The sequence below is a fragment of the Alosa pseudoharengus genome, unplaced genomic scaffold (genome assembly GCF_046254945.1).
Source record: "Alosa pseudoharengus isolate Yale_2024_CS ecotype anadromous, Long Island Sound unplaced genomic scaffold, YU_APseudo_1.1 YU_APseudo_1.1_scf_12, whole genome shotgun sequence".
Taxonomy (NCBI): domain Eukaryota; kingdom Metazoa; phylum Chordata; class Actinopteri; order Clupeiformes; family Clupeidae; genus Alosa; species Alosa pseudoharengus.
Genome location: NW_027468587.1, coordinates 38,701,082 through 38,845,260, shown reverse-complemented (window position 1 = coordinate 38,845,260; position 144,179 = coordinate 38,701,082). Strand labels below are relative to the sequence as shown.

Genomic DNA, 144,179 nt, shown 5'->3' with positions numbered 1-144,179 from the left:
CATGCAGCTGAAACAGCAACAAAAGCAATATAAGGTCTTGTATCTGCTGGCTCTGTAAGGCTTTCCTGGTTGAACAAGGTCATCAATAACTGTCTCATCCATCGCAGGTGTACTGTCAGTGCTTTGCCGTTTTCTCTTTTCCTGTCTCTCATAGCGTGCAGTCTTTGTGGCCTTCATCTCAGTGTGGCCCAAGTGTAGTGATGGTGCCCAATCCGGATGTGAGTTGTACATTTCATTTGCTGGTTTTCCTGGTAACACAATTTAAAATTATTATCCATAGCGTGTTGAACACATATAGAACCATAATGTTATCAAAGATCCTTAATATACATATTATTATATTATATGATTACATTACATTACAAGACGGCTGGTAAGTGCTAGGATCAGCAAGACTTGTAAGTGGTGCTATGAGAGATGTTGTTCTCTAAAGAGCTGGGTCTTCAGGAGTTTTTTGAAAATGGAGAGGGATTGCTATAAAAATAAAACCGTGCATCTTTAACTTACCAGAATGAAAATGCAGGGAACACACTCTCATCGACATCGGGATACTGTGGAAAGTTATGTTCGGTCGTCTTACAGCCGCGATCCAAGCGAGCCGACGACTCTTCGTTATCTCTGACACCTGGTCTCCGTGGTTGCGCCTCCAGGCAGGAAAGCGGTGGAAAGTTAACCCATTTTCTATCTTTTTCCCATGGCGATCATGTGTTGCGCTGTTACAGCCCACAATACAGCAACGGTTTACCATGGTTGAAATGAAGTTACGGTGAAATTAATCAAATTAAAACACGGCTGAGAGGGAGTACAGTACGCAGTAGTCATAGGCAGTAGTCTGAGTAGCGGTAAAGGAGGCAATCAACATGGCGGCCACGCAAAGTAATTACGTCATGACGCCCACACCCTATTCGAAAATTATTATGAGCTAATAGCTTAACTTAGTAGGCTCAATGTTATATAGGTTCATGAGGAAAGGCTGTCAAATTAGTAGCAAAGCTAACTTGTGAAACGCATCACTCAGTAAGCTATAGATAGCTGTTCTTAGCCAAAAGTGTTCAATTTGTATAGATAGCTGTTCTCTCAGCCAAAAGTGTTTTCATTCATTTCATGTTCTAGCTTTTAAACATTCTTCAAATAAAACAGAAATTCAGTGAAGTCTTGAGTAATAAGATTATTTTCTGTTATACAGTACATATAAGAGTTGTTAGATTAATTCAATGTGTTATTAGATAGTAGTTAGTTGTGAACCTCATGCTTCATGCTTACAGCCGGTGGTTGGTTGGTTGGTTGGTTGGGGGGGTGGGGGGGGGGCATGGCCACCACTTGTGCATAGGGCCCAGAATTTGGTGCTACGCCCCTGGCGATGAGGGCCAAACACAAGGATGGCTGATGACTGGTAATAGTTTATCTCACAAGTGAGGTAAGAGGGAAGAAAGAGAGATAAATAGTAGGTATTACTATAAGTCATGATGGTTAGTATTAATAAGTATATCAATGGTATTATATAGTGTTATACTATAGAGACAAAAGGCAAGAGAGGGAGAGAAGAGGGAGTTGAACTTGCCTAGGAGAGAAGAGGGAGTTGAATGGCAAGACAAAGACAAGAGGTAAGAGGGGGAGTTGAGAGAGAGAAAGAAGCAGAGTTGTACGGCGTGACACATGAAAAGTCCATGACAGCGCTATGCTACAGCAGCATACCTAAGGCATGGTGAAGGGTAGTCAGTTGCCACCATGACACGCATGACTAGGGCGCCAGTCACATGAGGACACAGCAGAGGTGGTCCATTCCAATAAAAACCCGGAAGTTCCACACTCCACCATACCTAACTATGGGAGGCACTAAAGATGTATGTTTTAAGTCTAGACTTGGAAATAGGGAGGGTGTCTGCTAATAAAATTGATGGAGAGAGTTATTTCCAGAGGAGGGGTGCGCTGTAGCAGAAAGCTCTGCCTCTACTGTTGGGATTACAAGAAGTCTAGTATTCTGTGATCGTAGCAGTCTAGGTGGGTAATATGATACTAAAAGATCTTTGATATAGGTGCCCAGCCATTTATGGCTTTGTATGTTAGAAGTAATATTTTTAAGTCAATGAGACTTTTAACAGGTAGCTAGTTAAAGATGCTAGGATGGGGGAATTGTGTTCATATTTTTTGTGAGTGCTTCAGTGTTGACTGACCAGTCCAGTGTATTGTACAGATGTATCCTGTTGGTAAAAATATTATGTACCAAAGTGAAATATGAGATCCAGTCACGAAGAAGTACAAATCAAGATGCAAGGTTTATTAGGCTGTATACAGGAGAGAGGCACACCCGTAGCACAGCGTACTCCAGAATATGCGTCTCTGACTTGACACAGAATCATCCAGGGTTTAAGTACCCAACAGTAAGAAATAGATAATCATACAGTGACTGTGGCAACGCCAGGAGACATTCAGTCTACCTTAATCAATGACTAAAATGACTGTTGACGCAGAATAGACAACAGCAAGTGATATCCACTCTGGCGCCTTACATTATCATGTTTAAAAGGAACAGTACAGATATCACACAGGGTCATGATGCAGACGTAGAATCATACTTTTAGTGTCAAAGTGACCCACGAGTGAGAAATGCAGAACATTAAACCACATACTGAATATTGGGCCCAATGTTGCACATTAAACCAACATATTAAAGTATTGGACATAATGTTCAATTCCATTTTCTCTCAATCCCCAGATACTTGTAAGTGCTTACCACCTCCACATTGACCCCCTCAATGGTAACTGGGAGCAGAGCGGGCTTAGACCTCCGGACATTGCACAAAGTCCTTCACCAGGCTCCTATATTCCTCCTCCTGCCCATCCCTGATACACCCCACAATTGCAGTATCGTCTGAAAATTTCTGCATGTAGCATGACTGTGTTGTAGAAGAAGTCAGACATGTACAGGTTGAAAAGGATTGAAGAGAGCACTGCTCCCTGTGGAGCTCCAGTGCTGTTGATCACGGTGTCGGAGAGGCAGTTCTTCAGTCTGACGAATTGTGGCCGCTCTATCAGGTAGTCTGCAATCCAGGATACCAGATGAGCATCCACAATCATCTGCAGGAGTTTTTCACCCAGTCTGAGGGGTTGGATGGTGTTAAAAGCACTGGAGAAGTCAAGGAACATGATACTCACAGCACTCTTCCCCTTGTCCAGAGGAGGGGGGATGAGGGGTATTTGGTGGCTGTAGACTGGTGGCTTGTGAACAGCGTTAGTGTAGTCGCATTGTTCATGTTCATCACGTTGTGGGGGAGGGGTGCATCAGCCTTTGATGGTGGAGGTGCATATTGCACTGAGAGTGAGGGGTGAAGTGTGAACCGGCAGGCAAGCAAGCAAGAGCAGTGTCTGAATTTAGTTGACTTTGTACTCTGCACAATGACAATAAAGTTGAGTCCAATCTAATCTAATCTATCCCTAGTGACCAAACATCACCAACATTATTGTGTGGCGAATCCATGACCCAAGTCTGGTTTTGGTACGAGAAAGCATTGCCAAGATATGCGCTCATTTCCTGTAACTTTAGTACCTCCTAGTGGTCCAAGGTCACCAAATATATTGTGTGTCCTCGGGATGGGTTCCTAAGTCCATATACCAAGTTTTGTTTCGGTACGCAAAAACATTGCTGATATATGAGCCTACATTCTGTGATTATAGCGCCCCCACAGTGGTAAAAAGACTCCACATTTATTGTGTGTTCTTAGGATGGGGAAACATATAAACACAGTGGGTGCCTTGCAGCTTCGATGCTTGGCCCCCAATAATAGGAAAATGTACAAATACAATGGGTGCCTACACTGCTTGGTCCCGAATAATAGGAAAGCGTAAATATACAATTGGGCTTTGCTACTGGCCCCCAATAAGAAAATGTAGAAACAGTAATGATGCTTCGCAGCTTCACTGCTTGGCCCCCAAAATGACCGAAATGTGCCAAATGACTTGAGTGATAGGGAGAAAATGTAGTGTTGAAAGCCACAATCAGAATAATAGCTTGAGGATTTTGAAATTAAAAAAGCCTATTTTCTTGGATGGAATTGCTCATGAAGGAAGTCATTGGAAGAGGACACACTCAACTATTCATATACGGTGGAATTGTTTGCAACAAATCAGTCTTGACCATTAGGGACCAATTTTAGTGTATAAAAACTGCAACGAGAGAAATAGGCCATGGGAGTTCTAATCGAAAACAAAGCCATTTTATGTGATGGGGGTTTCACATGGGGGGTTGTCATTGGAAAGAAGAGCGAGTGTAGTTTCGGAATGTGTTGAAACAGCCGATGCAAAGGACATTATGGGATGTGTGTAGCTGTTCAAGTGCTGAAATTCTGCAATTTCACAAATACATATTATATGTTCTAAGGGGTGGAAAGGTCACATTTCCAGGATAGAATTTCACAAGTGAGGTGTCATTGGAAAGAGGAGAGAGTGTAGTTTCAGAATGTGGTGAAAGACCCCTTGCAAAATCCTTCGTGAGACATCTGTTGCTGTTCAAGTGCTAAAAATCTGCAATTTCCCAAATACATACTATATTTTCAGAGGGGCTAAATATACCATTTTCCACCATAGAATTTCACAAGTGGGGTGTCATTGGAAAGGGGAGAGAGTGTAGTTTCAGAAAGTGGTGAAAGACCCCTTGCAAAATCCTTCATGGGACATCTTTCGCTGTTGAAGTGCTGAAATTCTGCAATTTCACAAAATATATACTGTATTTTCAGAGGGGCTAAAAAGGCCATTTTCCACCATAGAATTTCACAAGTGGGGTGTCATTGGAAAGGGGAGAGAGTGTAGTTTCAGAATGTGGTGAAAGACCCCTTGCAAAATCCTTCGTGAGACATCTGTTGCTGTTCAAGTGCTAAAAATCTGCAATTTCCCAAATACATACTATATTTTCAGAGGGGCTAAATATACCATTTTCCACCATAGAATTTCACAACTGGGGTGTCATTGGAAAGGGGAGAGAGTGTAGTTTCAGAAAGTGGTGAAAGACCCCTTGCAAAATCCTTCATGGGACATCTTTCGCTGTTGAAGTGCTGAAATTCTGCAATTTCACAAAATATATACTGTATTTTCAGAGGGGCTAAAAAGGCCATTTTCCACCATAGAATTTCACAAGTGGGGTGTCATTGGAAAGGGGAGAGAGTGTAGTTTCAGAATGTGGTGAAATATCCCTTGCAAAATCCTTCATGGGATATGTGTCCCTGTTCAAGTGCTGAAATTCTGCAATTTCACAAATACATATTATATTTTTAGAGGGGCTAAATATGGCATTTTCCACCATAGAATTTCACAAGTGGGGTGTCATTGGAAAGAGGAGGAAGTGTAGTTTCAGAATGTGGTGAAAGACCCCTTGCAAAATCCTTCATGGGATGAGTGTTGCTGTTCAAGTGCTGAAATTCTGCAATTTCACAAAATAAAAACTATATATTCAGAGGGGCAAAAAAGGCCATTTTCCACCATAGAATTTCACAAGTGGGGAGTCATTGGAAAGAGGAGAGAGTGTAGTTTCAGAATGTGGTGAAAGATCCCTTGCAAAATGCATTATGGGATGCCTGTCGCTGTTCAAGTGCTGAAATTCTGCAATTTCACAAAATACATACTATATATTCAGAGGGGCAAAAAATAGTCCAGGCAATCTATAAGAAAAAATCACCCAACCCAAAACTAATTGCAACAGAAATGATTTTTGTTGTATTCAGTTCATGAAACCTTCCCATATCACATACCAAAAATCCATGAAAATCCAAGTGGTGGAACATTGTCAAAATTGGAATTATTTCTGCATAGGTCAATGGCGAAAAGCTGCACCTTTGGCAGTTTTATTGAACTTTCATAGTACAGGGGATATGTGAAAATTAGGTCAAATTCTTTCATATAAGCATGAAACTTGGTGAACTTGTACAGTTTGGAGCCCTGAACATTTTCAGATATAAAACCATTATCAAAAAACCCTAATGGTCGCCGTGGCAACCATTAAATGTTCTGAATTACGCCTATATTCTTCATTATATCTCCTGAACCAAACATGGTATCTCAGAACAAGTGATGCCTACAGGGATGAGCAGTATTTATGGTACATGTATTCCATATTTCAAATACAAAATATATTGTATATTCGTAATTTGTATTTGACTGGGTTGAATGAAATGGCTTTGTATTTTGTATCAAAATACTTTATAGGTATGTATTTTTGTAGTTTAAAATATTGACAAATACTTTTGGTAAAACCAATACTTTTGGTTATGTGATGACATAAAAGTGCAAAACATTGAATCTGACTGGTGCTGACTTATGGGCATTCATAATGCTGGAGCACGCCTGGTCTTCAATCAGCCAAAGAGGACACATGTAACTCCTGTCCTAGTTACTCTCCATTGGCTCCCTATAGTAGCCAGAATTAAATTTAAATCTCTCACTTTGGCCTATAGGACACTAACTAGATCTGCTCCTAGTTATTTTAATTCAATAATCAAGCCTTACATCCCCAACCGCCCACTGCGGTCTTCTGGTGAGCGTATGTTGTGTCGACCAGTCATGAAAACTGGGTCTAATTCCAGACTCTTTTCTTCAGTGGTTCCATGTTGGTGGAATGAACTGCCCAGTGCTCTCCGTTCCTGTGGTAGTTTTGGGTCGTTTAAGAGGGGTCTAAAGACATTCCTATTCAACATATACTTAGTTGTTTAAGCGCTTATGTGTTATGGTTTATATAATGTTGTTTTATTTTAATTGGGCTGTTAATAAATTTGACATTATTGTTTATTATTGATATTCTCCTTAATGTAGTCTTAGCATGTCATTGTTTTTATATTATTGATTGAATTGACATTATTGTTTTATTATTGCCTTTCCCCTTTTTACATTGCTTTTTTATTAGGCTATTGATTTAATTGATACTATTGTGTACTACAACTATTCTCCTTACTATATTTGACCTACATTTTAATCTGTTCCCTGTTCAATTTTAAATATTATTATGTTGTTTTGTATTTATGTGTCGCTTTGGACAAAGGCGTCTGCTAAATCCATAACCATAACCATAACCATTCAGGAAGATGATCCAGTGCAAGTTGAGTAACTTTAGGCGGGTCAATATAGGGTTCAACATAAAAAAAAAATGATACAAAAAGTTTTTTTATGGATTCTGGTACTGTTAGACATGTTAAATAACATACTAAAAATCTAGTAAAATCTGACTTTGAGAAAGGGGTCATTTTCAAGATGGCCACCAAAATGGCTGCCAAGAGGTTAGAATATGGGCCCTATCATGACCGTCAACAGCACGGCGCAAAGCGTATAATCATCACGATGCAACACTATTCTACTTTAGAATATTGTACACTATTGTACACGTATTTCTATTAAGTTTTTTGTCATGCCCGTCTCTTTTATTGAGCAACGCACCAAGGGGTGTGGCAATTAACGACCTAAGGAGGGGTCTAGCGCATTATCTAAAAATCGCTATCTTACACTACCTAAAACGCATTACGCCACTGACCAAGAAATACCTGGTCAGAAATCCATGGCGAGTTGTTTATATGTCATAAAAGCCTGATGATTTTTCTCTACGAAACTCCCCCACGCTCGGTCTGAAGCTCTTTTCCTTTTTGTTTGCATCTTCCGTCAAGGGTTTTCGCTGCTTCTTCGCCGGCTCTGCCATTATACACACGTTTGCAACAATCGCGTTTCGTTAGCCTGCCTTTGTGCTGTGGAGCAGGATGTAAACTGATCCTGCTTTGGTCGGCGGGTACGATATATTGAACTTGCAAGCGGGATATTTTTCCTACAGGCAGTAGGGGCGGGCGAGAGAGTCTTCATTCGCTCTGTAATGAGTCAATTAACCATATACCGACTTACGAAGATGAGTAATTAACACGGAAACATTGCCTGGTGTCCCTTTAAGAGTGCATTATCAACAGTGATGGGCGAGTGCACTTTTACACCCTGCTTTTCTCGTCCACAGGAACGTGCACCAGCGCACATCCATGCAAAACATTACAAATTACACGATTACAATGGGGAACATAATTATAATAAAGATATCAGGAAATACGTCTCACAATGAGTAATTATTCACCATCATTTGCAAATTGATAATGACGGTTAAAAGTGAATAGGCGAGAGGCACATACAGAGCACATCTGAAGACGCACTGTCACGAGATGTAAGCAACTCCTCTGCAGGATAAATGTCCTTAGGTTTCTTATTTATTTAAACACTATTGGTGTAAGTTTTGCCTTTTTCAGGCTATTTTGTCAATGGTAACATATTGTCAGTCAATAGTGAAAGTATTTAACTGTGTATAACTGTTTTGTCGTTGACTATGACACCACAGAGAAGTTAGTTTCACTCTGACAATGAGTTCAAATAATACACAAGTGCAGATTTTTGTAGGCTATACTCTGCTAGGTTTTAGTAAAGCATATTTTAGTGGAATACCTGTTCCATACGGTCTCGCATGCAAGCAGATTCCTTCAAATGCGCCGCTGACTATCAAAATATCGATGCGCTTTTTGAAGTCGCACTGCATGCTGTTAAAGGGAATGACAGATGTCACTCTCATTGGTTTAAAGCAGGGGTGTCCAAACTACGGCCCGCGGGCCAACTGCGGCCCGCCACGCACTTTAGTCTGGCCCGCCGAGCATTTATTAGTTTATCATAGATCCGGCCCGCCACGCACTTTCATCCGGCCTGCCGAGCGTTTAATTAGGTTATCATAGGCCGCTCGCTTTTTTTTTCCAGCGATAGACGACGTTGTGAGTAACTATAGGCTACTGCAAACTGCTTTACGCTCTTCTTAGAGAGCGATTACAATGTCAATGTCAAAACAGCTTGTTACATCGAGATACATAGTATCTCCTTTGCAGCAGATCTAACTACGTTATGCTACTCCATTTAACGGTAAACTATGCAGTATTGGCAATTTCCTTACTGTTTTCTCGGTTTTTGCTTCTTTTTCGCTGGCTCTGTCATGACTAATGTCTGAGAAACTCCATCGCTACCTTTTTCTAGCCGGTGCCTGGCGTGTATGTGTATTTGAATGCAGTAAAGCAATTCGTTACACTCGTTATAATAATTCCTGACACCGAGGCCGTCGGCCCGCCGGCCCACAGTTGCAAGGGTGGTTTTTCCGCTCACAGGCGCTAGGGGGAAGCGAGACAGCCACAATTCAACCCGAAAAAAAGTCATATAACCATCCCAATGACTCTGAAGCTGTTAAATGAAGGTAAATTAAGCTTAAAAACGTGCATATTAAGCTAAATGACAGCTGGCTTGTCATTGTTGATAATTGATATCTACTTTTTAAATAAGAAACTTTTAAAAGGAAATTGCGATGGCAACAGTAATTCCCACTACTGACCACTTATAAACTGTGAGAGGGCACGAGCCATAGGCACAGCACTAGCCATAGGCTATATTTGAGTGGAGCTGGGAAAAGAGTCTTAAAGTGACAGTGCACCATTTATCAATGAATTAAACAAATTAACAGTATTTCTTTAGAAATTAATTTTTTACAACAAAATTACGTTGTCATTTAAATGATATAAAACGTTATATATATATATACACACATAATTTTTTGTTGTGTGGCCTGCCGGCCAATTTTCAAAACCCAATGTGGCCCTTGAGTCAAAAAGTTTGGACACCCCTGGTTTAAAGGATGTTACGCCCAAAACACACCCATGACTAATTAAGAAACATAAGATCCACCTTTATGCCGGACTTTTGAAAACAAAACCACACCCAATGTGGACAAACCCCTAAGCTATTTGCTAGTAACCATGCGTATTAGACAAATATAGCCTTAATCTCAATTACTATTCAGCCCACAGGGGTGAATCTGAGGACAAATGATGGTCAAATTAAACAATAATATGATTTTAAATGTTAACATTGAACATTTTGGAATGCTCTACCTTTTTCAGCGATATATTAAAATCTATGGGTGGGTTGCACCAACAAGGATTAAGTCTTAACCTGGATTAAATCAAGGTTTATCCATTAATCCAGTTGCACCAAACTTTAAATCTAGTTTAAAAGTAATCAAGATTACATTTAAACCATCCTTTTAATCTTGGCTTAGAAATTAATATAAACCTGGATTAATTGTAACCCTGTTGCTCAACTGCTTTAAACTCAGATTTAAATTTCAGTTAGGGATTCATTTTAAACCTACTGCTGAGGTGGTTTACATTTCTGAAATGGCTGCATATATCAGATGGTTTGAAGAAAATAGAGTCCCACGAAGGAAAATTAGAGACCGTCTCAACCCAATGGAGTTTTATGATGATGAGGAATTTTCAAAGAGGTACCGTTTTAACAAGGAATCTGTCCTAAGGTTAAATGAAAAAACCATGTACGCAATCAAACATGGCAGTGACCGGAATGCAGCTATACCACCTTTGCTCCAACTACTGATAGCCCTGCGGTTTTATGCTACCGGTTGCTTCCAGATGGTGGATGGGGACCTTTTTGGAGTGCATAAATCAACCGTGAGTAGGATTGTTGAAAGGGTATCAGAAGCCATTGCAGCTTTAAAAGACCAGTATGTCAGATTTGGCCCAACAGGAGAAACATCAGCTGGTTTTTATAGAAGAGCTGGTTTTCCTGGAGTGCTGGGAGCAATTGACTGCACTCATATCCCCATTAAAAACCCTGGTGGAGAAAATGGTGAGCTTTTTCGCAACAGAAAGGGCTACTTCTCTATTAATGTTCAGGTTGTGTGTGATGAGAAGGCCCTTATCACCAACATTGTAGACCGGTGGCCAGGATCGATCAACTCACGACAGCAGGATCTTTGATAATAGCCACCTCTGTGCTCTAATGGAGAGAAATGCATTTCAAGGCCACCTAGTAGGTGACAACGGATATCCCTGTCGCACATACTTGATGACGCCTCTTTTAAACCCTCAAACACCAGCGGAGAGACGATACAATGCCAGCCACATTGAAGCAAGAGGTCTTGTGGAGAGAGTGTTTGGAGTTTGGAAACGAAGGTTTCCTTGCTTACATGATGGACTTCGAACAAAGCTAGAGACAACATTAGAAGTCATTGTGGCAGTAGCAGTGCTGTACAATTTCGGAAAGAGAGTTGGAGATGAGCTGCCAGAGGAGGCTGAAGAGGATCCCAATGAGGACCGTGCACATGGCCAAGAGGAGCATGCCACGGCTAATGGAAATGCTGTTCGAAGAACCTTGATAGATAACCATTTCACTGCATAGTTAAGGTGTGTATGATCAGGTTTATAATAAATCTATGTTCATATAACATATATAATCTTAAAATAATCATGTGCATATTCAAGCAGTTTAATGCAATAGTAGTACAGTGTTAACTTTATGTTCTTGTGTGTTCTTTTTGTTTAGGTCATGGGATTCAGCACTCATGTAGCCACCTATGCAGCCTACCTGCCTCTTACAAACATTTGCAGCCCAGCCACCTAACCACCTGCTGGCTGATATGCAGACAGCTATTGTTTTCATTTATTACTGACCATTGATTAAAGACAGGAATCTGTCTACGAAGTCTAAAGAGAGAGTTACATGTTTTTTTTTTCACCTTAAAAATATGCTCTGATATGGTTGCCTTCATTTCACTGCAATTAATATAAGAACAGAGGTGTAGTATATTGAAATTCACAGAGTAATTAGAACTGTTCAATCAATAAAAATATTGAATTATTTTAAACAGGTCAGATAAATAAATAAAACAACACATTCTCAATTGATATACATAGGCCTACTTCATTGAAAAGCATCTCCACTGGTTGTAAACCTGTCTTGAGTGTATCTTTTTGAAGCTGCAGTACTTCCTTCTGTAAAACAAGCACTTCTCTCTGCAATATTGCATTTTTAATTTGAATCATATTTTTCTCTTTCTCCAATTTCAATACTTCAAAATGATATTCAGTTAAGTCTCTCTTATGCCTCTTGCTGTTTGAGGGGCTGATTGGAGCTGAACAGACTGATTTCGGGGACAGGGTTGGTCCCTCGCAGATACTTTGTGTCATGATGGCAGGAGCAGAGAGGGCAGGCATCGTATCTCCATCATTGAGTTCTGAAATACAAACACGTTTGAAACTTAACAGTTTGGTACGGCACAATAAATAAATGAAGAAAACGTTAGCTGTAGCCTAGGCTACTGTTAGATGTAACGTCAGGTGGCGACACAGATGAAACATTGTTACACTGAACTAGCCTAGCCTAGTCAAAGTTACAGTTAGGTCTAACGTTACATTTGCGTAGCCAAAACGTTAGGCTAAATTAGGCTACATCGTTAACGTTAAGCACACACATTAAACATAACGTTATTTCGCAAGCTATGTATGCCTACAGCTACATTTGCTAAAACGGTAGCATTAGCCTACAATTATTATATGATAATAATAACGTTACATAGTTGTGTGAACAAGCTCGGCGACTCACCTTCGAAGCTGGATGTTGCTAGCACTGGCTGATCAGCAATGGCATCGTCGTCAAAGGGATTTGGCAAGGGGGTTATTTGCTGTGGAATCATCTGGACTATCTTTGCTGACAACACATCCATTTCTCCAGATGGGGGCCCCTCCGGTGAGAAAAGTGTCCCTTCTTTCCTTGGCAGCGTCTTTTTTCGCCTTTGCTTTCAGGTTTTTCCAGCAGGCTTTTAGGTTGTTCACATCACGCTTGTCCTTGATCCCCACAGAGCCATTGAAACTTGTGCAGAGCTTGACCCATGCCTCTTCTTTTTTTGTCAGAGTGTAATTATCGGTTCGTTTGTCTTCAATTATTTTTGCGTGTTGTTCCATTAATTGATACAATAAGTGTTTTTCGTGAGTTGTGAAATTTGAGCTCCGTACTCGCTGCGACATTTTCCTTAGGACAGGCGTTAACGTTAGTCCATAGAACGTTTTAAATATTTAAAATGTATGCGATCTTTGGCTTCGCGAGCGTTTGCTTGCTACTTATGAGACCGTTTACAAAAGTAGGCTTATGATTCAAGAGAATAGCCTAAAATTGTCGCTCACTTATGTACACTGATCCATCATGGCGGACTATAATCACCGATCAAGGTTTTAATCGCAGGTTAAGGTTTTAATCGTGGATTTGTTAAATCATGCTTAAAATTAAGTGGTGCAACATAGCTTGAATTAAATTTAAACCTAGATTTACAAAACCTTGATTAGGCCTAAACCAAGATTAATTTAATCCTTGTTGGTGCAACCCACGATAGTTTGGAAAAAGCAGAGTATTCCCAAGGCTTGGCGGAGGGCTGGGGGAATATTTATTCCCAAAGAAAAGGACCCAGTGGAGATTAATCAATTTAGGCCAATTAGTCTACTGAATGTTGAAGGGAAGGTTTTCTTTAGTGTGGTGGCACGGAGACTGACAAATTACCTTGAAAGGAATAAACTAATTGATACCACGGTGCAAAAAGCTGGAATTCCTGGCTTCTCCGGGTGCTTAGAGCATACCCACACAGCAAAAGGATGTATGACGACCTCCGGAACGGACCCGCGAAACGGACCCGTATCGGAGTCCAGATGCTCTCAGGAACGGATCCGCTACGAAGGCGGATCGCGGACCCGCCGTGGCTCCGCGCTGCATCCGCCCCGCATCCGCGATTAAAACCTTACCTCCGCGGCGGGTCCGTTTGGGACCCGCAAATTGATACATACATCCGCCGCGGACCCGCAACGGACTCATAAAGGCTCATCTGGCCCGGGTCCGTTTCGGACCCGTTTATCTCATTTTCAAAATTCCTTCTGTTCTTGCTGTAGGATTAAATAGGATAAACTATAGGATAAAAGTAAAACTTTCACTAGGCCTAGCCTAGGCTACTACAGCAAGATAGGCCTACGATTAGCATCGCCTCGTATTTTTAACTTAACAATACTGTCAATAAACCTAACAGAAAAGGTTTAAGTCAAGACATCAATTTACTGTACAAACGTGATTACTACTCAATGGAAATATAAAATGGACATTTATGGAAAGTTACAGGTTATAAGCTATTCTGTTTTTGTTAAGTAGCCTACGTTGCCTAGGCTACTCTACATGAATTTTGAGGTCAAAACCTAATTTAGTGCTTTATCAGCCTAGGTCAGTGCAGACATGAAATGCTGTGCTATGCACATCTAAAATATCAGAAAATGAATAACTGGTGAATGACAAGAAGTTCAATAAAAAGATTGTTTAATGCTTATTTCTCCTATTACTCCATTTGTGTGGATGGAGGCGGAACACGTCTCCTCGTTGCCCGATCCACCGCCAGTTGAAACACCTAATTGCGTGCTTGGTGACCTCAGCGTCCGTGGCTGACCGTGTCACCATGTTTTTCCTCACAGCACCTGTAATCAAACAGACAGATATGTTTATGTTTATGGTATGTAGCATCCAAAGCCAAGTATGCTTACACAATACAATATATGAGATAGCTATTAAGGAGATTAAATTTAAAAAGAAACATGACTTACAAAGCTCCTCTGTTCGCTGCACGTTGAGGGCTGGTGTGGGGGTGGAGGGAGTTGAGGAGGGACTGCCATTCCTGGCCCATAGTGAGGTGGGCGGTGTGCGAGAGGGGGAAAAAATGTATTAAATGGTAGTCATCATTGATAATACACATGGGGCCTTTCTATTCACTAATATTTCAGAGATCAGTCCCTACCTTGAGTAACTCTCCGTATGTTAAATGCGGGTGCAGGTGCAGGGAGTTGAGGTGGTGAAGAGTGTTGCGGTCCTGCCCCATGGTGAGGTGCTAAGGGAGAGAAATGGTTGTGATCTGTTAACCATGGTAGGCTGAGAGCTACAGGGCCAAACAATGGCAAACAAAAACAAATCTCTGGTCATACTGGACATGAATTTGTTTCAACATTTTGGTATGCACTATCTATCTCAACTCCATGAATGGATTGACATTGAAATCAATGTGTTTCAATACAATCTGATAATAATGAATGAACTTTTCAGGCAATATTGCATGAATGCAGATGTTTTAACTGACAAAATATTTGGCTGAGATTTATGTAATGTATGAAGTATGCAGAAAATCTGAGATGGTAATGCAGATGCAATCTGTTGATTTGAAATAGAGTGACTACTGCTGTGTTAATATAGATGGGGCCACTGTATTCAATTTTATTTCAGAGATCAGTCTTTACCTTAACAGTTTTCTCCAGGTTGAGGGGTAGTGACTCTGCTGCCTGGCACTCGGCAAGATGGTGGAGCTGGAGGAATAGATACAAGGAGAGGGGAATGTCTTTAGCACTAAGAATGTTAACCATATCTCTAATATTAATATTATGATTTAGTTATTTCAATGTTAAGAGATTATTACTTACTTTGCCAGTGCAATTGGCTTAGGTTTGAGGCTTCAACTGATATACCAGGCGAGTTGGAAGGTACCTCAGAGATGCAAAGTCACCATTTACTGGCTCTTCTTCACTCTCATCAGAGTCCCCGAAACGATGGCTGTTAAATAACCATATCATTATGGTTATTGCAATCCCAAAATTTCCAAATATACATATAGTACAAGCATCTCTGGTCTATTTTGGAATGCTACGGGAATGTGTTCACATTACATTTTAACAACCCAGAAAGTATCTTCATCAAGCGAACCCAACAGAGGCAATCGTAACGTTAGATGGTAGAATCCAGACGATAAAAGTTGACGCTGCAGAACAAACAAAATAGAAGATGGGGACCAAGTTCCATACAGTTAAGTTACGTTAGCATAATAAATCACAAACAGACGCCAATACCCATTAGTTGTCTGAACCGACTTAAACAGTGATTAAAATGCCGAGGCTTTCATTACAAAGATGGCAGAAGGACACTAAAGTTACGTATGAGACCAAACTTGGCAAAATGCAAACGTTAATGCACAGCTAGCTAGAAGCTAGGGCTAAACCATTATCAGTGAGTCAACATGATAAAGTTGTAGCTAGGTAGCTTTCATAGCAGACGAGTGCTTCACTGACTTCATTGACTGAAATACCAGTGCCAATGTATCAGCTTAATCAAGGATTGCATCGCAAACGTGATCTCAAACATATATGTATAATAGACATTAGCAATAACTTATGCAATTGCGCCTAGCAGCATGCTAGCTAGCAGCTGTATGCCGCTAGCATAGTAGCACTATGGACAACAGCAACACATTAAAACAGACAAGACCAGACTAACGTTAAATAACAATGTGTGTTTTTTAAATCACACTACCATAACATATTCTGCCGAAATTGCTAACCCATTTTAAAACAAATAGGCTACAGACTCATATGAGCATCACAGCTAACAATAACCTTAACTTAGCCTGTTGCTCAAAATTACAAACGTCTGCACTAACGTTAACGTTAGTCCTAATATCAAACAACGTCATTATAATCAATAAACATGATAAGTACGTTTTAAGTATAAAACCACAAAGGCCAATGTGAATGTCGCAATATATTAATAAATATCACTTACTCGAGAGGGTTCAGCGCAACCGTGTCCCAGCAAAGAAAATATCCACTAGTATGACTCTTCTCGGCTCTTGGTGTACTGTCATGTTCAACCGTTACAGTACAGGCGCGTCCGCGCCCGCGGATCCGACATGGGTCCACTCAGGACCCGCTGTTTGACAGTAGAATTTACGGAGCCGCCTGGAGGCGGAGCTGATCCTCTGTGCGGCACCAAAACGAATGCGACAGTCACGCGGGTTTGGCGACTTGAAGGCGGATCCGCCTAGGAGTCTACTGCTGTGTGGGTACCAGCATGATTTGGCACCAAATTCAATTAGCAAAGCGTGAGAAGAGAGACCTGCACGTTGTGTTCTTGGATTTGGCTAATGCTTTTGGGTCTGTGCCGCATAGTCTGTTGTGGGAGGCCTTTGATTATTTCAGAATCCCAGGTAGCATTAAAAGCCTAGTAAAAGCATACTTTCTGGATATTCAATTATGTTTTACTACAGCTGATTACACCACAGGTTGGCAACAACTTGAGATAGGAATCATGGCCGGATGTACCATCTCCCCACTTGCTTTTACAATGGCAATGGAGGTCATTATTAGGGCCTCAAAATGGGTAGTGGGCGGGGAGAAGTTGCAGGGAGGGCCACGCCTCCCCCCGATTCGGGCTTTCATGGACGACATGACAACCTTGACGACAACCGTTCCATGCACCAACAGGTTGCTGGGTAAGTTAAATAGTAATCTGCAATGGGCCAGAATGAAGGTGAAACCAAGTAAGTCTAGGAGTCTCTCAATTATTAAAGGGAAGGTAACAGATAAGAAGTTTGCTATAAATAAGGAGGTGATTCCCACAGTTCTGGAGAAACCAGTGAAGAGCCTGGGAAGGTGGTATGATGCAAGCCTTAGTGATAAATCACAGGTTGAAGACTTGAGACAGGTCACTAGGCAAGGTATTGCAAAAATTGACAAGTCGGGGCTGCCAGGTAAGCTCAAGCTGTGGTGTTTGCAGTTTGGTTTGTTGCCTCGGCTAATGTGGCCATTGACAGTTTATGAAGTTCCTCTGTCAAAGGTAGAGAGGTTGGAAAAAATGATCAACTCCTTTGTCAGAAAATGGTGCTTAAGCAGTGTAGCCTTGTATGGGAAGGGTATTGTAGAGTTGCCAATATCTAGTCTGACAGAGGAATTTAAGTGTGCTAAGGCTAGATTGGAATTGACTCTTACTCAGTCCAAGGACCCAGTGGTGAGGAAAGTTGCACCCTCAGTTAATGCAGGGAGGAAGTGGAACCCAGAGCAGGCAGTTAAGCAAGCTCAATCAGCATTGAAGCATAGAGATATAATGGGCCATGTGCAGCACGGGCGGGGGGGTCTAGGGGTGGGTGCAAGTAAACCCTTGTGGAGTAAGGCTTCTGCAGGAGAAAAGAGGAAAATGGTAGTGGAGGAAATGCATAGACAGGAGGAGGCTGTAAGATGTACTAAGGCAGTGTCGCAGGCAAAACAAGGGCAGTGGGTGAACTGGGAAGGGGTGGAAAAAAGACAGATTAAATGGAAAGATCTATGGGGCATGGAAGCTAGTAAGATCAGATTTATGTTAGGTGCTACATATGATGTGCTCCCATCTCCCAAGAATTTAAGTCAATGGTTTGGTGAGGATGATAAATGCATACTTTGCTCGTGTGTGGGCAGTCTCCACCATATCCTATCAGGATGCAAGGTAAGTCTCACCCAGGGGCGGTATACGTGGCGTCATAACCAGGTATTGAAATGTGTGGCAGCGGCAATAGAGGATAAAAGAAGAGAAGTCAATTCATTAGCAGCTAGTAAAGGGGTAAGGCAAATTAACTTTGTACGTCAGGGGGATAAACCTTGTTCCGCGAAGGCCAGGTGCAAAACCGGCCAGTTGAAAAATGGGGCGGGCTGGGAAATGAAGGTTGATCTTGGCCAGCAGATGGCGGTACCTCCACATATAGTGAGTACTAAGCTACGTCCTGACGTAATTCTATGGTCGGATTCAGAGAAGATAGTTTACTTCATTGAACTCACTGTTCCTTGGGAAGACAGAGTGGAAGTGGCCAATGAGCTGAAGAGAGCTAAATATACTGAAATAGCAGAGGAGGCAGCTAAGCGAGGTTGGAGTGCACGATTAAGGCCTATTGAAATCGGTGCACATGGGTTTGTGGCCAGATCTGCTATTGGCTTGCTGTCTGAATTGGGCATTTGTGGTCGAAGTCTAAGGCAGGTGGTTAGTAACATGTCCTTAGCAGCAGAACGGGCAAGCGAATGGTTGTGGGTAAGGAGAAGTTACCCTTCCTGGGGCGCAAGCTAAGGTAAGCTAACTGACTCATTTGTTTTGGTCGTGGGTAAGGAGAAGTTACCCTTCCTGGGGCGCAAGCTAAGGTAAGCTAACTGGCTCATTTGTTTTGGTGGTGGGTAAGGAGAAGTTACCCTTCCTGGGGCGCAAGCTAAGGTAAGCTAACTGGCTCATTTGTTTTGTGTTTGTGATGGACTGTGCCTAGGTTGATGGTACTTGGCTAAGGTTCTTTATGGTTTATGATTCAGTCCACATCAACGGGACGGACCGACCTAGCCAACTTAAACCATGCCTAGGTTGGTTAAGGGTATTTGGATGCTTGTTGTGGTAATATGGGGCAGCATGGGGCGTAAGCTAACTGCTAACTGCTGGCTAATTTGTTTTGTGTTTGGGATGGGGCCTAAGATAATGGGCTAAGCTAACTGGCTAATTTGTTTTGTGTTTGTGATGGGCTGTTCCTAGGGTGATGGTACTTGGCTAAGGTTCTTTATGGTTTATGGTTCAGTCCACATCAACGGGACGGACCGACCTAGCCAACTTAGACCATGCCTGGGCTGGTTAAGAGTATTTTGAGTATTGGATATTTCAATGTGGTAATATGGTGGTAGCATGGAGGGGAGTGTCTCCAGGACGCTGGTTTCACTGTTAAGCCTTCATGAGGTGTCGTGGGCCTAACTTAACGAAACATCGGTGAAGGAGGGTGCCCACTTGATAACCCCAATGACATGCCGCATACTATATAGGCTACTGCTGTTGGATAGGCCATTTGCATTGTGCTTGTGACCATTTGTTGGCGGATTTGTGGGTAGTGTGCTTTTTAAAGTTAAACTTGAGCAGGGGCTTCTGAATGTGTTTTTACCTTGGATTTTGGCACAAGGGATTTTAACATCTAATCCTGTGTATTAATGTAATGCTGCATTAACTAAGCGAGTTGTGAAGCTAAGTCTGACGTGATTTTGCTTACAGATTGGTGTGAAATCATGCTCTCACAACAACCACGCTGTTATCTTAAAAAGGACATCACGCAAAGGTTGCCTTCAAGTAAGCAAAACGATGCTTTGAAAAGCGTCGTGTTTCTGGAAAGGCAAGGGGGTAGCAACAGGACAACCTTACAGAGACTGACAGGTCCGATGGAAGGGCTAACGTTAATGTTATGAGAGTTAAAATATGGGATCTTTTACGGGAAAATACTAAAACGGCAGCGGGAAAAGGCTCAAATACGTGAGAAACCCGGAGGGTTTAGGGAGGGTTGGCAGTTAACGTTACTAACTACACCTTTGAAACACATAGCAGCTAGTTAAAAGTACATTACATGCGTGAGTGGTTGTTAGCACTAACGGTTAGCAGCTACTAAACTAGCAGGTGCCAGAGCCCGTCGGAGCACAGCTTACCTTAGTACGAATAACTGTGTTCCCACTGTTTCCTGGCTTTACGATCTGCAGCTCCTGAACCCATCCATTCGTGAACTGCACATGAGACTCCAAGGACTTGTAGCTTCGGAACTGTTCTGAAGTATAGGCGCTCACACCACAAACAAGGTAGCCGAAGACGTCTGATATGCAAAACAGTGGCAACAAGTCGTCGTCGGTGCTCCACTCATTGTTTGGAACTTCATATGGATCCAAATTATTAATAATGCTGATTTTGTTAACATACCGGTCCCTGGCTTCTCTATTTAATGTGTCCCGGTAAATTCCAGATCCTTTTCGGGATTTTAACATCTTTTTTCTATCTATTCTTTCTCAACTCTACTTCTATGTCTCTTCGTTCAACAACGTTAGCGTTATGTCAGAGTTATGTTAACGTTCGCGTAGCCATCAACATGGCCGCCACGTCCCACAATGCAACGCGGATCCCACGCCCTATTAGTAGGCTATTGAAATGTTGTGGTAGGCTATAAATCAGGCATCATGTTATTTCTAATTTTGTGTTAATGCTGTTTTAGCACTGATAATCGCGGATTCGCGGTGGTATTGAAGTGTTTTGTAACCTTCAGGAGTTCATTTCATTTGTAGACTATTGCTTTCACATTTCACCTTTCTTGGGAAAGAAGGCTGTTAACACTTGTTTTTCCTCATTTCTTTTTTTCTCCCTTTCCTGCCTCTCTTTTCTTTTCTGGGAACCGGATTTAGCTTTCTTAGACTTAGACATCTTCACACCGTGACCGTCTGCATTGCCGCTTCGGCAGAATGAACGTTACTTAAAAAATGCGCCTAGCAGGGGAAGGCGGACTGAACCATTTCGTGCAAGGGAGAGGGTGCCTGCCCTCAAACAATGTTGGCTTGGACACAATTTAATACATCAATCAACTGTTGCATTTACCCGAAATATTTGCATCTATATTAGTTAATAACATTTATTAAGATCTTTAAATTAAGGAAATTATTTATTATTAAGGAACATAAAATTCAACTCCTTAGGGGCCCTCCCCCCACTTGGGGCCCGGGTAATTTATTCCCACTTGTCCCCCCACTATGACGCCCTTGTCAGGCGCGTAGCAAGCGTGGGGGATGTGGGTGTTATAACGTACACACTTTTGCTGGAACATGATTCTATCCCCCACACTTTTTGTCAGATTAAAATGAAAGTAAAATATGGAAATAGGCCTAAACGCTCCCGTAAAGAGTTGGAACCGTATCTACCATAACACACACACAAAGAGACACAAATAGGTCTGTTGATTTGATTGAATGGTCATCCAGCCAATCATATCAAGTTAGCCAGTGATGAACCTGGGGGTCGTTTCCAGAAAGCGTCGTTTGCTAACTTGCGTCGCAACCTTGGTAGTACGCTCCATCGTTCTTGGATTTGGTGTTTCTAGAAAGGGTAGTTCGAACTCTCAATCGCAAACAAGGACGCAAAGTTTGGTCGTTTGAACTACTGCCCCTAGGCAGTCGCACTTGTGTCGTTCCTTGGTAGTTCCTGTTGGTGTCCGGAGCGCCTAACCAAAACTTACAACCGCCTAACCAAAATTTGCGAAGTGGATGTTTATCTCGTGACTCAATGATTGATCTATCCTGTAGCTTAATTTTGATTAAGACACTGACTCCCCTAATTGGCTCATTCTTGCTATTTATGTTAATTCAAGTATTGCCTTGCTTTTAGTATTATAATCTTCACAGTCCCTTACATCACCAGTGATAAATAGTGTAGTGGCTAAAGCAGATGACTTATTATCCCAACGTTGTAGGTTCGATTTTCTTATGATGTGAGATTGTCTTCTTGCTTCTCGCTACCTGCAGGTGAACTAGTGTGACATTCAATTGTTTTTGACTGGTGTATTGTAGGCCTACCTATGGTCTCTCGATGTAGAGTAACTATATACATAAATATGTATGGTCAAAACCTATTGTTGTGTCTCGTAGGCCTACTCTTAGTCAGAGATGAAAAGAAGACATAGGACGCGAACTCCGGCCGAGCGCTCAGTGCACTGACGCGCTGCCGTTAAGCCACGAGACAGTTGATATGTTATGGGATACCCAGACATTTGTCCAGGCTATATATTTTTTCCAACATAGATATTTAACACAAATAATGACTCATATTGGTCTGCTTAAATTAACTGTTTTATATGCTTGCAATAGGTTTAGGTTTTGGCTGATGGCAATGACAATGCCAGCATTAATCACTCGGTTTAGAAAAGTGTCGACATAGGCCGTGACAGAACATTTCTAGGGGGTGGGGTATTATACGTTGCCACTGTTTCCACCAATGATATGTATCGCTGCATCATCAACAACGTTGTTGGAACTACGGTGTTCGAACGTCGGAGGTAGTGAATTGCGACACAGGTACGATGCTTTCTGGAAACAGGTGTAACAGTGTCGTTGTTTGGTCGCAGGTTGCGTCGTACCATGGTGGTTGAGCAACGTCGTTGCTAACTTTTCTAGAAACGACCCCCTGATCAAATTCAAAGTGTGCATCTTTCAAGGTGCTGCTGCTTGGGTCTGCATTATAAAGTCTGCAGTGAGCAGATTTCAGGTAGAATTGAAATGATAATTGTTACCGCATTATGCTAATTTAGTAAACCAAAATTCACTGTCTGACTGACAGTTTTTGTCACAATGTATAAATGCAGAGAGTCAAAGTGAAAGCGGGGGTGCGCGCACCAAGGCACTTGTTTGTGCAGAAAGACCTTGGCTATACTGTTCTCAGAGCATTTTGCTTTCTCTGTCTATGATCTGCAGCTTTTCTCAAACTATGGGCCTCCTCAACAATTAACCTACTGGTCCACGTAGCCGCGACATTAAGTTATGGCCGGTGCTGGAGATCTTAAATACGATCGCGTTCCATTTAGAACATCTTATTTTGATCTTACAAACGGAGGCGTCAAGACACATTTGAGTTCTACATCTGAGAACTAAGATTTCCAGCATGTAGAACTCAAATAGAACGCTTATGAGCGCTCATGCAATGTGTGTGTCCCTGCAGCAAGTGAAACTAGGTAACGTGGGCTAGAAGCAACAATAGCTTAAACAACATAGTGGCTTCCTGTAACTATTAATGGAAAAAGAAACTGCTAATCATAATCTTTAAATTTAAATTAATTAAGCTGGCTATATGCAACACAATTTATTTATATTGCCTTTGCATATGTTTGGGTAGACTTCATTGAATTTGAGCTTACAGTTCTGTATTCTTTATTATTATATTTATTTAGGTATTAGTGATACCTCGAAATTAGGCTGCTGTCTGTTAGGGCAATTTATTGTAGCCTGCTAACCCATATGCACAAAACATAATTTCTGAAATGATTTCTTGATTTATAACATGAGATATGTCTCCATGTAGGGTAGTGTCAAATAGTGAAGTGATAGGTAGATCATGTAGGCCTACATGTCACATGAGCCACACATATGAGGGGCACTGCTTCTTCTGTCCCTCCCAAACTGCATTAAAATGGTGTGTTTAGCAATCAGAATTTCATTTTTTTTCAGGGTAGAAACTGCCGGACACCAATATAGTCCGCACCCCTCTCAGAAAATACTTACAACGTCCCTGTAGGGAGTTATTTATAATTTGCCAAGATTGTTTCATTTTCCTATCCCACAACCCCCACACTTTTAAAAAGCTTGATACGCCCCTGCCCTTGCTCATCGCACCTGAAGTCCCATCCCTATGACTGCCCTATGTGATGACCCTGTGCCCCTTCAGGCCTTCTCCTGTCAGTGCACAGGCAGGGCTGGGCCTGGTTGGGCTAATACCCTCATTGATTACACCTATGGTTAGGGTGGGGCTATATTAGGGGTTCCCTATCTTTCTGATTAGGCATTTTTCTTACTTCTTGCAGGCACTCACTTTGATTCTCTCACACTTTGCTCTCTCCCCTCATTTCTAACTCTACATCTCTTTCTCTTTCTTTGTCTTTAGGCCTACTTCACTAGCTTCTTTGCATCCATACATCCATACACTCATACACGCACGCCACCACTCCCATTAATTTCCCCCTAGACATTTTGCTATTGGTAACCTTGTGCTTTACTTTAATAAATTAATATATTTGGTTTGAACCTTGTTGTCCGTGTCCCTCTTTATGTTTCGGTCTGGGAACGAGCTGGCCGTAACACTTACCATTGCCTATTGCAGTCCCCTTGTCTGGATTCCTGGCCCGTGAAGCCTAGCTACCCAGTACTTGACATATGACAATTCCTAATCCCTATGGACAATACATGACCTACATTGGACTATTTGAATTTCCTGACACTAAATAGGATTCATGCATACATCGTACTGGTTATGTAACCATTTTACCTTTTTGTAACATACCTCAGGTTGTTGTGTTCCTAACTAACCTATTCATTTATTATGTATACAGTACAGACCTTACTGCCCTGTAACTGACCCTAGGCAGATGGGTCAGGCCCTTGAGTCTTGTATCCACTCAAGGTTTCTTCCTATATGTATCTCCAATTGTGGAGATACATATAGGTGTGAAAAGTGGCCTGAAGTGAATAAGTGGCCTGAGTAGAATAAGTGTGCAAAGTTTGAGCATTTTACTATGTACATTTGTATGTGCTGCCATGGACTCCCATGGCACTAGAAAGAAGCATGATAACAAATCCTACTAGCCCTATTCCTACGCAGCTTCAATGCTTGCCCCCCAATAAGACAAGGTAGAAACACTAATGGCCCCAAAAATGACAGAAATGTGGCAAATGACTTTTAAGTGATAGGGACCAAATGTAGTGCTGAAAATGTATAATCAGAAAAATAGGCCAAAATAAATTTCCCATGACAAATGGAAAGTCTAGACCAAATCTAGTGCTGAAAATAATAAATTTCTCAAATACATTTTATTTTCAAGGGCCATTTTTAACGATAGAATTTCATATAGGGGGTGTCATTGGAAAGAGGAGAGGGTGTAGTTTCAGAATGTGGTGAAACATCCCTTGCAAAATCCTTCCTGAGATGAGTATGGCTGTTCAAGTGCTGAAATTCATAAATTTCACAAATACATACTATATTTTCAAAGGGCAAAAAAGGCCATTTTCCACCATAGAATTTCACAAGTGGGGTGTCATTGGAAAGAGGAGAGAGTGTAGTTATAGGATGTGGTGAGAGATCCCTTGCAAAATCCTTAGTGGGATATCTGTCACTGTTCAAGTGTTGAAATTCTGCAATTTCACAAAATACATACTATATTTTCAGAGGGGCTAAATATGCCATTTTCCACCATAGAATTTCACAAGTGGGGTGTCATTGGAAAGAAGAGAGAGTGTAGTTTCAGAATATGGTGACAGACCCCTTGCAAAATACTTCTTGAGATGACTGTGGCTGTTTTAGTGCTGAAATTCTGCAATTTCCCAAATACATACTATATTTTCAGAGGGGCCAAAAAGGCCATTTTCCACCATAGAATTTCACAAGTGGGATGTCATTGGAAAGAGGGGAGAGTGTAGTTATGGAATGTGGTGAAATATCCCTTGCAAAATCCTTCATGGAATATCTGTCGCTGTTCAAGTGCTGAAAATCTGCAATTTCCCAAATATATACTATATTTTCAGAGGGGCTAAATATGCCATTTTCCACCATAGAATTACACAAGTGGGGTGTCATTGGAAAGAGGAGGAAGTGTAGTTTCAGAATGTGGTGAAACATCTCTTGCAAAATCCTTCATGGGATATGTGTCCCTGTTCAAGTGCTGAAATTCTGCAATTTCACAAATACATATTATATTTTCAGAGGGGCTAAATATGCCATTTTCCACCATAGAATTTCACAAGTGGGGTGTCATTGGAAAGGGGAGATAGTGTAGTTTCAGAATGTGGTGAAAGATCCCTTGCAAAATCCTTCATGGGATATCTGTCCCTGTTCAAGTGCTGAAATTCTGCAATTTCACAAATACATATTATATTTTCAGAGGGGCAAAAAAGGGCATTTTCCACCATAGAATTTCACAAGTGGGGTGGCATTGGAAAGGGGAAGAAGTGTAGTTTCAGGATGTGGTGAAAGATCCCTTGCAAAATCCTTCATGGGCTATCTGTCCCTGTTCAAGTGTTGAAATTCTGCAATTTCACAAAATATATACTATATTTTCAGAGGGGCTAAATATGCCATTTTCCACCATAGAATTTCACAAGTGGGGTGTCATTGGAAAGGGGAGATAGTGTAGTTTCAGAATGTGGTGAAAGATCCCTTGCAAAATCCTTCATGGGATATCTGTCCCTGTTCAAGTGCTGAAATTCTGCAATTTCACAAATACATATTATATTTTCAGAGGGGCAAAAAAGGGCATTTTCCACCATAGAATTTCACAAGTGGGGTGGCATTGGAAAGGGGAAGAAGTGTAGTTTCAGGATGTGGTGAAAGATCCCTTGCAAAATCCTTCATGGGCTATCTGTCCCTGTTCAAGTGTTGAAATTCTGCAATTTCACAAAATATATACTATATTTTCAGAGGGGCTAAAAAGGCCATTTTCCCAACATAGAATTTCACAAGTGGGGTGTCATTGGAAAGGGGAGAGAGTGTAGATTCAGAATGTGGTGAAATATCCCTTGCAAAATCCTTCATGGGACATCTGTCCCTGTTCAAGTGCTGAAATTCTGCAATTTCACAAATACATATTATATTTTCAGAGGGGCTAAATATGCCATTTTCCACCATAGAATTTCAAGTGGGGTGTCATTGGAAAGAGGAGAGAGTGTAGTTTTAGAATGTGTTGAAGAATCCGATGCAAAATGACATGTAGGGCGTAGGGAATACATTTACTGTAGAAAAACTTCAAAATCTGCTACCAACTACATACTCCCGCCCCCCCCCCCCCCCCCCCCCCCCCCCAGTGTAAAATGAACAAAATTATTTAATAGAAAACATAACACAACATGTATCAAAAGATCCAGCACAGAAAATAAAGAAAAAACTACATAATCTGCCACCCTCTACACCCCCCCCCCCCCCCCCCCCCCCCCCCCGCTCTAAATTACAAAATTATTTAATAGAACACAAAAGGCAACATTTCTCAAAACATTCGGCAGTGGAGTCAACAGAAAAAAGATATACAGGCTTTTGAACGTCTGTGAACAATGCCTGTTCATCTGCAACAGGCACATGCCTGTGTTATCGCGGATTTGCGGTCAACACTGGCCCCTTGTGGACGAGGTAGAAAATTGCATTATTTAAGGTGGAACGGAAAATTAACTCCCCCGCGATCTGAAAGTGGTCTCCCCCGCGATCTGAAAGTGGTCTCCCCCGCGGATCTGAAAGTGGTGCTAACTTCAGCCTCGTCTGGCAGGCATCTCGCAAATAACCTCAGACTTTTTTGTTGGTTATAGTAACTAGGTCAATTGATTTTACTGTGTCTTTTTCTCGATACTTTTTACAAAATGTAAGCAACAAAAAGGCCAAACAAATAAGATTAATATTTTAGCACTACAGTCTATGGCAGTGGTCCCCAAACTTTTTCTTCTGAGGGCCAGCTCGCTATGCCTGGCTCTAAGAGAGGGTCAGAGACTCGGAGTATCAGTAACCATAAATATCTTAGAACTGTGAACAACAGCAGTCTACCTTAGTTGAATATTCCATTACATTTAATCATAGGCTACTGTAATTTAATACCATTGTTAGCTGTGTTTATATTGCCATCATGCCATATCAGTGTAAAATGTAGCTCAAACGAAACTACAAATGAAAATACTAATAAAAAGACGTAAGCATTCCCAAAAGTATTAGCAGGGAGTCCCAAAAGTATATTTTTATTCAAAATGTGTGAACTCTGAACTCTGTGTCTTTGCCTACACAGCTCAAGTTGTGAACAAGCAGTATCCTACAAATAATTTAAAGTTCTCAAACTATGAGAGGTTTATGAAGTGCTGACACAAACATCTGAAATGACCACTTTCACTCACCTTATGAGAACTTTGTGAATTTGAATGAACATTTGAACGAGTGGATAAAAAATAGAAATAATTATCCCAGAAAGACCCAGAAATAAGACTTGAATAGAAGTGAATTAGTTATTAACAATTAATTGATAAACTTTTAGAATACTTTGAGCACTGATGCAGTCAGCATAGGCCTCTTACATTGTTTGCAGGTAGCCCTACATTTCATTCCGTTTTCGATGGCAAACGCGAAACAGCGGCAAAACAACCACCAGTGGACAAAAAGAGTATTACACGTGTACAGTTAAGACTCGCCATAGAGAATGAATGGGGGAAATTAAGGAGGTTATAGTTTGACGATGTCGTACTCCCGTGCGGGCCAGATGCTATATACCACGGACATGTTTTGGGGGGCCACCCAAAATGAGGTGGCGGGCCGTATCCGGCCCGCGGGCCGTAGTTTGGGGACCACTGGTCTATGGGTTTGCCATTCTGAGTAACATGCGGTCATACAGTCTATGGTTTCGGTGGTGAGCAACGCAGACACAGGCGACACCGAACTTCGAAGCCACATACCCCCTAGCGCTATGGTGGTGAAATGCACCCCGATGCAAAGCAACCCGACGCAGAACCATAAAAGGGTCACAACGCCATAGGAGTGACAGCGTAGCTACGCCGTGGAGTTGACGCAGAATCATGTAACAGCCTTTTAGTCTTTTGCTTAACGTCACACGTGTCTCACTCGCCTGGACTGAGGATGCGCAAGAACCAAAGTCGACCAACAGGAAATGGGTGCTCGATGGTGTTTTAAGCCCCCACCGTCGACGTCAAGGCAGCGCTGCGACCGTCATCTTCAAGGCACTTACTGTAACCTTAACCCTAACCCTTGCCTAACCATAGTGCCTTCCATGCAGCGCTGCCTGGAAGACGATGTTGGGGGCACCGAAATGGGTTCAAATTTGCTTCACTTGTCTCCTTCGAAGTCTATGGGATGGCTGTGTCCATATCCTTTACTGCCTATGGGATGAAGTAGGACAGTATTTCTAACCAGTATGCATTGCGTTCAACCCAACATGCATCACATCAAGTTACATCTACATCAAGTCGAATGACCCTAATAGCAATAGTAGGCTTGTTCGAGATGAACTGCGTCTGACTGGCTGACTTTCTACGTCAACTTCAGAGGCTAGCCGGGAGGAGCTACAACAGACGGCAGCTTATCCCGGACAGACCGGCTATAGTCTGCCTGACATGACTCGCGGGAAATATCGCGGAATTTTGTTCGCAATAAATACAGCATAACTTTCATTCTTACTTATTAAAATGAGCATGATGACTGACGAAATAAATTCTTATGATGTAGTTTAAATAAACCACCGTCGTTGTCATACAGTTAACAGGCCTGCATTGTAGCATATAAATTCAATATCAAGTGTTTTCCCTATATGTGTGTCTATCTATTTAACCAACAGCAGAAAATAACAGAATATCCAAACGTTTTCAGTAAGCTAGCCTACCATTGTTGCAAAAATCACATATAAGAAGGTATCCCTTCGATTTCGGTTGATTTTTTCGCATATTCCAAGGAAGTAGCATGAGAAACCTGTCAAAATCGTCATGAGGAGATTCCTCCCAAACGGCCCTATCACGTCTTTGAACTGACGTCATGAGGGCGGGTTTCAGCTCGTGCAGACCGTGGAAAGGCAACTGCAAGATCTGTCTGCAGGCGAAAAACTCCTGCGATATTTTAAGGTCATGTGACATGGTGACATGGTGACAAGGTGGTAAGTCCCTCCCCGGCTGACAGAAGTCGACAGGATTTCTAACCAGTATGCATTGCGTCCATCCCAGTATGCATTGTGTTCAACCCAGCATGCATCACATCAAGTCAGATCTGAGCAGATCTGCATCAAGTCGAACAAGCCTACTATGGCGGATCTGAGGCTAAATAGGAGACCAGTTCCACCTAGCCATTCCATTGAACCGCCACTTTGACATCAAATAACGTTACAGCTGAAGCGTTTTAAGCCTTTATATTAACTTTTTCTATTTTCGGAGTAATACATTGTGTGATTGGCGTCATAACCTCGTAACTGATTTACCGGCTGAGTAATAAAACTTTTTTCCGAAAATCAATGCTAACGTGATGTAATTTACGTAATGAGCATGCGACAAGAGCAGGTTAAAGCGTTTTACAGGAGTAAAATAACCGTATTCTCTGTGTAACGGAGGCGAACTGAGCTAGCATGCTAGTTGCGTGTGTAAATCCTCACACCCCTAACCTTAAGAACGCTTCTAACCGCTGAGTTGGGAGCCTGGGTCCTGGGCTTCAGTGGTTAGAGCGTTCGACTCCCATGCCGGTGTGTGTCGAGGTGGCGGGTTCGAGGGCCGTGAGCGGCGGACGAATTATGACCTCTATTACATCTGGATAAGAACGAAAGCATCGGACCCCAACATTTCAGCGAAGTTTTGATGGATTGACAGTAGGCTATGAATGTGGCGAGTGCTGTTTAATATGAAATCACATTTATCTACGAACAACTAGGACATTTAAGAAAAGTAAATGTAGACGTGGTGGTAACGAAGTGGGCCTACATTAACCCAATCTCTCGGTGCAGCAATCACAAGAGTTACACGAGTCAGGCTATGTGCCTACGTCCCCCTGAGCCTGCGCAGAAAGCCTTGTCGGCCAATAGGAAACGGTTGAAACCCGTCTCGACCTTTACTGTCATGGTCTCGATTGATGTCTACGTGATGACTGTCCATATGTTTTACTGTCTATGAGTGACACCAGTATGCATTGTATGCAGGGCCGTAGTCACCATAGACATTGAGGGGGACGTGTCCCCCCCCAATATTCAAATATGACCAAAATGTCACCCCCAATATTCGGACATAGAAAAATAAAGAAAGAATAAAGCGCTATACTAGGCCTACAGGAAACCAACACGTACTGTATCTGAAATGTAATCAAACGTAAATAACGCACAAATTAGTGACCTATGGTTCCAGAGTAGCCTACTCCCCTGAGTGGTTTGTCCTGGTGATTTTCCGTTTTTCGTTAGTGGAGTGAGCTATCAAAAGCTTCCATTTACTGCACCCTACTGCGGTGAGGTAGGGCTGTTAACAATATCGCAAAAGCTACTGGTACAATTTTCACAAAACTTCTTGAAAAGGTGTAGCACAGGCTAAGGAAATCCCATACATGTTTGGAGCCGATCAGACTGAAAGGGAACATTTTCCATATTGTAGCCTATTCTCGCAATGATAGCGAAAGTGAAACGTTTTATTTTAAATGATGAATTTGTGCAAGCCTGTGTCATTTCTTTCACGTCTTTCAACATAAATAATGCATTCATATGCTAGTAGTAATGCCAGAAATTACCGTTTATAGGCCTCTTAGAAATTATTGTTGCATCTTGCATATTATTTAAATGCGCACTCAATCGCGCATCCATGCAGGCAAAATAGATCAAATGTGGCGACGTTTACAATAGGCCTACGTGATAGCCTACAGTTAATGTGAATCGCGGACAATAACCAAAGAAAGGAAATTGCACCTCCATTCACCAATTAAAGGCTGTAGTAGGCCTAGTGTTTCTACATGTTGGCACAAAACGTCATTTCTGTCAGAAGCCAGTCTATAATGCATACAGGGGTAACATGGGTCAGACAGAAGAGGGGCCTGTCTTAGTAGCCTATTCCAGAATCCTGTCCCTTTTAAACTATGTTAAAATTGTGTGATTAGCCACCAGCATAATAACATCTAAATTAAAAGACAAAATCTTATTAGGCTCCAAACCTATGAGTCTAAGCCTTAGTTTAAAAAAATCTTCAGGTGTAAGTAATAGGCGAAGTCAAAGAACCCCATTCTGTGTAATATAGAGGTTATCATAAGATACTCTAGTTTGTAATTTATTTTAAAGTATACATTTTGAACACAAATGGATTCACTGGTCCAGGGATGGACCAGTGAAGTTGCTTCTTCTCCACCCTTCTCTTTTCACAAAACTCACCGGGGGGGGGGCATCTGTGTCCAGGGGTTCATAATCCATCCATGCCATGCCTATGTCCGTCAAAAGTTTGGAATAACCTAATTGACTGACCTAACGACTTGTTTGTGATTTTTAATAATATTTTTGCATGGTAGGAAATGTATTGAAATTATGTTTGGGGGTCCCTCAGACCCCACCACAGATTTGGTCCCCCCCAATGTTGACATCATGACTGCGGCCTTGATTGTATGCATTTTGTTCAACCCAGCATGCATCACATCAAGTCAGATCTGAGCAGATCTGCATCAAGTCGAACAAGCCTATAATAATTCAGCCATAATCAAGGACCCGAACCAGGCCTATCCGTTTTATTTTTATGGGGCTAATGATAGGCTACCTGAGGGCAGACGGTCTACGCTCATCGACAGACAATAGTGGACTGGCTACTGGAACTCGAATAAACAAAAACACCTGCTACAAATGTGCCCGTTCACAAGGCTGCTTGTCATATCCAATACGAACTGGATCACAGTAGAACTAAATCAGACATTTTCTGAAATTCCCCTTGAGTTGAGAGCCAGTGTGTGCCCCACGAAGAAATAAACTCGAATTTTGTTTACCATAAGCAGAGGCGGATCTTGTAGTTCTATATGGCTTGTGGAATTGTGCTAGTCACGCGAAAAAACTACTCTACCCAGAATGCCTTGGATTATCTGTGGCGTCTCACCTCGCGCCTTCCCTCTTGTCTCACCCAGAAGTTGCCATCTATCGGTGTTGTTGTTGTTGGAGTAATGATGGCGGCAACGGGATTCGGATCCGCTACTGTGTCAACTGTCGCAGTCACAGGTAGTGTTGCAGCAGCTCGAGGTCGGTTTCCCGGCCGACCATTTTCTTCTCGTAGCCGTTTGCGATCAGAAAGACGGTGGCAGTTAAGCCGGTCAAGGACAGAACCTGACGACAGTCCGAATGGAGGCCTGAGGCCTTCCTGCCTGGCCCTTGGATTGAACGAAGACCCGTCTCATCTGCGCTTGCTGGGTATAGAGGCAAGCCACAAGAGCCTAGGAGAGGTTGGGTACAGCTCAAGTGGAAGCGAAGAAGTAAGTAAACTGGAATAGGACCTTACCCTCACATGGTTATGTATTAGCTTGTGCTAATGTTGTGCGTTTCTCCTAAATCTACGTAGAATAATACGTCTAACGTTACTCTGATAAAATGGATTAAATGCGCACCTAGCATACCGTTAGCGAATGTTGTACAGTAGCATTAGCCAGTTAGCAATATGCTAGCTAAATGTTCGTCGGTGGAGATTCAACAAAGAATATGCAGTTGGCTAATGTAACGTTAGCCAACTCACGCCAGCTGGCTAACGTTAGATACGTTTCCCCTTGCCTTCTCGCAATCTGCCGCAAGTGCGATCTTAGAATGTATACCGTTAAAGGAGGTTCATTTCATTCAATATCTATTTTGCAATAGAATATTTACAGTGGTAGGTCAATTGGCAAGCAAAGCGAGCAACGGTGCGTGATATTGAAGGGGAGGGGGTGGGGATATTCACTGTTGTAAGTGGTTAGCTAGATAACTATGCCCCAACTGAGTTCAGATTTGTGTCACTGGATAACCTGGAGTTCTTAAAAGTCAGATTGACATTTTGATGTGTAGATACCTGTTGGCTGTAAGTTATCCCAATATCAGTCGTAACGCAAAGCTGTAAGGAAGCTACCTAACGTTATGGTAACGTTAACATAAACTAGCGAGAATTAGCAATGTGGTGTAGTTGTGCTCTGCTGGGCAGCACTGGCTCATGGAGGGAAAGGCCATAGTCTCACCTAAATTATATATTTTTTAGAAAACAACGAACGATTATGCTACGCTAATATGAAGCAACTGTATATGGCCTATCCATAATCCAAGTTAGCTCCTCAATTATTGAAATGTTGATCACGGTAACTGTCAGTATGCCTCATGTATGCCAGTATGCCACATCCGTGCTACGCTTGTACGGGTGAATGTCAGGTGAATAAGGTTTAAAAACTATGGTTTCAACCCTTAACTTTTCGAAATTACCTCTATCAAAGAGTACATGACATGTGTGGCATTTAGGCTAAAGCAAATGCAGTTAGTGAGAGTAAATGTATGTTTTTTGAGCATACAGTGGACTGTAAAAAAAAGAAAAAAATCTCAGTAGATAAGTTAAATAGCACAGAAGGACTGTGTTTGGCAAAGCAACATTCAAAGCCTACACTACCCAGGCTAACAACACTAACTTTGCTATTGCAGCTGAATTCTTTGCTATTGCAGCTGAATTCCTCTGATGGCTTCTTCTTCTTCTAGGAATTATCTATGTTTTAATGGTATTTGAAGTGCTTAACATATAAACTGGTTCAAATTGTTTAGGCCTTTAAAAAGACACCAGAACTGTATTTATCATTTTTGTGCAATTTATGGTTTTTGAGATGTTCATTAAAAGCTAAGGGCGCTTTCATACCTAATTTGTTCTGAATCAAGGGTTAAATCGATACAGTTTTTCTCCATTCTCTCTATGTTCGTTTGTGTTCACATGCCAGCATTTAGATCGAAACAAATTATATAACAAACCCTTGTGAGATTGAACTTTTGTCTACAAACTCAAGCGTGATTAAATTGTTCCCTGATTGGTCACATTTGATAGCTGAAGACACGTTCCGATTCAACGCGCCAACGATTAAAATCCAAAGATCCTTGATTACTAGCTCCGCTTTAACCCTCTGTGAAATCGCTCTAAGAAAAATTTTCAGCCTGAACATGGGCCATTGTGATATCATAATTGGGTAATCAAGCTAGGAAGCACCTGTGTTCTTACTGACTGTGCGTGAGGGGTTAGGTGCCTTGCTCAAGGGCACCTCAGCCGTATCTACTGGTCGGGGTTCGAACCGGCAACCCTCCGGTTACAAGTCCGAAGCGCTAACCAGTAGGCCACGGCTGCCCCAAAGTTGTATTATTTGTTGTATTAAGTTGTAAGGTAAACGTAACGTTATCAATCAAAGCAAACAGGGAAAAGAAATAGCAACACAATCATTAAAAAACACTCAAATAAATAAATGTGCACATAAATGAAAAGCGGCACTGGTTGAAGCCTGGAAATATTGTAAACAAAGTAGCTTAATTTGCTAATTTATCATAGTCTACTGGTTAGACTGTTCAGTTTCCCCACGTGTGTTTAAGTTTCAAATTAATACTTTTTCTCCTTGGGACAGGCCCGTTTGAGTCTTGCATCGGGATTGAGATGATTAGAATTTAGCTGTCAATTTGAATGCAACAGTTTTGAACAAATTCGTGCAGCGTGCTAATTATGCTACACGTATTTAATAGCAATTTAGCCAGTCGTCTTGCATGATTGTGAATGTTTGGATTACATGTGCATGCTGTGGAGGGATGCGGATTGCGGCTGTTGAGAGAGAGAGAGTGCATGGGGCAAGGACTCATTGAGAGTCTGTTGAGGTAGGCCTACTTCTATCGCCTACTCTGGTAGAGTTGCACATACTAGCTACAATGCAAGATATATTTAGCCTATTTATTTATGGACAACGTAAGGCGGGAGGCGTGTGTTGCTTTTAATTATCGAATGTTCTATCGAACATATTTTTTATAGATATCGATTACATGTCTATTGCGATACATATCGCTACCGTTTTAGCGCCCAGCCCTACTCAAAACCCATGACCACAACTGCACCCCCTTTCTGGGCGAATTATTATGTCTTTCCTGGATTCCAGATTTTTAAAGGGATATTCCACCATTTGGGGAATTACACTACTTCCCCTTGAGTTAAACCATTGATCAGTTCATCCAGCCGTTCTCTGTGCCTGGCGATACCACTTTTAGCTCCAGCCTAGCATAGATCATTGAATCTGATTAGACCATTAGCATCTCGTTTAAAAGTGACTAAGATTTCTGGTAATTTTCCTATCCTTCCTATCCTATCCCTAACTTGTCTCCTCTCAAGTTAGAAAGTGTAATAAGACCAACGGGGAATGAGACGTGATGATTTTCTTGGCTGATTTGACATGGAACTATACTCTCATTCCAGCGTAATAATCAAGGAACACCATAGGCGCAATGATATCATGCAGCACCTCAAAATAGTCCCTGTAGGCCAACTTCAAGCAACAAGGTTGAGCTGCAGCAGACAAATTGGTTAGTGACTGGATTATTACGCCTGATTCGTTCCTGAATTGACAGGGCCGGTCGGGTTACTGCAAACAAAAATATTTTTAAGGATGGCCTGAATATGAAAGTCAGAAATGTGACAAAATTAACTGTCGACAATTATTTGTAGCTTTTGTGATTAGATTAATTCAGTTGGTTCATATTGCGATAATTGTGCTGCCCTAATCTCAACGATGGTGATGGTGAACCCCTGGCATTGATTGGTCTAGTACTGTAGTAGATTTCCAGCCATTACTTTAGCCTTCTACTTGATATGAAGCATATTCAAATTGCTCACGTTTTTTTTGCTCTCCGTTGCACACCCTCATGTTTCCGCGAAATGTGTCCTCTTAGATTCCAAAATGAATATTTACTCACTGGAACAGTGTCACCACCACATGGTTATTCTTGCTCTACATTGTTAGTATCTAGTTGTTTTGTAGGAATAGTACACTGATTTATCAGTTTCCTTTCACAGTAGCATAGCCAGAAATGTTCAAATGGGTGGGCACAGAAAAAACGGGTGGGCAAAGCAAATTTGATTGAACATAAGACGGGCCTAAATTAGTTACACCATACAAGCATTAATCATAGGCATGTTATATTTATGACATAAAACAGGAATTTATTGAACACAGCTGACAAATTACGCAGAAACATTTTCAACTGGAGCAAAACAATGCATGAATGTAGCTTCTGCGTGTCATATGAAACACAAATGAGACAATAGATTGACCATATTGGACAAAGCCATATCATAGGCATGTTGCATTCATGACATGAAAAGTGGAACTTATAGAACGAAAATGACAAATTACGCAAACATTTTAAACTTGCGCCAAACGGATGAACCCAGCATCGGTGCGTCGCATAAATTAAAACAGAAATTGAAGCAACAACTTGATCATTGGACAATCCTACCACAAAACCTTTCCATAGGCCTGCAACGTTTATGACATAAAAAGTGGAATATGAACGCATTTCATCACACCTGACAATTAAACGGAGCTGTGGCTGTTTGCGATTTGACTGATTCTTGAGAGCGAGGAGCGAGATATTTGCCCCGCTCAGCTCCGCTCACTAGCTCTGATTCGGAGGCATATCACATATGTAAAGATTAGAAAATCTGATTATTTTTCGATTCATGACACGTTTCTTCTTATTGCGTTCTGCGGAGAAGGGAGATTGGCGCTGGTCACGGTTTGAAATGAAAGGGAGAAAACAGGACAGAGTAGCACTTTTTTTTTTGACGACGTAGTTAAGGCGGCAGGTAGGGGTGGGCGATATGGCCTAAAATTCATATTGCGGTATAATTTGGGACACATACGGTAAACGGTATATATTGCGGTATAATTTGGTGTGTGAATTTCAATATAGGTCTAGCAGGTTCTTGCATAAAATAGTCAAGATTGTTACTTATTTAAAAATGTATTGGCTATAAAAATGATCAAAGTTTTATTTAGCATATTCACTGCATGAAACATTACAAAAACATGAAACATGACATATTACATAGAACTGTAAATCATCTGATCATCTAATATTTACAGATATCTAGGCTATAACATTTATTTTATATTTTGGCCTGTTATAAAATCATGTATTGAACAATTTAACCACAGCTCAGCTTTAAGAAACTCAAATAGCCTAGATGCATGCTTAGCATTTTGTGATCATTAGGCTAAGGCTACTTTCACAAACTCAGTCAGCTGTCCTCTGATTTACCAATATCTAGGCGATATTTGTAACATTTATTTTGTATTTGGCCCGTTATGAAATCATGTGGAACAATTTAAACACATTGTAAAACTTAAAAGCCCAAATTTGGAGACATCCATGCATGTCGAAATTTACTGCAAATTCAAAACTGGATTACTCTGGAACGGCTAACCGTACAGGGGACTGCTTTACACCTTTGTGTTCGGTAAGGTCTGCTGTTTATTTTGATATAAGGTTTGTCGTGTGTTAAAAGAAGGGTTCGTGAAGTATCCGAGATGAATGGGTTGGGAGCTCATGGGATGCAAAACCTTCAGTAGAATGTATGATTAAATTGAATTATATTATTTACTTTTCTCGCGAACCGTTCAACTAAGCAATTATCGGGTAACATCGTTTAAAAGCTGAGAAAAAGCTCTTTCATGTGATACTTGTGATGTCTGTGTGATGAATAGGCTACTTCGCGAGTAGTTCAACTGAGATGAATGGAATTTGGACGCACTTTCTTTCTTGCGCTGTCACTTTCTCCACTGCGTAAAATACTCAATTAATTTGCGCTGTGAATGCTTAGATTATTTTGACAGGCCACACAGGCTAAATAAAAATCGCCATTAGTAGGACGCAAAGCAGAATATTGAAAGAAGGGGGCACCAAGGCTGATTTTCAAAGGGGCCTCACGGCCAACGCAAGAGGCAACGACGTGGCCGCCGTGAAATTCCTACCCTGTTTGTGGGTTTATGTCTGTATTTCTCCTAAATTATAAGTCTAAAGTTAGCGTCTTTATCGTGACATGTTTCCCTTTTAGTTCTCCCTCGTGTGTGATCCTTTTTGTGTGGGGGGCTGCGTCCACCCCTGTATGTGTAGCGTGTGTGTGTACTTGACCTGCTCCGTGTGTATTGTGTTCTGGGTCTGTGTCCCTGTTCTCGTTCTCAGCTAATAAGCCTTTTGATTGGACAACTGTCTGTCGCTATCAAATCGTTACAATACCTTCACTGCTCGCTGCCATTTTTCCACACCTGTGGCCTCCTCGTGGTTGCTGCCGGTCCCGGCAGGCCAAGCGTGTTGCAATTTGATGACATAATGACCTATCGCAATATGTCGGTATAACAAAAATCTCTATCGTTGGCCAAATTTTTATCGCATACCGCTTATACCGTTTATATCGCCCAGCCCTAGCGGCAGGCTTGTTTTGCCAAGGCGGCCGCCTTGACTGCAAAGTGCTGCGGGAAACCCTGTTCATGTAGGCTACCCGCCTGCAGAGGTCTGACTGCATAACATGATTATTTCTGAGGTTCTTTTCAACCATGACATGCACAATTTCGGGTTGAAAACGTAGCAGAATCTCTGAATTCATTTTATAGGCTGTGATGGCGGCACAAGATGGCTGAGAAATCCCCCTCTCCTTGAGCTCATGTCCAATTTAAGTGGTGTAGGCTAACAGTAATGCATTATGTTTATGTCCTTGAAAACATCTGACTGGAGGTAAAAAAAGTGGAGGAAAAATTTTTTAAGAGAGACTTTAAGAGCTACTTAAAAAAGAAAAAAATTAAGCGTGGAGCCCTGCACTCAGTGTCTCTTCTCTGGTGGAAATGGGGGCATTAAGGTGAGATTGGTGATTGTTGTGGACTCCTCCATTAAATCAAACACACTGCTTACATTGATGTACAAAGATGATGGAGAATGACTTAAAATTGTCATTTAGAAGCTTGTTATGCTATTACCTTGAGCATCACAAACGATTGCAATTGATTAGGCTTGGGTATCAGGTATCGAGTATTGGTTGGAACCGGGACTATCTTTGCGATTTTCCCGGAATCGTTCAAAAGTTTAAATTTCGATTCCTAGTTTCGATTCCCAGTCCGCCGACCGGAAAAAGAAACGGCTGAACACCAACAAAGAAGCGCATAGTTCATAGAATTAAAATTCATGGAGAAGGTCAGACTATTTCATTCAGAAAGCAGGGTTCCCGCGGATCCTTAAATAGTCTTCTTAAATACAACTGAATTTTCGAAAGAGAGGTATTAAATGTGCGTATGGGACCGCCAGCGAGTGCAAGAGAGCGAGTGATGTCTCAATCCAGTTTCGTGTATTTAAAACGCAATTGTATAAGTGACTAGGCTATTAGGCTACGGGAGGAAGTGTAGTGGTTGCAGAGTGAAGATGTTTTTCACGGGTGTTGTTAAAGGTGTGAAAATGGTAATAATACAGTAGGCCTATGTACAAAATAATATGCCTGACGTTTTTGTGGTGTAGCTGAGGCCAGAGAGATATACAGGTAGCCTACGTGGAATGAGGAAGCCTATGGTAGAATGAGCGGGAGAAAGAGCGATAGGTTGACCATACGTTCGAATTTAGGCCGGACATATGGATTTTAAAAGCCCTGTCCGGCGTCCGGCGCAGCCTCAAGCCGGACGCTCATTTGTTCTACTTTTTGGAGTTGCGCTTGGCATCTAAAAATCGTTGCTCAGACGCAGCATCGTTTCACAAACTATGGACGCGAAGACTGCTGGTCAAATTATGTGCTTCGCAATCAGGAGGAAATACTGTAGGCTATATGTTAAGTTGATCTGTTTGCATCTTTCCAGTGTGTGTTGCTGGCCTAGCCTAGGGAAGAAAATATCTGTCTAAGTTATAATAGCCTACCTGTAATATCTGCCAGCAGCTTGCTTGCCAGCGTTTCCCAGTAGGCTAGGCCTACTTCGCAAAAGTTGTGAACTATAACCTCATATTTTTTGAATGTCGGCGACTGGCTACATAAAAAAAACGTGTTTTCATAAAACGTGCGTGCTTGAGATGAAACCAGCAGTTTTCAGCAGGATCATGCGAGGAGGACCTGTCTCTTAATTAATTTTAAAAAAGTCAATTGTTTTACAATGTTTGTCAAGCTTTGGTTGGTTTAGATACAACTGGTATGCAAAATGTAAAGTAGTGGATTAACTTTAATTTGCTGTGCTGCATATTGGACAATAGATGCACATAGTAAATTATATAAAGTAGGCTTATTAAAATATGTAAATAGCTTAGTCTAACTTTGTAAAAAATATTGAAGGGAATCCAGTCCAGTGCACATGTCTTTGGCAAGTAGCCTAGGCTACTACAGACACAGGTGAAGAACAGTCAGCCTCAGCAGTAAGCAAAACCAAATATGTACAGCCAGCTTCAAAAGCAAGCAGCCTAGACCCTAAAATTGGGCATTTGTAGCTTTGAAGGTAATTCACACACAATTATTTTTCTTTCGCCAAAATATATTTGGTAACTTCTGTAGACATCCAAAATGGGGTGGGGGTCAAAATTAGATAGAAAAAAAACTATTGCATAAACAGTCATATATATATATATATATATATATCTTTTTGCAGTGGTATAGTCTTAAGTTTCATTTAGATGTCTTGAAAAGGTCTTAAAAGTCTTTAAATTTGCACTTGGTAAAATGTGCAGATACCATGGGTGTGTTCGAAACGGGAGACAGCTGCCTACTGCCTCCCTCCCTACATAGAGAGCTGTCTAACTAGACATGACTTTGGATTAAATGCATCTTTTAAAAATGAGCGTAGCACTCTAGAATCTTTGGTTAACACTACGGTATGACGTTAGCAAAGGCCTGACGTTAAACTAAATTAGCTTACGTAAGCTAGCAGGCTAACGGTATAAATTAGTTTTACGGCCGGCAGATATATCAGACCAGACGCTATTAATGGTTACAACAATGGCATAATCAGATAGTAAGTTGTTTATTTTTCATCTCTTTTCTACAAATCTAAGCAAAATAAGGTCACACAAATGACATTTTAAACAGATTCCGCAGCCATTACCGATGTCATCCGCCATGTTTGTTTACCTTTCACAGCTGTTTCAGACGTTGCCGCAAGGGATTATGGGTAGGAGGGAGCATGAAGTGTGCATCGATGCTGCCTTCAAAAATGACCGTTATTTGGGAATTCTAAGATATCTTAAAAGGCAGCAGAATTTGTTTTTTCGGTTTCGAACCACACTTGCTGCCTTGCTCCCCAGTTAGATATCTTAAAAGGCAGCAACTTTACCCGTTTGGAACACACCCCATGAGAAAGACCGTTGGTTAGCTAGCTCATTTAAAATATCCTAAACTTTTTTTGACCCTACCTCTTAAAAAAATCGGAATCGAGAATCGTTAGGAACCGGAATTGGAATCGGAAACGTTCAAATTCAAACGATACCCAACCCTACAATTGATTGTGATTCTGTTCTTTTGGTAGGTAATGAAGGTATTATTTTGGTAAAATGTTTTCTAGGTTTATCCCCATGTTCCTAATTGTTTTGTCTGACAAGTTTAGTTTCCTCATCTTGTGATAAAAGGCTCTCTATGGTTGATCTGACTGCAGATATCTCTCACTCTCATGCATGGGAATCAAGCTACGATTATTTCCTGTGTTTAAGAAACAAAACCATATTAATACTATATTAACTGCTCCTGTGTATTAACCTCATAGCTGAAGAAATTTTGCAAAATCAATGTATAAACCATGGCTAATAGTTGGGAAATTACGGTAGGCTCTTTTTAGGTCGAAGCTCAGCTAATACATGGCTAAAAGTTATCTTTCTTTGTTGTTGTGTCTTAGGAAGATGACTTCCAAGGGTTTGAAACTGAGAATGGAAGCCCACTACAATCAGGACATAGGCCTAGCCTATTAAGAAGTAAGTCATCTTTATCTGTTAAACTTGGCGAACATGATTATTCATTGTTGTCATTTTCTTAGTGCAGTCCTTGTGAAGCTTTAACAGTTTGGTAGAAATGCGTTGCATTTGGACTGAATTAGAGTTTTCACTAACAGAAGGAATGAGCACTGCTGCAACTACAGAATGTGTTAGTTGAGTCATAAACATGGCGGACTAATGGTTCAGCTTTGATTACAGTGCACACTTCCTATGTAATGTCAGATCATTATGACCGCTGCGCAGCGAAGTGGCGGTCATAGGTTTAGTCAGTTTTTTTTCTTCCGGATTTTTTTTGTTTCTTCATTACCACCACCCAGTTACCAATGAAAAAGCAAAAATGAGGTGTTGTAATCACAGGTATCTCTGGCTGACATGATCAAAACTGCACAAAATTCGAGGCGTAGGATCATTATGACACCCTCTGAATGCATGCCAAGTTTTGTGGAATTCTGTTCATGGGGGCCACACAATAAATTAATTTATGTGTACATTTAGTGACTGTACACTACTCATGCACACACACACTCACACTCATGAACACAAGCAAATACACACATAAAGATACATGCACACACATGCAGGCACACAAGCACAGACAGACACTAGCATATTCAGAAAACAACTTCTTCGGTTTCACATCACATATGCTGCAAATAGGGAAACGAAATGCAAGATGTAAAAGACGACAACGGGTATTTTTTTACATGACACATAAATTCAACCCTGTATCATTTTAGAAATAGACATTCACTCATGAAAAATAATATTTCAATTATTTCAAATATGGCACATTTATTAAGCAATATTTTCACATAAACATGTAAATGTCATTGCCTACAAGACAGTTCCCCATTAAGTGTATTGTTGACAATATGACACATAGTCCTCAAATGAACAGAAATGCAGCTGTAACCCTGTAAACTTAAAATGTCAGTCTGTAGAGTAAAATGAATGAGACCTTCATTCTGGACTCCAGAAACTGATTTGCCATTGTAAACAAAAGCTTGGCAATGCGTCACGGTTTTAACTGGTGCCGTTTTTCTGGCTTAGTTTTCAGGATGATGGCTCTTAAAGATGTGTAATGAAATTGGTAACGTTGAAAGAGTGTCAGTTTACCCCTCCTTACATCACTGGTACTTTACAAGCACTGCAAATAGCAATTTTGTTATCAGTTTCTGGAATTTTTAAATACTGCCACACAGCCGACATGTTGAAATGTTGTTGGCTCTTATAGCAAGGTAAACATTTGCTTCGCGTGCGCATAATTAACAGGTCACCCTATCGGCCAAGCACATCGGCAGAAATGTTCATATCTGCAGATGCCGATAATTAAGTTATAAAGCAGTATCCCTAACACACGCACACACTGTACGCACACACTCATATACGCACACATGCGTGCACCGCACGCACACACACACACACACATATTACCACATACGCATAAACACACACACACACACACACACACACACATAAAGACACACGCACACACATACACACACAGTTGACATGCAGGCATGCGCACGCACACACGCACATGTACACACACAGGTACACACGCACCGACTCACACAGGCACGCACACAAGCACGCACATGCACACATGCACACGTATATAAACACAAACATGTACATGCACGCATTTACAAACACACACGCACACACACATAAAAACACACACAAGCAAGCAAGCACACATACACACACACCCCGCATTACCCTCCCCTATTAATCTGTATAGGGAATGTTAACATAGCACTTGTCAACCATAAATCCAAATGTCAGATTTTGCTTATACAGTGATCCATCACCTTGCACAAGAAAAATAGTTTTTTATGTTCAGTATCAGATTTTTGAAGATGTTGCATTAGCAAGACCATTCCCTTTCTTCTCTCCAAAGTTTATGTGGTAATATATCTGTTTTGTCACAGTTCTGCACTAGCTATAGGCCTACTGATAAATTAATATTTTTTACACTAAAATGTATAATTAACAGCAAAACTAAGTAAACACACACATAGAAAATATTTGTTATTGGCCAAATTGTAATTTTAAACATTGGTATTGGCCCCAAATAGTACATAGCTGTACAATGTGCTGTAGTGTACATTTTATGCCAGGTCTCCAGTTTTTCAGTAACCGGGGAGATGAATACTTTTCTTTCTTCTTTTCTCGAGGCCTATTTCTTGTTACAGTACTTGGTTGTTGAAATATTTTATTCACACAATGTGTCTTTTTGCAGAAAATGTTACAACAAAGGCTTCAAAAAAGGGTTTTAAGAAACCCACACATGTGATCTGTCGTCGATCCAATCCTTCAAATGACACATTAATGGAAGAGGGTTCTAACACAGAAGATGGTTCTAAAAAAACACGAAAGAGGGCTTCTCCAAAACAGACAATGCCATCTCCAAGGATCACCATTAAGTTTCCATCTGAAGCAGCAATGAAAAAGGAAGGTATTGGTCCTCCGAAAGCAGAGCAGAAAACGAAAGGACTAAAATTCCCATCAAAAGCAAAGAAAATACAAGGTGCCCAAATATCCCATGTCCATGTGAAATTAAAGAAAAGTAAAGAAGTTGCTGGAGAAGCACCTGTCTATGTGGAAGAGACTTTAATAACCAAGCGCCGTGGCCGCTCTGCGAACAAAACTGTAGATTCCAATGTTCCTGAGAAGTCTGTAGTTCAACATCATGACCAAAAATCAGGTGTCAAGTCTCGAAAAGTTGCATGCAAGTTGGATTCTGCACAGAAAGTTGAAAATGTGACATTAAGTGCAGAGAATGTCAATTTGAAACAAAAGGAAAGAAAACTTGAAGACAGCACCAGGACATGCCACAGAACCAGTACTTTGCAGCCAAATGATGTTGGGAGATCAATGAAAAAGCAAGATCAGGGTATAAAAGGCTCTGCAGAATCTGTATTTGAGTCCTCAGCTTTGGATGACTTGAGTGTCCAAAAAGTGTCATTGTCCAAAAAGAAAAAGAATAAACGAAAAAAGAAGTACCGCAAAGATTCTGAAAATAATACTATAACCCCTATTGCTGAAAATGCACATTCATCTGTTGATTCAGAAATGGAACGTTTTAAAAATGGCATAGACATGGGAATCCCTGGGTTAAAGTTGACAAGGGTCAGAAATACCAAATCCACATCAAGAAAAAAGCGTAATAAGTTTGTATGGACTCTGACATTGGTCCAAGGCAAAAGTAGGGCCAATCAGATGCAAGAGGTGGAAAATTCAAGTACAGGCAATTCTGGTATAGATTCTCTTCTGATGCATACTTCCCCTCCAAATGAATCACTTCTTCCTCTTAGTGAACATCCACCTGGTGAAGAGACTACAATTGAAAAGTCTCCTGTCAAATGCAAAGATCAAGATGAGTCATCTAGACAAAGTGAAGAGGTAAACAACTTGTCTCATGAGTTGGAAACTCAAGGGATTTCTTCACTACCCACAATGGAAGCCACTGAGGAAGAGAATGAAGAGTTGCATTCTAAAGAGGTCATCCCACCCCTTCAGATTAAGGTTGTTTCCACACCAGGAAAATGTAACAGTTTGAAACAGTCATTTTTAATTCATCAAGTCTCTCAGCCTCATAGGGAGGAAGAATCATCTACTAAAGATTTTTCAGAAACAACAAAGATGACCGAAAGCTGTTCTCCAATTCCACCAAGTAAACAGAGCTCAGCTCTCAGCACCATGCGAAAGAAACGCTCAAGGCATAAACCATGGACAACCTACAAACGTAAGCCCAAAAAAAGCTCTGAGGAGGAAACTAGAACTCTTTTTCCTGTGGAATCCATTTGTGATCGATCAACATCAACAGTCCTGGAACAGAAAAATAGCCAGGGTGGATTTTCAGGGGTAAAATTAGGGCCAGGTGAAAATAAGCACCAGGTCACTGAAATAGCAGATACTCAGAATGCAGAGCTGTCAGAGCCTCTTTTGCTGGAGTCAGTCCCATGTAAACCATCTACTTTCCCAGATGTCCAAACAGAAATAAAAAAAGAAAGTGAAAAGCAATCCCTAAAAGATAGAGAGGTGTTGGTGTTTGAGCCTTCAAGCAATGAAGATCCAGAAAAGGAAACCCATACAAAGATGCCACTTAGACATGGCAAGAAAAGACGCAGGGTTTTGATTGGACGAAGGATGAAACTGCAAAAGCCAAAAGTGATGCAAGGGAAATTGACAAAGAGTAATGATGGCTGTTCCACAGCATCCTCGTCCACCCCCGTCAGTAAATTAATTGGTGTGCTCAAGACCAAATATCGGAAAAGACGGTACAAAGCCAGCATGGATGCTACATCTAAACAAAGGGACAAGGTCTTTAGTGGAGAGGGTGGGGATGGTGCTGTTGATGAAGCTGTTTCTGATTCTATAGCAAGTCCACTTGGAAAATCAAAGTGTCTCAAAAATATAAAGCATTTCATCATGCCAGTTGTTAGTGCTCGATCCTCTCGAGTGATTAAGACTCCGAAGAGGTTTATGGATGATGCTGGTATGTCTGTTCTTCCTCGTAGAAACTCCCCAAAGAAAGGACACCAATGTAATGTGCAGTCAAAGATGCAGAAGAGAAACTATGATTTATCTGGCACAGAAGCCAAGTCTGTATTTCAAGTGAAGGAGGAGGAAGAGGACGAGTTCACAGAATCTCAGTTAAATGTTGATGTCTCAACTACCCCAGTGAGTCAAAAGGATTTGGATACATGCAGTAGTAGAATGAATCCACAGAATGCATCTCAGAAGATTGTTGGAAAAAGAAGATCTCTTTTGAGAGACCCAAGTTTTAAATGGCATGCGCTTGGAGAAGAAGTGTATACATTAGACAAAAACCTTGAATATGATTATGAAAGTTTTCTTGGTACCAAAGAGTTCCAAACTCTGATCAACTCTGACCCATCCACTTTACCACTCTCCATCCAGGAGAAGAAAACATCTAAAAAGTTCAACAAGAAAATGTCAAACCTGAAGAAGTCCAAGACGCTGAAGAAACTAAATCAGGGACAAACATGCCGTAAGAGGAAAAAGATTACACACAATGTGATTGGAAATACTCAACCATTACCCTGTGATGTAGACAAAATCAAACAAGAGGAATGTGCAAGTGGATGCACTCCAGATCGCTCCCCTTCCAAGAGTGATAAATCAAAGTTGAAGATAGAAGACCTTGATACTCCGGGAGTTGTACGAAAGGTCTCAGTTAGTGTGCGTGCTCTCAGCTCCAAGCTCTTGGCGATGCAGTACGGTGCACATGAAGAGGTTTTTGAGATGAATTCCCTTCCAGAAAACATACTGGGTCAGTAAATTGTTCCTGTTTCAATCATTTTTGTGACTGCTCTCGTGCATTACGCATTGCTAAATATTTTATATTTCTGTAAATTGAAGTTAGCAATCTTTTACATTGATAGAAAAAAAGGTGTCGCTTACAGCAGTGTTAAGTGCATTAGTTCAAGCATGGGTTAAAACAAGATGTTGACTATTGAATGACTTGCCCGTTTACACAACACCAGTGGAAGGGTGGGCAACTGAAATTATGTTATGTTGATATTTCAGATTCAGATGATAGCCCTGTGGTCTCTGAAATCAGCAAAGTTTCACAGCAGAATGACTTTGAAACGAGGGTGGACAATAAGCTTTTGAATTCCGAAGAGAAGGTTACATCACACCGTGTTCGCCTCACAGGTGCAAACAAAAGGATGTTCAACCTTCTCAAGAAAGCCAAAGTTCAACTCATCAAGATTGATCAGCAGAAACAACTCAAGTCTGTTGGGGTATGTGGACTTACACAACATATGTGTAACACAATTACTCTAGATTTGTCATTTATTAAGTCTTAGTGAATCAGTGGAACTGTGTCAGAAACTGGTATTATTAACTGGAAGTATTAACGTTGCAAATCCCTAATGATTTGTCATCATGTCATTGTGCCCAGCTTGTCACAGGTTCATTTGCATCACAGGAAGGTGCTGTCGGAGTGACAAAACGACAAAGAGGGAAGCATAAGAAGCTTGCCAAGTTAGAAAATAGAGATTGTACAGTAGAACAGGTACAACTCTCAAACTCAAAATTGCCTCAAATTGACTTCACCAGTAATCAGATAAGCTTGTAATACACAACAATTTTAATAAAAACCTGTCTCCACAAAATAGGCAGACTTAGTCAGAATTGGAAATTAAGAGAATTATCACACTTCAAAAAAGTTGTCATGATAAACTTATTGTGTAATGAACAATGCCCAGTTGTATTCACTCATGAGATGAACTCCTGAAGTTCTCTTCTCATTACCATGTGAACACAATGATTGGAGGGAGTTATTCATCACTAGGAAGGTGTGAAATTAGTCAGCTAAACATTTCAACGAGGCTACCCTTGCCAACCAACACCAAAACACAAGTCCATTAAACTATTATTTTATCAATGTGCAATGCCAATAGAACATTTGTGCTCAGCTTAATGATCCTTGACCTAAAGTCAGATAAGCATAACTTTGGAATCACTAGTTCAAACGCTGTTCTGGGTTGACAGACAGGGCAGTTAAATCGGCAAATATACTTAATTGAGGTCAAGGCTATCAGCAGTCTTCAAGAGTAGCAGCTTTAGCTCAATTTCGTATAGAGGCTCACTAGACAGAGCTTTCAACACATGCAAGGTCTCAGAGCTACTGAAACCAGTGGCCAGAGTTGGTCTGCTGATTGTGTTGATTTTTTTTTTGCTTAGATTTGTATCTAAACACTGTACCATCTGATTATACCATTGTTGTAATCAACTGGTGGTTTCTTTTTCCCTTCAGGATGTTCGAAGAGCTGGACCTCGAATTAAGCATGTGTGTCGAGCTGCTGCAGTTGCTCTGGGTCAACCACGTGCCATGATACCTGATGATATCCCACGTCTAAGTGCTTTGCCTCTACATGAACGTTCAGGCATTTCCCCCTCACTCATGGCACAAGGTAAACTGCAGTGAAAAAATGGTTCATTCCTCTTATCAGCTACTTCTAAAAAGTAATGGGTTCTTTGCACACACACACACACACACACACACACACACACACACACACACACACACACACACACACACACACACACACACACAAGTTATTGTAATAATATAAGTTGTTATTTCAGTTAGCCTATTAGCTGGTTTGATCCTCATTGAGCTCAATGCAAATCAAACCAGCTAATAGGCTAACTGAAATAACACCCATGCCAATCTCTAGGTATGGTGAAGGGTATGTGATGATGTGGGGCTATTTTAATTCCAAAGACCAAGGTAACTTTATCAGGATGCACAGTATTCTGGATCCATGAAATAACTGGCCTTTAAAAATAAAAATCTGCCTGTCTCTATGGGAATTTAACATAGGGGTGCCAATTAGGGCTGGGATAAACGATTAATTTTTAAACGATTAATCTAGCGATTATTTTTTCGATGCATCGATTAATCTAACGATTCATTTTTTCAGTCCGATTCAATTTCGATTCGATTATCGATTATCTCCCCATTAATTCACTAATAGCAACTTATGTTTATTTACATATCTGAATGAAAAAACATGAATTATTTAACATTGCAATATATGTTTATTGCTCTTAAGATTCCAAAATAAAAGACTGAAGTGCAAGTAACTACAAGTGCAAAGTAATGTATTCTTAGTCAGAGGTAGCATTCAACAAGTTCAGTAGGCTAGTGTATGTCTAATTGAGTGCATTGAGTGCCACACAAAGTGTCATTTTAAGACGTTCGTGTGGGAATCATGTGTGGATGCAATTCATAACGTAGTTCAAATAACAGTTCGTACTTCTCCTTTGGACAAGCACTTTTGAGTCTTGGAAAACACTTCCATTTCCATTGGGATTTTGCAAACAGAGTCAATAAAATGAGCCCTGCATGTGCAAGTAAGCATGCTAAACTTGACATCCAAACAGTTCTAACGTTAGCTTTGAGATAAGGCTACTGCTTGATTGCATACTGTAACTTAACTTCGTTTAGTCTCCTCAATGTACTATGTTGTGATAAGACCTTAGCAGAGTTTACTTTAACTTTAATGCAGCGGTTTTGAACAAATTTGCGCAGCATGGTCACGATGCTAAGCGGATTTAATAGCAATTTAGCCCACTGTGTTCTATGCAGTGCTTCTATGTGGCAACAACAATCCTTCAACAATTGACCGATCCCAAGCCCCGCCCCCTTTTACTATGTCACAATGAGGACTTCGGAGGACCTCGGTCAACCTCGGTCAATTTTGAATTTTCTAGTGTCCATTCTGTATGACAATACGCCGGCTATGCGAATGCTATAATGCTTCTTTTGCGAGTAGCCTAAGTAACTAAATAACTAAAGAGCTCAAAAAGGTTCAAAGATAAGCCTGGGATACTTGTAGAAGTGACATCCGATATCCTGACCTTGTGAAACGTTAACACACATAGGCCTAACTTTGGATAAGCTGCTACTTTTCAGTAAAGAAATCTGAGTGTGTCCGAAAATGTTCCCTTTATTTGTGTTCATAACTACACACAAAAACATAACTAAATCTGGTTTCCACTGTTGAAACGTCAACATAAGCCTACGCAAAACATTATACCTACCTTGCTGGAACTGAACTTGCATTCATACGATTGGAAGACGCGAAAAAGGCTACACCTTTAATCACGTATCGCCTACACACAACAAGAATACTTTCAGCTTTGCTACCTTGCCATGTTTAACTTGGGATAGAAGTTTAGAAGATTAGGGTGCTGCGTCCCCATGTTGAACACGCGTTGTCGCACACTTTCCTGCAAACTTGTCCGACTTAGCAACAGTAACTATGGGACTGACAATGGGAGGAGGGGCTTGGGATCGGTCAATCGTGAATATTTTGTTAAATGCACATGCAGAGGAGGAGCAGCGGGCTCGTTACGAGAGAGAGCGCGGGCGGGGCGAGGAAAGGCTGTGTGAGTAAGTGGCAAGTGCAGCTCAATGAAATTATTTTATCTTATCTTTAATTTAAATAGCAGGCCTACAACATAGAACATCAATGTGTGGTGGCCGGTTTTGATTTCGTGGTGCCCAGCCACAGATTAGTCAACGTATGGAAAACACTGAAGGTGTAAAATTAAAAATATTTAGCAGCACACGTTGCTTGATGAATCGACGCTCATATTTTGCGTCGACGTATTTTTTGCGTCGACGTCATCGATTGCGTCGACGTCATCGATTACGTCGACGCGTTGTCCCAGCCCTAGTGCCAATACTTATAACCCCTGTATTTTAAGGAAGAACATTTATTTATTTATGATACATTATTCATTCACTAAGAAAATTGGTGTCCTTAAAGGTTAGATATTTCCTCATTTTTCACTTAAGGCATTTTATATTCCTCTTTTCAGTCAACTTTAGCATGGGTGCCAATACTTTTGGCCAGCACTGTAGGCTAGCAGCAAATCTTCTCCTACAGTGTGCAGCCTAGTGCACCACATTCTTGCCATAGGAGTTACAGTCAAACACGCTGCACAAGAGCCTTCAGAGGGAAAGGCACGATACAAAACTTTAAATGACACACACTCGTGTTAATACCGCGGCCCATAAACAAACACTTGCGTTCTAATAACACATTTACCATACGGAATAACACTGGCAATCTCAGCACAAATATTACAATATACATAACAAACAATTTGTAGCAATACTTACAGGTCTTCGAACGCACACAATGTAACAATACAAATACAATGTCCAGTCCAACGCAATAATCCACTCTGTGAAGACTATAGCCGTCTCCAATGTATCTGCTCCTTCTCTATTCCCGCCACTGAGCACCCTCAGCGCAAGCATCCCCAGACTCACACTCTGATAGGTTGAACAAGTGTCAGAAGGGGTGCACGCTCTGCGAGCATGACCCAGCGGCGACAACTGGCTGCTTACGTGAACAGCATTGTGGTTGAAACAGCAGTCCTTCGCAACACTTTCCCATTTCAGCCCACTTGTGCTTGCTCGCAAGCTTTGCTCGCTGACGTTTCCTTTTTTGACATTTTCCTTATCTAGCCTACAGCACACATCAACAATAACAATTAAAGTGTTCTTGTTGACTGAAATGGAGGGAAATCTGTGATTTAGTTTGATATTGACATGGCAGCGAGCCACCAAAGTAACAATATTGTGCAAGCTATGGAGTCAAGTGAGGTGGAAAGTTATATTAAATTATTCAGATAGACCTACATATTTGCCACAAAGCCTTGTCATTTTAATTTTTTTGTTCATCTTTTGCCAACCCCAGCAATGCAATAAAAGAGCCACTGGTGGCTCACGAGCCCCAGGTTCCCGACCCATGCCGTAAATCAATGCTCACCAAATATTCACATTTCTACTCATTAGTAATAAATACTTTGATAATGGATGCGGAAATGACTTATTGTGCACCGTACTTATTGTGCACCGGCAGTGGCTTTTTCATTTATTTACATGTCACGGCATACTCTATGCCTGAGGCTAAGATTGTGTTTAACTAGTCTATTGTGTTTAAACTGCGAATTGCCTCCACTTTCGGCAAACTTTGTGTTCCACACAGTTCTTGGGTAGCGACTGCAACATTCGCAGTTCATGGAGTTCGTCTCCTTACAGTACCTCAACCAGCTGAATTCTCACAGCCAGTCTTCCCGAAAATGTTTGGTTCGGGCCTTTTTCGCCACACAAACCTCTGACTCTGAATCATCATCCGACTGACACTAGACTCTGGCACTAGCACACTAACTGCAGGTCAGAAGAATGAGTCAATAGTTTGCTTGCTCATTGTTCAGACGCACGTAGCAGGTTGTGATACCTGTCTTCTTCCCACAGACGTTTACGCACGCTCGATTATCTCTAGGACCCCCATCCACTAGGGGTGTCACAATTCTCCAAATCCTCGATTCGATTTAATTTTCGATTTTTAAGTCACGATTCGATTCGATTTTTGATCTTTTGTTTAATATTACTATTAATGCATTCCTTATATGTTACTTACTCTTTTTTTGGCCTTTTCTGTTTCTGATTCGGTGGGCTTTTATTTTGAAACCGTTTTTTTATTTTGAAACCTTTCCAACCACGAGGTTGTAATGTAAACAGAACAAACATTAGGCTAAACAGAGACGTGAACATAGTGAAATGAAACGACACAGAATGATAATTTGATTCTTTCAGCACACTCCGAAGAGACCCAAGGTTAGAATTCATGGAATATGTGAAGTCAAGTCAATTTTATTTTTATAGCGCATTTAACATGCACAGAGTGCAACACAAAGCGCTCCACAAATCAAGACACATAGTCGCCAGCGTTCCCACGACATCAAGACAAACAAACAAATTTACAAAATAACAATTGACGCACAAGACAAAAGATGCCTGATGGAGCGGCGTAATCGCCAGCGTACCCGCCAGCGTACCCGAGACACCTAATGCTAGACATACAAGACAGACAACAAACAAAAATGAACAAGTAATAAAATAAATAAATAAGAAATTAAAATAAAGAAAAGTCTGTGTTAACTTAGTCCAACTCAGTCCAATGGCAATGACATGGCGCACAGCTGCGTCTTCAGACCAACCCGGAGGATCCAACGTTAACATGGGCCTTCTGTAAATGATGTTAGTAGGCCTACTTATAGACTGCAGTCTAGACATCAATGGAAGCATAGAAGCTAACCGTCTGAAGTCATGGGCGATCCCGCAGATCAGCAACTCAGTGGACCCCCGACAGAGACAGCCTGATGCTCTGAGAGACTGCAGAGTTCCCCAACGTCAACGGTAGTTTTGAGTTAGCAGCAGGCTAGTCTGCTCAATCCAGACTCCAGGCAAGGCAGATGGCAGCTCGCAGGTCAGCAGCAGCTCAGCAGACGCGGCAGATCCCTCGCAGAGTAGGCCCAGGTCCAGCTGATAAATGATAAGTCCTGATAAATCTCTCCAGGGCAAAAGGTAGTTCTAGCGATAGCAAGCTCCCGATGACCAACGCCAACGACATCAGCCGACTTGGAAGCAGTAAAAGGGAATAAGAATAACACGACAATTATCGAAACTAACATAAATGAAGAGAGAATACATTTAACTAGACAAATCAATATAAAAAATGAACATAAAATTACAAACATTACATAAAAATAAACAAAAACATGTTGCCAGACGGAGCGGCGTGTCTCGCCAGCGTCCCCGTAACCTAGCAACTCATGGAAAAATATGTACTTATCAATGTGCATTTTAAGCCTTAAAGTAATTTGTAACTAGATCATCTTTTTACTTGCTAAGTTGAGTAGGCTAAGTTAGTGTTAATTGACGTGAATGAACGACAAAATACTTCCACACAGTGATTTCAGAGTAGCAAGAGGGGCTTTGGTAGGTTGATTTTAACTTGCTGCAGCCTAAAATTAGAGGAGTGTTGACGCCGCAGTTCAGCACGTGCATGTGCGTCTTGGCCAAGGGGGCAGGCGAACGTTCAGAGAGCGTAGACACTATGGCGGATCTGAGGCTAAATAGTAGACCAGTTCCACCTAGCCATCCCATTAAACCCCATTCAATTTGGCGCCACTTTGACATCAAATAAATAAAGTTACAGCTGAAGCGTTTTAAGCCTTTATATATAACTTTAGACAGTAGGAGTATATAACAGTAGCACTTTTAGCTCCAGCTCATTGAATCAGATTAGACCGTTAGCATCTGACTCAGAGAACGGCTGGATGAACTGGGGAAAGGTAAAACTCAATTGTTTAACTTGAAGGGAAGTGGAAAATGAGTGTATTTCTCCAAATGGTGGAATATCCCTTTAAGTGGTTGGCTTGTGGTATGAGCGTTCATTCAATGCATGCATGTCTATGCGAGAGACACTGAAACCAATCGATAACGTTGGTATAGCAAAGCTCCGCTTCAGCCTGTTGGAAGGCCATATAACGACATTTAATAGAAGTTGAGTCTTGCAACTTCCATAAAAACGAAACAGAGACAGGATAATTCACTGTCTTACATTGAATATTGTATAATATTGTATAGTATTTCTCATGCAAGTGTCATGCATAGTAAAGCGGTGTTTTGATGTGCATGATGTACAAGCTTTGACTGCTTCGAAGTGCATGTATAACAAAATAGCATATAGTTGACATAATGATAATCATAATTATAATTTTATGTACCCAGATAAATAGATTTCTGGGCAAATAGCAAATAGTTGACATAATCATAATTATAATTTTATGTACCCAGATAAATAGATTTCTGGGCCCATCCTTAGACTAGGTGGAGGGGGGGGCGGGTGTATCTTGATGTGCCCTATGACCCCAAAGTCTGCCATGATCAGTTTCAAAAAGGCAAACCGATTATTGGGTCATTCCGTGTGAAATCGGATAGAGATTCACAGGCTCTCTGCACTGATAGTTGCACAAATCAATTGAAATCTACCCTATTTAAAAACTAGGCCTTGTCGGTTACATTGCCATTTTCGTCTATAGGCAAAATATTGTTAATTGTTTTTACCTGTGTTTTTTTATATTAAAAAAACGAAACCGTACCTTTATCGTGGCCCAAAAAGCGTGATCTATACCGAAGTGTGGGAACATTGAACTGTTGCATCCCTAGTTGGCAGTGAATGGATTGAACAGTCCCTCCAGGAATTCGCGATGTTGCGTTCGCAACAATTAACGCAAATTCAGCAAATCCTCGTGAATTCTGGGCGACCTTGCAATTTTGTCCAAACACCGCAACTTCGCAACATCGCAAATTTGACCAATCATCATGGTTTCCCCGTGAAATTTCACCTACCACAACAGTCCCTCGTGCAGAATATTAAGTTAGATGCCACACTCACTTCTGCAGACAACAGAGACTGCCCTATGTTCACTCCTCTGCAGTTTTAATGACAATAAATAGAAGGCTAACGTTAATGATCTGCTTTACTTGTGCATCTCTCAACCTGGTGTTGCTAACCTACCTAGGCTATGAAAGTAAGTTAATTAAGGCCTACTTTTACTGACATTTGAGTAGGCTGCTACAGTATGCAACTCATTGGCAAACGTTTACACCTGGAGATGTGTTTTAGCTCGTGTCATGTTTGCTAGCTTGTGGGCTCAGTTGTGTAGTGCTACCAAAATCATAGAAATTAATAACATTGCAAGACATTTACCTCTTCTGTGATCCAAGAATGATTTAATTAGAGTTATTTTTTAACATTTATTTTAACTAATGACATAGAAACATCCCGAATTCCATCCACATATCGTAATGCACTATGCAAAAAGTTATTTCCACTCGTAGCCGAACACATTGAGATGCAAGCCTTTAAATCCACTTAGAAATGTAATTACGCTACTCTCACGTCCTTAAAGTGGCAGGCAGTCAATTAGACGTACACACCACTAATGTAGTAACATTAAAGAAAAGTGTAGTCTAATAGTTTAAATCAATATAAAATTACTAGATACTTAGTTGGCTATTAGTAATTATGCAAGTCATAGAATATGAATTATTACAAATATATTAACTTCATATGAATTACAACATATATGAATGTTTTGAAACATGACATGATGCCATCTTTTTAGGGGGCTGTCCTTTTTGGACAGTTCTACGAAAGGTTATACTGCTTTGTGAATTACCCCAGTCAAAGTATTTACACAAATAAAGTAGGCCTACCTTGATTTTCTGTAACCCTTACTATTTACCTTTACTTATCCTTTTTAATAAGCATCAAGATGATCCGTGTGATTTTCGTCTTACTAACCTTAATTGCCCTCAATTAAAAAATAATAATAAAAAAAAAAAACATTGCAACTACTTTTGCAATTTTCACTTCCTCCCGCAATTTCTTCGCAACAAACAGCTAAAAACACCGCAACTTCCATCGCAATTTTTTAGAAATCAAGCATTTTAGATCGCAACAATCTCAAAAAATCCTCGCGAAATCCTGGAGGGACTGATTGAAAATGAAAATCTATGTCTGAAATCTGTCAAGTCATAAATTATGCTTTCCGAAGTGGGAAATATTTGTTTAACTTCGTTGAACTGTTGGGATTTCAAAATATATTTGACTTTGTTATTGCCCAAATTATAAATTCTAATAACAATGTGTTTGATTTGAGGCTGCAACTTCAATTCAGTTGCATTGTTATATTGGTTTCTTTTGTTCATGTTAATGAGCAATTCACACTCTTGGAATATCCCACTGAAATCATCAATTCGTCTTCTACAGTTTGAGAGGACACTGCTGTGTTGTAGAGGAAAACTGATTACTTTAAAGGATTCACAAAATGAAATCCCATGAAATTACTTTTGTAATGGTATTCTGTTATTTTCTTGTATTAAATCTTAGGTGTAGGATCACTTTCGGATCCAGAGAGCCCCGACTTACCTGAACAAAAGCCCCTCAAATTCCGTCGCCCCTCACGGAACTGCTTTGGGTTACGCTCAAGGAGATGTGGCGAGTGCAAGGGTTGTTTGCATACAGAAGATTGTGGGAAGTGCATGAACTGCCTCGATAAACCTAAATTCGGTGGGCCCAACACCAAAAGGCAGTGCTGTGTGTAAGTATTTGGTAGCTATCCGTAATATTGGTGCGGCAGTCTCATTATTATGACCGCCGCGCAGCGAAGCGGCGGTCATATAGGTTTAGTCAGATTTTTTTTTTTTTTTTTTTTTTTTCGCATGTCCAAATTTCTGTCAATGATTCCCGGGACACTGAAAGACCGGGGTAGACGAAACTTGGTGGGCATGTAACCCCATATGGATAGCATGGAACCATCGTTTTTCGTTTTGATCTGTAGCCCCCCCCGCTGGACTGCACCCCCCGAAAGGAGGGTAGGGCAGACACAGTTTTCTGTGAATATCTCGAGAACCGTAAGGTTTAGGAGGACCATTTTTTTTTTGTATGTTGATCTCAAGGGGCCATGTCAACCCATTCCATAACCACTCATTTCATGTATAGCGCCACCTAGTTAAACACAAAAAAGTAAAAATGAGGTGTTGTAATCGCAGGTATCTGTGACCTAACATAGTCAAAACTGCACGAAATTGGAAGTATAGGATCATTATGACACCCTCTGAATGCACGCCAAGTTTCGTGGAATTCCGTTCATGGGGGGCCACACAATAAATTCATTTATGTTACTATACACCAACTGGCCTGTAGGTGGCCGGAGACAGTTTTCTGGGAATATCTCGAGAACCGTAGGGCCTAGGAGGTCCACCTTTTTTTTGTATGTTGATCTCAAGGGGCCATGTCAACCCATCCCATTACCACTTATTTCATGTATAGCGCCACCTAGTTAAAAATTAAAAAGCAAAAAATTAGGTGTTTTCATCACAATATCTCTGGCTGACATGGTCAAAACTGCACGAAATTGAAAGTGTAGGATCATTATGACACCCTCCGAATGCATGCCAAGTTTTGTGTACTTTCGTTCATGGGGGGCCTTACAATAAAACAATTTATGTGTACATTTAGTGACGTACACCAACAAGGATTCCCGGGACACTGAAAGACCGGGGTACACAAAACTTGGTGGGCATGTACCCCCACATGGATAGCATGGAACTGTCATTTTTCGTTTTGATCTGTAGCCCCCCCGCTGGACTGGACCCCCCGAAAGGAGGGTAGGCCAGACACAGTTCTCTGTGAATATCTTGAGAACTGTAGGGCCTAGGATGACCATTTTTTCCGTATATTTGCCTCCAGGGGTCATGTTAGCCCAGTTCATGTGCACACATGTGCACAAACAGATACACACACACACACATTCACAGTAATCATGACACATACTCACACAGTAGACATATGTACGCTTCCATGCACAGGCACATACGCACACACACACACACACACACACACACACACACACACAAACACACACACACACACACACACACTCTCACACACACACACACACACACACACACATAACATAAACATAACACAAACAATCAAGAATTTCTCATAATTATGAACAGGCAAGATGGAGGTGGGGTTGTATAAAATGAATTTTACATGTGAAATCTATGAACTAATCATGTTTTGGTACTTGTTGTCTAGCAGATACCAGTGAGAATTGAGTGTGGATAATGCAATTTAGTGAGACAGTTAGAATCATATAGGCCTTTCAGCGTGATTTATTTTTGTGGAAAAAATGTGCTGGACTGGGCGGCGGTCATATTTTGTACCGCTCTGCGGTACATCTAGTTTAACATTTGTTTTAAAAGTATGTCTCCTTTCTCATGGAACTACATGTCAGTATAACATAAGGTTTGTAGCTCTCCTCAAAAACACATAAACTATAAATCATTTTCTATGCTTAAAGAATGAAGAGGTGTGACCAGATAGAGGAAAGGAAGGCATTGCGTCTCTCAGGAAAATTACATAAAGGTAAGCCTATTATAGTCCATGATATATTTAGTCAGTTGCAGATTAACATATATTTATGCTAAGGGTGTGCACAGATTGTCGAACACACCTGCAAACTTGTCACCTTTTGGTTACAGTCACCTTTTCTATGTTATCCAGGGTAGTTGAAGTGAATAGGGCTTTGCGGTCACCTTTTTCACTACTCCAGAGTTTGCAGGTCTGTCGCATAATCGGTTAACCACTTGACATATACTACCGTATTTTCCAGACTAAGTATAAGTCGCACCAGTCAAAAAATGTGTCATGAAGAGGAAAAAAACATATATATGAATATATATATATGTTGCACCTGAGTCAGAGGACCAGCCAAACTATGAAAAAAAGTGTGACTTATAGTCGGGAAAATACGGTATTCAAATTTTAATATCCCTAATTCGGCTATTCTAAAAGTCACAGAATTGTGGCAGTTGTGCTACTATGGTAGCATAGCATAGCATAGAAGTCACGCTATCGTGGTAGAAGTTCTGCTACCATGTTACTGCTGATTAAGTTTGACAGTGGTTCTGAGACAGGCTCCATCTTGTGGTATTATTTGGCATTGCAGTGACCACATTTACCTCACTACATTTCCCTCAGGATAAAGTTTCTGTCTGTCATTCTGCCTGATGCCTCTCTTTAAACTTGTTGGCTAGGCACATGCAGTTAACTATTAAATATTGGGCTCATATAGATATTGTGACTATCATTGGCCACTCCTACATAAAACATAACATTTACATTTTGTTTCTTACATCAGTATTACATTTTACAGCAAAACTCTATGCTGTTAATATCACTGGGGATCGATCGTTATGTGGTCAGTTCTAAGAAGGCCTAATGTTACTAGCCAGATGCACATAATATCATTACTATAGACAGATGTATTATGCATCTGACTGGTCATGTGAAATTATAAAAAATGTAAGATTGCATGATAAAACAATATAAATAACAATACAATGTAAATACACTTATTTGATCATGTTTGGTCGAATTGTTGGATTGTTCACCACAATGCTTAAAATAACTTGAAGCTTCAAAGGGCTGTAGTTTTGGAACCATTAGTGATACAGATATACTATTTAAGATGTATGCATAGGTTTGGTCTTTTTCAGATTTTTTTGGAGAGGGTGACCTGTCAGCCACTGAGTGATTTGACACGGAATGACCCATAATAAAAAAGACAGATTCAGAATTTGTATCTCAGTGCAGTTAGCAGAAGGCATCTGAGGCAACAGTTTGGTCTTAAGTCTAGATTTAAAACGGGCTACAGTTGGGGCCTTTTTGATTTTATCCGAAAGTTGGTTCCAGAGATGAACCACATAGCAGCTAAAAGCTGCTTCACCATGATTAGTTCTAACAGCAGGTTTTACTAACAGATTTTTCTGACCTGAGACCTGAGAGGTCAAGGAGGTGTGTACTGCTGAAGCATGTCTGATAGGTATTTAGGTCCTGCTCCATTTACTGGCTTATAAACAAGCAGTAATGCTTAACCCATTCGCGCTGGATGCTGCACGACGCAACATTCTATCTCCCGCCTGTTGCTGCATAGCGCAGCATTGACTCTCCCGCTGGTTGCTGCGTAGCGCAGCATGCTTTTTATTTCATGTTTCTAGGTGTACAGAGGCTTAGATATTAAGGTTTTGGTAGACGTTGACAATTCTTAGTATTTTTTCAGAAAACCCTCAGGAAATAAGGTTATTTAGTCTAGAATGCCATAGGCCATCTATAGGCGTTTTTAGCAGGCATATTAGGAGTAAATGGGTTAAAGTAAATTCTGTGACTTACTGGAAGCCAATGCAGGGACTTAAGAATTGGAGTAACGTGGTCAGTTTTTATGCTGCTGTTCCTTACTGCTGTTTTAATGCTGCTTTCATTTACACTAGTGGGATTGGGTTCTTTAGTCTTTCATACTATGGAAATTAAGTGTCTAGCCCATGATTAAGTTGATTGCTAGGATGAAGGAAGCTGAATAGAATTGTACCATAAGTCCACGTTATGCTGGGTTTAATTTGGGTCGTCTGTACTTTCTCAGCTGTACCACTTAGTTTTTAATGTTTGCCAGTGTCTTGCCAATTTCAATAACAAAACTATTATTCATAGGCCATTTAAAGCGCAAACGTACGAGTCAGAGTGGTGGCCATTCCAGCACTGAGGAAGGAGAGGGTCTAGAAGGCATGGAGGAAGTTGGCGACAGCCCATCAGTGCGTAAACAGCCCAGACGTTGTGTGAGGCCAAGGTCCTACTGTGACTTGCTTGATTATGACTCTGATCTGGACATCACAATCTCCCAGTCCACTCCACCAGCTAAACGCAAGGGACTTGGCATCCGCAGCACTGGTAAATTTAAATTCCTCTTATTTCCAGTTATATTCCCTCCTATTGTGATAATTTTTGTCTGGTTGAAAATTTTGAAAGCAGATGATCATTGTAACAGATGTTTATGTATTTGTTGAATAGATTAATATCTAATTGTATTTCAATATTTTTTACACAAATGTAAAGTTATGGACAGCATCGCTGTTTATATTTCAATGTTTACAAAATAGCCCAAAGCAGGCTATAGTGGTTTCAAATGGTTTACAGCAGACTACAAATTAAATTACTGAACTGTGTATCCAACTACACTAGGCTAATACCATCAGCAAGCGCCGACTTGAGTCGACACTAGGTCTACATGCTTGGGCATTATCAATCCATTTGACAAGGGCAGCTTCCACTACAGAGGTGTTTTCATATTCTGTGGTCCTCATTCATTTTTGCCTTCGGTGCAACTTTTGATTACGCTACCCACTTCTTGACAGTTGTGATTTTAGTAGCCATTGAGCCATATTAGCCATTGGCTAATAGACAATGAAAATCCTGTTGATGAATAATGAAATAAATTTGCAAGCTTGTGCAATGTAGGTACAAATGTCACTCAGAAAATTGCAGCCGAACAAACTGGAGTTGAACATTTATTTGTAACTAGAAATGTAATGCCAGAGGAATTACAATAGTGGATGGAAAGCTGCTGGCTTAATGTTGGTGGGGAGATTCCTGGAAAAAAAACATTGAACCGCTTAATCTTTGAGTTCATACAAACCCTCTTACCGAAAAACCTTGTGTGTCTGGCGTCCTTGAGATATCACACTCAAGGTGGGTTTGACCCTGACATTTGACTTATTTGACATACAAATATTCACACCAAATTGGAAGCATGTAGCCTACGTCAAGCCGTTCTGAAGTTGTGGCACAAGCACGAAAGCTGGCCTTTGGAAAATTTATAGAAAGCCTAATTGTATGCATTGCAATAGGCTACCTGCAAAACGGGGCTTTCAGTTGGTGTTGATGACTGCTTATTCTGCACCCAGATAACAATTAGTCATTGAATATATGTTGCAAATCATTGAATCAACGTCGCACTGCAACATTGATTCTACATCACTTTTGCATTACATTAATACTGAAGCAACGTTGAAATTCTAACTACAGATCAACGGGATTTCAATGGTATTTCCACTAAAATGAACATTGAAACAATGATGAAAGTACAACCATTCTAAAGATCTACGTGATTTCAATGGTATTTCAATTGATATTAAACCTCAGTAAACCACTATTAGCCCAATCTGGCAAAATATTGGGAAATTCATATCCTGCTTTATCTACAGCCAGGATAAATTTGGCTAGGCCTAGGTATGTCTGGTTAAGGCTACACAAGCTTGCATAAATAACCATTGACAACTTGTTATCAGTTAGCAAGTGCATTTATTCACTCTACACGAAATTCACGTGTGCTGTGTTTTTCTGCCATCCATTCACTTTAGCATCCATAGCAGTTGCAGTCAGCCTGATCCTCCAGTAGCAGAGTGAAGTGGCACCTAACAGAAATAGAAGGGGGGGGGGGAGACATTTGTTAGATAAATTTGTTCAACTGAACAACAAACTAACAGCTAAGCCTACAATCAAGTAATTTTATGCGACAACCTACCACTCATACAAACGTAGTTCAAGACGAAGGCTAAGTTTCAGCCAGTGACTGTTTGCCATAGAAGGCTATTACCCTCGTCAGGCCAGCTACTGTGTGAAAGGCAGCTGACAATTTGAGTGTGAAGGCTTAGCACTACCGCCGCCACTGCACACAACCCTAAAAACATTCCCGAGGTCTAGCTAACGTAATATAACTGAATCCTCGGTTATCGCTTAATCAAGTTATGAACTTACTCAACGTAATACCAATATTATCAAACTAACTAGAGTTAAACGTAACATCCTCTCTAGACGTAGCAGCTATGAGTGTGTTGCTAATTGATGGCAGCTAGCACCAGCTTGTTTGCTTACTTGTCTCTTTGAAGTCGTTAAAAACAGACTTCACATAATTGCTCCATTCGAATAGAAAATACAAATTAATTGTAACTTACATTGGGTGTGGTAGGAAAACGTCGTAGTTTCGTTTCGTCGTAGTTTGTTGGACGAAGCAGACACCAAGAATGTAAACTGTCTTGAAGAGAATTGAGCAGTGTGGTTCAAAAGCAATTAATTACAGGATGTGTAGGACCAGTTTAGGGAGCGCCTGATTGTATGCAGGTGGACCCGCACCTGATTACTTTACGACCCTTCTAAATGAGCCTCCTTTGTGATGTCATACAGAGGAAAATACTTTTTTTTTTTTTTTTTTAAGTATAAACTTTTTAAAAAATCTGAAATGATAACTCTTGTCCAACTCTAGACCTACACAACGGTTATTTCAACATGTCTGTATGTTAAGCGGTTCGAGCCACATTAATTACTGAAAAGGTTATAATAATAAGAAGAAGCCAGGAGATTTCAAGATAGTGGATTCCATCCACTATAATAAGAGCGCTAAATAGGCCAAATGTAAGTACAGTATCAGTATTGCATATTTGATTGACAAACTTTGAGTGACATTTTAGAGGAGACTGAGGCTAAAGCATACATCTACAGTAATTATACACAGAAACATAAAATGTATCAAATGCATACAGAATTTAACCTGCATGATGTAAGCATTGTGACCAAGTTAAAATCTTGTCAACATTTTATTAATATAACATGCAAAAATGAGGTGTGGTAGTTGCGCATGATGTTCAAACTTCACCATCAGGAACATAGGAAGTATTGCGTCCTATGTCTAATAATCATGAATTTTAGCACGCACAACAGAGTGCATTTGACAAACACATCACATGTGAGTGCATTATGTAAATGTAAATGTAACGGGTCACTGGACCAAACATGCATAGGCTTTTTGTCGCCGCTTGCAACTATATTTGCCATAGTATCCCAGTAGGTTATCCTGCTCTATAGCCTGAAAGACCTGCTGCAAATGTAATTCACAATCTCCCTGTAGGCTAGTCTGCCTTATAACCCAAGAGCCTTGTTGAATTCATGAGATTGTTTTGTCTTTGTGCTGCATTTGTTTGACCAAAGGATTTTGTGAATGTTCCAGGTAGGCTGTGTGAGTGCTCATTGTAGGCTATGCTGTCTTGTGTGATGAAAGAGGACATTCTGTTCTGGTTTTTCTCCACCTAGCAATATGGGCTCCAGAAAGTCATGTCTCAGAGGTGTTCACGCTGATGTACCCTCTGACATCAGCAAATCTAAATTCATCATAGACAAATGGCAAACACAACAAACAATTTAGTCATTCTATGATTTAGCCGTTAACTGTATTTAATAGTTAATGCTGCCACTATGAAATTACTTATTGGTAGTATGTGGAGTTTTTAGTTTAAAGCATTCAAAAATGACCCAGAAATAGCAGCAGAATGTGAATTAACAACCATTTTGATGTGATGTTTATTTAGCATGCAAAGTGCAAACCAGCAAGAACAGGGCTGCATGCCACTGTATTAAATAAAATACAAATAAAGGAGGAGTGCATTCAACACAAACCAAATCCTACAGAATTTCACATAGATCCTTTTATGCAGTCATTTCAGCACTGAGTATTGATCCCAAGATCAGTAAGGACAATATTGAGTAGCTGCACCAACCAGTGTTTTTCAGACACAGGTTCTTGCAAATGACTAAATTGGTTAGAGACACCATACTGCAGACAACAGGTGTGTTTGTCAGTGCAACTAAATGTAATTTGTTGTCTCTTATTTTTCTAGATGAATTCTTGGGAGATTATTTGGACGATGAAGCTGCACGACATCGCAAGCCAATCTATCATAGAGGATCATCTGGACGGCGTAAAATAGAAAAGGTGATGAAAAAAGGGGGGCCTACTGATTAGGGCTTCGGGCTTGTAACCGGAGGGTTGCCAGTTCGAACCCCAACCAGTAGGAGCTGCTGAAGTGCACCTAACCCCTCACTGCTCCCCGATCGCCGCTGTTGTTGCAGGCAGCTCACTGCGCCGGGATTAGTGTGTGCTTCACCTCACTGTTCACTGTGTGCTGAGTGTGTTTCACTAATTCATGGATTGGGCTAAATGCAGAGACAAAATTTCCCTCACGGGATCAAAAGAGTATACTTATATACTTATACTTTAAAAAATACAGTATCGTGCGTTGACAATGATTGGAGAGAAGTTATTAGGCTCACTTTAAATTATGTTTACTTTAGGGCTGTCAAATGGATTTGCTTCACCTCACTGTGTGTACACTGTGTGCTGTGTGTGTTTCACTAATTCACGGATTGGGATAAATGCAGAGACCAGAGATGCGTAGAATTTCCCTCACGCGATCAAAAGAGTATACTTATACTATATATATATATAAATGGTTAAAAATCGAATGAATTAATCACAACTTTGCTGTGATTAATTGCAATTCATTTCTTTCTTCAAATTAAGCCTTTAAAATCATTTAATTACTGTAGAATCAACAAGGAATTAGCATGCTATTGTTCAATATTTTAACTAAGATTCTGCTCAGAACAAGCAAACACATTTCCAATAAAGCCATTAAGGTTATTGACTTAACTTGAAAAGCATACTTGTGCGCTAAAATAACTGATACTTCTGGTTTAAAAGAAATCTTGGACTTCTGGAATTGATTGATTATTTTGAATAGATCTTAAAAGGTCTTCAATTTATCTTGAATCAACCTGCAATATGCACCGATATTGAAATTCTGGGCCGATACCGGTATTTAAAAAAATTATGATACACCTTTGCTGGCAAAAAAGTATTCAAAGTACATTTCAATTTTTTTCATCAAGAAAATTAGAGAAAGAGAGAGCAGGGCTTAATTCATTTTTCAAAATGGGGGAAATTCCCCCCTTACGTTCTTCATGTAGGGGGGGATTTACACAATTTGGGAGGGGGGGGGGGGGGGGCGGCAGCATCATTAGTAATATTGAATATATTGTAGTGTGATCATTCACACCAATGGCCATCCTAGATTCTGCTTGACTCTCTCCACACACATATACAAACACACACAGAAAATGATGGCTTGTGTCATGTTTCTATTTCATATATTTTGAAATTCATATGAAGTGTATTTAGTTAATAATGTATGGTATTTTATAATCTGCATAATTACTTGTAGCTAAACATATTTAGTAATTTGAATACTTCATATTCATTTTTAAACTATTACACTTAGGAATATCTTTAATGTGGTGTGTAGGTCTGATTGAGTGCACATTGGTGATGTGTAGAGTGCCTGTCACTTTGAGAAATACCTGAGTAATTAGCCTTCAGTCTCACGGTTGTGGACTTGTGAATTAAAAAGTTGTGCATAGTGCATAAGGATATGTGGATGCAATTCATTATGTTTTCTATGTCATTAGATAGAAATAATTGTTTAAAAAACTAACAAGTCAGAGAAAATCTTTCTGGGATCATAGAAGAGATAAGTGTCTTGCAATGTTAGCAAGGATCTCTCTCCAGTTGTAAAAGTTTGTCATGGTTGCGTAGCCTATTTGCATAAGCGCAAAGTGGTTCTCTCTCTGTGTGTGCTATGTTAGATTCAACTCGGTAGTTGATCCATCTGGTCAATAGCCCCGCATTCACGCCACTTCATGATTATTAACGTCATCAGACAGGCTATAAAGTGTATGCAGGAATTTCTCGTATTATGATGGCTAGAGTTGCGGCACTTGAACAAATAATGCGCAATACCCGCAATCCCGCAGTGAAATTTAGGTCCTGGAGAGAGAAGAACTTTGATCTTGCACTCCCTATGGAAAGTTTTCAGATCTGCACTCTTAAGCCTATGGTACGCTCCCGCGTCTGCGTCCCGCGCACGCGGCACTGGTGAGCGTGTGACGAGAATTGCGTCATTTTTACAGCATGCGTCGCGTCTTTGAGTCGACCGAAATTTAAGACCGCGCGTCAAAGTGACGCGTAGACTGCGCATGTGTGAAACGGAACTGCTGTAAACACTCCCCTCCAGTAGGTGGACCACATAGAAGAACAACACTTAAACCTAGAAACAAACCTAGACAGAAGAAGACTTGTTTGGTTACCATAACGACGATGGAGCAGAGAGAGCGCCTGTCCTCAGCTTGCCTGGCTTTGAGTTACGTGAGACACCACGACATGGAGTCAACTTCGACCGATTAAAGCCACAATCCACAGATACATTCTTTAACATTATATTTAACGGTCACTTTACCATCTATGGTGTAGAACCCAAAGTATTTCAAGACACCACATTTTAGATGAGTTGGGGACGTAATTATCTGTCTGCTGGCCGTTCTGTCCGTCACCTTTGATTGTCGAAACAGGGTGGCTGCATGGGCTCATTGTGGCTACTGGCTATTATATTGGCTTAATTTGGTCATGAGCTCTGGATCATATAGCACTGAATGAGATGGCAAACGATAAAATAAAACTAATCGTAGACTGTAGAAATGCGCTACACAGCACTAAAAACCGAATAGTTTATTTATAGTTCGACTACGGATATTTCACGTCATGTTTGAATAAAAAGTGACAGCCCTACTCCCTGCATAGAGAGCTGACATGACTTTGGATTAAATGCATCTTTTAAAAATGAGCGTAGCCTAGCACCTATTACTGAACAATGCTGAAATCAAATCGCGAAACCCAGAGCCATATAAAGGTATCTATCTACAACGCTCAGGCGAAACCCAGTAACACTTGCTGATCGAGATGCATTCTCGCCTGTTCCGTATATAATGCGTTATCAATAGTGATTATAATAATAAAGGGAACCATGCTGTGTTTAGAAAAATGTCTTTACTTTGTATCGCACCAATATTGCTGCCCTCGCAGCACTGAGTCACTTAGCTATGGGCTAAGTAGCCTAATAAGCAAGTAGTCTAAGCTAGTCTCTCAGCTATACCAACAGGTGTGCTGTGTGTGTTCTGGTGGATGATAAATGGAGCGATGCGATGGGCCAGCTTATCAAACTTCACAGCAGACAGGCGAACGTACTCGTGCTTTTTCCTTCATCAGCTCTTCCTTCGTTCAGTGCTCGCACATCCCACGTTCTTCTTTTCTTCAGGCATTTCAGGCTTCTTTGGTGTCCTACTTTCAGGCTCGACGTACCGCCCCCAGTTGGTGGGGCAGAGTATCACAGTTAATCCGTAGTGCGCAGGCGCTAACCTTAAAGATGTAACGCGCATTCAGGACAGCAGAAGTTGGAGTATGCTTCACGTCCACGGCAAAAATGACGCACGTCTTGGACACGCGCAAATGTGACTCACGACCATACCAGAGCCTTTAGAATAGGTTGGCGACGCTTATCAGCGATTTAGTTGTGGCCAGCATATTTGAGAATATCAGCCACTATAGAATATCGGCCGTTTCACAGATGGCCGATGGGAGCAAAAAGGGCCATATTACCGATACCGATAGCCTGCCGATATATCGGTGCATCACTACTCTTGGCAGGCCTTGTTAAACGATGTATGCAGTTGGTTGCATTTTGTCATTTTGGACTAGCCTTATGACTGAAATATGTACTATTGATTTCATGCTTGTCCACATTCCCACTTCTGCAGAGCCCCCTGGAACAGACACCCCCCAGTGTACTGGCAGCTCTTGCAAATGGCTTTGCTCAGTTCGAGAGGGAGCCCTCATCTGAACCCACACATAAGATCAGAGTTGACTTCAAGGTAAATGCTGCAGTCCTTTCAGTTGTTGGTTATCCTTTTTTTCATGCACAAACATTAACCTTTTTAAGTCCATTACTAACATTTTGCATTTCCTATATTCATTTTCTTTGCCTTTCATATTGAGAAATATGCACAAGTGCATGTGCGATATGTAGCCTAGGTCTAGCACATTTCAATGAAGTGCATGAAAAAAATTAAATATCCTCGTCCTTATCCTCATTTTCTTCTTACACTGAACTATGTTCAGGTCATGTGTAACAGTGTAAACACTGTTAAAACAATGTTGTAAAAACAATGTAATTGAATGTCGAAAACGGAGTGCGCCGCATTCATATCTGCGCCAGTGTCCTCAACGCTTTAAAGTGCTATTCAGCCAACTGGGAATTCAGAACTGCGTTGGTGTTTATTTTCTCCATGACTAATGGAGGAGGACAAGGCAAAAGGCTAGGAAGTGTCTAGTAGTTTGAGGACAAGAAACGGTGCATCAAAGGATGAAAACAGTAGCAGCCAAAGGGGATAGTTGATAACAGAAGAAGTGACGGTGTAAAATGAAAAAAAATCTTGCGTCCTTGCAATTAATGCGTTACTAGAGCTGTAACGATACACAATAATCGGTTTGTATCACAATATTTGACCCACGTAACGTTTGATACATACCTCAAATGTTTTTTTTGTGTGTGTGTGGGGGGGGGGGGGGTGTATACAGTGATGGCCAAAAGTGTTGGCACCCATGCTAAAGTTGACTGAAAAGAGGAATATAAAATCATCTTTTGGAAATTGATCTTAATGCCTTGAGGAAATATCTAACCTTTAAGGACACCAATTTTCTTAGTGAATGAATAATGTATCATAAATAAATAAATGTTCTTCCTTAAAATACAGGGGTCATAAGTATTGCCACCCCTATGTTAAATTCCCATAGAGACAGGCAGATTTTTATTTTTAAAGGCCAGTTATTTCATGGATCCAGAATACTGTGCATCCTGATAAAGTTACCTTGGCCTTTGGAATTATCACATACCCTTCACCATCACATACCCTTCACCATACCTAGAGATTGGCATGGTGTTATTTCAGTTAGCCTATTAGCTGGTTTGATTAGCATTGAGCTCAATGAGCATCAAACCAGAAAGTCACCGAAACACAGAGGAACATGAAACTAGGTGGGCATGTAGCAGCCCCACTAGACTTTAACGGAAAATAAGTGTTTAGTCCCCACACACACACACACATAAACACACACACACACACAATGACACACAAACATGCACACATGCAGGCAGGCACGCACATAACCACATGTACACATCCGCGCACACACACACACACACACACACACACACACACACACACACACAAAAGCACACATATGCACAAAAGCAAACACACACATGCACACACTCATTTACATACACAAACTGTAAATCTCCCTCTAGAGTAGCGATGTATTTATATGTTAATCTGCTACATTTTTTTTTTCTTGGGAAAAAGAGGGCAGGTTTTCTTCAAATATGGCATACATACAACTAGGGTTGGGCACCGAAACACGGTTCTAATATGGCACCGGTGCCGACACAAACGGTAGTAACTGCATCGAATAACAACGTGGATTTCGGTGCCTCATTTCGGTGCTTAATTTTTTTTTTTTTTTTTTTTTATACGAGGCTCACTGCATGTCATGCGCCATCTCTAACGTCTTGCTCTGATAGCAACACATCCAGATACAGTTAGCTAACATATGATAAACACTGGATGTATAAACCAGAGGGGTGCACCATAGGCGTGTTTGACAGCTTGCGTGAGCCCAAAGTAGCTTACTTTAAAGTGATATCGCGAGCGCCTGTCAAAATCTAGCAGTGGGCCTAACTACACACAAGCAAAAGGTTATGAAACAACATCAGTAGGCTAGCCTATACATTACACAATATCCCTGCTAATGCGCTAACTGACATTTTTTTGACATGTTATCAGCAAAGTTGTAAGGTGAAAACTTTATTTCACGGTGTGTTAAACAACATAATGGCATGATATTAATCTTTCATGTGCATGAGGCCCATATAGCATCACAATGAATATGAAGATCATGTTAAAAGTTAGCTGGCAAAAACATAAATATGTAGGTTACATACCTGATGTCACTGAGCTGTCAAAGAGGCTACGAAACAATCTCCGTACGTTATCGCTAATTAAACTCAGCTGACTGGTGTTAGCGCATCCATAGTTGCTGTTAAAATGCCTACTAGGCTAGCGCTGGGAATCTAAACACTTCAACACCGACATGTTCAAAACTACTGCGTGTTATGGGTTAAGACATGAAATTTCTTGAAGCATTTGGGAACACACTGAATTAACTGGAAAATAGAGTCCCTGTTAGATTAGCTTGCAAATGCCGTTGTCCATGACCTGGCAGTTTTATGGCAAGCGGTTTTAACATGCATTATGGCAAACCGCCTACACTGGGTAAACTTGAAAGCAGAGCTCACCATTGTGTGTGCATGCATGGCAAGCTGTTTTAACATTTAAATGTATTATTCGTAGGAGCAATGAGATATTGATAGTAAATTGAATATAACAGTTCAATTTCATGTTCAAATTTGTCTTATCAATAAAAAAAAAGCAATTCATGCTTTAGACTATTTTAATTTAAAACATTTTAAAAACAAAGTACCGGTTCAGGCACCGTTTCGGCACCGGCACCGTTTTAAAAGTATCGATTTAGCACCGGTATCGGATAAAACCCAAACGATACCCAACCCTACATACAACTGACATGTTGTTGGCAAATTTTAGCCAGATAAAACTACATGGGACTTTGGAAACATTGTTTTTAAGTTGCTTTTGTTTTCAAAAAATGTCAGAGCTTAGCAATCACCAAAAAGGCAGAATCTAGAGTACCCAAGATATAAGCAGTATGTTAATTTTCGATACTTTCCTAATGCTTGTGGTTATATGCTTGCATTATAGGATCTTTCTCATTTAGTTCTTGTCCTTAATGTGCTATTTATTTTTCTGTTTTCTCACTTCTCTCAGGAGGACTGTACCCTTGAGAATGTGTGGCAGATGGGAGGCCTGAGCATTTTGACATCTGTACCTCTGATGCCAGACTATGTGTGTCTTTTGTGTGCCAGTAAAGGCCATCATGAGGTGAGTGTGCACTTATTTTATAGCCTAATAACCAAGACTGATTATTGGCATTCTTGTTAGTTTAGATCTGGCATACCATAAAACTTCAAATAATAGCCGAGTCCCAAATAGACGCCTGTCTCTTTTAAACGCCTGGTATGGCTACAGGTTTGGGTTAAAGGCCTGGTCTGTTTTTTAGTTTTGGGTTGTATTTAATCTTCTAAACCCTGTCTGTTTAAAGCCCAATTCACACCAAAGATTCGCGATGAGACGAAACCGTTGCAGAAAGGAGTTGCAGCGGTGTGAATAGATGTTGCACGCCGTCGCAAAGCATTCACCATGTCTAGTCACAGTTGCAAGGTTTTAGAATGTTGCATCAAGTTGCTGGTTTATAGAATGTTGCAGCTCATCTCGTCCCATATCTTTAGTGTGAATTGGGCTTAAGCCAGTATGGTGCAGACTGCGCAGTGCGCACATTATAATTAGATGGCATTTAAAGACTGCGGTGGGGAAAAGCTAGAGTTCCAAATTGTTTAACTTTTTTCAATATGAACTATGCCTATATGCCCGACTTCGTCACCGTTCAATTCATCCCGTTAGTTTCAAATTTGCGGACAGGCCGATGGTAAGCTTGTTTTTATGCTGGCAACAAAAGAAAAGGGTTCGCGAATGTTATTCTTCTAAATGCGTACCGCCATGGCGATAAAGAGAATGAAGTAGGCTATGATTTGAAATGTAAGCTGACTTGTCAAATTTGCCAAATAAAATACGGGAGAAATTATATGGTTCATGCTTTCTCATGCTGTTTCATTCATGCCGAAAAGGAGGGACAATGAAACATTACGCAAGTTCCACTTTTGCATAAATAATTCCTGAACGGTTTTGGTCAGTGCTGATAATGCAACTGTATTTGACAGCAGATATAGGCTAGGTTGCTAGTGACAAAATATGAGCTTTCAGTGTGATACGATCTATTTGGAAATTATGTTTGATTAAAATGTGTTTCATCTGTTCTGGCTATTCCCGCTATTTGGATCTTATCTCACTCAATGAACAACATCTCAACACTAAATGAATGATGATCCATAATTGTCATCGGATAACCTAGTCATATGGGTAGACATTCAGTGTGTTTGAAATAATTAATTCGATAATATTTTCCATCTTTGCAGAGGAAAAGTTTTGTGTAAAGGGAATTAAAGGCCTGTCTCATATAGACGCTTGTCTCTAATACTAGCCGGTGCAGTTTGGCAATTTGGGAAAATAAAAGCCCGGGCTATTATTTGGAGTTTTACGGTATGTTAAAGTACATACGTTTTATGCAATGGTAGTGTTTGGGAGGTTCTGTGTACATTAGCTGTAGGCAACTCCAGTCATTGTCCATTTTTTTGTTTTTTTCTCTCCTATATATATATTATGTATTTCCAAGCAAATATTTGAAATTACTCAAGTCAATCTTTATTACCATAAGTATGTAGTAGGGATGCACCGATCAGACTTTTTCAGTCTCGATACCGATGCCTGGGCTTTGTGTAACGGTCGATACCCGGTACCGATCCGATACATAGTTAACATAGTTAAACATGTTTAAACATAGTTAAATTACTGTAATAAATAGGAGTGTCACAATTTCGAAGTTTGAAGTCGAAATCGATCGAAATTACATCTCAATCTCGAACTTCGAACTCTAAGGTAAAATCGACGATGTAGCCACACCCTCAATGTCACGTCCAGCAAGATGCAAAAACACACACGTTGAACTGTGGCGTCAACACTCCTCTAACTTAGGCTGCAGCCAGTTTAAACTGATCAACTGATCAAAATCGAAGCCCCTCTTGCTACTCTGAACTCACCGGTGTGAAAGTATTTTGTTGTTCATTCACGTCAATTAACACTTTGACCGCTTTGACTCTGACTGCTATACAGATGCTGTACTGCCAAATGTGCTGTGAACCGTTTCATCACTTCTGCCTTGATCCCACGGAACGCCCCTCTGAGGAAAATAAAGAAAATTGGTGTTGTCGACGGTGTAGGTTCTGCCATGTTTGTGGACATAAAAGCAAACCTTCAAAGGTACTAGCATAATATGTATGCAATTTTGTTCTCACTGCTCCTGACTGACTAACTATTTAAGTTCACTTGGATAGGTAACATGAGTAGCAATATGTCCGATATTTCCTCATTCTGTGTCATCAGTTTATGGATTTTTTTCAGCCTTTCTGTCCGTAATGTAAGAAGCACTTGATGAATTGACACATAATTATCCCTTTATGTCATTCCTTAACTTTGTACAAGCTGAATTTGGGGTGTGCCCTCAAAGTTCTATGAAATTAAATTTTATTTAGACTTTATTGATTAGTGTAAATATTCCACAGCCTCTGCTGGAGTGTGAACGGTGTCAGAACAGCTATCACCCCTCCTGCCTGGGGCCCAACTACCCCAAACCCAACAAACGCAAGAAAACATGGGTAAGATACTGAAAACCTCATCTCGCAACAACATGTATACTGGCTCAGAGTTAGTGAGCGGAGCTGAGCGGTGTGATTATCCCGCTTCTCGCTCAGATGGCTGTTCACTCAGCCGCTCTTCCGCTAAAATTTGCTTCAGGCCGCTCCGCTACGCTCAATTTCGCACCCCGCTCCACTTAAAAATCCTCCCGCTCCAGTGAAATCACTCCACGCTCGCTCCAATTTAAAAGAGGGAGAAATAATCTACAAGCCGAATTGTCACATTAAAGCTACAGTTGGCAAGTCTGACAGATTGAGGGGACTTAGCCAAAATTTTGAATGTTTACAACTCTCATGCTCCTCCCCCACTACCACCGAGCACCCTCTCATCGAGTTTGTGCTCGTCAGTGCGCACCAGACTGCACCAGACTGTGATTGACAGTCAGATTTCACACAGCCCTGCTCTGATTGGACCAGAAGAACCGGGAGCTGTGGGTTTTTGTAAAACAAATAACATGCTCTAGGTGGAGGTAGAAGTGCAGGGGTTTTTTCTAAAACCAGCTGATTTATGTTGTTTGGTCGGAACATAGTGTTGGTTTCAGTGAATATGATCAAAAAAAAATCTTGCCAACTGCAGCTTTAATCAGAAAAAATAAATCCCAAAGAACTAAGAGTATATGTCACTCATAGAACATTTATTTTAAAAGATAGTGCAACACCGATAGTGCAACAACGAACACGCTCGGCAACATCAATACACATAAGCCTAAAACTAAAGGGATCAGTGGGATTAATTGCCTAAAGAATATAGTCTTAGCATCCAAGTTTTAGCCTTCTACTTGATAAGAAGCATATTCAAATTGATCACGTTTTTCTTTGCTCTCCATAGCACACACTCTTGTTTCCGCGAAATGTGTCTTCTTAGATTCCAAAATGAATCTTTACTCACTGAAACAGTGTCACCACATGGTTGTTCTTGCGCTACATTGTTAGTATCTAGTTGTTTTGTAGGAATAGTACACTTGCATGACTTATCAGTTTCCTATCTAAAATATTTAGCGAACTCCATCCCCATCAACACACTTACAATCGCCAATCTTTGAAATTTAACTGTCTCGGTTTTATTGGGAAGACATGAATTCTGGGTGGATTTGGACATGCTTCAGACTCATGGTGTGAGCGGTATCGGAGCGAAATTGGAGCAGAACAGAGCGGCCACTCCGACCTCTAAATTAAAAAGTGCCCCGCGCTACAACTAAATTAGCTCCGCTCCTCGCTTGCTCGCGCTCCGCTCACTAGCTCTGTACTGGCTGAAGTTAGGGCTGGACGACATATCGTATTGGCTTGATAAATTCCAGTGTATTTTTTAAATGGAATTTATCAAATCAATACGTAGTCCAGGTCTTTTGCTTAGGCAGTGTAGGCTCTGAATAGGTCTTACCTATGAAACATAAATCGTGTTAAAGTTTATTTCTGTTGCATTAGTCACCAAACATTAAACTAGTACTGCGTCAGGCAGTGATGACCTGTTTTTAATATTGTGTCTCTAGTAAACCATAGATTAATATGCCCTCCCAGACATGTGCATGTCATCCTGATTCTCCCTATCATTTAAAATCAGATCTCATTCTATGAATGATGTAGTCCTACAAGTCATGTTTTATCTTTTGTTCAGGTAGAGAGGGGGCGCTGTGGCGCAGCAGTTTACAGCGCCCGTACAATATACAGGTGCAAGTGCCCACGGGGACCCAGGTTCGAATCCAACCTGCGGTCATGTCCCGATCCCACCCCGTCTCTCTCTCTCCCACTTGCTTCCTGTCACTCTCCACTGTCCTGTCCAAATAAAGGCAAAAAGCCCCAAAAATATAATTTTAAAAAAAGGTAGAGAGAAAAAAAAAATCGATTTAAATTAAAGGTACACTATGCAGGTTTAGGTATTTTTGGCGGCTGTAGAGCTCCCTCTAGAGTTGTGATATATTTATATTTTACTCTGCTATTATAGCAAACTTCTCACAACGTATCCCCTCTGTGCACAATGAAAATGCTTTTGTTGTAGAGGTGAAGGATTAACAGGCCTCTAAAGAGCTATATCTACTGACAAGGTAATGTTTCATGATTCTCATGAAATTTGTCAGGCAGCCGTTCTTGGAAGTTGCATGGCTGGTTATCTCAGTAGGGACTCGCTACGCCTATGCTGTATAGCTGTGCTAGGTGAAAGATTTGCCTATTACAAGTTTGTTTACCATTAAATTGGCTTCGTAAAGGTGAAAATATTGCTTAGTGTACCTTTTAGAATTGTCTACAACACTAAGAAAAAAAAGATTACATTTTCTGCCTAGATCACCCAGCCCTAGTTGAAGCAGAGACATAGCTTGTGAACGCTAACACGTTCCCCTTATATCTATTTATCGTTCATAAATGTGTGATTATCTATCTCTACCATTATAGTTCAGGGTTTATAATTGTAGCTCTAGTCTTTCATGTCAAATGTTGTTAAACTGTTTGAAATATCCTGAATATTCTGCATGAAATGAGTGGATTCAGTGTCCTATGAACAACAGACAGTTCATGCTAGGAACAATGTAGGTGATTGTAGGCACTATTTCTCTATTTGTCAGGTGTGCATGAGCTGTATTAGATGTAGGAGCTGTGGCGTGACCCCAGGGAAGAGTTGGGACACCGAGTGGAATCATGACAAAGGTCTTTGCCCTGACTGCACAAAACTCAATGCCCAGGGTAAGATCATATGCAGTTTTTATTTATTTATTCTTCTTCTGCTACATGGTCAACAATATCACCTACTTAATCAATACACATGAAACTTGGCATGCTTCTAACCCCACATGGCTGATATGGTATTGGGTCGAGGTTGCATAGTGGCTGAGGAGCTAGAGGGTGCAGTAGCCCAAAAAGTTGTGGATTCAATTCCTGACTGTCACCACTGTGACTTTGAGCATGGCATTTAACCCTTTAAGGGTTTTTCTATGGGGACTGGTCCTTGTAATAATTTACATATAATGGCATTTGATAAAAGTGTCAACCAAATTAATGAATAAATAATAAACTAATATGGGTTGGGGTTTGTACCCCTAGATGGGTGTGTCCCGTTGCGCTAGCGTTCTCTAAAGTGGGGTAGGCTCAAAGCAGTTTTTGGGCAATAACTCAACAACCGGTCAATGACATCAGATAAGATGCTAATTTTGCAGTAAACACACACTGAACAGAAACTCTTGGGACATGTGTGTCTACTCCATGGATGGAGTGACCTACATGACATTACAGTTAAGCTTATAATAAATCCAGTAGTCAGAAAATTATAAATTAACAAATTAAAAAAATATATTTTTACATAACATCAGATATTCAGAAACCCAAATAATGGGAATGGAATGATTCATGTTCCATAGCCACATAGACATTTATTCAACTGTGAGATTTGCAGTTGAATCATGCTCTTCAGATTGATTCTTAACTTTATAGGCTTGGCAAGAGCATAGAAAATTTAATTTTTTATTACATTAACTTTTTGCTGATCATTGAACATTTCTCTCTTAAATAGTTTTGAATGGCCTTTAGTGTAGCAGTCTGACATAAAACATAATCTTTGTGTGCTTGATATCTTCCATGGGTTTAGGTAACTACTGCACAATTTGCTTTAAATGCTATGAGGACAATGACTATGAAAGCCAGATGATGCAGTGTGCTACCTGCAACCACTGGGTTCATGCGAAATGTGAAGGCCTAACAGGTGAGTTTACATTTTTAACTGAAAAACATATTGTGGAAATTGTACTTTCAAGCAGTTAACTTTGAATTAATTGAAAGTAAGGAATAAAGGGTGTATTAAAGATTTAAGAAGCCATTAATGCCCATGGTGGATTTTTTGGTATTATTATTTTCTTTGCTGCACTTAAAATACTATCCAAGCAAAGTTTTTTTTTTTTTTTACATTTTTAGTCTCAAGTCAAAATTGATAAATGGTTTTTATGTTCCATAAAAAAGTGTTTTGGTTTTTAATGACACCGATTCTGGCTACAAGCAATTTTTGATACACACATAGTTCAGACTCCTTTATGCATTCAAGAAAATGAACTGATTGATATATGGTGTTTTATTAATAAAATGTCAGTTTTAAATCTTGACCCTTTTACCATATGTAAATACAGTATGTGTAATACCTTTTTTGTATGTATTTGTAATCACTTACCACAGGTAACACTGCAAATCTCTGGTGTCTGGTGCTTACAGAAAAAAAATCAGAAAATCTGGTTATATATGGAGTATTCTTGCCCAGGTCATTTCTTGAGGAAGCTTAGGTCTTTTAATGTGTGCAGCAGAATGTTGAATATGTTATACCATTTTGTTGTATGTGGTTCTCTTGACTTGTTTGTTTGGTTGTGATATACTGTATGTTAATATTATTAACCGCTGCTTTAAAGGCCCCCCTAAAGAGTTTTTTACCTTGTAAGGTACCTTTACCTTATATTGGTTCCAAAAAAATGTTGATGACGCATAAACTCTTAATAGGGCGAATGGCACTTCCACATATTTTTTTGCCAACCTTTATTTTACCTGTTCATTCCTGAGCTGCAGGAAAACAATTTGTTTTGTTTTAGATGACCTTTATGAGATCCTGTCCAATCTGCCAGAAAGTGTGGTATACTCCTGTCAGCCGTGCAACACTCGTCAGTCTGGCATGGAAGCATCACTAGTAGGAGGTGAAGGAGTGGGATGGAGAGAACTGCTTCAGCTGGAGCTCAGAGCTGGGGTGGAAAAGGTTTTGGCCTGTCTGCTGAGTTCCACTCTCAGTCAGCACCTAGTCACATGCAGCCAGGTAAGAACATGCAATTATGGCAAAAAATATGGTCAAGAACTCAACCTACGCTTTTGAGAACATCTGTGAAAATTGTAAATGTCGGCTTTGATACATTTTATAATAGGCCTACACAGCTAAAGACTTCGTACTTGCTCTAAAGACTATCTTACACTCTGATTTTCTCCTCCACCGGCACCTTTCCCTTGGCTGTGAACTAGACCTAGGTCACCTAGACAAATTAACTCTTTAGAGCCTGAGTGGAACATTCAATTTGTTGTTCACTAGTGCAGTGCCCGTTCAAACATGCCATTCCTGAAGAAAACCCGTAGCTCAATTACATGCCCACAGGTATGCCTGCTTTAAAAATAAGATGATAGGGAAACATCTTTCCAGCTAAGCATTCAATAATGAATACTGAATATTATAATATATTAGCCTATAATTAATGTGGCCTCTAATAAATTTAGGCATGGCTGCATGTGACATTTCTACAGATCAGAATGACATAATGACAACTGTTTTGAGTTAAGGCTAAATGTGTATAGCTTACTGAATAACTTCCTAATGCTATTCGAAGCTTGCACATACTTTTATTTTGAGTGGTCACTACATACCCGTGTTTGATGGCGTGATAAGTGCCGTCGCTCAGGGGCCGTGCACACGACGCCGGTTTTTGTGAAACCGGTGAGGTTTTGTTAACGGTTACGCCTAGGGATGTAACGGTATGAAAATTTAACCTCACGGTTATAGTGACCAAAATTATCACGGTTTTCGGTATTATCACAGTATTTTTTAAAAGTGTGTTCAATATGTTCTGAAAGCACTGGCCTACACAAGCTGAAATAGTTTCAAAAAGTGTCCCGTTCAGTTTTTCATGTTTAATTGGCTATGTGCTTATCGCTTAACTTACCCTACCATGACTTGGAGGTTGCTATTACTGTTATTTGGATCCAATGAGTGAGACCAGGCTTGGAATTTCACCATTCTGGGGGCAAGGCCACTTGGCCTTCAGTTGGGCATATTTGGTGGAGGGCACAAAGATAAAAAATAAGTTGTATAGCCTATTCACTGCAGTAGACCTGCATCACTGTATGAAACATTACAAAAACATGAAACATGACATATTATATAGAACTGCAAATCATCTGAACATCTAATATTTACAGATATCTAGGCTATATTTAACATTTATTTTATATTTGGCCTGTTATGAAATCATGTATTGAACAATTTAAGCACAGTTCAGCTTTAAGAAACTCAAATAGCCTAGATGCATGCTTAGCATTTTGTGATCTACTTTCACAAACTCTTAGCTGTCCTCTGATTTACCGATATATATGCGATATTTGTAACATTTATTTTGTATTTGGCCCGTTATGAAATCATGTGGAACAATTTAAACACATTGTAAAACTTAAAGCCCAAATTTGGAGACATCCATGCATGTCGAAATGTACTGCAAATTCAAAAGTGGATTACTCTGGAACGGCTAACTGTACAGGGGACTGCTTTACACCTTTATGTTCGGTAAGGTCTGCTGTTTATTCTGATATATGATATATGGTTTGTCATGTGTTAAACGAAAGGTTCGTGAAGTATTGCACCGAGAGGAATGGGTAGGGAGATTGACGAAAACCTTCAGTAGAATTTATGATTACATTTAATTATATTATTTACGTTTCTCGCGAACCGTTCACCACAGCAATTCGCGGCTAACATCGTTTAAAAGCTGAGAAAAAGCTCTTTCATGTGATACGTGTGATGTCTGTGTGATGAGTAGGCTACTTCGTGAGTAGTTCAACTGAGAAGAATAGGTGAATTTAGACACACTTTCTTTCTTGCGCTGTCACTTAATCCACTGCGTAAAAGAAATTAATTTGCGCTGTGAATGCTAAGATTATTTTGACAGGCCATAGGCTAAATAAAATTCGCTATTAGTAGGATGCAAAGCAGAATATTGAAAGAAGGGCACCAAGGGCACCATGGCCTGTAAACCTCTGATTTTCAAAGGGACATCACGGCCAACGCAAGGGGCAAAAACGTGGCCGCCGTGAAATTCCTACCCTGAGTGAGACCAAAGTAAGTGTTCGAAATAAAACTTTAGGCTACTGTGTTCTTCTGATAACGTGAGTGGAATGGATTTAATGTGCACGCGAACATAAGACGCAGAGTGCAAATGATACAGTGCAAGTTTTGCGGTGAAAATGCTCTGCCTTTTAAAATCAGGTGCAGCCTAATCCAATTCACAGTTAAAACCATCAATTAGACAACAGAATCAGTAGGGTACCAATTTTGCTTCATTGTACCAGGCCTACTGTATGTCAAAAGCAGGCTCAGATGAAGCTGGGAAGGATTAAACACACGGTTTCAACACTGTGGTAATCAACCGAGATAATTATGATATAACTTAGCTTAACATTAGCTTACTGCATGTTAGTGTTTTTTCCAGTGGTGCTCAGACCTAATGCAATGCGTAGGCTAAGCATTTCAAAATTTCACATAGCAGTCACATACCTTGAAAATGAACTTTATTAGTTTAACAGTTGAATTAAAAACCGAATTGTCTGTAGTCTCCTTATTTCATGCGACTGCTTAACCAGAGCACTTGTTAGACATTCTCTGGCTTAACGAACTGTTTCAACAATGTTTTCTTCTACGTGATTCACGCGAAATTATCGTGAAGCTTCTGCACAGCGGCGCCATCGACTGGTCTGGCATATGCACTACACCACATTTAGCCGGTTACACCTCTGTGTGTACACGCGAGGTTTTTTCTTGCTGGAGTCGTTAAAGGTGTGAAAGCGCTAAGAGAAAATCCACCGTGTCGTGTAAACGGCCTCTTAGTCTGCAACTTGTCTAACGTTATCTATGTGGCATTAGCCTATCGCTCGTTTCAATTTGGGACCTTGCAGTCGGAATTGTTGTTTTAGTCAAAGTCTCTTGAAAGTCCAAAGTAGCCTGGGCTATTCGAGTGGTCACTACATACCCGTGTTTGTTGGCGTGTTGTTGCAAGTAATCATTTTATGCAAGCAAACTGCATACAGGGAGTCTATATTGTTGAGGTCAGACATGATAATCATCTTGCATCTTAACCCACAAGCGGTTCCCGAGTAATCCGTTTAAATTGCGACTGACTATCATCAAAGTGTGACCTAGCAGAGCCCGTTCTCTGGACCTAGCTACTGTCAGTACACATTCCATGGGGTGGAGCTCCCCTGAAACTGGTCCCCTTGGAAACAGTGCAGTGCAGCGATAAATGTCCTACGTAAATAAGCATATTTTGAAATATGCATTCAAAAATCTTCAAAATCGAGAGTGCACACCTTTGTGCCACGCGCGAGCCACATACGAAATCTTAGGTCAGTCTGACAAACGGTCAGCGAGATATGCGTGCCACAGACACACAAACACACAGACGCTGCTTGCTTTATAGATAGATACTTGATGACCCTTGTGGCACAAAAATGCTTATTTTGTGGCCATGCTACATAGCAGAGAAATATAGCCACCATTGTAAACAGGAGAAATAGCCCTTTAAAATGGTATAAAACATAAAATAAAACTTTTAAGTGCAACACACTCATTGTATAAGTTTAAGTGCAGCACAATTTTGTCTTCTACTCAATGAAAAAAACAGAATAAATTTGTCATTTTTCTTCTGAAGTTATGATCAATTTATTCATACCTACAAGTTGCAGTGTAGTTGAGTGTAACTGATCATTATCTGATTTGACATCCGACCCAAAAATACCCACATTATAGTCATGTAACAACATAAGTTATTTTAACCATCTGAGCAGGACGCATAGCTAAATATGGGATGTCATACTATGTTCTAAAGAGACAGTTAGAATTGTGAGGGAGGAAAGATAAATGAGCTGATGGAGACTGCTTCTCCATTTTAATTCATTCATTTATCACCAAACGGTGAAGTTTGAGATTGAGATGTAATTTTGATCGATTTCGACTTAAAATCGTGACACCCCTAATAGATAGATAGAAACTTTATTCATCACGAGGGAAATTTGAGGCATCCAGTATCGTTATTTATTTAAGGGGCTACCGGAGGCATCGTTATTTATTTAAGGGGCTACCGGAGAAGTTTTGGGAGCATTAGTCAAAAAAGACGTGACCCTCCCTCGCCAGCAAGAAATTTTTCTATGACCCTCCAAAGTGATTATGAAAAAACGCACCCTCCCCTTCAATTTATTGATGCCTTCTGTAGGCTACTGGGTCAATTTGGGAGCTTGCATGCTACCACTCCTTTCTTAAAATGCCTTGAAAAGGCTGTCGTTTGCTAGCCTAGAAATCTAGACGCACCCTAGCGGCAGCAAATTAATTTGCTCAGCCTGTATGTCTAGTATCGAACCATAGGAATTTCGATTGGCTGACGCCGTGGACCTCATCCAATCACAGCGCTCTATTTTGTTAGAGAGTCTTAAGGCGGGCTTAACAGAATAACGACAGTCCTGCGACGGTGAACAAGGAAGGTGGCTATGGCGAACGAAGAGCGGTTGTTTGAATCGGCGTTGGCGTCAACTTTGGAGAAGTTGGACTTGTGCTTTTCTTTGAAAGTTGAGCAACACAATGCACTTAAGTCATTCCTTTCGAAGAAGGATGTATTTGCCGTTTTGCCGACCGGATACGGATATGGTCGTAGCGCTGGCCTATTGCATGCCTAGGCAGTTTGAAAGACAATTCTCTGCCCGCCCCTTGGATTAAGCGAGGTGAATGGTTCGATGCCAGACTATACATGTCAATGATATAGGATGGCCCGCCAGGCTAGTTGTTTGCACAATTTCATAAATAATCACCGGGACCGAAACATAGCCTACCTGTCAACTTTTTCCGGGTTTATCACATACTGTATTTTAACTTTTTTCCCCATCTTAGGAGGAGCTGCAGGGCCATCGCAAGTGGGTGCGAGGCCCTGTGCGAACTTGACAAGTGCGAGGCCCTTTTCACCCTTTTCTTGCATGAAATCATGCGATAGCCTATTGACGGTGCATTTTAATAGTAGGCTAAAGGCTACACCAGCTTGTCTTGAAGAGGGGAAATTTTATAGCCTATAACATTAGCTGAGTCACATATTTGGCCATAAGCCGTTTATCATAGGATATCACGAAACCAAACTACAAAGGCGAACACTTTAACAGGGGGAATTAATTGGGCATGAATCATGCTGAACGCTATTTGTCAATGAGTTGAAACACACATGACATTCAAACTATTGATACATTGTGCACTATGGACACTGGTCTGTAGGCTACCATTGGACATATAAATGACATTGACTCGCCATATCCTGACTCAGAAAAAAAACATCATCTTGCTTTTTGCCGCAAACTCAGCAATGAAATCATAGGCCAGCTTGCAGGTAGCCTACGTCTTTTTCATTTCATAGAAGGGCGGATGGATGCAACCGCGAGGACGGCAATGAGTTGTTAACAGACATGAACCAAGACATATAGCCCAGCAGCAATCTATCTAAAATAACACATACTTGAAGTACCATTCATGATATGTTGTCAAATATTGAAGTCGTGGGAAGTTTACATAATTTAAGCTGTAGGATGTTTCATTCGTCCCCCTTAAATAACTCTTGAACGGTTTTGTTCAGAGCTATACATGCAACTGCTTTCGACAAAGGACGAATTACACACTAGGCTACTTGGAACGTAACACATTTGACAAAGGACAGATGTATGTTGCTAGTGACAAAATATTAACTTTCAGTGTTTTTTACGATGTCTTTGTCATGGGGAAGTGTTTTTCCCCATGCATTTATTCTAGGCTACTGTCAGTGACTGCCACGAGAGAAGCGGGTTCTGTGTTGCGTTCATTTCAGTGACTGACGCGAGAGAAGCGGGGTCTGTGTTGTGTTGCGTTGCATTAATTTATTTTCATTGGGCATGCCCTGCCGTGCCGTCCACAGCTCTTCAGTTCCGACAAAGCCGAAATTACTCATTTTGAAACAATGAGTGCAGGCCGCGCATTTGTATGGTTATATTGCTTGACGGGGGAGGGATCCCAAGCAGCTTTCAGCCATAAGGCTACTTTGAGAATATTTTCTTATTCACCCGACACTAATATTCAAAATGTTGAAAACTATTTCGACATAGCCTAAAAGCAGTTTAATTAAATGTAATGTTAGTGGTAAATAAAGGGGCTATTTGGTGAGGCTTGGATGGCAAGAAAAATCTTCACGATATAGGCCTATTAACTGACCGCCCGATTCACGTTGGCTGGGGGGCAGGGGGGCCATCAGACATTTGTGCCCAGTTAATCCGGCCCTGCCCCCAACAAATCACACCTTCCCACCTCTGTGACCGCTTAAAAGAAGTCGAGAGGACTCCTAACTCACAGACCTATTCACAAACCGGTTTTGTGGCATTTCGCCATGTTTTTGAAATCCTATGCGGCTACAGGAGCTTCCAATCGTGAGGAAGCAATTTTGCATTGTAGGCATAACTAACATGCAATAACGCCACCAACAACAACCAAAACTAGGCTACTCATTGTCAACATGTAAAATTAAATGTAACATTATTGTGAATCAAATTAAAATGTTCTCTTGCAAACGTAGGCATAGTAACAGATTAATTTAATAATGTTACAAAGATACTACATCAATCCGTATGTTTCATTAGGCTGCTAGGCTATTTGTTTTGCCTTACTCTTGATTAATTTAGGCTAGGCCTTTTTATTCAGTTATTCATCATCTTCCGTCCTTGTGTAGCGCACGCATTCTCAGACCTGTCACCTGCCACTCATCATCGTAAGGGAGGTGTTTGCGTTACAATAATCAGCCAATCAACGTGGTCACTTCAACGTGGTCAAGCTCGTGCATGAGTAATAACGTCATCCATAGCAACGAAGACTCACTCACTCTTAGTCAAAGATTCTAGAGCGCTCCGCTCCAGAATCTTTTCAGGAGTTGTCATCTGAAAGGCTTTGTGAATAACTTAATAAGAGAAACTCCTAGCTAAAATATTTTATTGCTATTTAGTAGCCTACTCCTAGTGGTAAGATAAAAGGCTTTGTGAATGTGGCCCCTGATGTCTAACCCAATGCATAGCCCATTTACACAAAATAATTGTTGAATATTAGGCTACTGATGATCATTGTTATTTGAGAACATGCAGTGCGCGTAGGGCACCGAAAACATCTTGCTCGTAAAAAATCATCATACCGCACATTGTGGCGGGTCTGTTATTTAACCTACTTACTGTAGGCTGCGCAAACCACAGGCCTTTATTTTGGGCAAGCCTGCATTCGAGGCAGGCCTTCTGTTGAAGAATTTTATATAAAGCTAACAGTAATCCTCCTGCCCCCGATACCACAGCTGTGGATAGTGTGGAATGTTCAAGTAATAACACAATTCAATGTGTCTCAATTGTCCCCCGCTGACCACCTCACACATTTCTCTAGATTTTGCAACGACCTTACATGACACAATGCCATAAAATGCTAGTTTTTAGGACACAGAATAATGTTTGTAATGATACCAGTTAGGCCTACGTTTAACAGTAACATAAGTGTAATGAGCTATTCATTGTCGAAGGTGCATGGTGAAGTGAAATTCTTACTTTGGAAAACAAACATTTGCCGATATCATTGGATAGGGCATAGGCCTACTTGTTTATTTTTTACGTAGCCTACAATGGCCAGTTCCGAAATTACTAATTTTGAAACATTTGTATGGTTATATTGCTTGACTTAAATCCCAGAGAGTAGGCTACCGCACCCCACAGTGATGGGCCTAGCGGTCTTACACGTTCAGTGTGGGGTATAAACAAGCTGAGAATTTAGCGGTGTCACGTCTGCCTGTCACAGACGTGGGGAGCTCTTTGAAGCTTGGGATAATGTGGTACAGTTACTACAGTTACAGTATTTTATTTTACTTATGGAATATTTATTTTTCACTTTTATAAGGATACATTGTCAAGGATTTATTGTCACATGCATATAGTTACTGGATGTAAGAAATGCAGTGAAATTATGTCTGGTGTCAGCCTATTTGTGCATTTATGGGGGGGGGGGGGGTAAAAAGTGTAGTAGAAGAGGGGTTTAGTAGATTAAGTGGCAAGGGCTGCATAAGAAAGGTGGGGGAGGATTGGGATTGGGGGGGCACCAACAAGGAGCATGAAAGGAGCAATATGTCATGAAACAATGTGCTGTGTATTGGGGGGGGCAGTGTGCTGTAAGTATGTTGGGGATGTGTGTTGGAGAAGCTTCCTGATGAAATAATGTGTATGTAGGGGAGAGGGGGGGGCAGTGTACTGCAAGTATGGTGAAGGGACTTACTATTGCAAGCAGAGTACTGTATGTATGATGTATGTGAGTGATGACAGTGAAGATGTGTGAGTGGGCGGGAGGGGAGTGGAGTGGAGCAGTGACTGTGTGTGTGTATGGGGGTAGGTGGGGGCAGTGTGCTGTAAGTATGTAGAGGATGTGTGTTGGAGAAGATCCTGAAGACAATGTGCTGTGTTTGTAGGGGGTTGGGGGCAGTGTGCAGCAAGTATGTAGAGGAGGCTTACTGTAGCAAGCAGTGTGCTGTATGTGAGGTGATGACCGTGATGATGTAAGTGTGTGTGTTTTTTGTGTGTGTGATGGGGTGTGGGGGGGGGCAGAAAGGCTAGACCAGTGGTTCCCAAACTTTTAACAGGCATGTACCCCCTGAGACATTATGACCTTCCGGAGTACCCCCAACACCACCAATTGTTAACAAGTTTTTTTTTAATTGTTTTAGGCTATTAATATTTATTCTTATCAATTTTGTCGAGAATAGTGAATAGAATCATAAACATATGATACAAATCTCATCAATAGTCAACATATGATAGGCCTACAAATGTGCTGAATATAATGATTTTAAATAGATCTGCACCTAATCTCACACACAATCGTCTTGTTGAATGCAGTGATCTTATCTGCTTGTCTTTGCCTTGTAACTGGAGATTTAACTCATTGAGCTTTCCAAATATATCGCTAAGATAGGCCAGCTTCGTCAAGAAATGTTCTTTAGTGAATGTGCTTGCAGATTCAAACATGCGCTCTTCCTCCAAGAAGAGGCGACTCGGAGCTCAAACACGCGACAGCACTTTACCTCGGGAAAGCCACCTTGCCTCGCTGTGAAACAGTACAGCCTTTTAGTCAGCTCCCATCTCCTCTCAAAGTGCGTAGAATAGACACGCTTTTAAGGGCCGGGTCTTGATGAAATTCACCACTCTCACAACCTCGTTCAAAATCTCATTAATCTCAATCTGCCTTGACACGAGCGCTTCCCTATGAATAACACAGTGCGTCCATTGCGCATCGGGTGCTACCTGGACCTAGGCTACAGATAAAAAATAAAATAAAAAAAACTCCTGTTTCCGCGACCCACAGTTTGAGAAACGCTGTTTTACCCTCTGTTTCTCCACTGTCGAATATTTTGTTAATGCGGAGAAAATACGTTTTTAATGTGCAGTGCAAATGCGGAAGTTAAGTTACCAACGTGGGATAGAGAAAACGTTTGAAAAGGCATATGACTTAGATCTTTTTTCGCGTACCCCCTGAAATCAGTCCACGTACCCCTGGGGGTACGCGTACCCCAGTTTGACAACCGTGGGGCTAGACAATCAAAGACATGGGTAGATAGATGGAGGAGAAATCAAAAATAATAAATAAAAAGTTCTATGGAGATGTGCAAAAGTTGTAGAAAGTCAGATGTGTGTGTGTGTGTTTTGACGTGTGATGAAATAAGAAAATAAATAAAAGGTCTGTAGCATAGGGAGAGGGATGTAGAAGTGCTAAAAGTCATGTAGGTGTGTGTGTGTGTGTGGGGGGGGGGGTCATGAGTGCTGAGGAGTGAATGAGTGCAAAGTCAGTATAGTGTGAGTTCAGGGTTGGGAAATGTTTGAGAGTGCTGAGTAGTGAATGTGTGCAAAGTCAGTATAGTGTGAGTTCAGAGTTCGGATGGCCTGGGGATAAAAACTTCTCCTGAGTCTCTCAGTTCTGGCTTTGTGACTACATAGGCGTCTTCTTGATTTCAGCGGTAGGAATAATCCATTGTTAGGATGAGCAGAGTCCTTCAGAATCTTTTGGGCTCTTAGGAGTACTATTCTGGAATAGATATCTTGTAGAGCAGGGAGTTGAGTTCTCATAGTACGTTCAGCTGAGCGCACTACTCTCTGCAGAGTAATACAATCTCTAACTGTGGAGTTCCCATACCAGGTGATGATGCTACCAGTTAGAACACTCTCAACCGCTGAAGTGTAGAAGGCCTTCATGATGGATGTAGAAACTTTGAATTTCCTTAGCTGACGAAGGAAGTAGAGTCGTTGTCTGGACTTCTTCAGAACATATTGAGTGTTAACAGTCCATGTTAAGTCTTCAGTAATGTGGACACCAAGGTATTTAAAACTTGTGACTCTCTCTACAGGTTGCCTGCTGATCATTAGTGGGGTGTAACTAGTTCTGCTGCTGCCTTCTGTAATCCACTACCATTTCCTTGGTTTTATTGACATTCAGTGTCAAGCTGTTAGATTGACACCACTGTGCCACCTCATCAACCTGATCCAAGTGCAGCTGTTCATTGTTGTTACTAATCAGGCCCAAGATCACTGTGTCATCTGCAAACTTGATGATGGAGGTATGACTACTGTTGGCTTTGCAGTCATGTGTGTAGATGTTGTACAGCAGTGGACTCAAAACACAGCCTTGGGGAGCACCAGTGCTGATGGTTAATGTGTCAGATGTCAGACCCCCCACTCTAACCACTTGTGAACGGTTGGTGAGAAAGTCAAATATCCAGTGACACAGGGTGGTGTTCAGTCCTAAGGCCTTCATCTTTGTGACCAAGGTGAGAGGTACTATCGTGTTGAATGCTGAACTAAAGTCAATGAACAGCATCCTCACATAATTCCCATTCCCCTCCTCCAGGTAAGTTAAGGTGGTGTGCATGAGGTTTGAGATGGCATCCTCTGTAGACCTGTTGGCTCTGTAAGCAAATTGGAGGGGGTCGAAGGAGGCAGGGAGGGATGAGCAGATAATGTTTTTCACAAGCTTCTCAAAACACTTCATCACTGTAGACGTCAGGGCTACTGGGCGGTAGTCATTCAGACATGATGGACTTTTGTTTTTCGGTACTGGAACAATAACAGACTGCTTGAGGCAAGTAGGAACTGTCTCTTGAGCCAATGATGTGTTAAAGATATAAGTGAACACAGGAGCTAACTGAGCAGTGCGATTTCAAAACCCTGTTAGAAATTCCATCCGGTCCAGCAGCTTTTCTACAATTAACCCTCCTAAAGGCATTGCTCACATCGACCTCAGAGACACAGAAAGGTGCATCCTCATTTGCTTCACATTAATAAAGGCTTTGTTTGAATGCTGTTGGAACAAATAGTAGTTGATTATAAAGGCAACTTTCTGTTGCAATATTCTGTGTGTTCTGGACTGCAGCTAACTTGGTAAGCCAGTGGTTCTCAAACGTTTTCTTTCATTCCCCACTTTGATCAAGGGGGCATTGACTGATGATAGTGGAGATAACGTGTTATCCCAAGGCCTTTGCAAGTCAGCATCTCCGACGGTAGTCTACCCTATTAAAAATATAAGTTTTCGATGTCCTAAACAGAGAGCCATACTTTATTGTTTTAACGATCTCTGTGCTACTCACCAAAATGTAGGCATGGGAACATGATGAAGTATCCAACTGTCGTGTGTTAAATTATTGTGATTACGAGCCAGTGGTTTTCAAACATTATACTCGGACATCTAACGAAATGCAACAGGCTTATATCGTCCTCTCATTTGCAAAATGAGGACATACAGACTGCTCAGATAAAAAGTGTACCTCCAGTTTTGCATGGTTTTAGTCAAGTTATAGGCCTGTTTACCTTTAAAGGTTCTGCATTTTGCAATGAGCAGTGCTTTCCCTTTTGAATTAAAAATGCTCTGTGTCATTTTGTCTGTGTGTGTGTGTGTGTGTTTCTATGAATTGTTAATCCGGCCCTGCCCCCAACAACTCACCTTTCCACTAGGGATCGACCGATATGTTTTTTTCAGGGCCGATACCGATATCAATTATTACCAAAACAGGAGGCCGATAACTGATATGTAAAACCGATATGTCAGTTGTCAAAAAGGGGGGTAGATAGTAAAGGCTATATGCTGCAAAAATTTAATTAAAAATAATTTAATTATGCAAACTTTTCTTTCTTCTTTTGATACACAATTGTCTATCAACTTGCATCACTTTGCAAGTGTAAATCCTGTGTATCATGTTAATCCAAGAGCTGAGTGATAGCAATTATTTTCATCGAGTAGGCCTGCACAATGGGCTATGTGCTTGTTAAGGGACCTGTCACAAAGAGGATGCTTTGCCATCGTGTGTGTGAGTGCACGAGAGAGGGAGAGGAAGAGGTGCATGCGTGATGGCAAGTGTTACAGTTGAATAGTTTAACAAAACAGTTTTAAAATAGTTCTTAGGCTATTTAGGCATGCAATTTGTGTCCATGTGTAGACTACAAGCTACACTTTTGAGAGCCTAAAAGGCATGTTAATAGCCAGCTCATGATGCAATTTTGTTCAGGTCGGATTAAATTACGGTTGGCCCTTGGTGCATGTAATCTTTTCTGACAGTCCGTTTCAAAAAGGAGCAATTAGACTTTTTGACGTTCGCTATCGCATAATTTAGGACTTGTCTGTACTATGTCCGCCGAGGTGTCCCGTTATTCACAATTAACGAACAAGGCGGAGGCAGAGAACTCCCGACGCGCAGCACCCGAGTTTGTGGGCTAACTAGTAAACAGCATCAGTAACGTGCATTAATCGGGAATTCGCTAAATGAAGGAAGTGGGTGCTTTACTTATTGATCCGGATCAAAGAGACAATAGCTTACAAAGTGGTGTTTTTGTAACTTCAGTGTAGATGATTGTGATTCACTGCAACTTCAGCAATGTAGGCTACCTTCCTTACCTTCGAAAAATAGCTCCGTAGGCTACAGCTGAAGCCCAGTCTGCCTCAGTGAGAATCCTAAACTTTGTCTGTGTTCAGTCTTCGATCCTGATTGGCTGCATTCGTGCTAACTAACAAATCAGACGGTGTAGTGGGCGTGTCAATGCTCTTGACCACAGAGTAGCAAATGCAGGAAGTGAGACGCTTTACAGACAAAATAGCGCGTTTCATTCTTTATCCATTTCAATATCGGTTTATCGGTGGAAAAAATGACCGATACCAATTATTATAAAAATGCTAAATATCGGCCCTAATAATCGGCCAGGCCGATAATTGGTCGACCCCTACTTTCCACCTCTCCACCTCCGGCCTATTGTCCAGGAGGAGGAGGGGCCTGAGGCCTGGACAAAGAGTCATAGCACTGAAGGGAGAGGCAACTGGCATGTGATCTTCCCACGGGCCAATGGATGTACAAGTTTTCTCCTGTGCCTACGATATTTAATCCAGTGTTTTGTCAAATTGCAAATTGCTATTCGTTTTAAAAAAAATTTATGATGGTATGGAGTACTTTTTGTATAGGCTACTATCTTAATTGGTTTATACTCAATACTTGACCAATGGCTATTGCATCTTTCTATTGCAAGTGAGAATGTGGCAGGTGATCTACTGTAGCCTATAGGCTTCATAAAATAAAATAAACAGGGGTGCGTTTCCCGTACAACTACGGAGGTTAGCTTTTTACTAATGTATAGACGATGCATCGTTCATCTAACCAATATGTAAGTTACGACTGTTTCCCAAAACTGTTGTATTTACATTGTACTTGTAAGTTTGGACCAGGATAGTTTCCAAACTTCAGTAGTCTGGACTAAGGTGGTTAATGACGTTTAGTAGCACGTGACGGGCGAACCTGCACATACAGTAACAGAGACTTAAGGCGAGACACTACAGGTGAATAGGGTAAAATTTTTAAATAATAGACATCACCATGAAACTTCCTCAGTTGATTACTTACACAAGTATGAACAAAAAATGTATTACAAGTTTTTGAAATTCGAATGTTTAATTATGCAAATTAGGCATTATCTCATTAAATATGCGCACATTTGCATATATTTTCGGTAGATAGATCTGAACATATGATAAAGCCTGGTACAAAATTATTCTTTCATTTTGTTTGCATACAAGATAAAAATAAAATTACAGAGGGATGTCAGGATATCTGCTTTCATTACCTAGGAAATCAGAATATACTGTCCATAGCCTTAAAAAATTGATTTTTGCCTTATATTTTTGATTAAAATGTCACATAAATCAGGCCAGGAATGATTTACTGTAAATATCTTCAGAATACTGCTAAGTGTATATCTGGAAAGTTTGGTGTACATAGGTGCTACATAGGCTGAGATGTTTCTACTGGAAAATGATAAAAACTCAATTTGAGAAAACAGCCTTGGAACACAGCCAAGAGATTCCGTTCTCAGCCTAGACTCGCCTTTGAACTTTCGCGATTGGTTGCGGTTACAAAGGAAGTGTCCATATTTGGATAGCACAACGTCATGCAGGAAAAACAGAGCTTTCCAACGGTACTACACATGTTATGTTTTGTATCACAGTCGCGGTAGAGCATGAAACGTTAGAAGACTAACTTTTGGTCAATTTAGGAGAAATATACAGGCGCGAGTAGACAAAATGTAATTAAATAAACACCTAAATGTGTAAATCGGGCTTTGTTGTTGTAGTAGTGTGAAAGAATACATGCTAAGGTAGCAAATTAGCCCAAAATCTCGAAATTGACCAGTGCATTAAAAAAACGATGTTTTCACCTGCCGTGTCTCGCCTTAATGATGGACTACCTTAGTTTAATCCGTGAAATCTGTTTTTCTCATATGTTTCATATAGACTGACCTTGTAAATTAACCACTGCTTTGAATTAACGTTTAACACGTGTCCTTTAAATGTGCTGGTGAAGCAGTTGTGTACTCTATTGTTATTTATCCCCTATTCAATTCTGTGGCCCAGTGCGTTAAGGCCGGCTGATGACAGCAGCCGTTACGCAGCAGTTATCAGTCCCCTGTCCAAGAGTTCGAATCTGGGTTAAGTGTAGTTAGCTTTTGGGAAACGCACCCCTGATGTCTGATGTGTGATCAGTGGAATATGGGGAGGGAAGTGGCAGTGTTTTTTTGCGCGTCTGCAGAATTCAGCCAAATATGAATGTAATTCTGTGGCATAAAGCAGATGTATTTGTTTATTGTACAGAAAAATTAAAATGACATGTCAAGCAGTCAGTTGACTACATTGCAGTCAAGAAGTAGGGCAAATTAATTTACGAAACCAAAATGTGGGTCATAGTTGTCTAAGCCTCTATTGCGTAGCCTGTTAAAAACATCGCCAGATAGTATTGAATTGCCGAAAACATTGTTTTCTGCAGAAGCCTACCCAAGGCTACAGATTCATTCTGAACAGTTATTTCTCTACTGGCTCAGTTATCACACAAGACACTGTTTTGATTTGCGTAGTTGCGTTACCCCCAACACTGACAATAATGTAGACCGCAAATTAAGATATTTTTTCGTTTTGTGGAGCGGCACCGGTAGGCTATCAAAAGCAGATTTCGATTTTTGTTACCACCGTGTAGTCAAGCCTTAAGCCATACCCAAGTAGCCTAAATCGAGGTAATGTTTAATTATGCATGATTTATTTTGTTATTAAATTCGTAGGCTGGGATTCCTCTCGGCAACAATTATGTTTAATGGTAGCCTCCTGCTTTTTCAGAAGGGGCGGCAGGCAGGCTGACAGAGCGATGTACAGTGGCAGAGCGACTAAATGTGGTACTAAAGCTTCACGCAGCTTCACACCGCGTAATGCGCGACTGAAGGGGCCATTTGAAAGCAACGCCCACTGTACATATCTCACTCACATACATAAAAATCACTCACAGAAATTTCAACATTTAAACAGTTTTGTGAAGTGATTACAAAGGTATGGTATGGACTGACCATGTCATTCATTCATTGACCATGATAAGGTGCCATATGAGTGTGTGCAATGGCGATAGGTCAAAAGTGAACAGTGCAACAAAATACTTCTACATGGACAACAAAACTTATTTTAAAGGCATGAAATCTAATAGAACAATAAAACTCGAAATCATAAATCAGAATAAATAAGTCCTCGGCTGTGGAGGTCACGTGACCAACAGCAGCAATGGTCGCTGAGAAATGACCTCGCTGAGCTCTTCACCCACCTCCTTATTTCATTGAAAAACAGGTCTACTCCCTTTTGTTCAACGTCAAATCATTTTATTTGTTATCACAAAGTGGGCAGCCGTGGCCCACTGGTTAGCACTCTGGACTTGTAACCGGAGGGTTGCCGGTTCGAGCCCCGACCAGTGGGCCGCGGCTGAAGTGCCCTTGAGCAAGGCACCTAACCCCTCACTGCTCCACGAGCGCCTCCATTGTAGCAGGCAGCTCAGCTCACTGCGCCGGGATTAGTGTGTGCTTCACCTCACTGTGTGTTCACTGTGTGCTGTTTGTGTTTCACTAATTCACCGATTGGGTTAAATGCAGAGACCAAATTTCCCTCACGGGATCAAAAAAGTATATATACTATACAATGACTCAGTGAAATGCCTGCAAACGCAAGAAAGCAAGTCTCATTGCCGTCTTTTCACCAACAAACCAACACTGCTAATTTCTGTTATACCTAAAATGGGTAAAGATCTTCTGGATTGCTTCAATTTCAGGCCCATCAGGCTTTCTTGGGACTGATCTAAAGCTTTATTCCAAAATCTTGGGACTCCGCCTAGAGCGCTTTATTTAAAAGCCAGACCACCCCGACCAATCAGGCTTTATACAAGGCGCCAGGCTGCAGACAATGTACACAGACTATTACATGTAATAGAAGAAGCCAGAAATCTTCCAACGGCGGCTGCAGTTTTATCAGTTGACGCGGTAAAGACGTTTGGCTGTCTAGAGTGGAACTACCTGTGGCAAGTAATGGAGATACTTGGTTTGGGGCCAAATTCATTGATGTGGTTCATATTCTATGTGAAAATCCCACGGCCATAGTCTCAACCAATGGCTTGCATTCTCAGCCATTTTCCGTTGAATGGGGCTCTCGACAAGTCTGAACGTACCCTTAGCTGGCGGCTTTTTTAGCTTTCCATCTTTTTCTTCCACAGTGCTCCATCCATCAACATTCTGATGGCGATTCTGAACAACTTGCTGTCTGTGATCTTAATTCGGTTGGGAAGAAATTTGATAAAGGCTTGTATATCACTCTGGTAAGTCTGCCTATATGGTATATGTTTGCTCCTCTTTTGTTTAAAAAACATAGTGATAAATATTAATATTGTTAGCCTACAGTAGTTGGCTGTATCACAAGAATAGAGAATTGAGGCCCAGATGGACTGTGATTATGTAAATGCATGCATCATTTGTTGACCCAGGGTGTCCATGCGGTAGTAAAAGGTAAAGGTTTTACTACCTTTCCGCCTTTACTACCTTTACTAGGTTTCCGCCTTTTTGCCTCAGTTGATATTTAAATAAATTGCCCCTTGGGGACAGTAATTCACTGCTTAAGTCTGCGTGTGTGAGAATGTGTATCTGTGGGTAAGTGTGTGTGATGTGACACACTTTATTATTAATCTTTATTAATGTTTATGGTTGTTAAGTGTCATTTGTTTTTAAGAAGTGCCAAGGTTATTATTCACCTTATTAGTGCTAAGGGCTATGGTTAAGGTAAGGACAACTGAAACTCAACTCGACACTACAAAAAAAGCATAATTGATTACAATTAGACATTAGTGTACCTAATAATTATGATGGGTGTGACAGTGTCCCACTTATACCTTATAGTAAGTAGCAATTAGTGCTTTGCATACCCCCCCCCCCTCAAAAAAAAGGGCTGCTGCTTGATGTTGATGTTGTGTATGTAAAAAATATTGTGGAGGTAGTAAAAAAGGTAGTAAAGGTAGTTCATCTCTATTATATAGAGAGATCTCAATAATATTTTCATGTCCAAAATATTGTATTGCTGCAGTCAAATACAGTACTGTGCTATGCAATGCAGTTTTTTAATGTCCAAAATATTGCATTTCCTGCATACAAACTGCAAATAATTCCTCCAAAACTGTATTTTTGATACTCAGCATGCTAACAATGTTAAAATGTTAACTATGCTAACCATATGACTTAGCTAACCTAGCTAATAATTTTTATTAGTTATGCTAACTAAGCTAACTAGCATGTTAACATGCTAATTATGCTAACCATGTGACTTAGCTAACTTCGCTAATAATTTTTAGCAGTTATGCTAACTATGCTAACTAGCATGCTAACCATGTGACTTAGCTAACTTAGCTAATCATTTTTAGCAGTTATGCTATTTATGTTAACTAGCATGCTAACATGTAAGCATGCTAACTATGCTAACCATATTACTTAGCTAACTTAGCTGATCATTTTTAGCAGTTTTGCTAAAAATTTTAACAATGTTAGCTATGCTAACATGTTAACTATGTTAACCATGCTAACTAGCTACAGTGGGTAGGAGTCATAGTTGATGACAAGTAACAGTTACAATGGTTGAACAGTTAAAAAGTTCAATAGTTTAACCCATTCGCGCTGGATGCTGCATGATGCAACATTGACCCTCCCGCTGGATGCTGCGTAGCGCAACATTGACCCTCCCGCTGGATGCTGCGTAGCGCAGCATGCTTTTTATTTCATGTTTCTAGGTGCTACAGAGGCTTAGATATTACATTTTGGTAGACGTTGACAATTTTTAGTATGTTTTCAGAAAACCCTCAGGAAATAAGGTTATTTAGTCTAGAATGCCATAGGATTCTATAGGCGTTTTTAGCAGGCATTTTAGGAGTAAATGGGTTAAAGGGTAAAATTGTTTAACAGTGAAATATTGTAGTGAGGACTTTTATTTTGAAACAGTTTTTGGCAGAGGAAGCAGTTGAACAGGATGTGTAGTCTTAATAGGGCCAGTTTGTATGCTTAAAGCCTGAGACTGGCAGTTGATGCAGCTGGCCCGAACACCTGCCATAGGATTCTAATTGCTTAACGGCTCTATTGTGATGTCATCAGCCCATGTTAAGTCTATGGGGACATTTTTATCAGTTTTTAATTAATAGTTCAAAAAGTATAAAAGTTACAAAGATGAAAAATACATAGCAGGCATGTCCTAAGTAAGACCTACAGTTGAAGCTGCATTAAACGCGTTAGAAGAAGAATAAGAATCAGAAGAAGCCTAGGAAGAACAGTACAGTGCATTTTCATGCACTGTAATAACAGCATATATACAGTGAGCCTCAAATCCCATTGTCACCTGCTTCATATAAAAAAAAAAACACAACTTGAAATGACCGCTGTAAAACGGGCGCCACACCAGCCCACTAACGTTATATCATGCCGCGCAGCTATAGGAAGTCCCAGTAAGTTTAGCTTGGTATCAACTCATAGGCAGTGAATGGGATACCCGCTAGGAGGGTAGCTTTGTATGCGAAGCTAAGCAAATAAACATACAAAACCCGTTGTGTGGTGGACATAAAAAAAATGTATTTGAGGTAACATGCATATACATGTAAATCTGTATTTTGAGGTAACATCACATATATAGCAATTGTATAAGAGCACACACAGTCTCATATTCCCACTCCATTTCTATAGACGAAACTCTCTTTTTCTATGCCTTGCTCAGGAGGTACAAACTAATCAGATAGCATACACAGCAATGCAGTAGCAAATTAAACTGGCGCTGAAAGAGGGTGTAAAGCACAAATTGAAGTTTGAAGCCGCACTCTTTTTTAGTGAGCATCTAAAGAGGTATGGTTGTGCTAACTTTGTATCTAGGCTGAAGTGCTATGATTATGACAATAGAGAAAACACGCAAATGAACAATAATTACAAATTCCAGTCTTTGAGGGACTGGTTCTTCCTCCGATTCTGGCTCAATCATGTACGGCTCAATATGTATCTCTATGAGTGTATCGCTCCAGTAAACGGGCTCTGGGGCATACATTGCGAGTTTTAAGATTCAGATAGAAGCTGGAGCCTGATTTGAGTTGTCATTGGCTGCAAGGCAAATAATTATTCATTTGGATGCCAGGGGGCGCCAGATATCTGCTAAATTGGACCGCTTTATTCCCCCTCCTAATTATAGGGTTGTAAATGGGCTTCATAGACTTCAAAACAAAAGAAATTGGTCATAAATGTATCTTGGCACATGCTCACATAGCAACTCCATATTGAAGTGACATGGATTGTCATCGTAACATACCTCAGGTGGCTTTACATATACCTCAGGTGGCTTTAAACACCATGTTCTATTCTATACACCTAACTAACGTTTCATTTATCATGTATACAGACCTTACTGCCCTGTAACTGACCCTAAGCAGATGGGTCAGGGCCTTGAGTCGTGGCTCTGCCTGAGGTTTCTTCCTATATGTATCTCCAATTCTAGGGAGTTTTTCCTCGCCCCTGTTACTCATGGGCTCTCTCTGAATGTTTTAACACTCTGTAAAGCGCCATGAGACATGTGTAATGTTTTGGCGCTCTATAAGTGAAATTAAATTGAAATTGTAACTTTTTTCCCTCCAGAAATCCTTCCATGAGGATGTTGTGGAAGTGATTTGCAAGCAGTTAGAGGAAGAAGAATCTATGCCAGAAGATCAGAGACCCACAGCTTTGGCCCGTTCTTATTATTTAAAGGTCAATATATTTTTTTCTTAATATCATTAGCTCAGTTTCCCCACATTGATTAGCTCAGTTTCCCCACATTGATCTTACCATATCCATGGTTGACAGGGGAAATGTTATAAACTTTGCTATCATTATCTGTTTTGAATATCTCAAATATAACATGTGGTGATGAGAGTAACAGTTAATGACTAGATTTGGAATGAATGAAGAATGCCTATCAGCGTGCCTATCAATCACTTAAAGGTTATGGGCTGGAAATCACATACGATCGATAACTGCACGTTTAAATCCAACATTTTGGGAAAAGGTTTAAAGTTTGTTGTGTTAACTGTTTACATTTTATATTCCCTATCTGATTTAATTGGGGAAATATATAGGATAAGTAATGTGTCAACAGTTCATGGTATGTGAACTTTTAACCTTTAGGGTTGTGGTAATAAATAATCTACAGTTGTTTATAGAGAGAACACAAATGAACTTGTAGGTCACCTTTGTGCCAGAGGTCAAATCAACCAGCGCAACTTTTCACAAAAAAAAAGTGTTTCAGGGAATGTAATATAAAGCGATATTTAAGACTTTTGTACAATAATTTGGTTCATTGCATTAAATTGTTTTCATTGCATTTTGAGAAATGTATAGCGAGGGAACATTGTAAATTGCTTAAGGTTACAGTTTCTGCTGACATGGTAAACTCTCGTAATGGTTCTTTCAGCTGATGGAGGAGGTTTTCACTTGGTTCAACAGCCAGGACCCTAAGGTTTGGGAAACTCGTACCAAACATCTTCCCCCGTAAGTTAATTCTTGTAAAACCTATGCTTTTACCATATACCCTGAGCTACCATGATACATGATGAATAAAAGATTCAGAAATACATTTTTGCAAGTTAATCTGTAGTAGGATATTGTGACTTTGGCACTCGTGGAAGTAGTGCAGCTACCAGATTAGGGTTCTTTGAGAAAAATTGTTTAAGAGGTTTTCCTCTTCAGTTTACTCAATTATCCATGTCTCTTTGTTGAAAGCAGGAGTGAATTCCCATCTCACAGGCCCTCAATCCCACACCCCTGCAGCAGAATAGGGATGACAATAGGCTAGATCAGTATAGAAGAATATTCCAGAGTGGTAAGACATGAATACACTGCACTAAGCAAAGTTATAAGGTTCTGTCCAAAAGGTTTGATGTGCTTATTTCTATTGTGAAGTATATGGGAATTTCAAAGAAGGTCACCAAACCTCCAGATAAATTTCACTCTCCAAGTGCACAGAATTTTCCAAATATTGCATGATCCAGTCCATTCAGGAATTTGCTCTTGTGAGACTGATCAACTTAATGCTAATTTAAAGATTTTCGTAACAATAAACAATATTGTCAGTTCAGACCATTTTATGCTAATCATGCAATAATGCAAATGCAAGACTCTGGAGACTCCATGCAACTGGATCTTTTATTCCCAGCTTGGAGAACTGGATGATATTTTAAATGTATTTATGCTCCGTTGCGCACTGACTGCGCATACATGCAAGTTTTCAACCACTGTCTCTGGTCAAAAGAAAACATAATTACAGTGCATGTTATTCGTAGGCTTATTATTATTCCACTACCACCTTCTCTGCATTTAATTCAGCTTGAAACACAAGCCTACTAGGAAGTGTCTGTGACAGTTTAAGGACAAGAAAGGGTGCATCAAAGGCTCAAAATAGTAGCAGCTAAAGACAATTTGTTGATACAGCACAAGTGATGGTGTAAAATAAAAAATCTTTGGCGGCACACGGTTAAAAAAAAAAAAAAACGTCCTTAATCTCATCGCAGTTAATGCATTAACGCTGACAGCCCTAATTGATACACTCAATTAATTGACAGTTTAGTCAAAAGTGTGGTGAAATTAACACACAGATGTTGTCCTGGAGATAGTATGATGGTTTCATATACATCACCATTGGTCTTTGCTAAGGCACCACTCGGTTTACGATGATATTCAGTGTTAAAGGTAAAAGAAATCTTTAAGAATTTGTGTTGTCTGTTTTGATCTCATCATAAATACAAGTGTATATTTTGGTTCTCTGATTCAGTACTCTTGTTCTATTTTGGGTGTATACAGCACAGAATCAAATGGTAAGATTGATAAGCTAAGTGATAAAGTTAGTATGCAATAAAAGCTTTGTGTGTGAACAAATTGAAGTACCTGTGATATGTGACCCATCTCCTTCTACCCTTTTACTAACTGCCCACCATTCTGTCTCCTAGTGGCATACTTTCAAATGCAGTAATGCCTCCAACTACTGAGCATATGTATGCTCAATGGTGTGAATGGGACGAACAGCGGAAGAGAAAAGACCAGACAATCCTGGACAGGAGCAACTGTCTGCTTGCTGTAAACATGGAGGAGGCATCTAACCTCACCCCGCTCACACATAACATCAACAATAAAATTAACAGAAAAATCTTCAGAGCTGCCAGGCTGAAGTCAAAAGGTAAATACGATTGAATTGTACTTGACAATAATTTAGTTAAGGATTTGTGGTTGCAATCTATTTTGCATATGTGTTTTCTGATATTTAAATGTGTAGATGCCATTCTCACTCAGCATTCCTTGCTCAGAAATTGTGCTTTATCTGCATAGCTGTTGAAATTGAAAATATATTGGTTAATATAACCTAATGCCAGCATATATAGGGGGGGGGGGGGAGTAGGGGACCAAGACTGCTTCATTGAGGTGCACCAAATGGTCAATTGTGTTCACTGACATATTTTGATCCCCTTGACTACATTTTTACAGTGCATGAAAATGCACTGTACTGTTCTTCCTAGGCTTCTTCTTCTTCTTCTTCTTCTTCTTCTTCTTCTTCTTCTTCTTCTTCTTCTTCTTCTTCTTCTTCTTCTTCTTCTTCTTCTTCTTCTTCTTCTTCTTCTTCTTCTTCTTCTTCTTCTTCTTCTTCTTCTTCTTCTTCTTCTTCTTCTTCTTCTTCTTCTTCTTCTTCTTCTTCTTCTTCTTCTTCTTCTTCTTCTTCTTCTTCTTCTTCTTCTTCTTCTTCTTCCAGTGCATGAAAATGCACTGTACTGTTCTTCCTAGGCTTCTTCTTCTTCTTCTAACGCAGTTAAGGCAGCTTCAACCGTTTAACATAGAAACTTCATTCAAACTATGTTACGTAGGTCTTACTTAGGACATCTGGGCTTTGTATTTTTCATCTTTGTAACTTTTATACTTTTTAAACTGTTAATAAAAAACTATTCAAAATTTCCCCATAGACTTAACATTGGGCTGATGACATCACAATGGGCTAATTAACCTGATTTGCACCTGTATCAACTTCCAGCTGCTCAACTAAGCTCCATCAAAGATCCAGTTAAACTGATTGATTGATTGATTAAACTATTAATTAAAAACTATTAGGCCTTTATGACATCACAGCAATTAGAATCTTGTGCCAGGTGGCCAGTTTCTCAGGCTTTAAGCATACAGTCTCCTTCTCTTAAGACTAGCCTACACATCCTGTTCAACTGTTTCAACTGTTCAGTCATTCCAACTATTTTAAACCTCATCTACCTAGCAAATAATTTTACCATTTAAACTATCCACCTATATTAAACCTCATCTACCTAGCAAATAATTTAACCATTTAATATCCACCTATTGCTTCAGCGATGTCGTCCAACAACATGCCCATTAGATCCTGTCCCGTCCACTCTTCTACAGTCTATCTCACCCGCTGTTCTACCAGCAGTCACACATGTATTTAATGCTTCTCTCAGTTCTGGAATAGTTCCTTATTCTTTTAAACAGGCTAGGGTTACACCTCTGCTAAAGAAAAGTACACTTAATCCAACTGAGGTGAAGAACTACAGACCTGTCTCCCTTCTTCCTTTCTTGTCAAAGGTTTTGGAGAAAGTGGTCTTCAAGCAAGTTTGTGACTTTCTTCATCAGAATAATCTACTAGACCCTATGCAGTCTGGTTTCAAGAGTGGTCATTCTACTGAAACTGCTCTTCTGTCTGTGACTGAAGCATTGAGAGTAGCTAAGTCCTCTGCTCAGTCATCAGTATTAATTCTACTAGATTTATCTGCAGCCTTTGATACTGTTAACCATGACATTCTCCTATCTATACTATCTGAACTGGGAATTTCTGGAAAAGCTCTTGACTGGTTTGAATCTTACCTTAAAGCGCGTTCTTTCAACGTGTCTTGGCAGGGACAGGTATCTAAGTCTCATGCCCTCACCACAGGTGTGCCTCAGGGATCAGTATTAGGACCCTTGCTTTTCTCTATTTACACCACTTCCTTAGGTGATACCATTCGCTCCCATGGATTTGACTATCACTGTTATGCAGACGACACTCAACTTTACCTGTCTTTCCCACCTGATGACTCTAGTGTTTCCCACCGGATTTCTGCATGCCTTAAGGATATTTCAGCCTGGATGAAAGATCGGCACCTTCAGCTTAATCTCTCAAAAACAGAGTTTTTGGTGTTTCCAGCTAAAACAGCTATTCCCCAACAGATTAACATCCAGCTTGACTCAACTTCACTGACCCCAACTAGATCGGCACGAAACTTGGGCGTTGTAATTGATGACCGACTTAACTTCTCTGAGCATATAGCTTCTATTGCAAAATCATGCCGGTTTATGCTTTACAACATTAGGAAGATCAGACCTTATCTGACACAAGATTCCACACAACTTCTTGTTCAGACCATGGTCATCTCTAAGCTGGACTATTGTAATTCACTATTAGCTGGCTTACCCGCTTGTGTAACAAGATCATTACAGCTGATTCAAAATGCTGGAGCACGCCTGGTCTTCAATCAGCCAAAGAGGACACATGTAACTCCTCTCCTAGTTACTCTCCATTGGCTCCCTATAGTAGCCAGAATTAAATTTAAATCTCTCACTTTGGCCTATAGGACACTAACTAGATCTGCTCCTAGTTATTTTAATTCAATAATCAAGCCTTACATGCCCAACCGCCCACTGCGGTCTTCTGGTGAGCGTATGTTGTGTCGACCAGTCATAAAAACTGGGTCTAATTCCAGACTCTTTTCTTCAGTGGTTCCATGTTGGTGGAATAAACTGCCCAGTGCTCTCCGTTCCTGTGGTAGTTTTGGGTCGTTTAAGAGGGGTCTAAAGACATTCCTATTCAACATATACTTAGTTGTTTAAGCGCTTATGTGTTATGGTTTATATAATGTTGTTTTTATTTTAATTGGGCTGTTAATTAATTTGACATTATTGTTTATTATTGATATTCTCCTTAATGTAGTCTTAGCATGTTATTGTTTTTATATTATTGATTGAATTGACATTATTGTTTTATTATTGCCTTTCCCCTTTTTTTACATTGCTTTTTTATTAGGCTATTGATTGAATTGATATTATTGTGTACTACAACTATTCTCCTTACTATATTTGACCTAGATTTTAATCTGTTCCCTGTTCATTTTTAAATATTATTATGTTGTTTTGTATTTATATGTCGCTTTGGACAAAGGCGTCTGCTAAATCCATAACCATAACCATAACCATAACCATATTTAACTGTTCAGTCATTCCAACTATATTAAACCTCATACCTAGCAAATAATTTAACCATTTAAACTATCCACCTATTTAATTGTTCAGTCATTCCAACTATATTAAACCTCATCTACCTAGCAAATAATTTAACCATTTAAACTATCCACCTATTTAACTGTTCAGTCATTCTAACTATAGTAAACCTCATCTACCTAGCAACCAATATAGTTTGTTTTTACTCTGTATGATATTTTACATCATATTTTTTGCATTTTCATGCACTGTATTTCCTTCAGGAAATGCTTTTCTAGTTATTATTCTTCCTACCAAATTTCTGCGTCTAATTCAGCTTCAACCGTTTAACATAGAAACTTCGTTCAAACTTTGTAACGTAGGTCTTGAAAAGGACACTTGAGGAATGTATTTTTTACTTTTGTAAACTTTTTGAGATATTAACAAAAAACAAGCTTATTTTTCCCCATAGACTTTGCATTAGCACTATGGCATCACAATGGACTAATTAACTTGATTTGCACCTGTATCAACTTCCAGCTGCTCAACTAGGACCCATCAAAGGGCCAATTAAACTGATTGCACCTGTATCAACTGCTTTCTGCTTAACTAGGCCAACTCTCTGTGTCTCTCCATTCTACAAGGATATAAGGCACATTCCATCCAACTTTCTATCCATTCATCCTCTTCAAACCATTCACTCATCCACCCATTAAACTATCCATCAACATCCATTCAACTTTCTGTCTATCAACATCCATTACACTATCTACATTCAACTTTTAAACTATATACTCTGTCTCAGGCTTTAAGCATACAATCTGGCTCTCTTAAGACTACTATTTCCTCTGCCCACAACTGTTTCAAAATAAATGTCCTCACTACAAAAATTCACTATTAAATAATCGAACTATTTAAACTACTCAACTATTTAACTGTTCAGCCATTTCAACTGTCAGTTGTTATCAACTATGACTCCTGCCAACTGTTTCCAAATAAAAGTTTGTTTGGGATTTTATGTTAATATACAGTATGTTTATATTTTCATGCACTGGTAATTTCCTCAAAATTACATTTTCTAGTTTCTCTCTGCAATGTAAGTTTGAAACCATGTTAAGACATTACCTGAGAGACCAAGCCATTCTTCAGGTGGTGAATTAAAATGTTGTGATTATTGAAGTGAAATGCTTCACTGAAATATAAAAGAATTAGGATTGACACTTGGTTTTAAGTCAGAACTTGAGTCTTAGCTTTCAAAGCTCATTGCAAGAGTGTGAACTGTGTGATATCCAACTAAACCAATCCTAAAAGAAATAATGTGGAATCAAATGGCCAAAGGCTTTCTCATGTATGAATGTAGTGTGTGAAAATGGATGTCTCCCCCTTCCCTGTAATGCATTATACATTTGTGGGCTTCCACTTCCCATTTGCACTGTGATGGGAGATTGCTGACACTGAGCATAGCATATTGCCAGTAAAATCATGTCTTTCATGGTAAGTGAGAATGAGATTAGAATTGGCATTTACTCAGGGAAAATGTGCAAGCAAGCATGTGTCTTTTGGGAAGATGTGGTCCATTAATTCAGGCCAATTGTATGGCAGTTTCAGCCCAGTAGTAAAACTGAAACTTAACTCTTGCAGACAGACATTATACATAATGTATACATAAGTTGAAAAAAACAAAATGTAGTGTTTTTGTTGTTGTAATATCCAGTAACAAGTAATATCACTCCAATAACGTGTGAATGAAACCGACGTACTAGGTTTTATACAATTATTTAGAACATAATTTTGAAATTTTGTTTGGGTGCATGAATGCAGGTATGAAAGAGAGGCTGTCTAAAGTCGACATGGATACAGGCTGGTCTCAAGAGGATGAGCGACAGTGTTCCCTTTGTCAGAAATATGGTGACTCAAAATCAAATGTAAGTATCAGCAACTTCAAAGTGCATTTATTATGATGCACTGTAAGACTGCCAGCTCAAAAGCTTGTGCACACAAGTTGGGATTTGACGTTAGATTTGAGCGTAGCCACTGCCCTGCCATGCATTTAAGTGTGGCAATGAGCGTACGCCTGTCCTATGCCTCGTGCGTTCATTTCGCAAATGAGTGCCATTATGTTTTCAGGTTGTATGTAGACCTGCCCCGATCTTGCAAATGCAATATCTCAAGAACGCCTCAATTTGCACCTGCTTCAAATTTGGTATGAATGTTCAATTGCATTCAAAGATTAACTGATTAGATTTTGGTGGTCAAAGTTAAAGGTCACTGTGACCATCAAAGTCCCATCCTTGTGAACGTGATTTCTCAAGAATGCCAACTTTAGTAAGGATGTTTACTTGGACTCTTCAGATTAAAGGATACATTTTTTTAGTGTTCATGATCTCTTTGACCACATGTGTGTCGCTTTCTCATGAACGCAATATCTCAAGAATGCCTTGAGGCACATTCTTCAAATTTGGTATGAACATTCACTTGGACTAAAAGATCAACTGGTTAGATTCCTTTCAACTCTATAACATCTATTACATACCTCGCTACTACCACTACTTGCATACCTCGCTCCTACCACCCTTCCTGGTACTGCATTAGCAATTATGTCTAGCCTATCCAAAATGTTTTTGTTCTGCTAGACCTACAAACAGTTATAAGTTATAATGTTTGGAATAACGCCGTTCTTTTAAAAAAGGTAACGTTATTTTTTCAGTAACGGGGGTAATCTAACTAATTACTTTTCCCGTCGTTACAACGCTGTTAACGTTACTGGACGTTAAATGCGGTGCGTTACTATGCATTGATTGATTAAGCTGTGTAATCCGAACGCACTCCTGGCTCACAGCTAGTAAGGTGGGTTAATAACGACGTAAGCGATTATGATTGGCTAAGGCAGAGTCGTGTTTCATGGTAGCCAATCAGAGCCAGTGTTTAACACACATGCCAGCACACGCGCCACACACACACACACGCAACAGCTAAAATAGAGATTTGACGAAACAGCAGAGCTCTGGAGCAATCCGATGAAAAGTTGGCATTTTCAAGGTGGAGATATAAGCACTACTTCAAATTCATTGTGGTCAAAGGTTGTGAACATTATGTCCAGGAGCGAAGTCTGTCGACGTAAGCAACTCTAATTTAATGAAGCATCTCACACACGCATCTAAAGCTAGTGGCCAAAAACACCGATACCTCCACCACAGATCCTCGCCATCCACTAGCAAAGAAGGACTTGGAGCAAAGTCCTCCAAGCAGCAAAAGCTAAATCTTTCTGCCTCACAACAAAAACCAATGACACACAGGCTGAAGTCAACCATAGGTCTGTCAATGTGCAATATCTTGAATTCAATAAAGTATCTATCTATCTATCTATCTTTCTATCTAATAAAAATCGAAAGTTATGTAGCCTATAAACACCTGTCTGCTAAAAACTGCTAAAAAAATCCAAATTCTTTGACATATAGCAACTTTTTTTTTAACAGTAACGCAAATAGTTACTTTCCTTGGTAACGAGTTACTCTTATCATAGAGTAATTCAGTTACTAACTCAGTTACTTTTTGGAACAAGTAGTGAGTAACTATAACTAATTACTTTTTTTACTAAGTAACGTTCCCAACACTGGCTATAACACACGAGACCGACTTTATTAATAAGTCAACTTTTTCTGATCACATTATACATCACAATTGATTCTCAGCAGTCAACAGACAATCAAGTTACTGCAGTCAATGTTTCCTTATTATATAATTTAACACATAGTTCACTGGGCTTTCTGTTAGTGGTAGAGTGCTAAGCTTTTGGTATATCACCATTAGTGAAAGTCGAGAGTTACTTACAGTGAGCTTATTGGAGCACTTAAGCACTCAATTGTACCTCAAGCTTTCCTCTTTTATATCCACAATTGCTTTAGGAGGCAGGAAGGTTACTCTACCTTGGACAGAATGAATGGGCCCATGTAAACTGCTCTATGTGGTCAGCGGAGGTATTTGAAGAAGATAATGGCTCCTTGATGCATGTCCATAGTGCTGTAGCCAGAGGAAGACTTATGGTAAGTTTATTTTACTACCCTGTGTCTGTTCATCCTTATTACCTCCTCCTAAAAACCTACTTTAAAACAAGAATGCATTGTTTATCTGTTCTTTGCCTCTTTCTGTCCTCCCCGACACAATGCCGTACCCAGCGATGTGAGCGTTGCAATAAGACCGGAGCAACAGTAGGCTGCTGTTTGACGTCTTGTCAGAGCAACTACCACTTCATGTGTGCCCGCACCAGGAACTGCGTTTTTCAAGATGATAAAAGAGTTTTTTGTCACAAGCACCGTGATCTCATCAGTGGGAAGGTACACACTGAGCCGTTTAGCTTTTCATACTGTATATTTCATACTATGCAAAATGCCTCTGTTTGTAACCGTATTGTGTGTTTCCTGTCATTCACATTGTTACTCTACAGATGATCACAGGGCAGGGTTTTGAAGTTCTTCGGCGGGTTTATGTTGACTTTGAGGGCATTAGTCTACGCAGAAAATTTCTCACTGGAGTGGAGCCTGAGTCTGTAAACATAATGATAGGTATGTTTCTTTTGCTGTTGGAGTGGCACCAATGAAGTTTCTGCTTTATAGTGTCATTTTACAGTTTAAGGATCAGGGTACTAACTAGCTCTTTCATGTTCAGGTTCTTTGCACATAGGCAAACTTGGTAAGCTGACTGGACTCTCATCTAAGCAAGGAAAGCTGTTTCCTGTGGGTTATGAGTAAGTAGCTGATTGCTAGTAACTTTGTCATCGAGTTATCATTTCTCCTTTGTTATTCTTATTTCCATTTCATTGTTTTGACCTAGATGCTCTCGCTGGTATTGGAGCACCAAAAATCCTCTTCGTCGCTGCAAGTACAAATGCAGAATTTGGGAAGTCAGACCACCGATGCAAGAGAAACCTGTGGAGGAGTGTCTAGATCAGGGAGACAACTGCACAATAGCCCATAGTCCCTGTCCAAATTCAGGTGAACATCCACTGAAAATACATACTTATTTACATTAGCCCACAAAGGTCCAATGAATTATTGTTTTGTACAAGTAGGCTAATTGTACAATGCATACTTAACTACTTCAGGCATAGAATGGATATGTGTCATGCAATATTCATTCATTGAGAAATGTTTATTTATATGGCCAACCCTGTAAATCTAAATTGTTAGGTTTTAGCTGTAGAACAAAGTGCCAAAGCCCAGGCTATAGGAAGTTGTAATGTTTCTTATATGGTGTTAAGGGAGATTTTCATATAGATATCTGTTTCTCGAGCATGAACATACCCCCAGAGTGTAGCACTGTAGCTGTCTGGCTACTTTAGCTGTTGGCTGCAGCAACTCATTTTTTCCCCCCGTACGGACGGTACGGAAAGGACAGAATTCTCCTTTAAATCACTTGTACCTATTCATAAATGTTCCAATAACAGGTATAGTTTATGGTGTATGTGCTGCTTTTTAACCATGACGGGTGATTTTTTGTCAATCGAAAACTCTTACAGCCAGGCTACACTGGGTGTGCAAGTGAAGTGCCCTGTTCGCAGTGCATAAAAATAATTTTAGACTGGTGTAATTTTAAGTTTTGAAGGTGCATATCGCTAGCCTGACGTCATACTCAAATTCTAGTCAGAATATGAGTCTGATAATGTTCCATTGGGACGTAATTATGGGGCGTGTTTCAACCGATACGGGGGGGAATGCCTCTGCACTCAATTGGATAGACCTAACCAATCAGAGCAACGAAACAGTTTACCGTGAGATGTAGGAAGAACACACAAACCATCCTTTTTCTCCACAAATGCTTTAACATTGTTTTCTGGTCTTTTGTAAAAGTTATTGTGCCATCAATTTCTCCTACGTTGTAGCGAAATCTAAGAGATACGTAGCAGGGTAGGCTATTAGGAAAAACTAAAAACTTTACCCATTTTTAAAAATGATTCTGTTGAACACCGATATGCTACAAACGTTATTAATGTTATAAACAGCTGGAGAAGGCTGTCGCCTTGTGATAAAACCTCATTGAAATAATATGCATTTATCCATATGGGGTCTTAGCTACAGCGTTTTTGTTGCAAACAAAATCAACTTAAGCCAAATAACACTGTTGCTCACCTGTCCATCATCGTAAAGCCCTATTTGATTGGTCCGAACAGCTCTGGTTCGAGCATAATTGCTCCACAACGGAGCAATGCCAGACCGAACTTCCCGACCTCAAATGTTGTGGGCGGGGCTAAGTTCGGCTGTGACCCAGGCTAGCATATCGCTATCAAGTCTGGTGTAGCCAGTTCCATTAATTATAGTGGACACTAATTGTTGCAGCATACGCTCACAAACTTCAGTTACCTGCCTGGTGTAGCCTGCCTTTAAGTGCTGTTTTAGAGCTTTTGAAGCAGTGAAGCAAAAATAAAAAAGTGAATGTCAGAGATCTGAGATCCGCGCTGAGATGTCAGGCGGGAAAAAACAATATAATTTGGTCAAAGTAATTTTAAGTTCCTCCACTCGGCACCTGTATTGTAATTTTTTTGGGCACTTATCGAGCATCTATTTCGGCAGAAATGCGTGTGCGCAAGGCTTCACAACCCCAACCTTGCTCCAGCATGTCGACTTTTTTGCCGCCGAGTATTCACAGCACACCACATGATTGGCACAATGTATTCACATGTCGACTTTTTTGCCACAGAAACGTTCCTTTAACGTTCCTTTAAAAATTACATTGCCTTTATAAATTGATTTACGGCCGGTGCTGGCACAATATTTTTTTTCTAAAAAAAAAAGCTTAAATCAAAGCACATTAGATATCAAGGTTAACTGTTACTAACACTGTGCCTAAATTCAGGCACGGGGCTGAGTAAAAGGTGAGTGCATGTGAGTGTGGTTGCACAAGGCAGTCTTTTAACAATTTAAAACAGGATGTGAGAATATAGTCCGAGCAGGGTCCAGAAAATGAAGTCAGCAGAAAACGTGAAAAACTTAGTTATATAAAAATGACTTTTTATTAGCCAAAATATCCAAAAACTGAGAGCAGAGAGAGACACTCTCAGCCCCCTCTTCCTTCAGCCCTCTCTCTTTTGGAGACGCCCCCTGTCCTCCTAAAGCCCTGTACTAATTGCTCTTAGCTCCTCCCCCTGATCAAAATCAGATATTAACCTGACCAGGTCCTATTAACAATCTACTGCTGGCCAATTACCAGCCCCACTCTGAATGAGCACCATGCCAGATAGACAGAAAAACCTTGTTTATACACTAAAGCACAATCATTAAATCCAAATATATATCTTGACATTGCCATTGTACTGTTAACTACTGTGCGATGTGGGGGTGCCAAACCCCACATCGTCACACAGGAACATAGTTAGGGGTAAAGGAGAGGTCTCCTTTTTCACACCATCCCATATCAATGCTCCTCTGGATGGTCACTATAACAGCCATAGTAAATAGTTAACAACCGAGAAGCAACAGCAGAATCAACTGTAACCAAGTTAACCACCAACCCGTTATAATTGTCTGTGACCAAAGAAAGGGGTATACTAATCTGAATAGGTTGACTCATAGACATGAGACACTGAGACATGACTCAGTATTGTGGCCAAAAACTCAAACATATCGCTTATAGAATGAATAACTACATTTTGTGTTATTAATGTTGTTTGTGTTGAACTAAAATCACCTGTGAAGCCATGGATTTTGTGTTCTCTTCCACCCCAAGCAGGCAGGTAGTCTTTGTCGGACCAACATGAGTGTTCAGTTAAGTAATATTCAAATGTATTTCTTGTTTTGTTTTGAAGCACAAAGGATTGATGTTGCCCTGTCCAATTCTCAAAATGAAAACAACCCCAAACTATCCCCATTTGCTACACCAGCTCTGGGTAGTCGACACAAAGTCCCCCAAATCAGACGGCCTGCTGGAGGAATGTCCAGACCATTGCCATCTCCAGGTACATATTGCAAAATATTCGGCAAAATATAAGACGTCTTAGACATTTTGTTGTTGTTTTTGTTAACTGTGTCCGTCCACAATGGAAAACCTTTCAACATTATTCCAAGATTCATTTAAAATTATTTCGTTGCTGTTGCTCTTTCTAGGTGCAGCGATATCAAAACCTCATCATATATTGACTACAAGTGACTTCGATGAATCACGGCCAAGACACCACAGCCCTCATTACCAAACTGCAAGCTCTCGTCACATAACAGCTCCCCCCTTGGGATCTACCTCTGGATCGTTTTGTCTCCGAGCTGGCGGTTCTTTGCACCCAAAATCCTTGCAGTCTACATCTTCATTAGTACCCCTTGGTGCTGCTGAAAACCTGATGACCTCAAACATTTGCCCTGTCGGTCGAAATGCTTTCGCCACTCGTATCCCAGCAAAGCTTCCTCACTCTACCTCTGGATCGCTTCCCCAGTCGCAATGGCCAGGTGTCATGGATAGTCCCTCAACATCCCTTTCTTCTACCATGCACTATTCCCCAAGAACAAGACTGCCTTGTCAGCCTGATCACTCTGACTCTATAGAAATACCACACACTTTCACATTGTCATTTGGAAGTGGCTCAGCTGAGAATGGTTCTTCACTGCATGAGACAAAACGTACACAGACGGCTGGTCATGTGGACCATCGTCAGGAATTTGCCTACATACCTTTCCATGTGGATGCAGATCTGTCTGTTAGCTCAGAATTGAAAGCAGAGCTTGAGATTGATGAGGCTTTAATAAATGAAGGTGTGGCTATGAACTGTAGTGCTCAGATTGATGTGGAAGGGGAGATGAACCAAGACGATTTCTGGGACAGAGATTTGGATGAAGATAAGGATAAGGAACAAACAATGTCTTGCACTTCTGCTGCCTCAAGGGAGAACTGGGGTAATGTCTCATCTGATGAGGAGATGGAGAACTATTTTGACTTTACCCGTACCGTTATTACTCAACACACACAAAGAGACACCCAGGCACCATTATCTCCATCCCTCAGGCCAATACCTCAGCTTGATGGTGTGGATGATGGGACAGAAAGTGATACCTGCATGACCAATATAGACATTCAAAATCTGAAATGCTCTGGTCAAATCCAAAATCCTGTGCACTCAGATGATGTTTTACCCCAAGCAGTTAAGACCAGTAATGGTCTGAGTATACAATTGGAAATCCCAGTCTCAAACACTCAGCCGGTCTCCTCAGCCAAGGCCTTGTCACAGAATGACATTGTTAGTGATCCCACTGGTGGACAAAGTCAAGAGGAGTCCATTGTTGCTGGATCAGTTTCCGTTTTGGAAACAAGTAAAAGCTTACAGGTGAACCCAAGGCCATCTTTGACTAGTCCTACCTTAAATCATGCGAGCGTTCAGTCATGCATAATGTCATCGCATCAAGACAGTGTCAACTCCTGTCAGCCCTTCCCACAGAATTCCACAGTGGAGGAATCTCTGAACTTTGATCTGCAGGATCAAAATGCCCTCCTGTACCAGGTTCCAAGTTTAGACCTGTCTGTAGAAACACCACTGATCTTAGATAAGTGTGAGCCATCTTCCCCTAGTACTTGTTTTACCGAGTTAGTCCCAGTCCAAGAGAGTGTTTCAGTAGACTTTTCAGATTCTGAAAATTCTAAACAAATGTATTTAGATCCAAATAATGGACACTTTGTATCATCTGTGAATGGTTACACTGTTTATACACCTCAAATGTCAGGGGCATCAGACAGTCCCCTCCCAAATTATCTGAGTGATGGTAAAGATGCAACTGATATAATTCAGCCATGCTCTGTCACTCCAATAGATTCTTCAGTGCATAGATTACAGAACCATCCGGTTGACCAGACTTTCATTACTATGTGTAAGACGGTCTCTCCTCCCAGCCTCCCTTTGAGCACTACAGATTATAGTCAGGAAAAGCCAGCTTTGCCTGCTTTGGAAACTTTTAGGGCTAAACTAAAGACCCCAGTAGAGTGTAATCTATCAGCTCCATCTGCTCCAATTGGAGGTGTGATGCATACATCCACAGAAGGTTCATTACAACAAGAGTTAAAACCATTTCCGACTTCCGCTACTACACTGTCCTTAAGGCCATGTAGTCCCGTTTATTCCACTAATTCACAAACTCTGAGTTCTACCACACTTGGCTTCATTGCATCATCATCTTCCATAACCTCTCAGGTATCAACTCCGTGCCACTCTATGTTCTCCGTTCTACAACCGGGCTCTGCCCCTCTTGTCTTAAATGGATATAACTCCAGTCGAGTTCAGAAGGAAGCAACTTTGGGTCGTACCATTTCTATAAACTTTTCAACCCCACGATCAGCAATAGAGCCTCAACAGCAGGTATTAAATCAAGCTTTACCTGGTCATGCCATTCTGACAGTGAAGGAGGTCGGTGGGCCAAATGTTGATCCTACTCCACATGTACTGCTTGTCAATCGTCTTGGTCAGATCTTTGTCAAAAATCCTGAAAGCAATACCTTTCAGCTACCAAGTCCTAATTCTCCCTCCTACAGTTGCGTCACTCAAATTGCAAGCCTTCTTCAGAGTAATGCATTTTCAGCAACATTGGCAGCTGCAGGAAGTATGTCTGCCACTGCCCCAGTAGTTCCTGTGTCAACTCATGTTCCTAAAATGATGACCCCTGTTCAAAGTTCAGTCGCCATCACTCAATTATTAGGTTGTAGCAGTAATGGGGTAGACCTGGAGGTCAGAAAGTCTCAGAAGAAATCCATTTCTGCTGTAGCTGCACCGAAAAAACCTAGAAAGAAGAGAGAATCCTTGTTATCAAGAAAAAGCAAGTCTGAAAGCAAACAAGACAGCAAAGGGAACCTGCCTCTTGTGAAAGCAAAGACCTCTTCAGATTCTACAAACTCTGTGGACAGTGCGCAAGCTATAATCAATCAGGCAATGGCCAGCTATTATGACCCATGTCGGACTGTTAATCAAGCACAGAGTGTCTCCTCCATAAAAGACACCTTACCTGTGGGCAAGGCTCAGACTCTGAGCTCTGTCCTTCCTACACCTTGTGTCCTCATCGAACCCGAGCCAGCATCCACCCCTCCATCAGAAGCATCACGACCACGTACCCAAGTGCGCATGAAAAGGGTGTCCTCCATATCTGATCGTGCCAGCACTAAAAAGTCTAAGGCTGAGGTCATGGAAATGGAGCCCCAGTCTGGAATGGAGGACCTGTGCAAAGTGAGCTTGGCTGTATCCAGGTGAGAAGATGTTACAAACATTGAATAGTATAGTAGGAGCAGCCTTCACTCAGTCTCTTTTTTTTCTGTTTTTTTTTTTTCTGTTTCTGAGAGCGCTGGGCCAAACTTATAAATGATCAGATAGGATAAAAAGGCTGCACTTTGCACACTGAAGAAGGCACTACGCCGAAACGCATCTGTGCAATAAAATGTATGGGTCATTCCACGTCAATTCAACCAGGGCCCACGTACTTAGGTCTCAAAAAATTCTGAAAAAATTACCAGGTGTACCTATGTTACCCAGGAGACACACTGTAAAATTACTCTTATGTAAGATCAATACTTTCCAAGATACAGCCAGTTTTACAGGGGGAGGGGGGTGTCGATTTTGTTTGGCTCTTTTTTTTGTCAAAGTCCACAAGCCCACAGCACAAGAACTAAACCATGTAGGAGGCAAAATTTTTGTAGGAATAGGAAATAGGAATAGTATGTAGCAAAATCGTCACGTTTGGTCTGGATAATCCTGCATGGTCATAGCTGTCCCTCAAAGTTGATACAAATTTTATTAGAGTTTTTGGCTGGGCTCTGTTTAAGCCTTCAGAAGACATATTTGTACTCAACATAGGCTCTTAATTTATTTTCCTTACTGAGATAAGTAGAAACACTCTCACAAAAAACAATGAACAGAAAATAAATTCCTTCAGGGTCTGAACAGCAGACCTTAGAAGTCTAAAAAATAATTTTGTTTCTCATTTTCAGAGCACCTAAACACCTTGTGGGAATATACAAAGATTTTTTAAATATTTACATAAGAGTAATTTTACAGTGTGTCTCCTGGGTAACATAGGTACACCTGGTAATTTTTTCAGAATTTTTTGAGACCTAAGTGCGTGGGCCCTGGTTGAACTGACGTGGAATGACCCGTATGCAAAGTGCGGCCTTTTTCTCCTTTTTAAACTTTGTATAGTGTCATCCCATTATTATCACTGGTTTATTTAAATTTCTTGTCTTTCTAGCAGGTCTGGAGTACGGATTAAAGCACCAACAGTCAAAGGAGTTCTAGACTTGGACAAATCACAAGAAGAGGGTAGCAGTGACTGTGAAAGCATAAGGTAAAACTTTATGTAACAAAGCCTGTTTCATGTTTGGTTCACTCTGACAACCCCTTTGTCCTGGTGAGTGGCCTACACATCCGGAGCAGTGGGCAGCCCTTAATCCTGGCGCCCGGGGAGCAGTTGGGGGTTAGGAACCTTGCTCAAGGGCACCTCATCCCTGGATGTGGGAGAGCTGTTTTAATCACTCACCCCGCCCACATTTTTCCTACCAGTCAGGGATTGAACAAGCCACCCTTCGGTCACAAGACCGATTCCCTAACCAGTAGGCCACAGATGCCCACACTACTATAGTCTAGAATAAGGTTCTAAAATGAGGTTCTTATGTTGACTTTTTCTTTTACTGCATAGATCAAGATTTGACTCTCAGGCAAATTGCCAGAGTTTATGTTGAGATGTTTGTATTTTCAGGAACACATTTGACTTGAATTTACATTTCTGACATTAAGGTGAGACACTACCGGTGAAAAGGGTAAATTTTTTAACAAGCAGATATCACTATGAAACTTCCCCAGTTGATTACTTACATTAATATGAGAAAAAAATGTATTACAAGTTTTCTGTAATTTAATGTTTACATATGCAAATTAGCCTTTATATAATTAAATATGCGCTAATTTGCATACATTTTAAGGCACGAAAACTGAGCATTGGATACAGCCAGGTTCAAAATTATGTTTTTATTGTGTTCAGATATTAGATGGGGAAAAAATTACAGAGGGATTTATGAATATCTACTTTTGTTATCCTGTAACTCAGAATATGATGTCAATAGCCCTAAAAAATCGATTTTTGCCATGTTTTTATGCATAAAATGTCATGTAAGTCAGGCTAGGAATTATATATGAACAAACCCCTCTGTAAAAGTCTTCTACATATAGTTAGGCATAACTAGAAAGTTTGGTGTATGTAAGTGCTTCTGAAGTGGAGTTTTCGTGCTCAGAGTGGGAGAGGAAACTCATTTTAAGAAAACAGCCTTGAAAGACAGCCAATGAGATTCCGTTCTCAGTCTAGACTCGTCTTTGAACTTTCGCGATTGGTTGCTGATACAAAGGAAGTGTCCATATATGGATCACATAGCGTGATACAGGAAAAACAAAGCTTTCCAACGGTACTACACATGATATGTTTTGGACCACAGTCGCGGGAGTGCATGCAAGGTTAGAATGCTAACTTATGCTGAATTTAGGAGAAATATACAGGCGCGAGTAGACACAATATAATTAAATAAACACCTAAATGTGTAAATCTGACTTTTTTGTTGTAGTAGTGTGATAGAATACATGCTAAGGTAACATACTAGCTCAAAATTGACCAGTGCATGAAAAAACGATGTTTTCACCTGCCGTGTCTCGCCTTAATAAATGGGTCAGCTATCCAAACTGTATCTTGCGTGTTTTTGCCACATGCATATAGGCCGACTTGAGCAGAATTTTCTTGTCCTGGCACAATGTGGTTCTCAAAACATTCTTGGTTGGTTGGCAAGGTGTGCATGTCACGTGAAGGAGAGAACACACTTTTCATTCCCTCCAGCCTTTGTAGGCCTGTACTTGGAGTAGCTATGTTGGCTGATGGTGAAGTTAGTTTGGTAGTTTTAGATAAACACATTGTAATGTCTATTTATTTGATTCACACTTTTCAACAGTTTGTCTAAGTTAAGATATAGTTTACACAAAAATAATTGATACATTTTTTGGTAAAAGGCCTGGACCTTGGGACCGTTTTGCCATGTCCCGAAGCGGAGACAAATTACATGCTTGGGATGGTGCAGGACGGTATTCTATGACTGACTGGAATAAGTACTCAGGTAAGATAAACAGAAATACTAATTCTTGTGATTTTGCAGATCTTAACATGTAGTTTTTCATTACAGTGAATACTTGACTTATTAAGTTCACCACAAACTGTAGAAATGTTTCCTGGTCTCAAGCCTTAGAACACTTAATAATAATAATAATACATTTATTTTTTATAGCGCTTCTAGACACTCAAAGGCACTTTACAGTTTTATACATAGGTACAACAAACAGACAAGGTACATAGACGACAGGGTTACATAAAACACACAGGTCCTATGACAAAGCAGAGGTCAAAGCTAGAGAGGTGGGCAATGGGGAAAGAAAAGGAAAAGCTGGAAAAAGTCTTTTAACAGGAAAAAGGGTTGAAAATGGAAGGGTTGAGTTCTGAGGGCCCGTTTCAGAGGTAGGGGGCAGCAGCTAAGAAGGCCCTGTCGCCTCAGGTCTGGACTATAGTCCTGATGGTCTTGAGCGTGTTGGCATTGACGGACCTGAGGCGGCGGGTGGGAGTGAAGTTGAAGTTATTATTTTGCTGTCACTTCGTCTGTTTTATATCCCAGAAGGGTATCAAATGATAGCTTGGTATCAAATGATAGCTCTGAGTCTCCTCTTTCATCTGACATGCGTGGCATATCTATCAGATCACAGGTCCGCGAGTAATTCAAACGAGGGTAATGGGTGTGCAGCGTTGGTTTGTATACATGACGTTATTATTTTGCAGTCACTTTGTCTGTTTTCATAAGCCAGAAGGATCAATATACATGGTACCAATGGATAGCCCTGAGTCTCTTCTTTCATCTGATATCCTTGCCATATCTATGCGATCACAGGTTCGCGAGTAATTCAAACGAGAGTAATGGGTGCGCAGGTGAACGCAGAGAAGTATAGACTGTAAATATGATGCAATTTGATTTAATTTCATGATTTTTATTTTAATTTTCATACTTGATCGTACAGACAAGTGTGTAGTCTCGTTGGAAAGCCCCACTTCTGCTCTGTCACGCAATAAAGGTTTCATCTTGCTGCGATGAACAGTTCCGGAGCAATGTAACAGAGAAGAAAGGGTGTGTTTTTTGACGCACTTTGCGTCAATCGGGTTCTAAGGGTTAAGCCTGGAGCAGTAGGCTACCATCGCAGCAGTCTTTGACCAGTGCCCGTAAGTAAAACGTTATTGTCAACTCAAGGAAGTGCTATGTAATACAGGTTTAATGCACTCGCTAGCAGGTTTATTGCCCATTTGGACAATGCTAGCACTCGGTAGCCAACTTAAGTTCATGCCATGAAGCTAACATTAGTCGATACCTTGCTTTTACGCAAAAAAATTTACAGAGTCCATGGTAGAACTTCAGACATTACCACAAAGTAATGAAATGTGTGTGGCAGGGCATCTTTATGAAGCAACATTTTGCCACAAGCAAAAGAGCCAAACTGAGAGTGACATTTGTAGACTGGCTGCCCATGGCATGCTTTGTATTCTATTCAGTACCTAAATTTAAACAACTAATTATTACTTTACACTCCTGGCAAGAAAGTGAGACAACATACACAGCGCACTTGGAGCGCTGTGCGCATTCACACCCCAGTGAAATTTATTTCTTGAAATGTAGGTCTGCTGTTCAGACCCTGAAGGACTTTATTTTCTGTTCATTGCTTGTGGGAGTATTTCTGCTTATCTCAATAAGGAAAACATAAGAGCCTATGTTGAGTACAAATATGTCTTCTGAAGGCCTAAACAGAGCCCAACCAAAAACTCCAATAACATTTTTATCAACTTTGAGGGACCGCTATGACCACGCAGGATCATCCAGACCAAATGTGACGATTTTGCTACATACTATTCCTATTTATGTACCAGCATTTTGAGCCACCTATATGGTTTAGTTATTGCACTATGGGCTTGTGAACTTTAAAAAAAAAAAAGAGGCCGAACAAAATCGACAACCCCCTCCCCCCGTAAAACTGTCTGTAACTTGGAAATTATTGATCTTACATAAAAGTAATTTTACAGTGTGTCTCCTGGGTAACATAGGTATACCTGGTAATTTTTTTGAGACCTAAGTGTGTGGGCCCTGGTTGAATTGACGTGGAATGACCCAGAGGTGTTCTGGAGTTTCCATTTTGGATTTTAACGTGGATAATCAAGGAAATGCTGAAAATGACATAGTTGTTATTAGATTACGCTAACAGAATAACCAGTAGTCAATTCCTGTCAACTAGCAAAATACATCCTGCTGCAGACCATCATTAATTGTCTTACTGTTTCCCCCTAGGACCTACTTATTCATGTGATGAGCTGCCACCATCTGATTCAGAGGATGAGACCAAGCCCAACCAAGACCAGCCACACCTACGGTTTGAGATCATTAGTGATGATGGTTTCAGCGTGGAAGCAGACAGCATTGAGGGTGAACTCTTGCAGTCTATTCTGCATCTCTTTGTTTCACAGATCTACAGTATAGGGTTGTCAAAAGAACAAGCTACTTCTAATTAATTACTTATAGAATAAATAGAAAGGGGAAAAAACTCAAAGTTAAGTGCACTCTATAAATGCCCCTTGACAATATAAATCTCTCAGCATCGACCTCACAGATTTCAATAGTAGTGTCTTTTTTGGAACAAACTGCAATAAGTTCCTTTGTCTTGCAACTTTTTTGCATGTGAAAGTGTTATTTTCATTCAGAACAAACATATTGGGTCAAGAGAAAATAAACTATATCAATATTTGCCAGGGGTATGAATAATTTTGTTCTTAACTATAAGCACAGAAATAATTAATTTAATAAATTGCCATCAAGTCTGGAGAGTTTTGTTGAAGTGAATTGTGTTAACCTGGCTGTGAACCATGGGGTGTTGTGCAGAATATCTTGCTTTGCACACATACTCTTCACAATGTCTTCACAAAAGGATTCTGGGTCCTGTACCATGAATGCCTTCCCCATTTCTCTCCCACTCAATTATTCACATCTTTTCACTATCTCATTAAATAATTAAAACATAAAAAGCCCTAAAATGTATGTAAAAAAGATGTCACAGTCACTGTGACCATGTGTGTCAATTAGTCCAGGTCACCAGTACCAACCTAAAAAGTACTCCAATCAGTACTTGTGCTTTGTCTCACTGGTCCATTTCACCAATTGATGAAATAATTCTAACACAGGCTTTACTGATTTTAGTTTCTGTTTGCATTGTTGCAGTGAGTTAGAATTGCCTTCAAATTATGAAAAAAGAAATAAAGTCTATTTAACCTCTTGACCATGAAGGTTGAATTATCGAGAACACTTGTTTTATTAAATATATATTTAAAAGATGATATACTGGCTTGCATTTTGACCTCATGAGATACCTTTCTGACTCTCTAGTGGCTTGGCGGGCAGTGACAGATGGTGTTCAGGAGGTGCGTGCTGCCCACCACCTGAAGCAGCTTACCTGCATGGACATAAGTGGTGCCCAGATGGCAGGCATGCTCCATGATGCAGTGGTGTTCCTTGTGGAGCAACTAGAAGGTGCTCACCATTGTCTACACCACACCTTCCGTTTCCATAAGCAGGTGGCACAAGAAGAGGACCTGCCTGTCAACCCCAGTGGCTGTGCACGTGCTGAAGTGTATCTACGGTAGGTTGTTGCCATGATGTTAAAGATCCCCCCAGAATGTAGCACTGTAGCTGCCTGGCTGCTGTAGCTGTTGGCTGCAGCAACTCGAGTTAGGTAGCACTGATTTTTTTTTTTTTTTTTTGTACCGACATTACTCGGTGACATTACTGAGTCAGTTGCCAGAATTATACGTTTTAGGCAGTAATGCATCATTTTTAGTCCCGCTCCCACCCACAACTGTAACATTATGTCCCGCTCCTGCCCGCTAAAGCCCGCACAAGATATGCAAAAGGGATATTAAGTTGTGCTTTCTGTCTCACAAGAAAGGAGCACTTGACACACAGAGCTGAGAAAGACTTCCAGATGTAGTATGAAAAATCTGTGTTTTTTCAAAGGACCCTCCCATTCAATTTCGATGAACCTCTACCAAACGGTTGAAGTGCCTGTTAATGGTAAAAGTCAGTTATCTGACTTTGGCATGAGATTATTGTGTTTTACTGAAAGAAAACAGTTTTCTCCCCAAAAAAGTGGTATTATCTTGTAGCCCTGGTCCCAGAGTTTAAGAGAAATCATGTTAACAAGAAATAAACTCCTGTACCTGCAGACCACTTAAGTAAATTTACCATTAAAATGAATGGGATTCTTTGGATTTAGGTGAAGAACGTGTACACATAATACATTTTGGTCAGTACCATGAAGAGAAAACTGATTCAACTATATAAACCATATTTTCTGAAAGCTTAGACCCTCAGGATGTGATCTAACATGACATGAGACATGTCCCACCCTCATCATTAGTATGCTGCCCATGCATTACACATTGGGTATTGGTAAATTAAGCGTATGGCTGATACATTTTGGGCTGTACCATGGAGGAAAAATTAATTAAACCACCTAAACCATACATTGTCTGAAAGCATATACCCTCAAGATGTGAACTGACATGGGTTTTGACATTTGTCACCCTCCTCATGACATGATAGCCCAAAACGGTATTAGCCATATACACTATTTACCAATACCCAATGTATTATGCTTGGGCAGCATACTAATGAGGAGAGTGGGACATGTCTCATGTCATGTTAGATCACATCCTAAGGGTCTAAGCTTTCAGAAAATGTATGGTTTATATAGTTAAATCAGTTTCCCCTTCATGGTACAGACCAAAATGTATTGAATTGCATTGAATTAGATAGCTAATAAGCCTATTTGATATATTTCATGCGTATGCATGCTTTTTAAACATATATATGCTGTGTTAACAGTAGTAGTATACATTTTAAAACAGTATATAATTGTTAATATAATTAATTCATGAACTTTGTCATGTTTTCTAGTATTATTTATACAGACCTGACTTTTACCATTGACAGGCACATCCACCGTTTGGTAGAGCATGTTTTCAAACAATTATTTAACCATGAAAATGTTTTTTTTTTTTCTTAACGTAAGTTAATACATGTGTTATTCCACTTCATTTTTACATAATAATTAAGAAAACTTGGTAGATGTGACACAAAATATGGCCGAAATCGCGTATGATGAGAAGGTGTGGCCTTCGACATTACAGAGGTACTGAGCAAATATTTTGTGCTTAACATGTGGTACTCAAGTGGTAGATATGGCTCCATATGTTTAAATTTAAAACAGTTTGATTTTTTGGTAAGATATGGTGTCTTAAAGTGTGCTCTACCAAACGGTTGAGCAGTCAGTTAAAGGGTTAACCTCTTTTTTAATTCTGCCTAGTAGAACATCCAGCTCAACTATAGCCTACTTATGTAGCCTACACTACTTAAATTCATTTACATATTTTATTTTACGCACATATTTGATTTGCAGGATTACAGTGAATCATCTGTTTCAACCGCACCCGCAAACGCATCTCTCTCATCCCATCAACTCCCGCATAGAACTTTCAAAGCTTGTCTCGTGACTCAAAAGACCTGCTGGTCTAGCGGGACTCCGGGAGTGCAGACCTCTAGATTGAATAGCACTTATATTTGTAATACCTGATAAAAGAACAGAAATGTTGCGGTTACTCGAGGTAACCTCGGTTCTTTGAAGGAGAATGCAAGACGTCAGTACTTTGGGATAACTTCAAAGAGCGTGCGTAGTCAGGACAGTGCATGGCCAGCCCGTAACTTACTCTTTCGGCATAAGCCCAGTGAAGGGACTTGGCTACTTGAGGCGAACAGTATTGACTCATGTCTCATTTTCACCCTCAAAGTTGAACGGCTTAACATAAATACTGGGGATAAAACAAGCATTTTCAGTTAAAGGAACCATATGTAAGATTGTGGCCAAAACTGGTACTACAATCACTTTCAAATTATTGTAGAGCGGTGACCCCCAACCCCCCGTCCCGACTGGCAGAGCTGGCAACCCGGATGCTGAAACACTACTGACTTTGTGATTAGTAGATAGGTGGAGGGTGGCACATCAGGCCAAAACACAACATGACAACATCAACATCAGTTGAGGGCTGCAACTTCACTTTTTAAATGACAATATCCTGGCCGGACTACTGTTGTCAGTGATATAAACATTTAAAACGAACATGATTTTTCAATGTCAAGTGACATAACAGGGCCATTTTATGATTAATTGAAACACATTTCTTACCTACGGTTCCTTTAACTTACATATTTTTAACAGGAAAATGTCTCAATTTCCATGCCAAACTGTTTCTTGTCAACATGTTCCCCTAACTCAAATGTTCCTTCCAATCACAGGAAGTCAACTTTTGATATGTTCAACTTCCTGGCTTCACAACATAGACAGCTCCCAGACATTGGGCCATATGAGGAGGATGAAGATGATATTCCTCTCAAATCTATCAGGTGAACAGCTTTTTCTCAGTCAGAAATGGCATACCTCTAGATACTCTTGATACTGTTCTAAATTTGTGTATGAGAAAACATGCTGTGCATGCCTTTCTCTACCTGTTTAATATATTTTGTGGTTTTGTTCTGTGACAGACGTGCCACAAATCAAGAGCTACCAATGGCCATGCGATTCAGGCATCTGGAAAGGACATCAAAGGAGGCTGTTGGCGTTTACAGGTAAGGCAGGAGGTGGTAATACCACCATGGTTATATTTGGAAATGTGACTATTTCCTGTGCATATTTTCCTCTGAAGTGACAGAATGGCACATTTACCATTTATATTCTTGTAGCCTTTTGTTAGAAGATACTTTTATCCAAAGAGACTTGTAGAAATTTTACTATTGCTCCACCATGCCTGCCTTTCATCATAACTTACGTTTAATGCTTCTGATTAAAGAAATCCAAATTAAGTTTGTAATAAATTCATAGAGATAACAGTGGCCACCAGCTGAGGATAGTGATCCCACATAATAGTACAGAATGAAACTGGTATTTTCACAAATGCAAGCTTTTGAGCATTGCAGGTCGTGATAGAGAAAACTGTAAACATTGCAGTGGCAGAACTAGTTCTATTAGTTTATTATAAACCATGATAGGAAATAAGTGTGTAACCCTACCCTGGTCATGAACGAATACTATGGTTGCCTATAAGAGATAGGATTGATAATGCATTTATCCTAGCCATCTTTTTAAACATCCAGAAATTTCCTAGAATTGTATTATGTCAGTGAACATGACACTGGAATTAACCCTTTTTTAAATGGAAAAATATGAATGCTATAATGTGATGTCCCCATTTTCTCATTTAATAGGTCTGCCATCCATGGCCGTGGACTGTTCTGCAAAAGAAACATTGATGCAGGAGAGATGGTCATCGAATATGCAGGCATAGTAATTCGTTCAGTTCTAACAGACAAGCGAGAGAAGTACTATAACAGCAAGGTGAGCTCTACTGTAGATCAGTGTTTCCATTTCCTTGTAATTGCCTTCTTTTTACTGGCAATTAGCTGGTGAATTTAAAAAAAGAATATTCCACAATGTTCATTAAGAATGCTCATACATTTAAGAACAGTGTAGCACTAACTGTGAGTATAACCTACAAAATCACCTTTGTCTGCAGTCTCAACAGTCCTGTTGTATGAACATTGCAGGCCTACAGCTAATTGTCCTGTTTCAATTGTCTGAGCTTATCCACACAGCTATGTTATGGCTAAAATAAACTTAGCACAAAAAGTAAGGACATTTCTCTGTGGTAACAATTATTTTTGGCAATACATGTTATACCGTTGGAAAGCCTGTTTAGTTCCCTTTCAAATGGTGCCCCATTTGGGATGTGGGGCACTTGTGGGATGAGCAGCATGTATGTGGGTTGTGCCCATGAAAATTTTGCCAAATCTTCTGACCAAGCCCTGTAGCTGAAGAACTATTTGTCATATGTGATTGTACAGGTACACTAGAAGTTAAATTGAGTTTTGTAACAACTCCCAACTGAAGAAGACAGTGAGAAACAACTAAAATAAGTAAATATTAGTGTATTCGGGCATTCCTTGCCTTAATTTCCAGAGGGTAGCTGCTGAAACTCTAAAACTGGGGTGGTAAATGTCATAAATGATGATCTTTGACCAGTGAGCTTTTAGATTTGACTGATAAAATATATTCTGGACACACTGAATGGAATCTTTTGAACCATAAGAGTATACCCTGAGACAGTAGACAATACCCTGTTTTTAATATTTTATATTTGGTAGCTGTCTTTAATGTCTTGTGATTGTGTCAACTGTTCACTTTCATCGTCTATAAAACAACATTTAAGAATTGCTTGTTTATTTTAAACTGAACTCATTTGTGTTTTATGTGGTCTTCTGCAGGGGATTGGCTGCTACATGTTCCGCATAGATGACTTTGAAGTTGTCGATGCCACCATGCACGGAAACGCAGCACGCTTTATTAACCACTCCTGTGAACCAAACTGTTACTCTCGTGTTATCAATGTGGAAGGCCAGAAGCACATTGTCATCTTTGCTCTGCGTAAAATTTATCGTGGTGAAGAGCTCACTTATGACTACAAGTTCCCCATAGAGGATGAGAGTAACAAACTTAATTGTAATTGTGGGGCCAGACGCTGCCGCCGCTTCCTTAACTGAAGGTAAACAGTTGCAGAAATATCAAAGACGTCTTCATCTGGAGAGTTTCTAATTTTCTAATGCAACACGAAGAGAAAGGGCAACATGCATTATGGGTCTTCCAAATAACAGGACGTTTAGTTATTGGCTGGTCAGTTGGCATAATTCAGCTATCAACTTAGCCTTCAAACTGCAAAACCATAACATAACTTTCTGCAGGATACAGATATAGGGAGAGGAAGTGAAACATTTCAGACTCCACCCCCTTCCTTCTTTGTCACTCTTTAAGTTGCCAGTGGTTACAGTAAGGACGAGGAGTTTGTGCAGTAATTTTGGCATGCTAGCTTAGTAATTATCCTTGGTGTTGATTCAAACAAGAGACTACAGTAGATGCATTTCTCATCATCAAAGTCTGATCTTTGTTTTACTTTATTTTGCCAAACAGTTTTCCCCCCTAGGTCAGCCATTTGAGATGGTTGCCATAGTCTCATTTCCTGTTGGTTCCATCACACTTTTTTGAGTGCCTCTTCCTGTGTGACTGAAAGCTCTTCTCTTTTTTTATGTCAGATTTTTACGGTGCTAGAAAAGCTCAGAGCTTTCTTTCTCAGGTTCTATAACTGAAGTATTGCTTCTTGTTGACCCAATGGAGTAATGTGTCAATATTCTGTCATTTTAATTTTTATGTGTTTTTTTTTCTTCTTCTTCTTTCAGACTCATACAATTTTTTAAAGCAACAGTAGTGCATTAGTGTCATACCAGTTATGAGAGATCACAGTAGAATATTACTTTCTCTTTCCATGGTCATTACAAAGAACACTACTGAAGTTTTTGTGTAAAAAAAAACATACATTACCACTTTTGTATTTTACTGTGATTTTCATTCATTTATGGCATGTCTTGTTATGCTGTCAGAGACATGACTGCTAACTGTTGAGAGATTGTCTATCCAGTTTGATTGAGGAAGTTTGATTCCTTATCCTCAGGCTTAAGCATAATTTGAACATAGGCTGAGACTGCCATGAACAAGACCTGCTTGTCCACCTTCGCTATTCTGTTCCATAAGATAAATTGCTATAGTCTGTAGATAGACAATTATGGATCCTGAGCAAAAACTGTTGTGTACAAGTTGTATTCAGGATCACAAATTGCTCATGGAACATTTATTCACTTCACATTTTGATGTGCTCTCCGTTTCATCAGGTGTCTTGAAGGTTGTCTGCAGTTCTTGGTACCAACCTTGGTAGCATGGTTTTATTTTCCACTTTTGAGTTCATCTGCTTGTGTAGCCAGAAAAAAATGGAACAAAATGGTTTCATTATGCATGTAAGTGTTTATGTGTATTTTTATAAAAATACTCTCAAGGAAGCAAAATCACTCATCAGCGCTGTCATCATAGAGCACCAGAGATTTGTTTTAGGTGTGAACTAAGCAGTTAGCTTTATGCCAGCCCTGTCTTGGAAGAGTTGTGTTAAACTTGTCCTCCCTGTGTCATCACATCAAAATAAGAAAAGATGGAATTCCGCAAATATTGCAAGGATTCTACCTCAACTTGTTATGGAATGACATCAAAACTAAGGCAACTAACAAAAATGGAGTACCAATATGTTTTTTGCCTGTTTTTGTGTGCAATGAAGGACACGTGAGATATTGGTGAAACCATCACAATTTGTTTTACTGCTGTTGAAAGTGTATGCTCATGTTAAATTTTATTTTAAACATATGAATAGTTTTTTTTTAAGACAAATAGTACATAAATGTGCAACACGTATCCTTGTAACTTTGTACAAAATGAACCCCAAGTTGTAAATAGTTGTATCATATTTCTAAAACTGATTCATTTTTTTCTATGCACTTTTTTATTTATTGTTATTTGATTAATAAAGCTGTTAAGACATTTGAACAAAGTTCATTGATTTGATTTATTGTCAAAGAAATAGGGCTGTCAAAATAACTGATTAATTTCGATTAATTCATTTGAGAAAAAATAACTGATGAAAAAAATTAGTGCAGATTAATCGATTCCGTATGACCTTTGACCCCGAGCCGTTCTAGTCAGTAAAAATTAGACTGTAAAATGAAGGAGAGAGAAGAAAACGTGCTGCCTGAATCATTGATTGGAACATTTACTTTTAAAAAATGGCCTGATGGTGTTGATAAAAAATAAAGTGTTGAAAATAAAGTCCTCTGCAATGTCTGCAGCAAGGATTTGCATATCACCGGAGTTCATCAACTCTGTAGTCGCACATCAATGCAAAGAAATAAGTGTTGACATTGAGGGGAGTGTTAATTTATTTTCATTGTGTCCCCTAGGTTATATATGTGGCCTGAAATGCCTTGTATGTGAAAAAAAAAACTTCTTCCTAATCCCTAAGCACTTTTGAATTTATTTCCTCAGCATATAGGTCATATCATAGATTATTATGGCAATTATTTGAACAGTGAAAATAATAATAAAAGAGTCTTTGAACTTTAATGTCACTAATGCTGATTATTCAATGATTCATTTGAATTTAAATATTTAAAATACTTTCACAGCAAAAATTATATATGTGATTAATTTAGATTAATTAATCACAGAGTATGTAATTAATTAGATTATTTTTTTTAATCGATTGACAGCCCTACAAAGACATGTTTATTGTAAATACTTACGCTGTAGCATATGGCAAAATAAGTTGTATGTACACTAAAATTACAATTAATACATTACAAACTAAAATATGTGTAAGTATTCACCAAGGCAAAATAGGTTGTATACTAAAATTAAAAACTGATAAAATATAAGCTAAAACTAGCAGGAATGCAGGCATGCAAAAACTCCTCACCTTTCGGCGAAATTCGCCGTTTTGAATCCAAAATAACTGACTTACGTGGTTTGTGCAGAACCGATGAGAAAATATTTAGGGGGGGGGGGGGGGGGCGTCAACGTGAGCTGAGTTTACTATTGTGCAGACGCAAACACATCTTGGTGTTGCCAGAGCGCCATAGACCTCTGAAGTTCGCCTACAAAAAAGCTGCCATCTTTGACATCCGGTATCTGGCGATTTTTCCTATGGGAAAATAACATGGGGATTTTGAATAATCGCACCTGTTAAAGTCTCGTGGGGATGAAAAAGTCTGAAATGCAGACGTTTTCCTGAACACACTTTTGTCCTCTGCCTTCGAGTGGATACTGTGATCTCCGATAAGTGAAGGCGGCACACTTAGATTTTTGCTACCCCAGAGCTAACTTGCAATGCAATTTGCCATAGGTAGTTAGCTTCAATTAACAACCGGATCTCCTTATATGGGCAAAGATGGCCGTTTTGGATCTTTTTTGTAGGCGAACTTCAGAGGTCTATTAAAAATTTCAGCAACGAATGTTAGGCTATGTGCGTTTACTAAACATCAGTGGAAGCTTGTTGCTGCAGAGGCAACGTGAACAGAACGCTCGCGCAGGTATAGCCTCCTTTTGTGAGCGCAGATAGGCCTAGATGCGTCTGAAATGTCAGCTGGAACGTGAGCACGGCGAGGAGAGGTGCCTAGAGATGTCACAGGTGGGCTAGTTGAAACTTTCAACTTCTGTTAGCAAAAGACGTTGAGATTAGTGTAGCAACGTAGCATTGGCGGTTTTGTTTTAATGTTGTTAAAGTTAGCGATATGAGACAGAAATATAGACACAACGAGTTAATTTGATGAATATGTTACGTGCTGTACTTGGTCTAGATCGGCAAAAGGTGAAGCAAATACACAGACCTTATCAGTATAGCAAAGGTTAATGTGAATAACCTTAAATGTCTCCTAAACTGGGCTGTGCAAAACGTTTAACTCTTTAATCATTCACATTTAACTCTTTAATTATTCACATTAGCCTTTGCTATACTGATCTTGCTCAGAGACAAAATCAGTGTTGATTGACGTGTCTTTAAGAAACGTCCAGTGACCTGATCTGAAGTAGCCTGTGCCTATAGGGTAGGCTACAGTTTAACATGTGAATTCCACTATTCACACAACCAAACTTTATTGGTTTGTTAAACAAACGAACTAGCAAAATGCCACAATCTGTAAGTAACCTAGGTTGCAGGATAACACTTGTTATGAAACAGTGTGCCCTCCACAACACACCCACCCCCCTCTCCCCCAACATTATAAATCAACTGCACCATATTGCTATGTAGCATAGTAATGTTATACACATTTTGAATTTGAAAGCTTGGACACTTGGGAATCCATATATGACAACCTTTTTCATGTAAAATCTGTATAGTGCTTTACATTGTCAGATTAATCTTACTATGTCTCAATTAAATTGTATCAAATTGCCCTCCTCCCCCTCCGGTGCTTCCCTACCTTCTAGCTGCAGTGTGTATCCTTATCAAAAGATAGATGCAGCAAATTGGGTATTGAAATAGTCACAGGAATTCATATTTTTATCTATTGTTTTATCCAATATTTGTTGTGCAGATGTATAATCCATCTTATCCACACCCATTGAACCAACAAAGAAAATGCAAAGACATTTCTGTAATTATTCCATAGTGTAGTCATTCCATCAGAACCTCTGACAAACAATCCAAATAGTCCAGAAACCACACAGTAAGGCTTTTATTGTCAGTATGCATTTTGGGTAACCAAAAGTCCTATGGGGAGTTTCCATTGGGCGTTTTACAAAACACATGAGCATACCTTAGCAAATAATGGTCTAAATTACTAATTTTTCATTTTATTTTGATCTACTTTTGCACACGGCTTCACAACATACTTACAGCACACTGCCCACACACACACTACACACACACACAGTCACTGCTCCACTCCCCTCCCGCCCACACACACATCTTCACTGTCATCACTCACATACATCATACATACAGTACTCTGCTTGCAATAGTAAGTCCCTGCCCCCCCCACCCCCCCCCAATACACAGCACATTGTCTCATGAGGAAGCTTCTCCAACACACATATTGCTCACTGCCCTCTCCCCACATACACAGCACACCCAATCCCAATCCTCCCCCACCTTTTTTATGCAGCCTTTGCCACTTAATCTACTAAACCCCTCTTCTACTGCACTTTTTACCCCCCCCCCCCCCCCCCCATTAATGCACAAATAGGCTGACACCAGACATCATTTCACTGCATTTCTTACTTCCAGTAACTATATGCATGTGACAATAAACTTCCTTGTATCCTTGTATCCTTGTAAGACCTGGTCTAGACACAAAAATGCCCATTCCATAGGAAGTTAAAACATTTCAAATCGATTTTACAAATTAGTCTAGTCTACCCTATTTTAAATAATGTTAGTCTGAAATAGTGTGTTTCAAGCAAGTTTCACCTGGTTTGGTTCAACAAATATTCAAACTTATCATCTTTATTCTAATACTATGCCTCTTATGTCTTCATGTCCAATAGGCCTGAAATCTTTAGAAATGTCTGAACTTCAGGCACAGAGAAAAAAGAAAGAAAGAAAACTCATGTAGATTGCTTAGGAGGAGAGGAGGGCCATGCTGAAGCATGCTGCCAAACAGTGCAACGGGCCCCTCACACTTAAAGTGTGTATGTCAGGTAAAAAAAAAAATTTTACAAATGAAAGGACATGAAGCAAGATAGTAGTGAGTAGTGATTTTTCTTGAAAAATCAACTTTAAATACAATAGAACAATATTTACAGTTATTTTTATAACTGAATTTATGACCATTCCAGGAAACATTCCAGACACAGATGACCTCATAAGAGGGAGTCCAGCAAAGTTAGTCAATTAAAACACATGGGATAAGGGATCATACAGTAGGTTTTTTTACACTGATGAAGCCAAAAACATGACTTCATTCCAGTATGTCATGCTAGAGTCTACTACCTGCCTGACATAAAAATATCCTGATACATTTTTTATTTACTGGCAACCATTATTGATCTTAAAATGTGATGAAGAGGATATGGGTAAGTAGCAATGCTTGAAAATGCCAGTTGTGTCACTTGCCATCACATATAGGCCATTATATAGCCTAAACTAAGTAGAATCAGTAAGCAACTCATTAGTCTGTGTTCAGCCAACCATGGGCATATATGCTTTTCTTTAGAGACCTGACTATAAAACCATCAGTGTATATGTGCTACCACACATTTGCTCTTTATATATACATCTGCTTATCAACTAATGTTAGCTATAGACAGACTATTAATTTGCTTACTGATTCTACTTAACTTGTTGTATATGAAAGCCTATGTGATGGCAAATGACACAACTGCCATTTTGAAGCCATGATACATACTAATAGTGATCCGATCCTACTCAGTACACCCCTAATGAATTTCTCACTGATGATTTGATTGCCATGATTTACCTAAATTGTGTAGCCTATTCGTCTTTACTTTGTCCCTACCAGTCAGGCTCATGCTTATGAACCACTGGTATGTCATAGAGGACATTTTTGGCCTTATCAGTGTAAAATAAAATGCAGTTTAAACCCATTCTCCCCTATGCTCAACTTTGGTGGACTCCCTCTTATGAGGTCATCACTGTGTCTGGAATGTTCATAAATTCAGTTATAAAAATAACTGTAAATATTGTTCTATTGTATTTAAAGTTGATTTTTCAAGAAAAATCACTACTCACTACTATCTTGCTTCATGTCCCTTCATTTGTAAAAAACAATTTTTAACCTGACATACACACTTTAAGGAGAAATAGGGGAAGACACTTTTTTTATATTCACTTTATTTTTTTTATTTTTTTAAATATGATATTTTTGGCCACAACAAATTTTTTAGTGATTTTATAGTTTGTTTTCTTTGTAAATCTCTGGTTTTGGGCCATTTCATACTCCGTGGAAGCTATGCACTATTATCACTTCGTGTGCCCTTCTCACCTTTTTCACCCCTCACCAGTTTGCATGCCTGGGAATGGCTGTTAGTGGGGGGCCTTAAGCACATTTTCGCGCAAATTCATCTAAAAGCGCCAAATTTGGCACAGATGTAGCTCAGGTCATACTGAAATGATTTAGCTAGGGCGCCGGAGTCAGCGACCCTTGGGGCCAAGATGGTGGCCAAATCCAATATGGCCGCTGCGCGAAAAGGGTTCCGGCTATAACTTTTGAACTACATGGGTTACAAATACAAACTTGATATCTTTTTCAGCTTAATTGATCATGGGGAATACATAGGAATGTTAATATTTATGACCCGGGACATCTAGACCCCTTATTCCTCCAATTCTAATATGGCCGCTGTCCAAAAAAGCAGTTTTGGCTGTAGTATGGGGCCTTACACCCCATTGTTTGTGCAAATTAATCTACAAGCACAAAATTTGGCACGGATGCAGCTGTGGGCATAATGAAATGATTTAGCCAGGCCGCCCGAGCCAATGGTCCCTGAGACCAACATGGCAGCCAAATCCAAAATGGTTGTCGCCTGAAAGGGATTCGGCTATAGCTTTGGAGCCAGATGAGATACAAATACAAACTTGATGTCTATTTTACCTTTTTTAATGATGGGAAACCCATAGGAATACTTACATTTATGATTGGGTATATCAGGACCCCCCAAATTCCCTAAATTCAATATGGCTGCTGTCCGAAAAAGGGTTTTGGCTTCAAATTTTGAACCAAATGCGCTACAAATGAGGATGTTGTGTCTATTTTTAGTTTATTGACCACAGGAAGTCCATTGGCATATTTATATGTATGCTTGTGTAAGTCTGGAACCTTTATTCTTTTCAAGGCTTTGGTTGAAAATCTTTTTTTACCACAACTTTGAAGGTTATTCTCAATGTGGATTAATTTCCTTATAAAAGTGAAATGCTTTCAGTGTACCACAGGTGAATACATTTCAAAATGTAATCATATAAGAAAGAATAAGACACAATTATTATTGCAAGGCAATATTTATAGTATGTCAAATTGTTAAAAGAATAATATAGTCAATTTGTCCAAAACTCTTCAAAGGTTTGCTTAGCATATCAAAAAAACAGCAATAACATAAAAACAACAACAGTGAATTCTCATGGTCTCTCTCATGAATTTTTGCCTGAAGAAGACCCAGCAGGGTCGAAACGTTGCCTGTTGTGCATTAAATATATGGGAGTCAAAAGCAGTGTTGCGGACATTATATTTTTTCAATTGAGTAAGTTTTAATTTGTCCTGCACCTGCCAGAAGGTGGGATGTGCACACAATAACTGTTTGCTCTCTCATGAATTCTCATTCTCATGGTCTCTCTCACAATTGTAGTCATAAGAACAAAACACTTATAGAAAAAAGTACACCTGGTTAGGAAGGAAGTTGGTAGGAAAGGAAGTAGTTGGCTAGTAGTATGTGCGATGGCATGAGCAATTACTCACAGCAACTTTCATGGCAATTGGATAAAGAATCAGCTCATTTAATTATTACAGCGCCCCTAGAGGCCAAATTATGCAAATTTCCTAATGCGTCCTCACAATCAGGTAACAAGTCCCCTTACCAAGTTTAGTTTGGACTTCATACATCAAAGTCTTGCTGATATATGAGCTCACTTCCTGTTTGGCAGCTTTGCCGTCAGATTTGACTGGCTATATTGAGTGAACGTTTTCGAATATCGAAATGCCTATAACTTTTTTATAATCTTTTGTGAGGCAAGTTTCGTGAAAATCGGACAAAATTTGTAACCTGTGAAAACGTTTAAGCGCTTTCAATAAAATCCAATATGGCGGAAATTGACGTCATGGGATGAGTTGAACTCGGCATCGTCCAAGGATTCCAAATAAACCGTAATACCAATGTTCAAAATCTGGCCTACGGTTCAAACGTTAAGCGCATGGATGTAATGCCAACTTTGACCCATTGATGGCACTAGAGCACTTGCAGACATGAACTGAATCATGGGACTGTCCCCAATCAGTGTGCCAAATTTCATAACTTTTGACCCAACGGTGGGCTGCCATAGACTTCCATAGTAGAAGAAAGTATAAATTCAAACACACTTGAAATTGAAATCTGTCTGAAAATCACCTCTGTCGAGTTCCATGAAAATCGGATGAAATTTGTGACCGCTGACTTGTAGAGTATGGATAGATGAATATTAATCCATTACATTTAATCATAGGTTATCGCAGTGTAATACCATTGTAAGCTGTTTGTTTTATATGGCCACCATGCCATATCGATATAAAATGTAATTCAACATGGAAATAGGTCAAATGAAATAATACTAATAAAAAGAGTAGCCCAAAAGTATATTTTATTAAAAATGTGTGAACTCTTAACTCTGTGTCTTTGCATGCACAGCTCAAGTTATGAACAAGCAATATCCTACAAATAATTTAAAGTTCTCAAACTTTGAGTGTTTTTTAAAGTGCTGAAAAAAACATCTGAAATGACCACCATTCTAACTTTCACTCACCTGGTGAAAACTGTGTGAGCTCTGCTGTCTCTGAACATTTAAAGTGAATTAAAAATAGAAATAATTATCCCAGAAAGTCCCAGAAATATGACTTGAATAGAAGTTAGGTCTATTAACAATTAATTGGTAAACTTTTAGAATACTTTGATCACTGATGCAGTCAGCATAGGCCTATCTTACATTGTTTGCAGGTAGGCCTACGTTTTATTCCGTTTCCAATGGCAAATTCGAAACAGCACCAAAACAACCACCAGTGGACATAAAAGGTATTACAAGTATACTGTTATGACTCGGCATAGAGAGTGAATGGGGGAAATTACGGGGGTTATAGTTTGACGGTGTCGTACTCCTGTGCGGGCCGGATGCTATATACCACGGACAGGTTTTGTGGGGCCACCCAAAATAAGGTGGCGGGCCATAGTTAGGGGACACTGCCTTAACTCAAAGCCGAGACTTCCTGTTTGCCAGCTTTGATGGCATATTTGATTTGCACCCACATTCAAATAAACTATCGTTTGTGCGGCTCGCTCTGAAGATCATCTCTGCTATATTCCGTTGGAAAATTGGATGAAATTTGTGATCGCTGAAACTTTTGACGTAATTCTAGGCCGGTGCAGGGATTCCAACAGTGCCTGATTTGTGAAAATCGGACGCTTTCTGTAAATTGGTGAGAATGATCATGGAATGGTTCTGAATCAGTGCCACCGAATTTCATAACTTTCGATCAAATGATGACCCATTGGTGGCGCTAGACGGCTGGGTTTAGAGGTCTGTAACTGCCTCCCCATAGACTCCCATAGCAGAAGTATAATAATAGGAAAAAGTAGTAACTCAGTGGGTTCTGGCAGCTTCGTTGTTAGGCCCCCAAATACATAGTAAACCCCTTTGCTGTAATAACAGCCTCGGGTCGTTTCATACGAGATAGTGTAATGGTGTAGCACACTGTTCTGCAGTGTTTTCCCAATTTCCTTAGAGTAAAATGTACAGATAGAATACAAAGTAGAGCCCAAACCTAGTTTCAAAAAAGACAGCAATAGCTTCTCTTTGAGACGTGTAGAATTCATTTCCATTCATTATCACTGCAGTTCTCTACACAAATGACCAGTTCCTCCAGACAAGAAACATCCCCACCTACCTCCTCTCCTATAGCACTTCTGACAATCTCACACACACACTACCACATACTTTGACTAGTACTTAATATGTAGGCACTCCTATCCTCTGGTACTAGTATTGACAGATGCAGTGGTAATTCCTAGCTAGAGTCTCCTCTGCACTGTATCTGAAATGTTATTTTGTAGCTGTAGCTCTGTAGCTTAAATGTTAAAATGCTTAAATGTTATTCTATTGCTGTAGCTTTGGATAAATGTGTCTGCCAAATTAATAAATGTAAATCCCCAAACTCCATACATGCTTTGGAGCACATTGGGTCTGTGCTTGTCACATGAAATGTGCTACATAAACAAATTTGACATGACCTGCTTTAATATTGATCTTATCAAACAATGTCTATTTGCAGCCTTGCTGAGAGCCCAGTTGTGTGAAAACTTCAATATCTTGTAATGACCCTCCAGGGATCCGTTACAAATACAAAAAATGCCGGACGGAGCGGCGTAGTCGCCAGCGTACCCGTGACACCAAGACAGACAAGACAGACAACAAACAAATAAACAAATGAAAAAGAAAATATATTTAAAAAGGGGAAAAGTGATGTTAAAATTTGCCCAATTTCCAAACCAGCTGAAAATGTCAAAGGGCAAGGATGATCCGTGAAAACTGCGCACAGAGCTGTGTCTTCACAACCGATGCAATGCCAACAAAGTTCTTTAGCAACTGACCAACCCGGTGAATTCACTGGCAGTCTGGAGATAACGTTAACGTTAGAAGCTAGGCCTGCTAGACTGCAGTCTGGAGATGACTGGAAGCACAGTCCAAAGTACTGGGCGATCGTGTAGATCCGCAATTCAGTGGACTTAACAGCGACCGTTTGTTGTTTGTTGTCCCCTCGACCAGACAGTGAAGTGCACTGTTCACGGATGGATGGAAGGATGTCAGAGGCCCAGTTAGTCTGCAGTTGCCATGGCAGCTCGCAGGTCAGCAACAGCTCGGCGGCCACGGTAGATCTTTCGCAGAGTAGCTAGCCTAGGTCCAGCTGTCCCGAGAGATCCCCTCGACCAGACAGTGAAGTGCACTGTTCACGGATGGATGGAAGGATGTCAGAGGCCCAGTTAGTCTGCAGTTGGCATGGCAGCTGGCAGGTCAGCAACAGCTCGGCGGCCACGGCAGATCTAGTCTCTAGATCTCGCAGAGTAGCCTAGGTCCAGCTGTCCCGAGAGATCCCCTCGACCAGACAGTAAAGTGCTGCACCGCTCACGGATAGATGGAAGGATGTCCGATGCCCAGCTAGGGCAAAAGCTAGCCATAGCAAGCTCCCAATGGACAAATGTCAAAGACATCAGCTGACTTAGAAGCAGTAAAAAGGACTAAGAATAACACGAAAACTATCAAAAATAGCGTAAATAAATAGGGAAAATATTTAACTAGACAAACCAATACAAAAAATAAACATGACATTACATAAAATTACGAACATTACATAAAAACAAACAAAAACATGATGCCAGACGGAGCGGCGTGTCTCGCCAGCGTACCCGTAACCTAGCAACCTCTAATGTAAGAACACTTATTATGACCGCCACTAGTGAAGCGGTCACATAATGATGGTCAAAGTTTTTTTTTTTTTTTTTTTTTGTCCAATAAGGGTAGGATGATTTCTGCATGACATGTAATTCCCATTTCTTCTTGAAGCCGAAATAAATCTGAGAATGTTTATCGGACATGCTTGTTTTTTACTGCAGGTAGGCTACGTTAATTTAAGTTATATCAATAGCCTAGAGTAGGTAAAATAATGTTACCGTTAGCATTGGTTGAGTGATGGAGGCCAATTTGATTATTGATGTATTTGTAGAAAACCATAAATGCGGTTATAGGCTACCAAGAAAATTGATAACAGCACTAATTGCATCTTTCGACTGTCATCTCTGCTTATGACCATAACCTAGGCTACTAACAGGAGCTAAGTGAGTTAACCACAACACGTTCGCTACGTGATGGTTTTTTAATGGAAAATATATACCGGTAGGCTACCTGAAAGATAACCTGTCTATGATGCATCCTAAACACCGGGCTGGGACATTTAGCTCAAAGTCTCAAAAAGCATCTGAGTCAACGTTCATTCCCAAACACCTAGGCTAGCCTACTTCAATCCTCTATTTTCAAAGGTGATTCAAGTAAGGAAGAGCATGGCTCAAAGTAAAGTAACTAGGACTGAAACTACATAAATTCGTCAAAGTGACCGAATAATTTGTGTCAACTCGCCGCAATGTAGATTTATTAACGCACCCGTGATCTACATCTCCATTTACACCAAATGTTTTAGAGCGCACGTTGAGAGATGTATCCAGGGCAGGGCTGTACCTACACATATTTGTTGCACGTGCTACAAAAATCATTCTTTGCGATGGATGATTTAGTAGGCTACCAACGTTACACCGGTCCAATAACGTTACAGTTTTGCCTATGGCGTGAGACTGAGACGTTTTTTGTTTGTTCGAAGTGCGTGTTTAGGGTGTGAGTAGGGTTGGGTATCGTTTGGGTTTTATCCGATACCGGTGCTAAATCGATACTTTTAAAACGGTGCCGGTGCCTGAACCGGTACTTTGTTTTTAAAATGTTTTAAATTAAAATGGTCTAAAGCATAAATTGCTTTTTTTTTATTGATAAGACAAATTTGAACATGAAATTGAACTGTTATATTCAATTTACTATCAATATCTCATTGCTCCTACGAATAATACATTTAAACGTTAAAACAGCTTGCCATGCATGCACACACAATGGTGAGCTCTGCTTTCCCAAGTTTACCCAGTGTAGGCGGTTTGCCATAATGTATGTTAAAACCGCTTGCCATAAAACTGCCAGGTCATGGACAACGGCATTTGCAAGCAAGCTAATCTAACAGGGACTCTATTTTCCAGTTAATTCAGTGTGTTCCTAAATGCTTCAATAAATTTCATGTCTTAACCCATAACACGCGGTAGTTTTGAACATGTGTTGAACGGTGTTGAAGTGTTTAGATTCCCAGCGCTAGCCTATAGTAGGCATTTTAACAGCAACTATGGCTAGCGCTAACACCAGTCAGCTGAGTTTAATTAGCGATAACGTAGCCTACGGAGATGGTTTCGTAGCTTCTTTGACAGCTCAGTGACATCAGGGGCCTGTACTACGAAGGGAGCTTAACCTACCCAGATGTAACCCAGGGTTACTTTGTTAAACCAGGGTTGACAAAACCTGGTTATCTTAAGTGGTGTTAATCGGTACTACACTCTTAGAAAAAAGGGTTCTTGTGGGTGCTAAATAGAACCATTGGGGTTCTTTGCCAAGGAAATATACGACACTGATTATGAAGTTGATTTGTTGAGCCGGGGTTAACCTGTGCGCGTTCACATAAAAGGGGCGGGTTGCAGCGCAAGTCACCACTTTCAATGATGACGCGATCACCTTATTTTACGGATGAGGAATGCACAATTATTATGACAAGTTATGAGGAATTAAAACCCACTCTACGACAAAAATCAAATACGTCGGCAGTGAGCAAAGCAAGGCTGTTGGCAACGTATTACAGATCGGGTAGCCTAAGGGCCTGTTTACACGTATCTAGATATTTGAATAAACGCATACTTTTGTATGCGTTTGGCCCTTTCGTTTACACGTAAACAGAGATTTGAATAAACGCATACTTTTGTATGCGTTTGGCCCTTTCGTTTACACGTAAACAGAGATTTATCTCCCTCTAACGCATACTTTTACAAACGCACTCTAAAGTGAAGATTTCTTAAAACGATGACGCGTTCAATTGTGTCGTGGGTCAATTCGATTTAATGCAGCAAAGATTCTAGAGCGGAGCTTTTGACGTGCAGTGCAGTGCCTGCCTGAACATTTACATTTCACACAAACTGTAGCCTACACACCACACGTGATATGCGATTATTTTTAATATTTCGCATACTATTTCGTGCTCACCTCACACAGGTTCACACAGCAACTGTCTGTTGACTTCTGAGTTGTTATATTGTTAATTATAGAGTTGTTTAGTTGTTTACTTCATGTAGAAGTTAGTAAGTAAGTATCGTCTTGTGACGCTAACATAGCCTAGGCTAGGCCTACTCAATGGATTATAACATGTTGGATTAAATCATCTTCATTTCCAAACCTAGAGGATGTACATGTATGTAGAAGATAAGGTAGGCTATGTTTGTTATTCTGGCCCGCTGTGGCATGATTAATTACCGTATCTGAGAAGTTATGCTATGGTGAGTTTTAAATGGGTTTGCTATTCTGGTTAGTTTTGGCATGACGTGCGAGTTTTAGCGTTATTAGCACATTGAAACGTGTTGTGATGTTGGCTCTGCATGCTGCCAACAATGTCATTAAAACA

General features: G+C 40.3%; 2 protein-coding genes and 1 long non-coding RNA gene across 6 annotated transcripts in view; 1 reads left to right on the top strand and 2 right to left on the bottom strand.

The window, feature by feature from the left end:
• LOC143119707 (uncharacterized) overlaps nt 1-748 on the bottom strand; it is a 1,828-nt gene extending 1,080 nt beyond the window's left edge. The window contains exons 1-2 of the mRNA XM_076281322.1: nt 508-748; nt 114-248 (exon numbers count right to left, since the gene is read on the bottom strand). Of these exons, the coding sequence (XP_076137437.1) occupies nt 114-248; nt 508-748 (376 nt within the window). The remainder of the gene's footprint in view (nt 1-113; nt 249-507) is intronic.
• Nucleotides 749-14,167: 13,419 nt separating this feature from the next.
• Nucleotides 14,168-16,702, bottom strand: LOC143118531 (uncharacterized). 2 transcript variants are annotated; one of them, XR_012986182.1, is made up of 6 exons: nt 16,462-16,702; nt 15,330-15,459; nt 15,150-15,215; nt 14,657-14,746; nt 14,466-14,536; nt 14,168-14,339 (listed from the first exon to the last, which is right to left on the bottom strand). It is a non-coding gene; the product is annotated as an uncharacterized LOC143118531 (long non-coding RNA). The 2 variants fall into 2 exon arrangements; XR_012986181.1 differs by lacking the exon at nt 16,462-16,702 and adding an exon at nt 15,573-16,066.
• Nucleotides 16,703-32,827: 16,125 nt separating this feature from the next.
• kmt2bb (lysine (K)-specific methyltransferase 2Bb) lies at nt 32,828-129,393 on the top strand. Of its 3 annotated transcripts, none has more exons than XM_076281223.1 (37): nt 32,828-33,165; nt 42,565-42,640; nt 44,907-47,963; nt 48,221-48,438; nt 48,600-48,713; nt 49,458-49,614; nt 57,970-58,180; nt 59,951-60,015; nt 62,137-62,373; nt 66,153-66,247; nt 69,961-70,074; nt 73,105-73,218; nt 75,124-75,270; nt 75,573-75,665; nt 78,263-78,380; nt 79,279-79,392; nt 80,261-80,478; nt 97,586-97,687; nt 101,016-101,126; nt 101,830-101,906; nt 103,361-103,587; nt 108,459-108,562; nt 110,543-110,680; nt 110,813-110,971; nt 111,082-111,199; nt 111,303-111,381; nt 111,468-111,628; nt 114,436-114,585; nt 114,734-117,839; nt 118,838-118,930; nt 120,634-120,737; nt 122,997-123,131; nt 124,086-124,338; nt 127,050-127,157; nt 127,296-127,379; nt 128,016-128,145; nt 129,072-129,393. In XM_076281223.1, exons 1-37 carry the CDS (start codon nt 32,860-32,862, stop codon nt 129,345-129,347), a joined length of 11,169 nt encoding a protein of 3,722 aa, XP_076137338.1. In that variant the 5' UTR covers nt 32,828-32,859; the 3' UTR covers nt 129,348-129,393. The 3 variants fall into 3 exon arrangements, with proteins under 3 accessions (XP_076137338.1, XP_076137337.1, XP_076137339.1); XM_076281222.1 differs by having other exon boundaries at nt 118,835-118,930; XM_076281224.1 differs by lacking the exon at nt 48,600-48,713 and having other exon boundaries at nt 118,835-118,930.
• The last annotated feature ends 14,786 nt before the right edge of the window (nt 129,394-144,179 follow it).

Coding starts and splice junctions, on each gene's coding strand:
- kmt2bb (XM_076281222.1), top strand. CDS start 32,860: ATGATGGCGGCAACGGGATTCGGATCCGCTACTGTGTCAACTGTCGCA. Junction 42,641..44,906: donor TAGGCCTAGCCTATTAAGAA/GTAAGTCATCTT, acceptor GTCTTTTTGCAG/AAAATGTTACAACAAAGGCT. Junction 118,931..120,633: donor AGTGACTGTGAAAGCATAAG/GTAAAACTTTAT, acceptor TTTTGGTAAAAG/GCCTGGACCTTGGGACCGTT.